Raw genomic sequence first — 141,911 nt, forward strand, 5'->3', positions numbered from 1 at the left:
ACTTATTAAGAGTCACACAGCTGGCTAGATGTAGAATCTGGATTTGAACATAGGCAGTCTCAAATCTGTGTTCGTAACTGTTATGCTGTTCTAGTTAGCTTGTAAGTGCTGTGAGTTATTTACATTATCCTGTATCTGGGTCCATGGGTTAACTTCCTACAGCACAATGCCATATGCGTGTAGTGTCCTCTCGTAGTAAAGTGATGAGTAGACACTGAGGCAGTCACACTGCATCCGTGTGCAGTGAGCATGCGTCCTCATCTTCTAGGTCAAGAGGCCCAGGATGGTCTGAACGAGCAGCCACACCTCGCCCAGGACTCAGATGTAGAAGCTGGTCTGTGGCACATAGCCAAGCCAAGTCTGGGCATCCCCAATGTAGGGGAACCTGAAGAAGCTCACTAGAACCCAGGGTGAGGCACAGCCAGGCTTCCCCAGTGCAGCCCAAGAGCGACCAGCCCTCAAGGGGGAGCATGGAGGGTGGCATAGGAAAGAGCACGCATGGGCGTGTCCATTTAACACAGCAACCTCACCCCTATGAGACAGGGCCCCATCAAAGCCTAACTCCTCCTCCAGGCTTGGGGTGTGTCGATTGGAAGTGCCAGAGTGATCTTCCCTGCATGGAAAAGTACACGCAGAGCTGACACATTCTTTTTAAACATCATGCAGTCAAAAGGATTAATCTATTCACGAACATTTAGACGCATTCCCTCTCTTTAAACATAAGCAAAGCTCAGTGAATAAATCCACTCCTTCTACTGAGCTTTCCATTTTCCCTGAGCTACATTTATGTCCTCCAGTAAAGTTGTATAGTTTTTGTCACACAGGAATTTCACATTTCTTGTTAAATTTATTCCTAGGCATTTTACAGCTGTTATTATTTTGAACTTAGGGTGTTTTAAAGCATATATATGTGTGTATATATATAGTGCTTGTATATTTTTATATTGTCAAATCTGTCTGCCTTTTCCTTCACACCTGCCAACTTTGATACTAGACTAGAAAGGTCTTCTCCACTCTAAGATTAGGAAGGCTTTTGCTTAGATTTTCTTCTAAAACTTTCATGCTTTTACTTTGTATGAGTAAAAGTTTTTTGTTTGCACTTAAATAACATAGGGGTTTATTTAGCATTTGGTAGGAGGACTCAACTTTATCTTCCAAATTGTTAGCCAGCTGAACGAACATAATGTATTGAGTTACCCATCTTTTCCCCACTGATTCAAAATCGTACCTTTATCACACATCAAATTCTTATATCTAGCGAATCTCCTCCTCAGTTTTGTGTTCTGTTCTATTGATCTGTTAGTTTATTCCCAGGCCCATACTACAAAATGACTTTATTTCTTATTAGAAAAGCAATAAAGGCTTATTACAGAAAGATCAGAAAATACACAGACACCAACAAACAAAAACCACTCATGATTATATCCCGGGATAACTACCATTTTACTTTGGCATTTATCATTCCAGATCGTTTAATTTATATAAAGATGTAGAAATATATATTCATACAGTAAAATTAAGATGATGTCATATAGTTGTGTAAACTTTTTTCTCTATCTGATGCTTCAAGAATGTTTCCTTGCTAATACTCTTTTTTAAATTTATTTTTTATTTTTAAAGATTTTATTTATTTATTTATTTATTTATTTATTTATTTATTTATTTTAGATTTTATTTATTTATTCATGAGAGACAGAAAGAGAGAGAAAGAGAGAGAGACAGGCAGAGGGAGAATGATGCAGGACTCGATCCCGGGTCTCCAAGATCAGGTCTTGGGCTGAAGCCTGCACTAAACCACTGAGCCCCACCCCCCCCACCCCCGGACTGCCCTTAAAGATTTTATATATTCATGAGAGACATGGAGAGAGAGGCAGAAACATCAGCAGAGGGAGAAGCAGGCTCCTTGCGGGGGAGCCTGCTGTGGGACTCCATTCCTGGACCATGGATCATGCCCTGAGCTGAAAGCAAACTCTCAACCACTGAGCCTCCCAGGCATCCCTAAATACTCTTTAAAATTGAGAGAAAGAGAGAGAGAGAGAGACTTTTAGGGAGAGAAGCAAGATGGAGGAAGAGTGGGGAGCCTTGTTTCATTTGGTCCCTTGAATTTAGCTAGATAACTATCAAAACACTCTGAACCCCCATGAATTCAACCTTGGATGTAAGAAAAGAATATCTGGAACTCTACAAGGAGAAAAGTGACCACTTTCTGCAAGGTAAGAGGTGCAAAAAAGGGAATCTGAGGGGAGATGTCAGAAGATCAATGGTGGGGAGAGGGAGCCTCCCAAGCCAGCTGATGGAAAGTGATAGAACTCTGGAGCTCCAAATCAGAACACTTAGAAATCTGCTCCAGTGAGAGACATCCATGCCTGAAAGGTGCTCAGGTGGTGAAAAGGGCAGAATTCTATGTGGGACAGTCTGGTCTCTGGATCCCTGAAGTCACAGAACTAATGGGGGTGCTTCTGCTGGTGGAGTTCCCAAGCAGTGGAGCAAAGAAACTGGTTATGGTCAGCCAGGAGGGGGCTGTCAACTTGGTTGGCCATAGACTGGGAGCTGGGGGCTAATCAGGTGACTGCTGTCTGCCTGGGAAACCTGCAGAAGACTGGGGTGTGGGGACCCTCTGTCATCCCCCAGGGTAGAGCAGAGTGGGTGCATGCAGGATCCAAGCCCCTACAAAGTACAGTAAGGTGAGACACTCCAACTACCCTAGGAGGATTGCTGTGGGTGCACGCTGCAAGAGTCTGCAGACTGTGGCACACACAAGAGTAAAGACTGCTTATCCCTGAGGATTTACTGAAGAGAGGGGACCACAATCTTTTCCCTCTGGGGCTGGAGATCAGGGGACAGCCATTTTTATTTGGATCCTCTAGAGAGGTGTGGAAAGCCTTCAGAACAAAAGCCACACTGAGGACCTGCTTCCACTGAGCCCTGCCTCTTGGCAAGGGGCAGGGCAACTCTGCACAGGCAAAGACACCAGAAAATAAGTGCAGCAGCCCCTCCTCAGAAGACCTAGAAAAACAGGTAAACAGGTAAACAGCAAATTTACAGACCCCACAAGACTGTAGAACTCCAGCACTAGGGGAAAATAATATATAGAATCTGAGGGTTTTTTCCTCATGATTTGTTTATCTTTCAGTTTAAAATTTTCCATTTCTTTTTTGCCTTTTCAACTAGTTTCTTATTTTATCAACTCTTTGTTTTTAAGTCCTTTTTTTAAGTTCCATTTTTTACATTTACATCTTATACATATATACTTCCTTCCGGCTTTCTTTCACTCTATTCAATTTTATTTTTGTAGAAATACACATTTTGCTTTCTTTACAATTATTGGATTTAGTGTCTTCTAACACACAGACCAAAATACAGTCAAACAAGTGGATTGGACTGTTCTGTCCAACTTGTGAGATTATACTCTCTCTTCTCCACCACTCCATTTGTTTTCTTCATTTTTTTTCTGTTTTGCTTTCTGACGTCATTGAATTAGTCCAGTGTGCATTTTGATTGGGTCATGATTAGTATTTTTTATTTTGTCCACTTGTTCCTCCATTCTTCTCTGGACAAAATGACTAGAAGGAGGAATTCACAACAAAGGAAGAACCAGAGGTAATACTCTCTCACGTTTCTAATTGATATGGATATAAGTAAAATGTCAGAGCTGGAATTCAGAATAACAATTATAAAGTTACTAGCTGGACTTGAGAAAAGCATAAAAGACACTAGAGAATCTCTTAGTGCAGAAATGAGATCTAATCAGGCTGAAATTAAAAATGCTCTAACTGAGATGCAGTCTAAATTGGATGCTCTAACAGCTAGAGTAAATGAGGCAGAAGAGAGAGTAAGTGACATAGAAGACAAGTTGATGGAAAGGAAGGAAGCTAAGGAAAAGAGAGAAAAACAAATAACGGACCCTGAGGGGAGGCTTCAGGAAATCAGTGATCCATAAAACAAAACAAAACAAAAAAAAATAGAATTATTGGGATCCCTGAGGGAGAAGAAAGAGAGAGGGAGAGGACCAGAAGATATATTTGAGCAAATCCTAGCTGAGAACTTCCATAATCTGGAGAAGGAAACAGACATTCAAGTCCAAGAGGTAGAGAGCACCCTTCCCCCAAACCAATAAAAACAGATCAGCACCCTGACATATAATAGTGAAGCTTGCAAATTTCAGAGGTAAAGAGAAAATCCTGAAAGCAGCTCAAGACAAGAGATTCCTAACATACAGAGGCAGAAACATTAGACTGACAGCAGACCTATCCACAGACACCTGGCAGGCCACAAAGGGCTGGCATGACATAGTCACGGTATTAAATGAGAGGATTATGCAACCAAGGCTGTCATTATGCAGCAAGGCTGCCGTTCAGAATGAAGGAGAGGGAAAGGGCTGCCAGGACAGACAGAAACTGAGAGAATATGTGACCACCAAGCCAGGAATGCAAGCAATATTAAGGGGGATCCTGTAAGTGAAGAGAGAGCCCAAAAGTAACATAGACCAGAAAGAATGGAGACAATGTACAGAAACAGGGACTTTATAGGCGTTAAATTCTAGTTTCAATAGTTACTCTGCATGGAAATGGGCTAAATGCTTCAATCAAAACACAGACTATCAGTGGATAAAAAAGCAAGACCCATCCACATGCTGCCTACGAGGGGCTCATTTTAAGCCTAAAGACACCTCCAGACTGAATATGAGGGGGTGGAGAACCATTTAGCATGCGAATGGACCTCAAAAGAAAGCCGGGGTAGCAATCCTCATATCAAAAAGTTTACATTTTAAACCAGAGACTGTAGTAAGAGATGAAGAGGGACACTGTGTCATACATAAAGGGCCTACCCAACAAGAAGATGTAACAAGTATAAATATTTATGCTCCTAATTTGGGAGCAGCTAAATATATCAACCAATTAATAACCAAAGAAACCTGTAGATAATAATACAGTAATAGTAGGGGACTTCAACACCCCACTCACAGCAGTGGACAGATCATCGAAGCAGAAGATCACCAAGGAAACAAGCGCTTTGAATGATACACTGGACCAGATGGACTTCACAGATATATACAGGACATTCCATCCTAAAGTGACCGAATACACATTCTTCTCGACTGCACATAGAACTTTCTCCAGAATAGATCACATGTGGGTCACAGATCAGGTCTCAACCAATACCAAAAGAAAGACTGGGATGATTCCCTGCCTAGTTTGAGACTACAATGCTTTGAAACTTGAACTCAATCACAAGAGGAAATTTGGAAGGAACTCAAACACTTGGAGGTTAGAGATCATCCTAGTAAAGAATGAATGGGTCAACCAGGAAATTAAAGAAGAACTTTGAAAAATCATGGAAACCAATGAAAATGCAAACACAACTGTGCCAAACCTCTGGGATACAGCAAAAGCAGCCCTAAGAGGGAAGTACATTGCAAAGAAGCCTCTCTCAAACCATTGGAAAAATCTCAAATGCACAAGCTAACCTTACCCCTAAAGGAGCTGGAGAAAGAACTCCAGCTTTTAGGTAAAGCCTAAACCCAGCAGGAGAAGAGAGATAATAGAGATTAGAGCAGAGACCAATGAAATAGAAACCAGAAAAACAGTAGAATAGATCAACACAACGAGGAGCTGTTTCCTTGAAAGAATTAATAAGCTCGATAACCCCCTACCCAGACTTACCAAAAGGAAAAGAGGAAAATCATGAATGAAAGAGGAGAGATCATGGCCAACACCAAGGAAATTCAAATGGTTTTAAGAACATATTATGAGCAACTATATGCCAACAAATTAGGCAGTCTGGAAGAAATGGATGCATTCCTGGAAACTTATCAACTACCAAAACTGTAACAGGAAGACATAGAAAATCTGAACAGACTCCTAACCAACAAGGAAATTGAAGCAGTCATCAAAAACCTCCCCCAAAACAAGAATCCGGGGCCAGATGGCTTCCCAGGGGAATTCTACCAAACACTTAAAGAAGAAATAATACCTATTCTTCTGAAGCTGTTTCAAAAACTAGAAATGGAAGGAAAACTTCCAAATTCGTTCCATGAGGCCAGCACTACCTTGATCCCCAAACCAGACAAAGACCCCATCAAAAAGGAGAATTACAGACCAATATCCCTGATGAACAGGGATGTCAAAATACTCATCAAGGTATCAACTGCTAGGATGCAACGGTAATTAAAAGTATCATTCACCACGATCAAGTGGGATTTATTCCTGGGATGCAAGGGTGGTTCCACATTCACGAATCAATCGGCGTGATACGTCACATTAATAAAAGAAAGGACAAGAGGGGGACACCTGGGTGGCTCAGTGGTTGAGCATCTACCTTTGGTTCAGTTCATGATCCTGGGGTCCTGGGATCAAGTCCCGCATCAAGTCCTGCTTCTCCCTCTTCCTATGTCTCTGCCTCTCTCATGAGTAAATAAATAAGATTTTTTTTTTTAAAAAGGACAAAAACCATATGGTCCTCTCAATTGATGCAGAGAAAGCCTTTGGCAGAATACAGCATCCTTTCTTGGTTAAAACTCTTCAGAGTGTAGGGATAGCGGGAACACACCTCGATATCATAAAAGCCACCTACAAAAAGCCCATAGCAAATATCATTCTCAATGGGGAAAAACTGAGAGCTTTTCCCCTAAGGGCAGGAACACGACAGGGATGCCCACTCTTATCACTGTTATTCAACATAGTACTACAAGTCCTAGGCTGAGCAATCAGACAACAAAAAGAAGTAAAAGGCATTCGAATTGGCAAAGAAGGAGTCAAACTCTCTCTTTGAAGATTACATGATACCGTATGTGGCAAACCCAAAAGACTCCACCCCCAAATTGCTAGAACTCATACAGCAATTCAGCAACGTGGCATGATACAAAATCAATGCATAGAAATCAGCTGCATTTCCACAGACTAACAATGAGACAGAAAAAAGAGAAGTTAAGGAATCAATCCCATTTACAATTGCAGTGAAAACCATAAAATACCTAGGAATAAACCTAACCAAAGAGGTAAAGAATCTGTACTCTAAAAGATACAGAACCGTTAAGAAGGAAATTGAGAAAGACACAAAGAGATGGAAAAAGATTCCATAGTCATGGATTAAAAGAATAAATATTCTTAAATGTCTATGCTATCAGAGCAATCTACACATTCAATGCAATGCCTATTAAAATACCATAGACATTTTTCACAGAGCCGGAACAAATAGTCGTAAAATTTGGATTGGTGTGGAACCAGAAAGATCTCAAACAGGCAAAGGAACATTGAAAAAGAAAACCAAAACTGGCAGCATCTCAATTCTGGACTTCAAGCTCTATTTCAAAGCTATAATCATCAAGACAGCATGGTACTGGCACCAAAACAGATACATAGATCCATGGAACAGAATAGAGAACCTGGAAATGGACCCTCCACTGCATGGTGAACTCATCTTCGACAAAGCAGGAAAGAATATCCAATTTAAAAAAGACAGTCTCTTCAATAAATGGTGCTGGGAGAATTGGACAGCCACATGTAGTTCATTCTCACCGGTTTAGCGCCGCCTTCAGCCCAGGGCCTGATCCTGGAGACCCAGGATCAAGTCCCACATCGGGCTCCCTGCATGGAGCCTGCTTCTCCCTCTGCCTCTCTCTCTCTCTCTCTGTGTCTCTCATGAATAAATAAATAAAATCTTAAAAAAAAAGAAACTAGACCATTTTCTTATATCATACACTAAAATAAACTCAAAATGGAGAGAGACCTAAATCTGAGACAGGAATCCATCAAAATCCCAGAGGAGAACACAGCCAGCAACCTTTTTGATCTCGGCCACTTCTTGCCAGACAGGTCTCCAAAGGCAATGGAAACAAAAGCAAAAATGAACTACTAGGACTTCATCAAGATATAAAACTTCTACACAGCAATGGAAACTGTCAACAAAGTAAAAGGCAACCTAGGGAATGGGAGAAGATATTTGCAAATGATCTATCACACAAAGGGCTAGTATCCAAGACCTATAAAGAACTCATCAAGTTCAATATTCAAAAAACAAATAAACCAGTCAAGAAATGGGCAGAACACATGAATAGATATTTCTCCAAAGAAGACATACAGATGGCCAACAGACACATGAAAAAATGTTCAATATCACCCAGCATCAGGGAAATACAGATCAAAACCACAATGAGATACCACCTCACACCAGCCAGAATGGCTAAAATTAATAAGACAGGAAATAACAAATGTCGGCCAGGATGTGGAGAAAGGGGAACCCTCTTACACTGTTAGTGGGAAGACAAGCTAGTATGGTCACTCTGAAAATGGTATGGAGGTTCCTCAAGACGTTAAAAATAGAGCTACCCTATGACCCAGCAATTGCACTACTGGGTATTTACCCCAAAGATACAAATGCAGTGATCCAAACAGGCACCTGCATCCCAACATTCATAGCAGCAATGTCTAGCCAAACCGTGGGAGGAGCCTAGATGTTCCAATGACAGATGAATAAAGAAGATGATATATATACTATATATATATTTCATATATATTACTATATATGGTAATATGCATATATATATATATATATATTAGCCATCAGAAAGAATGAATACTTACCATTTACATCGATGTGGATGGAATTGGAGGGTATTATGTTGAGTGAAATACATCAGAGGAAGATACTTATCATATGGTTTCACTCATGTGGAATATAAGAAACAGGGCAGAGGATAATAGGATAAGGAAGGAAAATCTGAATGGTAAGTCATCAGAGAGGGAGAAACCACATGAGACTCTTAACTATAGGAAACAAACTGAGGGTTGCTGGAGGGGAGGTGGGTGGGGGGTGGGGTAACTGGGTGATGGGCATTAAGGAGGGCACATGATGTGATGAGCACTGGGTGTTATGTGCACCCATGAATTATTAAACACGACATGGGAAACTAAGCATGTACTATATGTTTGTTAATTGAATTTAAATTTTAAAATTTAAAAAGCATATGTAGAATTTATATAACTCAACACCAATCATCATCATCATCATCTAATTAAATATGGGCAGAAGACATGAACAGACATTTCTCCAAAGAAGACATGCAGATGGCCAACAGACACATCAAAAGATGCTCAACATCACTGATCATCAGGAAAATGCAAATCAAAACCACAATGTGCTATCACCTTGCACCTGTCAGAATGACTAGAATCAACAACATGAGAAATAATAAGTGTTGATGAGGATGTGGAGACAAAGGAGAGCTGTTGGTGGGAATACAAACTGGCACAGGCCACTGTGGAAAACAGTATGGTGGTGCCTCAAAAATTTTAAAATGAAATTGCCGTATGATCCAGTAATTCCACTACTGGGTATTTACCCAAAGAATATGAAAGCACTACTTCAAAAAGATATATGCAGCCTATATTTGTTGTAGCATTATTTACAATAGCCAAATTATGGAAGCAATCCAAGTGTCCATCATAGATGAATGGGTAAAGAAGATACATATATACACAACAGAATATTATTCAGCCATAAAAATGAATGAACTCTTGCCCTTTGCAATGACACGGATGGATCTGGAGGGTATAAAGCTAAGTAAAATAAGACAGAGAAAGACAAATACCATGTGATTTTACTCATATATGGAATTTAAGAAACAAAGAAAAAAAGAGACAAACAATAAACAGGCTGTTAAATACAGAGAACAGACTGGTTGTTACCAGAGGGGAGGTGGGTGAGAGGGTTGGGTGAAATAGATGGAGGGGATTAAGAATACAGTTATGGTGGGGCACCTGGGTGGCCTAGCCAATTAGGGATCAGACTCTTGATTTTGGCTCAGGTCATGATCTCAGGGTCCTGGGATCAAACCCGGTGATGGTGTTCAGTGGCAGGCTCTCCACTCAGCAGGGAGTCTGCTTCTCCCTCTCACTCTGCCCCTCCCCCTGCTGGTGCTATTTCATATTTCTCTCTCTCTCTCTCTCTCTCCCTCATGAATAAATAAATCTTTAAAAAAAAAAGAATATAGTTATCATGAGAGCACTGAGTAATGTATAGAATTATTGAATCACTATATTGTACATCTGAAACTCACATAACATAGCATGTTAATGAACCTGAAATTTTGAAAAAAAAAATAAAGTGTAAAACATGGTTTAAAAAAAAAAGACTAGATCATGATGAAAAAGAAAATCTGGGGGCTGAGGTGGCTCAGCGGTTTAGCGCCGCCTTCAGCCCAGGGCCTGATCCTGGAGACCTGGGATCGAGTCCCACGTCGGGCTCCCTGCATGGAGCCTGCTTCTCCCTCTGCCTGTGTCTCTGACTCTCATTCTCTCTCTCTCTCTCTCTCTCTCTCTCACTCTCTCTGTGTCTTTCATGAATAAATAAATAAAATCTTTAAAAAAAGAAAGAAAAAGAAGATCTGAAGAGGGCACCTGACCACTCAGTCAATGGAACATGTGACTCTTGATCTTGGAGTTGTGAGTTTGAGCCTCACATTGGGTGTAGAGATTACTTAAAAATAAAATGTTTAGGAGGGAAGGAAGGAAGGAAGGAAGGAAGGAAGGAAGGAAGGAAGGAAGGAAGGAAGGGGAAAAAGAAAAAGTGCTAGTACCCTGTATACAGGTGGTGGGATTGCAAAACGGTGCAACAGCCAAGGAAAAATTATGGCAGTTCTTTCCAAAAATGAAACATAGATGCACTGTATGATTCAACAATCCCACTTCCAGGTAAAGACTCAAAAGAACTAAAAGCAAGGACTCAAACATATTTGCATGTTCCTGTTAATGGCGGCATTATTGACAATAGCCAAATGATGGAAGCACCCCAAATGTCCATCAGTGGATGAACGAATAAAGAAAATGTGGTTTACAAATATGTGTATGTATGTATGTGTGTGTATATACTATGGTGTATAGTAATGAATATAATAATGTTGTAGCATTGTTTACAATTAATGTTATTCATTATAATTATAACATTATTTAGCCTTTAAAAAATGAAGGAAATCCTGTCACACGCTAAACACAGATGAACCTTGAGGACATTATGCTAAGTGATATAAGCCAATCACAAAAAAACAAGTGTTATATGATTCCACTCATACTAAGCATCTCAATAGTCAAATCATAGAGACAAAAGTTAAAGGGTGGTTTCCAGGGCCTGGGGCAAGCAGAAAATGGGGAATGTTTATTTAATGTATGCAGTGCTGGTTTTGCAAGATAAAAAAGTTCTAAAGATCTGTTGCACAACAATGTGAATACACTCAACACTCCTGCTCTGGACCCTTAAAGATGATTAAGGTGGTAAATTTTATGTTATGTGCTTCTACCATCAAGAGAAAACATTTCAACCATTTAAAAGAGAAACAGACTTTCTTAGGTGAGTCCCAGTTCCCAGAATTAAAAACTACTAGCCCAAAGTGACCCCGCAAAGAAGGATAGCATTGAGCCAGGCTGTGAAAAACAGAACCATCTGGGCAAAGAGGTGGGAAGGATGTTAAAAAGGAAGGGATCAGTTCAGAAGCGGTGTCATTATCATCATGAACATTTATAATAATGCCTACTGTGTGTCAGGCGTGTGGTTCACATGGGTTCTCTCATGGAATCCATGCAACAGTGAGTGTATGAAGGGCCATGTTACAGAAGAGAAAGCAGGTGGTAGTCTGGGGGGAATGCATGAGGGCACCAGTCGGCCCGAGGGAGACGGTGCACGTAGAGATAACACAGGTGCAAAGGGAGGAGGTAGGTTGTCCTAAAGGCCTTCACCGCAGGCAGAGACATCACATTGGGTGTAGAGATGCTACATGTGTAGGATCACATGATGCTATGGACATGGGGAGTCATTGTAGGTTCTAGAGCAGAAACACGTGATTTGAGTGGGGTCTTCAGCAGGTGAATCTGGAGGCAATATGCAGAAAAGACCAAGCTGTGCCCTGCATTAGGTGGAAACCCAGTCCGTGCAACACTGACACTCCTGAGCCTCTCATCTGAATGACTCATATCCCTGGGGCAGCAGGTCTCCGGCTACCTGTCCTGCTCTGGCTGAGCAGGACCAGATGGGATCGGGCGTGGGGGCACCTCCCGTCCCTGTGTGCGCCCTCTGCTGGAGGCGCCTGGCCTGGCGAGTGTCTGCAGGCCAGTCTGGGTACTCAGCCTCTCAGGCTTTCCTTTTTTAGTAGAATGATGGGATGTCTTTTGGAGCCTCAGTGATTACAGTCTAAGGTTTCACAGAGGACAGTGATCTTTGTCCTGTTGGCCTCTGGCCTCCAGACACCCCACCTCCACCTCCCTGCTAAAAGGATTGAGATCTCAAAGATTCTGGATTTCCTTTCTTCTGCTGCTCAGCATGAGCCTCAGCACCCCAGCTCATCCTCAGGAGGGACTATCAAGCAGAACCCTGGAGCTCGTGGTGGGTAATGCTGGAACCTGCTTCTTAGAAATGGAGAGTTCTAGAAATCTATCCAAAATTGAACATAGGGTATAGGAACTACTGAATGCTGCTCCTCGCAGATCTGATCTTTTCTCCTTCTGGATCCAAGGCCTCTGCTGCCACCATTGTTTTGCTGGATCCTTGGTCAGGCCAAGGAGCATCTGGAGCTTGATCTCCATCTCGGTATTATTGGGCAGGGGAGGGTACTGGAGCAGCGCTGTAGGTCATGTGCCCGGTATTGTTCAATCTAGATGTCAGTTAGAGTAAGAAAAATAACCCAGAACCCTGGAACACACTGGATCCCAATGATCAATACAAGTTTTACTCAGTGAATGTAGATTACACTGAACCGAAGCAAGAAGGTCCAGACTTCTAAATGAAATGTCTCACTATAAAGCTGCTTATGATGGAGGTCTTCCAGAACTCATCTGCATAATTTTCCTCTTTATCCAGGAAATGTTTTTCCTCTAAACATACAAAATCATATTGGCATGTTGTGTTGTGGTTTACGCTAATTAATAAATATCTGAAACTTGGAAAAACGAAAATAAAATTGGACACGGATGACCATGACTGAACAATAGATTCCTGCTCCAGAGACATCTGGGTGGCTCCGTTGATTAAGCATCTACCTTTGGCTCAGGTCAGGATCCCGGAGTCCTGGGTTCAAGCCCCACATTGGGCTCCCTGCTCAGTGGGGAGCCTGCTTCTCCCTCTCCCTCTGCCTACTGTTCCCCCTGCTTGTTCTCTTTCTCTCTGTCAAATAAATAAGTAAAATCTTAAAAAAAAAAAAAAAAAAAGATTCCTGCTCCAGTAAAGAAAGGTAATAAAGTCTACTGTTCCAGGATTCTTCCAAGAAGGGCCTCAGCCTCACAGGAGGAGCACCATAGTAGACTTAAGCATGGGGCTGTGGGGTTTGCAAACCACCCCAACAGCAAACCCCTGGAACCGTGCCTAGTGGGCCTTCCTGGCACTGATGCAGCTCTGCAGATTCCTGAGGCCATGGCTACAAGCCCTGGCTAATATCCCTTCCAACCGTGAGAGCTCCCACTCTGTCGTTCTAAGCCAATCCAGTCATATTAAGTGAAGGAAGATAAGTACATTTGAAAATCAGACTCACCCTTGGAGGGTTGAGTATTCATTTCTGAATTAACCCAGGCTGGATTCAGGGATTCCTGAGTTTCTGATTTGTTTCTCCTCTTTTGGTAATAAAACAAAACTCACAGAGACAGGAGACGGAAAAGGTGCCAGGAACCATGCTAAGTGCCTTACATATGTTTCTCTTTCTGTCTTCACAGTAACACTCTCATCCCCATGAATAAAGGGAGACTAGCAAGTTCATAAAGGGATCTGCCCAACGTCTCCTAGCTGGAGGCCAGGATTCAGGTTCAGGTCTGTCTGACACCTAAGTAGCTAGCCTGCCTCTTTTCCATCCCCTGAGCTCCTGCTGCATTTAACAGCCCCACCCCAACCACCTCTTCTAGCAAGAAGCCCAGCCGAAGCCAGATTCTGTGGGGCTGCCCTACCTACCCCACCCCACTATAGCCATCCTCCAGAACATGAAACAGGCATAGAAAAAGTATGTTGGGGGGGCATCTGGGCAGCTCAATCGGTAAAGCATCCGGGTCTTTCAGCTCAAGTCATGATTCCAGGGTCGTGCATGTCAGCTTTACGCTGGGCATGGAGCCTGCTTAAGATTCTCACTTTCCCTCTTTCTCTGAGCCTCCATCCCTCCTCCCCCTTTCTCTCTCTCTAAAGAAGAAGAAGAAGAAGAAGAGGAAGAAGAAGAAGAAGAAGAAGAAGAAGAAGAAGAAGAAGAAGAAGAAGAAGAAGAAGAAGAAGAAGAAGAAGGGAAAAAGAGAAAGAGAAAGAGAAAGAGAAAGAAAAAGAAAAAGAAAAAGAAAAAGAAAAAGAAAAAGAATGCTCAAAATGTTTCATGTGCATTGGAAAATTGCAGGACCCAAACCATAGAAGATTGAGTCCATCTGGGATCCTAAAAGGATTTTAGGGAATTCTTAAAATGTTTCCACGTTCCACATTTCCAGCCCCCACATCCATCCTGTGAAAGAGACAAGTGTCAATACCCTCATCTCACAGAGAGCACACAAGGCTCAGAGAAGCTGTGACCCATGCAAGGTCACACAGTTAAGGAAAGCATCTTAGTCAAAACTAAAGGGACATGAGTTTCCGGAGGAGGAGGCACAGGCTGGGACTCGGCCCTCCAACACCTGGGCCAGCGCTCCTGGCTTGGGCTGGCAGAGAGCAGCAGTCTGCAGAAAGATCTCCAGTGTCATCTCGCATAGTTCTTCCTCCCTCACACGTGCTGTTTTCTCATTATTCTTCCTCCTTTTGCTTCTCTTCCTTGTCTCTCACCATAAATTACATCCCTTGTCTAAGGAATAATTAATTCCGCTTAAGTGAAGATACTAGCAGCCTCTTTCCTGTGCTCACATAATTATGGACCATTGCTTGCATAGCCAGCCTCTGGACATGCTCGAGCTGTACCCTACTACTTATTGAGCTTTGAACAATTTGAACTAGGCAGGTGCATGCATTAGCTCATCACATCCTCACACGTCTCTGAGATAGGTTTCCACTTGCCCATTTTATAGATGGGGTAATGGAGACTCAGAAAAGCCACTCATAGCTTATTCAAGGTCACACAGCTGATAAGGACTGAGCCAGACATGAACTTAAGTTATCCTTAAAGCTAAAGTCCATGTTCTTTACCCCAAGGGTCCAGCTGAGGAGTAGCCAAACCATAGCCACTGTCTGCCTTCTCCATCTTTAGAACCTTTCCAGTTAACAGGATGCTTCATTCAGCATGCTCCTAGGTTAGGCCAGGTTTGGAGATACCTAGTGATAATTAGAATCATTATTCCCCCACCCCACCCCCATATACTGGCCACTTATTTCAGGCATTGTGCTCTACCCCATTAGGTCATTCAGTTCCCACAAATGCTCTACAAGGTGGATACCACTATTCCCATTTTACACGTGGGATAGCTGAGTCTCAGTAACTTGCCACTGGCATGCAGCTTGCAAGCAGTGAGATGAGAATTTGGACTCAGATCTGGCTGATGCCTTTAATCATCTTTCGCCCTTCCTAACAGCCAGTTTGATCTTCCAAACATGGCACGAATCCTCTCTGCCTCCAGAGAAAGGGCAGGAGAGGCAAGTCTAGTCAGTTTAGCCATCAGGAGACTCAGAACATCCTGAGTTCATGTCTCCTTAGTTCTGCCTGTGGACTGGCTGCCTCTCCCTGCAGGAGAACTGCTCTGGGTTTCAGGACAGATGCCAGAGGACAGCTAGTGTCTGCTGGAACCCTGGGAACATATGTGACTTGCCTATTTGCAGGTACAGGGGAGACAAACACTCAGGATGCTTAGAAACCGTTCCTTTTCTTTCAGCAAGACATGTAGGCACTGCTCATCATACGAAGAGAAGAAGAGTAGTGTATTTCAATCAACAGTGGGGGATCAGTGAATCTGCCGTGAGGCTCACTCACTAATGCAGAAGAGATAGATAACTGGACATGAAAGAGAGGGGGAACCAGTGAGGACACTTTTGGTTACCAAGTGACAGAAAACCCAACCCAAACTGGTTTAAGCAAAGTGGATTTATTGACTATAGAGCAAAAAACCCCAATGTAGGTGGAGCTTCAAATGCAGCCTATCAGAGGATCAAAGGTTGACTCCACGTCCCAGCTTCTCAGCTCTGCTCTCCTCCATGTTGGCTTCGCTTTCCTATCAGGGAAAGATGGCAGCCACAGCTCCAAACCTCTTACCCCCTCAGGAAAAGGAGAAAGGTAGTCCAACAGGTCAAACAACTACCAGAGTTTCACTGGCTCTAGCTGGCCTGGCTCGGTTTAACACTGACACAGGGAAACGTGCTGTGTTGATGATGTGCTGGGCCTGGGCACAGGCTACCCTTGAGATGGGGGTCAACACACAGCTAGGCTTGGACGTAGAGTGATAGAGGGGTGGTGCCCTCCAAGCAATATTGGGAAAAATCATGAGAAGCAGGATGGGGGTGGTGGTGATGATGGATGTCAGAAAGAATGAGAGAGGCAAAGGCAGTGGGAGGAAGGAAGGCAGGAAAGAGGGGGAGGGAGGGAGGAGGAAAAGAAAGGAAGGCAAAAGTCTACTTGGGGTGAACAAACGCACAAACAGATCCACAATTTTGTGGTTACAGAGATATGCCAAATAGCTTCCAGACAGATTATGCTCCCAAAATTCATTTGTAAATCAGTTTCGAACTCAGCACATTTTTACCCATGTGGGGAGAGGGGAGGGGGAATGTTTTATTGTAAACTCCCCAAACTAGCCTAACATTTTAAAATATAATCCATAATGTAGTGGAAATGCTTGGATATTTGCAATGAAAAATAGAAAGCAAAGCTTACAACAGTGGGTGATAAATAAAAAAGATTTTGGATCTGAAACCTTGTCTCTATTTGCTGTGAGTGCTGATGCCTGAGAAAAAGCACGCTAATTAATGAGAATGAGCTAGCAGATGGAGACTCCAGTGTGGATCTGAAGGGGGCTTCTCAACCTTCCAAGGGCTCAGGAGCTTGACAGCAGGACTCTCTGTGATGTCGAATTTCCTTTCACATGTTATGGTTTTCCTTTTTCTTGACATAGCTGTATCAAGGGGAACATCCGTCTTACAACTTCTTTTTTACAGATGTCCCTGGAAGATGTGAGTCTTGACAACTCCACCATGATTTGGGTCATTTGGAGCCTACAAGTGAAATCCAAAGGAAAAAAAAAAAAAAAAAGAAATCCAAAGGAGGTGGTCCCATGATCTGGAAGGTGGTTCCATAGCATCTGGGCAAGAAGTGGTGTAAGGGGAGGGGCGGGAGAGGTTCTGGGATGGAGGAAACCTGCCTACAATGGAGAGGCTGGACCTGCTGAAGAATTACCTGAGCTTGTGGGAGGGAATAGACAGGAGAGGCGCTAATCTCAACCACAGGTGCATTCAAACCCAGGAGTCCTTAGCACTCAGGCTTTCCCCTCTCTGACCATCCAGAAGTATGGCAACAGCACCCCAGCTGAGTCTAGGCAGAACCCCACCCCACCCACTGCCCATTGGCCCAGGGAAGGTGATTTTCTATTGCTTCTGTTTTCCCGAGAGCAAGCCGATTACACACACCTCCCTCGCCTTTCCCCCGTGCTCTCTCCACAGTGGCAACCAGACCACAGAATTTCTTTGCCTAAAACACAAATCTGATCCCATCATTTGCAACCCCCCAGAACCTTTCAAGTTTGCCCAGGGCCTACAGCAGCATTTCTTATAATCTTCCTTATGTTCCTTAGAACCCTCATTCTTGGTCAAATAAGTTTAAGAAACCCTCTATAGCATATATGCTCTTGAAGAATCCCAACACAAAATGACAAATTAAAGGCTCTGAGCAGCCTTTCAGTAAAGGACCTGTTTTGATTTTTTACTCTATCAATCCTTTGCCTTACTAGACACAGAAGCCCTTCTTATGCATTGTCATTTAACAAACAAGTTTGGGAATCACTGGTTTAAAAGATAAAGCCCAGACCCCAACAAGGCATCCAAGACCTTTCCATTCCAGCTACAACCCCTTTTCCTGGCCTCATTGCCCAGAGTTGTTCTACAGATGTACCCTGGCTCCCCCATGTTGACCACAAGCACATGATTTGTGCTTTCTTTTCTCTGTATTTTTGTTCATATTATTTCTGCTTCCTTCCCTTTTCCCAAGTAAAACAACCTTGGCCAGAACTCCATTCAGATTATTATTCTGTTAATATGAATTAACCAACATTTATTGAGCATTTACCATGTGCCAGGCTCTCTCTATTCAGCTGTGTGCACTCAGGCCCCCAAGCTTCCGAACTCAAGGAAAATGCTGTCAATGAGTATGTTGACTTCTATGTTTTGATATTCCCTTCCATCCAGCCCCCACAGCCCCTCGTACCAATGAACCTCTTTGTCCTTATGGTTACCCTACACCTCCTTTGCCTGGCTTGGGTTTCCAATCAGGTTCCCCATCACCACCTCCTTCCCTCTGAGAAGAGCTTTGCAGCATCTAGTTGACAAGGATGACTGGAACCCCAAGTTTATTCATTGGTTCATTCATTCTACAAAGACTGACTGAGCACGAGGGGCTTTAAGAAAGACACGGTCCTCACACTCAAAGAGCCACAGGCCAGAGGGAGATAGGCAGAAAACACAGTGTTATGAATAATTCAACAATTGCTAGTACACAAAGTGTTGCCAAGAAGTTAGGTGGTGGGTGGGACCTATGGGAGTGACTTACCAGGGACTTCATCTGGTCTGGGGAGCCTGGGGAGGGTTTCCTGGAGGAGACAAAGGCCCACAGGAGATGGACAGAGATGGGCAGGTTGAGGTGCATTTAAGGGGTGCAGCAGGTATAGCAGGCCAGGGTGGCTTTGGAGGAGGCTGGTGAGCAACAGGCAGGGTTCCTGGAGTAGTCTTGAAGACAGCACAGTAACAGAGTCAGCAGGCTTGGGTGCTATTCCTGACTGAGCCATTTAGTCACCAGAGGCCCTTGGGCGAGTTTCTTAACCTTTGTGTTTCTCTTTCCCTATCTGCAAAATGGCACATTTTTTCTAACACTTAGCTAAGTTTAATAAGCACTTACTACTTGCAAGGCATATTCTGAGCACTGTACATGATAGAACAAACTTGATCCTCACAAGAACGCAACAAGGTAAGGTATTCTCCCCCACTTAACAGATGATGAAACTGAGTCACTAAATGAACTTGCTGAAGGTGACTCAGCCAGCTGGAAGTGATGGTATCTACCCAAAAGGTTTTCTTAAGCTGAGACAAAGCACAGTGCCTGGCACACAGTAGTTGCTTAGTAAATTTTGCTTTTCGTTTTGATTTATTGTAAAAGCAATAGAAATCCATCAAAAGGGTTTAAGTCATTGAGAAGACATCTGACCCATTTAAAGAATGGTTCAGAGGGGTCCAGAGTGGACGCTGAGAGAGCCATCAGAGGCTATCACGGGGAGGGGCATACTGGCAGCTGGACCAGGCCTGTGGGAGTGGAGAGGCTGATGAGTGCCTGAGAAGCATTTCCATGGTGAAATCGATCACCTCCAAGATTAATGGGCATCAAGGATGAAAGAGAGGGAGTGGCAGGTTTCTGGTCAACCCTGGATGGAATGTGGTGCCATTGACATGAGCCCAGTATGAGGACAGGTTTGGCACGAACCCTGGAAGGAGATGAGGCGCTCTATCTTGCACAAGTGACATGGAAAGAGACCATGTAAGTGGAGATAGCCCATAGCTACAAGATGTACAAGTTCATATCCATGAACCATTTCATGCCGATGAGAGGTCAGGCCTTTGGAGAATGATAAACCAGCCACCGTTTGCTAGCAAGCCCTTTACTGGGCCTGACCTCATGCTGGGCACCTTACTGGCTCTCCCCCTGAACCTCTCCACGCCCTTGGAGCTCTGTTCTTATCCTCAATGCAGGAAAGTAAAAGATGAGTTCAGAAAGGTTCACTTACTAAAAGGAGTTCAGGAAGGTTGGCTTACTTTCCTCGTGTCAAGTAGGTGGTAGGTAGAGCTGGAATTTATTTTTTTTTTATTTTTTTTTATTTATTTTTATTTATTTATGATAGACACACAGTGAGAGAGAGAGAGGCAGAGACACAGACAGAGGGTGAAGCAGGCTCCATGCACCGGGAGCCCGACGTGGGGTTCGATCCCGGGTCTCCAGGATTGCACCCTGGGCCAAAGGCAGGCGCTAAACCGCTGCGCCACCCAGGGATCCCTAGAGCTGGAATTTAAAACGGAGTTGTCCAGATCCAGAGGGGTGAGTTGTCCATGGTCACACAGTGTAAGCGACACTGGGGATCTGGACAGTAGGCATGAAGCCCCTGTGTGTCCAGGGGTTTCCACTCTGTTCCAAGAGCTTTAAGTAGGGACCCTAACACAAGGCTTGAACTCAAGACCCTGAAATCAAGACCTGAGCTGAAAATAAGAGTTGGATGCTTAACCAACTGAGCCATGCCTGCTCCATGAGCTTTAAAAAATCCTTTTGTCTTCATTATTTCTGCCCACCTTATCCTCTGGTTCCCGGCCCCCCCCACCCCCCGAGTTCTGGAAAGCCCTAATGCCACCTCTCCCCATGCTCTGGTGGTCAGCCCCCAGCAAAGAACTCGACTTTGTTCAAGCCAGGCGATCCCACCAGATCTCCTCACACTGGGAGAAGGGCAGGGAGGTGGTATTGGGGCAGGACAGGCAGGACAGGGCCACCCACTCCACGGAAGGGCAAGGGGTGGCCAGTGTTGGCAAAATCTCCAACTAGGAGGATTTGGGCAGGGGCCCCCTTCCACTATGAGCTCCCCCGAGGTGCCCACTTCCCAAGATGGGGCTAGTCGTGGGGCCCAGAAGGAAGCTGGACTCTGAACTCTTAGTGCTAGCTTCCACTTTGGATTTATTTAAATGACTGTGAGTGTGAACATTTTCTTATAGTTTTGTTTTCTGGTATTTTCTCCTGAGTGACCTGACTTATGATCAATTTATCTGTCAGGATTTTACAGTTAAAAAAAATCATTTATACGTGCTGTTTATATGATTTCTAAAAATGGCTTTTAAAATATTTTAAAATGTTTAACCACAGCCAGCCTTTTTGTTTTTGTTGCTACTTTATCTTTTAAAATTACACAGGTGGGGATCCCTGGGTGGCGCAGTGGTTTGGCGCCTGCCTTTGGCCCAGGGCGCGGTCCTGGATATCCGGGATCGAATCCCACGTCAGGCTCCCGGTGCATGGAGCCTGCTTCTCCCTCTGCCTGTGTCTCTGCCTCTCTCTCTCTCACTGTGTGCCTATCATAAATAAAAAATAAATAAATAAAATAAAACCAGATATCTGGTCTCAAAAAAAAATAAAATAAATAAAAAAAATAAAATTACACAGGTGATCATGAGCATATTCTTGATGCCAAAAACTTAAAAGCATATGCTTCAAATGAAGCCAATGTCCCCTTGGCCCATTCTCTTTTCCAGTCCCCTCCACACCCCAAATGCTATAGTGTGTGTACCTACCTCCCTTCTCACCACTTTCTAGATATTTACACACATGTATAGTCACACAAAAATAGAGAACTTTGTTTTGTGTACATTTTTCTTCCTTATGTGAACATTTACCGACTGCACCTTGACTTCTTCACTTAATAATAGATCTTGGAAATACTTTTGGTTTTCTTAGCATGGTGAGGTTTGACTTATTTACATCACAAGAAATGTTCATTTTTCTGTTGACTTCCTCCCTTGAGTCTAAGCTTAAAAAGTCATTTCTCGGGACACCTGGGTGGCTCAGTGGTTTTTGATCTGTCTTCAGCTCAGATCATGATCTCGGAGTCCTGGGATCGAGTCCCACATCAGGCTCCCCGCAGGGAGGCTGCTTCTCCCTCTGCCTATGTCTCTGCCTCTTTCTCTGTGTCTTTCATAAATAAATACATAAATAAATAAATCTTTTTTTTAAATCCCCTCTGTCCCTCCCTCTCCTCCATCTCCCCCAGTTCCTGCACACTCTCTCTCTCCCTGCCTCCCTCTCTAAAATGAATAAATAAATAAGATAAACAAATAACTGCACATTTTTGCCCTAATACCACACAATTTGAAATATTATAATTTTCTAGTATCTTTTATATATAGATCTGTTCCCTCCTTCCTTACTCCTGTTTTCTAAAATTTTCTTCAAAAATCTGTTAATATTGCTAAATGAATTTTATAATCTTTTCTGTAAAAGTTTGAAAAAGAGCCACATTTGTATTTGCACTAAGCCTGTAAATTCATTTGACCTTTCTACTCGCACATTATTTAACCTTTACCTCAGGCATAGGGGAGCTCTCTCCCTACTTAAGTCTTCTCTTAGGAAAAAAAAAAAAAGGCAGTTTTCTTTATATAGAAAATGCTATATTCTGGTTTAATTTCTAGAGCATGGGACTACTGGTGTCTCAAAACTTTAAAAGACATCCACCCGCTCCCCAGGAAAACCCTCCAGACTGACAACTTTGGGGGGGAAGTGTGCTTGATTATCTTCCTTAAATTCTTCCTCGATTCATTTACTCATTAAAGTAGTATTTCTTTCAAGAGCCCACTGTGTGTGCCAGGCCCAGTTCTGTGCAGTAGGTATAGAGCAGCAAGCCAAGCGGTTTTCTTACAATTATCTCAAAATAAAACGTTTAATTAAAAAAACACAATTATGTCAAAATAAAAAGTTTAATTAAAAAAAAACAAAACCAAATCCTCTCTTCTCAGGAAGCTCCTATTCCAGGGGGGAGAGAAGAAGGGAAACAAGTAAGCAATTAGGCATATGTCATATCAGATGGTGTGAAGCGCTGCCGGGGAAATGGAAACAGCGGTGGGGGCGCGGGGCTTGGGAAAGTTGGTTGGGGAAGCCTCTCTGTCCAGGGTGCTTTTGAGCAGAAACCGAAGGACGTACTTTAGATGTTCTACTTTTGATTCTGTCAAATAGAGAAACTTCTCTATTTTCTTCTTCCCAGAAAATTGCCTTTTTCATGGGAGTTTTCAAATTCATCAACGTCACATAATATCCTTTTGTATTTTTATGTTTAATGTCTGTTTCTGCTCTTCCCACCATTTCACCTTGTGTTTGTCTCTGCTTTTTTTCTTCTTCCATTTGTCCATTGTATTATTCAGACCTCGTTTTTACCAAAAAAACCAACGCAAAGGCACATGCATCAATTCGACTGTTTCCCATTTTCCTGATTTATTTTTTTCCGCTTTTTGCCTGATCTCCTCCTTCCTTATCTTTATGTGGGTTTTTTTTTCTGACATTTCTTTTTTTCTTTTTTAAAATTTCATTTATTTATTCATGAGAGACACAGAGGCAGAGACATGGACAGAGGGAGAAGCAGGCTTCCTGCTCTGTCTCTGTCTCTCATGAATAAATAAATAAGATCTTAAGAAAAAAAAAAAAACTGGAGTGGGGGGCGCCTGAGTGGCTCAGTTGGCTGAGCGTGTGACTCTTGATTAATTAGCTCAGGTCATGATCTCAGGGTCCTGAGATAGAGCCCCACATCAGGCTCTGTGCTCAGCAGGGAGTCTGCTTGTCCCTCTCCCTCTGCTCCTCCCCTCCCTTGCCCCCTTCAAATAAATAAATAAATAAATAAATAAATAAATAAATAAATTCAATAAACTTTTGAGTAGAACTTTGCACATACACTGTTGGTTTTCATAATTTTGGTTGGTCTATATGAGGTCTGTATTTCAAATGTATTGGGATTTTCTTTACGGTCGAAAATTCCATTTTTAAAATTATTTTATGGATCCTGGAAAATAAGCTGAGTGTAACTTATGACCCAAGCCAACAGTCACAATATCTCCAGGAACTCTGGGGGGATGTGGGGGGAAGCACAAAATGTGAACAGGAAGTAAGCTTCAAAGGGGAAGTGATTTTGATACCAAGAGGACAAAGAACTGGCTTTTTTCAGTAGCCACTGAAGGCCAGGCTCTATGCGGGGCCCTTTGCGTGTATTGTCTCATTCAGCAGAGGTAGGATGCTTCAGAGCAGAAAAATGCAGGGTAAGTAACTTTCCTCAAGTCTGTTCCCCTGCTCAAAGCCTGTCCTTCTAGTTTTGCTAAGCAGATTCCAGCTTTTCTTTCAAGATTCATTTTAAAAGTCACCACTTCTAAGAAGGCTTCCCAAAGATAAGAGCTGAGTCCTCCTCTTCTGTTCTTTGTATAAGTCATCACTGGTGTTACATGTGTCACCCTTGGTTGCCTGGGAGACCCTTGACGGTGGCCAGCACGTTGTGGGGGTTCTCTGTTTGTTTGTTTGTTGATGAAGCGAAGATTAAAGGCAAAAGGAGAATTCACCTCTGAAGATTCAACAGAACAAAGCCATCACCCTTTGGTCCCCCTCCCCTGTCCCTGCCAGGCAGGGCAGGTGATGCCTGGGGGTTTATAGGTAATGGTACTGACATGAAAAACTCATTCCATTTGCAGAGTGCTTTGCAGTCTACCGGCATTCTCTTGTAGGCATTATCGAGGCTGATCTCCATGAATCCATGAATGTGAGGTTGCCCTAAGTCCATTTTCTAGGCAGTGAAACATTCAGAGACTGATTCTAGCCAAGGTCACAGACCTGATAGGTTGCCACAGCCAAGAGCTCCTCAGACTCCAGCTGTTGCCACCTTCAAACTTGAACTCAGGACCCTCCTGACATTAAAGCAGACATGTGCACGCACGCGCACACGTGCACACACACACACACACACACACACCTTGCTGCCTTGGTGAAGACTATAAATTCTCCTCCTGTCTTGCCCATCATCATGGCTTCACAATGGGGTCTTTCTTTTCCAGACAACATGTTTAATTAATGCCTTAAAGGAAATTCATGAGAGTGATCCCTGATATTACATGCTTATTCATTCATCTATCCTTATGGACAGTAAACATTTGCTGAGCCCCTGTTCCGCACAGAGTGCCAAGTACTCGGCAGGCCCTGGACACTGTGACCCAGGTGTAGGCTGGAGAGGGCAACTTAGAAGGACCTTCAGGGTAGCCCTGCCCATTGTCCACCCGCCACTTCCAGGCCTGCCTCCTCCTCCCCCAGCCTAGCAGTTCCCACCCCGCACCCTCTTTATCTCCCTTCATAAAAAGCCCCATTCTCCTTTTGCACAATACACTTTCACAATAGATAGTCTATTCAACCCAGAGCCCAAATCATCAGCAACCAAAACGCTGGTTCCTCCTTCCTCCTAGGTCTTCAAACATTTCCAAGGGAGGAGAAATAATTGCATTCTGCAGAGTTCACTTGCTGTTTGCTTGGCTGTTTCTCCTACAGAGTGGAAGCTCCCTGAAGGCCTGGCCTGGGTCTTTTCACTGTTGCCTGTGGAGAGGATAAGGAGACTAGATCTTGGTCTCCACACTTAAGTTATTGTTTTAAAATAATATCAATATAGAAACTTACCAAATAGGGCAGCCCCAGTGGCGCAGCGGTTTAGTGCCGCCTGCAGCCCAGGGCGTGATCTGGAGACCCTGGATCGAGTCCCACGTCAGGCTCTCTGCATGGAGCCTGCTTCTCCCTCTGCCTGTGTCTCTGCCTCTCTCTCTCTCTCTCTCTGCATCTCTACGAATAAATAAATAAAATCTTAAAAAAAAAAGAAAAAAAAATAGAAACTTACCAAATACACTAAAAGTCAAAGAAGGGAATAAAAGTTGCCTATAATTCCTGCAAATAGAAATAACTTTTTAAACTTGTTTGTACTTCCTTCTCAGTATTTTATATGTGTTTTTGGGATAAATGTATGTGTATACACAAAATTGTACAAAAATAGAATTCTGATGCATATGCAATTTTGTATCTTGCTCAGGATGTCACAAACATTTCCCAGGTCATTAAATATTCTTCAAAAACATGGCTTTTAGGAGTGCCTGGGTGGCTCAGTCAGTTAAGCATCAGACTCTTGGTTTCCATTCAGGTCACCATCTCAGGGTCATGGGATCGAGCTCCACATTGGGCTCCATGCTCAGCAGAGAGTCTGAGATTCTCTCTTCTCCTCTGCCCCTCCCCTGACCCGTGCTCTTTAAATTAATTAGCTAATTAATTAAATCTTAAAAAAAAACATGGTTGCTGTTGTTTTTTAAAGATTTTATTTATTTGAGAGAGACAGAGAACACAAGCAGGGGAGTAGGGCAGAGGGTGAGGGAGAAGCAGGCTCCCTGAGGAGTGGGGAGCCCACTACAGGGCTTAATCCCATGATTCTGAAGCTGAAGGTAGATGCTTAACCAACTGAGCCACCCAGGCACCCCCCAAAACATGGTTTTTAATAATTATACACTATTACATCAAATGTGCACACCCTAACTTCTTTAAAAATTTCTTCATTGTTGAATACTTAGGTTATTTCCTTCTCCTTTTTTTGTTTTGTTTGTAGTTTCTGCCAACATAAATAATACTCTGATAAACATCCTTAACATGCATTTTTGTCCACTTTGTTGATTCTTTCAGATTTCTAGAACAAAAGTTACTGAATCTAAGCAACTTTTAAACTGCTCTTGATTTCTAATACCAAACAATTCTCCAGGCTTTGTATCAATTAGCCCATCCATAGCAATACCTGTTGTCATTGTGGCTTTCTTGCATTTATTTGTTTTTAACTGTTTGGTGACACCAGCAGTTTCCTGTTTATGGTCAATGACCTGTGTTTGTTTGGGCGTATTTTTATTCTTATATTTATGCAAAGAAGGCCAGTTAAGTTATGGATCCAAGGGAGGATGGGAATAAACTTATGCAAATAGGCACCTTTGGTCACAAGTAAGGGGTCAGAGGAGGTGGACTAGAGGTGGACTATCTGAAGCAACCTGTCATTACTCCTGGAAAAATATTCTGCAGATGTCAGAGGTTAGCCCCATTTATCCAGACTTTCGCTTTCCTTTGGGTTTGCCCTGGAAATCCTGGGTATTCCTAAATTGTAACTATAGTTCTGAGGATTTTGAGTCAAGGCCCATCTTCCGTGGAAGCCCAGTCACCAACCCAGTACTTAGTGACTCTCCGCCAGTTCTGAGTCCCCGGCTACTAAGCTGGTCTTTCAGGTGCCCTAGATCCACCTCTGCTTTTCCATAGCCCCTTTTAGCAAGACCCTGGGGTCCTACATCTTTCACTGGTTGGATTCCAGTTGGGAGGCTTTATACTAAAACTTGAATTTTATTTTTTATTTATTTTTTTTAATATTTTTTAAAAAATTTTTTATTTATTTATGATAGTCACAGAGAGAGGGAGAGAAAGAGAGACAGGCAGAGGGAGAAGCAGGCTCCATGCCAGGAGCCTGATGTGGGATTCGATCCCGGGTCTCCAGGATCGCACCCTGGGCCAAAGGCAGGTGCCAAACCGCTGCGCCACCCAGGGATCCCCTAAAATTTGAATTTTAAATATTGTAAAGCAACTGTTGATACTTTTTTAAATGTCTGTTTGGTTTTGTCAATTGAAAGAAACAGATTTTAATATTCACCTCCAAGCAGTTACTCTGGCGAACACATCAACTGAAACACTGAAGAGCTGTGTTTCATCTCTTTTCTCAGCTTACAAGATCCTCAGATTTTCAGAGATGGATGTGAACATTCTGGAAGGCCTGTGGCATGAATGCATCCTCCTTCAGGGAGACCATGAGGATGAGCACACCTTATAATGACAAACCTTCCTTCCCATTTCTGCTCTAGGCGGGCAACCATGGCATTCCCAGGAGAGGCCTCCATTTGCTTCTTCTGCATCACGAGAGCTGATTTCTCCCTCTCTAGTGTGAATCTAGAAGCTTCTTTCCTGGGTTGAGGTAGGTCAGGGGACTTGGCTCAATAGCAGTGGTATCTGTTTGTCTAGCCCCTTGATGGGAGCTCCTGACATTCACATGGTCTTTACAATTTATGAAATACAGTGTCACGTGGCCCGTGTCATACATTACTTGCTTTTATTCCTCCCAACTGCCCCCAGAAGTGGACATTCCTCAAGTTTAAAAAGGGATCAGAGAAGGAAGTGGGTCACCTGCCCTGACCAGTTGTCATGGGGAAGCAATCTGTGAAAAAAAAAAAAAAAAAAAAAAAAAAGGTAACAGGGAGGTCCATGAAGGGAACAGTTGCTCTAAAGAAAAAGAGAAAACAGACATGCCGGAAAGGAACTCCCAACCTGAAACGCTGGCTTCAAGGTCTGGTCCAGCCACTCCACAGCTGTGGCCTTGGGAAGTTTGTGGGTTTTTGTTTTGTTTTGTTTTAACATTTCTGTGCATCCGTCTCCTCCTATCTAAAACAACGAGCAGGGGACTCTGGGTGGCTCAGCGATTGAGCATCTGCCTTTGGCTGGGGTGTGATCCGGAGTCCTGGGATCAATTCCCACATCGGGCTTCCTGCGTGAAGCCTGTTTCTCCCTCTGCCTATGTCTCTGTGTCTCTCTCTCTGTGTCTCTCATGAATAAATAAATAAAATCTTTAAAATAAAAATGAAAATAAAAATAAACAAAACGATGAGCAGAATATGACATCCACATCCACCTGGCACTCCGGTGCCTATAGAAGTATGTTTACCAGAGCAGATCCATAAAAGTAGAAAAGTGGAAAACTGGAAAACAACCCACAGTGCAAAAATTTGTTTAAACAAATTGAGACATACGCACACCATGGAATAGTATCATTTGTTCAGAGTGATAATGTGGACGTTTACGCACAGGGAAGGATATTTGTGGCCTGTTACCGGGGAGAAGTGGCTGTAATTCAGTAGGTGTAGTGCTATGTCATTTTTGTTAATTTTGTAAAAATAACATATTTACATGTATCACTATTCATCTGCTTAACAAGATTCACTCTGCACAGTTTCATCATGATGTGTGCATTTATGTGAGGATATGTGGGTATCAAATGTCCAAGGATATACACCAAAATATAATGTCTCTACAGGGGGTTCTTTTTCAGCTGGGCTTAGCTGGTTTTCAAATTCTTTCACAATGAACTCGTGTCATAAAGAAATAATAGAAGCATAAAGTGTTTACAATGCATGAACTGGAATGCCGGGGTCTACCTCTATCCAGGGGGCATTTTGCTGGTGCCAAGTTTACCTGCGTTGCTTGGGGAATGAGAAACCCAAGCAAAGGCCTGAGAGGTTCTAATCGATTTAATTAGGGCTCTGGAGGAGTCAATAATCTCTTTTCCTCCCTCTCTCCCTCTCGGCGTGAACTTGTGTGTCTACTTCTCTCCACTAAGCAAATGCAGCCAGGTGTCTGCTCCTAGGGGCCCTCCTGGATTTTATGAGGCCCCCATCACTTCTGATTCCTATTTGTTCTTCAGGTAGACTACAACTCCACTAATCAGGCCAGGCCTCTGTAACTCCTGTCTGCACATTCCAGTCATGTTCGGGAGATGACACCCTGGACATCCTGATCAGATGTAGGTGTTCCCCCAATCCCAGTCACCACCCAATCCCAGTCACCTTCCAGGCCATCTTTGAAGGAATGATTCTTCCCCAGAGAGCACATCACATTTCTGACATGGTGAGTCACTTTGGTTTCAACCCAGAGGGTAATGTCATTTCCAGGTTGTAAGGGAACCTCCCTGTCAGTCACTCCCTGATTTATAATAATAATGAATAAAAGTGACCATATGTTGGTACTTACGTCCCAGATCCTGTGCTGGGCATGGGCTCAGGTAAGGCTCACCACAACCCTGTGAGTCAGGAGCTTTCATCCTCATTTTACAGATGAGAAAACTTAGGTCAACTTGCCCAGGGATATGCAGCAATAAGCCTGGGCCCTTCAACAGAAGACCCTGTCTCTGCAGCCCACAGGTCTTCTTAACCCCAATTCAGGAGTGAGGAAACTGAGTCTAAGTTATTCACTGAGGCTGCTATCACCCAATTTCATGAAGCTAGCCAAGTGGGAGAAGCTAAAATGTGCACATCTCACTGATATTGGACCCCTTCCCTGACTTGTGCCCTGACACACTCCGCACTGGCCTCTCCTCTGACTTGTGCACCTAACAGTCCTCATTCCCCACTCCCCCAATGCACTCCACACTGCAGCAAATACTTGTGGCAATTCCAAGAATCTGTAAGAATGTTCTCTCTTGCCCTGGGGCCTTTGGACAGGCTGTACCTTCCCATGCATTTGCCTGGCACGGGCCTACTCATTTAGATGTCACCTCCTCCGGAAAGCCATCCCTGAGCGCTCCAGTCCAAGTACCCTCTTCGGTGCTTCCTCAGTTCATCCTGGTATGTGTCCCACAGCACTTGTGGTTGGGCCCCTTCCCCTCCCCTGCAAGGCTACAAAGCCCAAGCGAGGACCAAGTGTGACCATGGTCAGGTCCTCAGCAGCCAGCACGGTAGCGGGCACAGAGCAGGTAGTCAGTAAGCATTTGTTAAACGAATGAATGCTTGATTAGCAGAGCTGTGTTCTGCTTTGTTTGGAGAATACAGCTTAGGTGCACTAAAGTGGGAGGATATAAAATGACAGCAATGTGGCTTCCTGTCTATCCTATGAAGAGGGCATAGTAGGCGAATGCTCTGGGGTCATCCCAGGCTCAGTGCTCTGATGTGAAAACCATGGTGTTCTCCTTGCTAAAAGCAAAGTCTCAGGCTACTGTTTGCTCACTCCCAGGCAGAAAACAAACCATGTTCTGAGGGACTGGAGTCACTGCTCACAACACCAGGAGCTGGTTTAGGGTGGGGCGAGGGGCAGTGGCCTTGGGGCTCCAGTCTCCAAAGGCCCAGGCCTATGGGCAAGGGGGAGGGGTGAAGAGTGGCAGGTCCTGTCCCCGGGAGGCAGCAGTCACTGGGGAAGAGACAATGGGGCTCAGCATCTGCTCCTCGCTGGGAGAAGGGACCCTCCAGTGAAAAGCCAGGGAGAGCAGGGAAGTGTGGGAGGAATTGATGAGGAGAAGGGGTGGAGCCAAGGAGAAGCCGCCGGGAGGAAGGAAGAGAAGGGGAAGGAAGAGAAGAGGGAGGGGTGAGGATTCAGGCTTTCCTTCCTCTCGATGACCTGGTCCTGGGCTGCAGCCGGCTCTGGCATTGTTTCCTGCGGAAACTCTCGGGGCCCCCGGAGACCTCACGTTTCTCCCCCAGCCGCTGGCAGCAGCCCCAGTCCAAGGGTCAGGCATCCAGCAGGTGCTCAATACTTACTTGGGAAAATGAGAAACGTGGCCAACTTTGGGAACTTTTGCCTTGTTTTCTCCCCACTTCTCCGGAGAAGCTGAGGGCAGAGCAGGTCTTGGGAGCACGCCCAGGCGCCCCATGAATAATTGACCCTTCCTGGCGGCTCTGCCCGGCTCAGCCGGGGGACGCACGACCGGCCCAGCCTCGGAGTCGAGAAGCCGCTCGGAGTGGCGGCCGTTCCCGAGGTCGGAGGCCGAGGGTCCGGCCCGCCCGGGAGCGGGGTCTGGGGGAGGCCAGGCGGTGCCAAAGCCCGCGGGCCCAGGAGGAGGCGCCTGGGGCCTGACCCCAGCGCCGGCAACGGCCACGCCTCGGCGCCCCCCAGCCGTGCGCCCGGGGTGGGGGCTGGGTGGGGAGGAGGAGCCGGGGCCCAGGCCCTGGGATCCCAGAGCCCACGGGGGCGGGGGGGGGGGGGGAGATCCCAGCGCCGCCTCCGAGCCCCTTCCCACCCCGGCCCCGCGCTCGCAGCCCGCGCCGCTCCCTCGAGCCTGGCCGTCCAGGGCTCTGCAAACAGCTGTTTAAAGGCTCTTTTACACTTCAGTGCTCTGCGGGGATGTTTGTTCCAAGCCCATCTGCCTACTTTAAAAATATATAAGTCAAGCACACACCCAGCTTTCCACCCCTGGCTGGGGAGGGGCGGCCTGGGCGGCCCCCGCCCGCACTTCGGAAGGAACCGGCACCCAGCGGCCGCCGCGGCCCCCGCCCCCGCCGACCCTCCTCTCGGGAGGACGCCCCGGGCTTCCCAGGGGGGAGGGGGCGCGCAGCCCTCGGGCCCCCTTTGTGCGGGGCCGGCCCGGGGGCCCCCATTTCCATGCGAGCTTCTGACGCTCCCCCTCTCCCCCGCTTCAGTTAATCTTTGTTCCCCTTTTCTGCTGAGAGGAGAAAAAAAAAAAAAAAAGAGAGAAAGAAAGAAAAGGAGGAAAAAAGGCGTGACTTGATTTTCAAACGAAACTCCCACAGCAAACAAAACCCTTTTAGAGAAATAAGAAAGGAGGAAGAAGGAAGAAAAGAGGGAAGAAAAAAAAAGGAGAAAGAAAACCCTCCAGGCTTTCAATTTGAGTGGGAGAGTTGAACCGAAAGAAAAGAGAAAGAAAGGAAGAAAAATCCTCTCTGCGGTAGAAAGAGAAAAGAAAACTTGGGCTGACAAGAGGGGGGTGCTGGGGGGGGCGGTGGAAGGAAGTGAGAAAACAAAAGAGAGATAAAAGGGCTGCTTTTCTGTCTCTCTTCCTCTGCGAGCTGGGTTAGGAGGAGCTGTTTTGCATCCCTTCACGTCAGCCCTGCCTCATTCCCTTCTTCCAGGGAGGGAGAGAGAGAGCGAGCGAGAGAGCGAGCAGGAGGGAGAGAGAGCGAGAGAGGAGAGGGAGAGGGGGGAGAGGGAGAGAGAGAGAGAGCGAGGGAGAGAAAGAGAGGAGCCGGAGGGAGGGCGGCAGGAGCAGGCGGCGGGCGCGCGTGGAGGCGGGCGGCGGGCGCGCAGCAGCAGCCCGGGCGGTGGGCAGCCAGGAGCCCCCGGCCCGCCCCGGCCCGGCCCCGGCCCCGGCCCCGGCCCCGGCCCCGGCCCCGGCCCGCCGAGGGCCCCAGCGCAGGAGCCGCGCCCGGACCAGGGTGAGTGTCCCGCGCGGCCCCCGGGCTCCGGCCCCGCAGCCCCGGGCGGCGCGCCGGCGGGGGCGCGGGGGGCGCGGGGGTGGGTCGCGGCGGCCGCGGCCGACCCGCCCCCCGCCTCTCCCCGGGGACGGCCGCGCGCAGGCCCGCGCCGCGCTGCAAACATGTCGTCTTTTCCTTTCACTTCCACATTCCCTCATGCCGGGGAGCTGGAGGGAGAGAGGGAGAGCCGGGGAAAGAGGGAGAGATGGCGTCTGGGGGGGGAGGGGGAGGGGAAGGAGGGAGCGAGGAGCGAGCGAAAGAGGGCGAGAGCGAGGAGAGCGCGCGAATGGAGAGAGAGAGGGAGCGAGAGAAGCAGAAATGAAAGGAAAGCGCCGCGGTGGCGGCGGCGGCGGCGGCGGCGGAGCGGGAGGCCCGGGAGGCGGCGGCGGCGGCGGCGGCTCCGGGCCCGCACGTGGGTGTCCCGGCGCCCCGCGCGCTCCCCCCACACCCGGCCCGGGACTCAAAGTTTCACCCCCTCGCCGCGCCGCCCCGCCCCTGCGGCTGCCCACAAACTTTATTCTCCGGGTGGGGGGGGCTGCGCGCGTCCCCGCCGTCCCGGGTGGGGGGTGGGGGGTGGGGGGCGGGGGGCGGGGGAGGGCCGAGCGCGCCGCCGCCGCGTGGGGGGCGGGGGCTGGGGGCGCCCCCGGAGGCAGCTGGCGGCCGCGCACCGTGCGCTGCGGGACCCGGGCCGCCCCGGGCGGGGGAACCTGTTGAAGGCGCTCGCCGGCCGGCGGGGTCCCCGCGGCCTGTCCCTGGGCTCCCTCGTCTCACTTCCCCTTCCCCGTCGCCCCTCGCTCGGTCTCCTCGCGGTCATTTTCCTAATTGGACGGAGCTGTGGGGTGTGATCGCCGGCGTCAGACGAGGGGCCGAGAGGTTGCCGGGTGGGCGCGGGGACCCGGGGACCGACGGGGCAGCCCCTGCGGGCGCGCGGATCCCACAGACCCGGCCCCTGGGCCACCGCCCCCCTAACTGCGGACTTGCTAACTAGTGCGTGTCGGATTTTTTTTTTTTCCAACTTGCCTTTTAAGATGACTTGTATGGTCGCTGCAACTGCTTCCCTCCAGTCTAGGCTGTAGTTTGGGAAGGTAGAAGAAGCCAGGGAGGTGCTGGCGTGGGTTTTAACTAACCCAAAACGGTCCTCAGTGTATCTCTGAGCTCTTCGTCGGTTGGGGCAAAGGCAGAGCCGCAGCCGGGGTGGGTTTTCGCAGGGACACTGCGAGGGGCTCGTCCTTCCTTGTCTGAGCGGCCCAGCGAATGACCATCCTGGTGGCCCACCTTTGAGCCGCAGGCTGAGCGCCTTTATTTCTGTGCAAAATGGAAACTCCTAGCTGGTGGTTGTCCTGGAGGGGACGTAAACGGTTCCCGTGGGCGCCTGGGAAATTCACCCAAATTCCCCCACAGGTGCGCAAAGCGGGACTTTGCACCCTCGGGGGTCACCCAGCCAACTTTGAAGCTACTCTTTGACACGTGTAAGCGCAAACCGTCAAAGTTCAATTTCTCCCAAGTAGAGGGCCCCGGGGCCTGCATCCCTGTTGTGCTCTTATCAGGGGCCTTCAAAGGACCGGGTCTTATGGGAGAAGGGAAGAAAACCACCCCTAATTGTCATTAGACATTAGAATATGTATTTTGAGCGGTTGTGATCAATCCATGGGCCTGTCCAGTTTTGATTTTTGAGACCAAGTATGATTATACCTTTCTTACTTGTTTTAAAGTGAATATATTGTTTTCTAGAGCTTTCTTGGTGGTTTTGTCACCTGGGCCAAGCACCTGCCTGACCCATAAGTAGTTACCTATAGTTCCAGATGCATTCTTGTTCCAGAAACCTTCAGGACCTAGCTTTCTCACAGGAGGGTAGTGGGAGTAGAGCTGCTTTCTTTTGAGCAGGGGGAGTTGGACATTTGGGTCACTTTTTTTTTTCCTCCAGGCTCGCCTGGTTGCCCACCTGTCTGTGGAGGGAGATGCGGTAAGTTGAGGGGAGGGCAGGTGCTTACTGTTCTCCAGGCAGAGTCCTAGGTGAGTCCTTGTCCTGTGGTGTGTGGCCGGTAGGCCATTTGTTCTGCACTTGGGTCACTTCCATCCCAACCTGGCATTGCCTACTGAGAGACTTATTTTACGCTCTCTGTCTAGAGATAAGGAGACAGACAAGGTCTGGAATGGTTCTCGAGTTGAAGGAAGGGAGACTAATGGGACCACCAGAGATTTTGCATGACTTCTATTTTAGGTTTGCCTTGTGGCCTGGAGATATTTCTATCAGAGTTTTCTTTAAAAGTTCAAGTTTGAAGTTAGAAGGGAGTAAATAAACCAAGGAGAAGTCAGGTATATCTCAGAGGATGCTCCTCACAGGCTCTTCATCTGGCTAGCTCGCCACCACGTCCAAGGGCAGGGACTCATGTTGCTGAATTAAGGAGAATTAGCTGAATCTCAGCTGAATCTGCTGAGTCTCTTGGTAATGATGGTTGATCGCAACCCTTAGACTTCAAAGACCTCAGAGATTGTCTAAAAGAAACTGAGGCGCAGAAAATCTCCATGCCTGGGGCCACACTCTGTTGGCAGAGCCAGCACTTGAACATGGGCTTTCAGAGTCCATTTCCAGTGCTCCTGAACCCAAGGCCATGGCCTCTATTCCTGCTGGGAATCCTGAATCAGGCTCTGTCCAAAGAGTGTGGCTCTGAGAATAATGAAACCATGGGTGTATGCTACCTGCATGAGACACGTAAACGGAGCACCCCATTGTCCAGGTGTTTAAACACACACTCTGTTCTGGAGGATTTGACAGGCCAGCACGACTGCTAGGGAACCAGGAGCAAAGTCCACCAGTTCAGTGGGGCAGGATTTTAATCACTGGGATGTTCCTAAGTCACACTCCGCGCTTTTTGATCTGGCGTGCTTTTTACTTGTGTGCGATTTACTTAAGATTGGCCTGTGGAGAGGAATGGGGGTGAAGGAAGAGCCAGAGACCTGAGCTGATATCAGATCTCTTACTGGAATATCAGCTCGTGATGGTAGAAAGCCTTTGTTCGTTGCTTAGCCCCCTGTGCCCAGAACAGAGCCTGGCACAGGGCTGGCCCTCAATAATACCTGGTGATTAAGTGTATTGGGCATTGGGAAAAAGACCTATCTCTCAGAAGGAACCTACGAGTGACACACAGAGGCGGGGACAGGGAGGTGATTGATGGGACCTGCAGAGTTTTGCAGTGAGTCATGGCTTCAGACAAGCTCCAGACAGGTAAGGCAGGAGCAGCAGGGAAGAGTCGATCCTGAATAGGTGGAGCCACTGGGTAGAAGAGATTGTGCCAAACAATAGAGAGACCTTGAATTGTACTGGATAGAGGGAGAATAATAATAATCATGGATCTGGGACCAGGCTTGTGCTGTGTATTTGTTCTGTCCTTGAGTCCTTGCAGCTGCTGCTCGCTACATCATTATTCCCATTTGGCAGATGGGGAAACTAGACCGCAGAGTAGTTGGAGTCACTTGCCCAAGGGCACAGAGCTGATACCTGAACCCAGGCCAACTGACCTCAGACTTTGCCTCCTCCACGAGGTCAGGCATCTTTCTGCCCACACCAAAGAGCTGAACACTCAGAGCTTTGGGGTTCCTCAGAAGGATAGCAGTAGAAAAACTGAAAAAGAAACTGTTGGTCTGCAGAGGAGTGAGGCTAGACAGGGAGCGTGGCCTCTGCTGTGGTTGCCGGGTCCCATACAGTGCTCAGAGACCATTTGCCCAACGAAGATTCCAAGAGAATGCTTCTTTGGGAGGCCTAACTGTTCCCTAGGCAGAGTGGCTAGTACCAGATTGGGGCTCTTTTGCACTTGATAGACATTCAGGAGATGTTCTTCTTTTGAAAGATGCTTTTCAACTTAAATTTCAGTTGGTATGTGTTTGAAACTTGGGGAATTCTAAAGCTAGCAGTGTCGTTGTTGGTCTTGAGGCCTCCAGAAGGTGTTTTCCATCCAGAAGGTGTATGATCCATCCCTTCCTATTCCAGAATGCTGGCCCAGGCCATTCCAGACCACAACAGTCCCCCTTTGGCTGATAGTATGACTTACCACTCTCTGTGCTGGGCCCGACCTCATGGAGCTTGTAGTCTCCCTGGGAGACAGACACTGAGCTAATAATTATACAAATACTCTTTAATTACAGTTGTTATAAACGCTTCAAAGGGAAAAGTACAGAGGCCATGGGAGCTGATAATCAGGGAGGATGGAGGGGAAGGAGGAGGCTTTCCTGAAGAAAGAACATTTAAACAGCCACAGGAAGGGTGGATGAGGAGGCTTTAACTAGGGTGGAATAGTCTGTTGACTGTGACATAAACTCCTGCTTACTCTCAGTGGCCCATCTACCCCCAGCAGCAGCAGCATTGCAGCCTAGGAGCTTGTTAGAAATGCAGAATCTGCATTTTAACACAACTCACCTGCCTGGTAAAGCCTGAAAAATGCCGAAGGAGTCCAAGCACTGAACCGGCTAAGTTCTCAGCTTTGCTGTGAATGAGTTGGGTGGCCACGGGGAAGTCACTTCTCTGGGTTAATGAGGGAATTAGATCATCTCATGAGTTCCTTCTGGCTTCTGTCATCTTTGGCTTTTCCTGCTTTGTGCCATTTCTAAGCTTATTAAGAGTGAGGGCCTGGGCGTCTGCAGTATCCACCTCTGCAGGGCCTTCGGTGGGAGCCCAGCAGGCACCAGTCCGTGCAGTGGTCTGACTTCAGCCAATGCTGGACAGTGGCCTGACCATCAGAGCTTTGCAGAAGGACCAGAATGATTCGCAAAGAGCATGTGGAGCTTTGTTGCACACAGAGTGATAGTCTTAAGGTGACCCAAGGAGGATTTGGCCTGAATCAAGAGCAAAACTGGCAAGGGTCAGAAGGGCTTTGGGGAAGAAAGGTGTAACATTTCTGCCAAAAGCGGAACCTGAAACGAGGGAGTTGCTCAATAGGCCATTGCTTGTGAACTTAAGACTTGAACCATTGCCACAGAGTTTCGCGCCTGAGATCCTCACATCAGCATAGAGAGGACCAGAGGGCCAAGACCAGTGGTCCTTGAGCCTTGCAGCATGGGGGGCACCAGCAGCTGTGCAGAGGGTTATGTGCATGTATGTGTACTTTGCTGGGGAGAGGACCCATAGCTCTTGCCAGCCTCAAAGGGATCTCTGGCCTCCCGGAACTAGGGGCAAATGCCTCTCTTAACTAATCTCACCCAGCTCTCTAATGACACAGCACTTAATATGGACCAGGCATTAGTATAAGCACTTTCCACATATCTCTTCATTTAGGTGGAATAACTTTCCCGAGGTCAGGTGTCAGAACCAGGCTGGCCCTGAGTAGTTGGGCCACAGAGCCCCTGCTCACAAAGCCTAACTTCGTAAAAGGCCTTGTACAGGGATTAGGGGAGAACTCTTTTGGTAGAACAGAAATTGGGATTACGGAGGCCCCTACGATTACCAGTGTCCCCCAATTGCCCATGCATAAAACAGAAAGGAGACCTGTTACAAGCTATACCAGGTTGCCAGGCTAGCCCATGAGAGCCTGTGTCACTGTTGGGCCCAACTCATTTTTGTTTGCTAAATAAATAAATAAATAAATAAATAAATAAATAAATAAATAAATAAATAGAAAACAAGTTGGCCACAGTGCTACAGGCTAAATTAAAATTTTTAGCATTAGGCAGAAAGATACTTGAAGCAATGCACTGTCAAATAAGGGGTGAGGTGGTGGCTAGAGATTAGGGCAGACTCCAAAAGGGGGATCAAAAGATGTGAGAAGCCAGAGCAGAGCCAAAAACCTATGTCGAATCAGCAGCTTCAAAAGGTAAAATGACTGGTTCTTATTACTTACTAATTAATGTGTGTAGCTCGAAGACCTGACCCTTCCCCCATCCCCAGTGCCTTACCCCCAACTACAGAGGCCTTTTGTTTTCTCTTTAATTCATTTCTGTGCTCTGTGCATTTTTATCAGTGTGTCTTATCTTTATCATCTATATATTTATAAACGGAGTAAAAGGACTATTAGAAGTGGGTTGACCTCTAGGGGGGGTTTAATTCTGTCTTCTGCAACCATCATCGTAAAGGTATCTCTGATATTAAATATATATGCTCTATTGTGTGTATATTTTGGGAGTACTGAGAGAGATGTTGGAAACGGGAGGATTTTCAGCACAGTTGGAAGCTGAGAATAGGGGATCCCGTTGTGGTAGCCCGACCACATTCCCTTTCTTCCTTCTGCACCCCCAGTGTGGAGTAAGTAGGGGATCAAAATCAGGTAAGAATGATCCCCACAGAAAGCAGGAATGTCCACCCTCCAGATTTACATGGGAAACTGTAACGTCTGTGATGACTCTTGGTTATGTGTGGTTTGTCCTCTGGGTCACATCTGAATGCCATCAGTGACCCCATCCGATTCCCCAGAGGGCAGCCATGGGATAGGCTTCCAGATAGGGAAGGCAATCCTGCATGTGTTCGGTAAAACACAAGAGCCAAACCTATCATAACCTCCTCACATCCAAGCCAGCCTCTTGAAGAGCATCAAGTACCCTTTGGAGGCTGGCAGTGCTGGTAGGTTAATCCCACACTGTGGTGTTTGATCCTGGGGTCTCTGAGTTTACATGCCTCACTGCCCTTCAGGGCCACATTCACTAGCCACAGACCATGAGTTCACTGTGGACTTGCCATTAATCTGAAAGCAGGTCACGTTTGAAATTCAGAATTCTTCCCATCTCTCACCACTGCACAGCCCTTTGAAGCACCCTTGGCCCAAGTTGGGGAACCAGTGCCTACCCACTGGGGGAACATGCCTACCATCAATTCCATCCCTAGATCCCCAGGTATCCTGCCCCAGCTGCCTCCATAGGCCTGAGCACATCCTCCTGTGCCCCAGTCCCATACCTACAGGTACAGACACACCTGTCTCCCTCTCCTTTGGCTCTACCTCTCAACTCCTGTATCACTCTCTCCCCACCTAGGACTTCACAGAGAAGAGTTCACCCGTTCTGTCCCTGCCTCCTCTGTCCCCCTCTTCTCTCCAGCTCTGAAACAGCAGAGTATTTCACCCCCCACTCCTACCTGCTCTCACAGGGACCCTGACCCATTCCCTAATCCCACCTGGTAGTCCATTTGGAGACCTCTACTTACCTGACTTCTCCATAGCAGATGCTGTTACAGAGAGTGTTGGCTTGTCACTCTGGGCCCGCTTCCTCCCTCTCTGACCCTGTTTTCTGCCATTCCCTTCTCTACTGGCTACACTGGGTGCCTCAGCCACGGTTCCCTGCTACTCTTTCCTTTCCATGTCTGGTTTCAGCCTGCAAGGACAGGACTCTTGTCCTATGTCCCTGTCTTCCTGTCTCCTATAAACAGTTTCAGAGCTAGGTTTACATTGGTTATAGTTTTAGATATGGATTTCTACCATCTTATTTTGTGCTTTCTGTTTCTTCTTTTTCTGATTCTTCATTTATTCCTTAATTTTTTAAAAGACTTTATTTTTAAGTCATCTCTACATCATGCATCCCAGGGCTCAAATCCACACCCCAAGATCAAGAGTCGTATGCTCCACCAGCTGACTGAGCCAGCTAGGAGCCCCTGTTCATTCTTTTAAATCGATTAAAAGGGTTTCTTTTTTTTCTTTCTTTCCTTCACTCTGTTTTTTATCTACTGCTTTGCAGTTTATACACTGTTTCTATTCTTTTGATGCATGCAGATTGCAGGTTTAAAGTTAGTCGGTGTCTTCCTTTTCTTAAATAATACAAGGACCTTGGTGAATGCTTTATATAAAGTCACATTCAGTTGTCACACAATGGTTTAGATGCATCTTATTTCTCTCTTCAGTCACACAAATCAGGCATTCATTCATTTACTTATTTTCACGAACCCAAGGTCATGACCTGAACTGACATTAAGAGGGACACTCAACCGACTGAGCCACCCAGGCGCCCCCAGGCTTTTATTTTTAATGTTCTATACAGTTAACCCAGCGCAGAGCCTGCTTGTGCCTCTCCTCTCCCTCCCTGCCCCACTCTCCCCCTGCTTTGCATGTGAGCATGCACACATGCATGCTTGCTCTCTCTCTCTCAAATAAATAAATAAAATATTTTTAAAAATAAATATATAAATAAAGATAGTATTCCATTGTCTTTTGGCCATTGTTGATGTTGAGAAGTTTGGTAGCACAATTACTGTTTTTCTTAGATAATATCTTCTGCCTGGTTGTTGGTGGTGGGGTGTGTGTGTGTGTGCACTCATTGGTATGTTTTGCAGTACACTGTTAATTACTTAGGAGTGGATTTGAATCTCTTTGGCTAAGGATTCATTGGGCTTCCTGAAACCAAAGATTGGTGACTTTTGTCAATTCTAGAGGATTTTCAGCAGTTGTCTCTTTCGAATATTGTCTCTCCATCCTTATCTCTGTCTCAGTTAGATCTTATTCTATCCTTTATATCTCTTAACTTTCATTTTCAATTTTTTGGTTTTTTTGTAATGTTTTCTAGATAATACCTTACTTATCTTCCAGCTCACTAATTCTCTCTTCAGTTATCTCTAATCTTCTGGTTAGCCCTTCCATGGAAGTATTTTTAATATCAGTATTAACTCACAAATTTTAATATATTTGATATGTTTCCATTGGAGTTATTATTTTTTTAAATATTTTTTATTATTATTTATTCATGAGACAGAGAGAGAGAGAGAGAGAAAGGCAGAGACACAGGCAGAGGGAGAAGCAGGCTCCATGCAGGGAGCCTGATGTGGGACTCGATCCTGGGTCCCCAGGATCAGGCCCTGGGCTGAAGGCAGCACTAAACCACTGAGCCACCCGGGCTGCCCCTGGAGTTATTTTTTTTTTTTTTTAAAGATCTTATTTATTTATTCATGATAGTCACAGAGAGAGAGAGAGAGGCAGAGACACAGGCAGAGGGAGAAGCGGGCTCCATGCACCGGGAGCCCGACGTGGGATTCGATCCCGGGTCTCCAGGATCGCGCCCTGGGCCAAAGGCAGGCGCCAAACCGTTGCGCCACCCAGGGATCCCTGGAGTTATTATTTTTGATGTTCATCCTTTGAGTTTTTAATCTGGATGCTTATTTTTTTTTATTTCTGTGTTCCTATTTTATCCTTTTCTGAGTATGCATGGTAGTTTGTGTTTTGTTTTTTTTTTTTTTAATAGTTTTTTTTTTTATATTTATTTATGATAGTCACACACACACACAGAGAGAGAGAGAGAGAGAGAGAGGCAGAGACATAGGCAGAGGGAGAAGCAGGCTCCATGCACCGGGAGCCCGATGTGGGATTCGATCCTGGGTCTCCAGGATCGCGCCCTGGGCCAAAGGCAGGCGCCAAACCGCTGCGCCACCCAGGGATCCCGGTAGTTTGTGTTTTGTAGTAATATCTTACTCCTTACTTGTATTTTTAATTCCTCATTTTATTAATCACATTAAACATACTTACTTTGTATTCTGTATCCACTAATTCCAGTCTCTGAAGTGTATGCAGGTATAGTTCTGTTGTATGATAATTCTGCTGATTCCCACTCTTGAGAACTTGCTTCCCACGTGTTTCATGATTTTTGTGTTTATTTTTAAGATTTATTTGAGAGAGAGAGCATGCCATGCGCGCGCACACACACACACGCACATACATGTGATGGAGAGAGGAGAATAAGGAAAAGGGGAGCGAAAGAGAGTCCTCAAGCAGACTCCTCACTGAATGCTGAACCCAACACAGTCCTCAATCCCAAGACCCTGAGATCATGACCCAAGCTAAAATCAAGAGTCACACCCTTAACAAGGTGAGCCACAAGGTACCCCTGTATGTGTATCATGATTTTTGATTGTGAGTTTATGTTTGTTAGAATTCTATCTGTGAGAATTCTTTAAGGTATGGGATGAAAGTACATTCTTCCACAGTGGATATGTTGCTTTCTGCCAGGCACCTAAAGGCCCTTCAGATGGGTCCATTTATTTATGTCTTACTGTGCAGTTTTGAGGGCCTGGCAATGACCACAGATCCTCAGAGGAACCTTTTCTTGAAAATCCACCCACAGCTAACACTAGGCCAGATTACTTCCTTCCTGACTATATACCACGAGACACCCCACTTTGTCTCATTGTTCCCCTATTGCCAAATACTTTCTTTTCATATTTGGACAAAGTCCTGGTCATGCCAGGCCCAATTAAAAATCATGTATCTTCAAAAAAAAAAAAAATCATGTACCTTCTAAAAAAATAATAAAATAAAAATAAAAACTGTGTATCTTCTGAGCTTTCCCCATGCCATCCCTTGCAAAAATGACTTGTTCTTCCACATCCAGTGGCCACTGTTGCCTTACCTCTTAGCCTATAGGTGTGTATGTTTAGACCCCACACTGGACTCAGCTTCCTGAAACCTTGAGCTGTGTCATTTATTTCTGGAGCCCCAAAGCCTGGTTCACTGTTGGGCATAGTAGTTGCTTAATAGATACCTATTGATTGAGCAGAATTTATGGGAAAATCAATTCTTCTTTTCTTCTTGGATAGTAATTAAAAAAAAAAAAATCTAAGCACTAATCTGCTCTGTAATCTTGGACAAGTCCAGTTCACCTTTTTGGAGCTCAACGTCCTTATCTATAAAATGAAGGGACACTTCTGAGATTTCTACTTGCTCTAAGATGCTGAGATTCAGCATGATCTGCATGATTGTCAGTCACGATAACGTGGATCAACCTTTGGCTCAGGAATGGAATGAAGGGATATGAGGGCCATGGAGAGAAAGAGCATGATTTGAGGCAACTAGGCGGGATTTGGAAGACAAAAAAGAGAAGGGAATCAGAGGTCAATTAAAGGTAATTTGATATGAAATAAAGATGGCAGGATCCCGGGTGACTCAGCGGTTTGGCACCTGCCTTCGGCCCAGGACATGATCCTGGAGCCCCAGGATCGAGTCCCACGTCGGGCTCCCTATAGGGAGCCTGCTTCTGCCTCTGCCTGTGTCTCTGCCTCTCTCTCTCTCTCTCTCTCTCTCTGTGTGTGTGTCTCGTGAATAAATAAATAAAATCTTAAAAAAAAAAAAAAAGAAAGAAAGATGGCATTTTAAAATTTGTGACTTGAGACAACATCTTGATGGCTTTTTAAAAAACAAACAAATTATAACACAATAGATTTCAGATGGCTTAAAGATGGTAAATACAAAAAAATGAACCTGGGAAAATACTATGGCTTAAAACCCAGAAGCCATAAAAGAAAATATTGATATATTTATTCACAAAGTAACAAATTTCTGTGTGGCTAAAGTCATCATAAAGGGAATCAAAACTGGAGAACATTTTTGCTATGCAGGTCATAGAGCTGGTTTCCTTAATACCTAAAGAACTCCTACAAATCATTAAGAAAAAGACCACCTACACAATTAAAAAAAAGATTTTATTTATTTATTTGACACAGAGAGGGAGCATGAGAAAGCACAAACGGGAAATGGGAAAGGGAGAGGGACAAGCAGACTCCCCGCTGAGCAGGGAGCCATCCCAGGACCCTGGGATCATGACCTGAGCTGAGCCACCCAAGCACCCCTCGACCCAACTTTTTTTGTTTTATTTTATTTCATCTTTTTCTTTTTCTTTTTCTTTTTTGTTTTTAAGTAGCACTAGACCCAACATAGAGTTCAAACTCATGGCCCCAAGATCAAGATTCGCATGTTCCACCAACTGAGCCAGCCAGGCATACCCTCAACTCAGTTTTTAAAATAGGCTAAGAACATGGACGGTTCACAGAAAAGGAAATACAAATGGTTCTCAACCATGTAAGAACATGTTCAGCCCACTACTAACTAGAGAGATGCAAGTTAACTCCACCATGAAGAAGTGGCAGTGGGAACAGATACTCTCACAACTGTCGATAGAGTGCATATTATATAGAGAGGATTTTGACTATATTTATTAAAATCCAAAATGCACAAGCAATTCTAGTTCTGGGAATTTTTATCACAGGTTTGTTGTATAACATGCAAAATGAGCATTTTTCAAGATAGTTCATTACATCTTGCTTGTAAAAGCAAAAAACAAACAACCAAACAAAAAAAACCCCGTAATGTTCACCAGGAGGGAACTGGCAAATAAACTGTCCTTTGATCATACAACGCAATACATGCAGCTGTAAAAAAAAAAGAATGTGAAAGCTCCCTATGTATCCATGTGGTCAGTTGATGTGGTCCTGGTCACTGAGATAGTTTCTTAAATGAGAGAGTACAAGATAGAAGGCCCAGCAATGCAATAGCTCTGCAAGGTTACTTTTTCTACATTTCGAATTTTGTGCCTTGGGCATATCTAGCCAAAAAAAAAGGGGTGTTTTTAAAGAAGGAAGTTAGAGTAGAAAAAAGGAAGGGTGGGTGGGAAGAAGAATCTCACCTTTGCTCTGCATTTTCACACAGGTTATTTTACTCCCATCAACAACTCCCAGTAACGTTACCATTTTTATAGACAAAGAAACTAAGGTTCAAGTCTGAAGTGACTTGCACAAGTTCATAGAGAGCCTCGGAACCTGGCGTTGAATCCCGTTGTCACTCCAGAACCACTGGGCTCCTGCCTGTAGATCAGTATTTTTTTTTCTTGTTTTCTTCCCTTATTTTTAACTGATACCCCATTGGTCAGAGACCAGTGGCTATGCACTGTGGCCTAAGGTCCGCCCCTCCCTAGGGAGTGAGTGTGAAGTTCTGTCCCACCCACCCCAGCTGGCTGTCCGGCTCACAAATGCCTATGGGGCAAAGCTCAGACACTAGGTGGTAGGGCCAACCCAGAGCCCAACCAGCCACATCAGACACAATGAGGAGGATTAGGGATGGGCTTTGCAGTCCTACCTTTGAAGTTCCCAGCTTTTATCAGAGTGTCTGAACCTTAACATTATTTCAAGGGAGCTTTTATTACTGTCTATGAACTGGCCTCAGGTAGGTACCAGCTGCTGCCAGGTGCCAAGGGAACACTTCCTGGTGCCTTAAGCTGGGGCTTTCACTTTGTTAGATGGTGAAGTTTGTAGGGCTAAAGGTACTTGGTACTCAGAAGATTCTGGAAGAATACTTTTCTGTTTCTATTTTTCTATCCAGAGGTGCAACTGGATGGCATCCCTTTAATTAAAGGGAAGGAAAAGTGCTTGCTTTCTTCCTTTTTTTTTTTTTTTTTTTTTTTGGTCTCACAGAAATACCTCCTATGCTGTTTTCAAAGTAGAGTATTGATGGCTTCTTTTTTTGTCAAGGAGAAATGCTGTAGGAGAACAAAGCTAAAGGTGTTGGCCATATATAATATGAGGCTGTAATTTATAGGTACAGCTTCACCCGGGGGAAGAATTTGATGTCTTTAAGAGATATAAAATCATCCAGCACCACCTGTACTCGTGTGTGGTGTCATATTTATTTTCTAAGTTGGAGTCATCATTTCTTAAGAAATAGGCAGGGTCCTTTGGGGCTGAGGAATGCTTTTGGGGGTAAGAAGTCTTCAGGGTCTGTGGGCCTGAGCCAACATGTCCAACTCCCTGTCACAGTGCTACTTGGCATCTTTACAAGGGATGCATCCTAATGACCCACCCTGTCCCTTTTTGTTTGGCCAGTGGAAGTGCCTTGAACATCACAGAACTGTCCCCATGTGAAGTTTGTACCCAGCTATTTACTGAACACATGAACGGACAGGAGGCACCCAGTATATGTCCCTCAAATGAATAAACTTTGATATTTGAGGTAGACTTTAAAACTTTTGATCATAAAGAGGACTGGAGAAATATAGATGTCTACCATTATTCCTCCTTGGATTTTCCTGATGCTTGAATAATTAAGACCATCCTCTGTAGAATTTTTCCTTCCTTGGTCTTTAGGTCATCTTTTTTAGGCTGAGGCCAACTTCTGTAAATGGTGTGCTGAGTATTCTCAATGCCCTCAAGTGTTCCAGTCCATTATCTGCCTGTGTTCCAGCTCATTCTCCGGGAAAACTTCTATGTAACATCAGCTAAGTTCTTTTGCTTTGGTTACAGAGCTTGTGAGAATTTGTCTTCCAGGCCCTTATTTTATTTTATCTTTTTTTATTTTAATTTTTTTAAAGATTTTATTTATTTGAGAGAGAGAGCATGAGTTGGGGGAGGAACAAAAGGAGAGGGAGAAGCAGACTCCCTGCTAAGCAGGGAGCCCAACACAGGGCTCAATCCTACAACACTGGGATCATGACCTGAGCAGAAGGCAGGCACTTAGCTGACTGAGCCACCCAGGTACCCCTATTTTAATTTTTTTAGAAAGAAAAAGTACGCATGTGAGCAGAGGGAAGGGGCAGAGGGAGAGGGAGAGAAGAGAATCCTAAGCAGACTCCCCAACTCCCCATGCAGGGCTCAATCTCATGACCCTGAGATCATGACCTGAGTCGAAATCAGGAGTCCCTCGGTTAACCAACTGAGCCACCCAGGTGCCCCCAAACTCACCTTTTAGAACTTTTATACCTTGGTTGTAAAAATTCATTCCCTATACCCAGGTAAATTAACCAGTCTCAGCTCAGGAACGGGCCTGTTTTTTCCAAAACCTCTCTTTCTTTTTGGATTTACTGTCTAAAGAGATGGCTGTTGTCCTGTGTCCTCCACGAAGGACAAAAGAAATGTTTGTTTTACCTTTTTTGCACCTTGGCCCCTCTGCTTGCTCTCCTCTTCCTCCCCCGGTGGCAATTATTTGAAGGATCTGGACTGAGAAGTTGGGTTCTGAGTTTTCTGGGGGGTTTGGCTCTCTGCTCATAATTCACACCCTGCCTGCAAGCAGAAAGCCCTCCCGGAGATTTTAATTCCTCCTCACTGGAAACTACTCCTTAGTTCTTGAAAATATTCTTAGGCGGTTTTAAGATATCTCTGTTCAGTTTGTTTGTTTGTTTCAAATCCAGTTCAGGTTTGAATGTCCAAGGAATGAATAGTCTCTTGGCTCTTGGATCTCTTCCTTTTGTTTTTTAGAAAATAGATTTTATTGATTTTTTTTCTTGTTACAAAGAGATTTGTGATTTTTGCAGAAAATTTAGGAACTATAAACAAGCAAAAAGAAGAACCCTCTATAATTATTAATATTTTGGTATATTATATGCCCTCCCACCCTATATTTTTTAATTAAAATGAGATCATACTGTGTGTACCTTCATGTTACTTTGTCTTTTTTTTTTTTTTTTTTTTGCTTTTCCTTAACAACTTGTGATTAAAATTTTCATGGAGTTAAACCTCTTCCTCCAAGTCACTTTATTATTATTTTTTTTTAAATTTTAATTCCAGTAGAGTTAGCATAGAGTGTTGTATTAGTTTCAGGTGTGGTGTAGTGATTCAACACTTCCAGGACTTCCCAGAGCTCATTGTGCCCAGCTCACTTTAAACGGCTGCATAATATGCTTTCGAACAGAAGAATCATAATATACTTAATCAGCCCTCCTACATTTACATTATTTCCTCTTTCTCTGTCTTATAAGGAATGCTGTGGTGAACATCCTTGGGTGTTTTTGCCCACAGCCTTGATTATTCCTTGGCATCTGTTTCTAGAACGGAACCCCTGGCCCAAGGACACAGTCTAAAGTCTCTCTCTCTCTTTTTTTTTTTTTTTTTAAGATTTTTATTTATTTATACATGAGAGACACAGAGAGAAAGACAGAGACATAGGCAGAGGGAGAAGCAGAAGCAAGCTCACTGCAGGGAGCCTGATTCGGAACTCGATCCTAGGACCCCAGAATCACGACCTAAGCCAAAGGTAGACACTCAACTGCTGAGCCACCCAGGCACCCCTAAAGGCTCTTGATTAAAATAGTTAAACTGCCCTCCAGAAAGGTTGTCTCATATTTTTTACTCCTTTTGGGCAAATCCAAAGTCATTTTCTTTTAAACCCCGGCTGTGTGGTTCTCAGACATCACTTGCCAAATGTTGAGCACCTGTTGGTGGAGAGCCAGGGGTCAGGGAAGGTCTGAGCTGAGCTGTGATGGAGAAAGTCCCATCCCTGCCCCTTGGTTAGCAGTGAGACTCCAGGGCTGTGTCTCCCCGGACTGCAGGCAGCAGCTGGGCAGGCCCGCAGCTCCCCAGGGAAACCTCAGAATGCCCTGGACAGTGCTGGCTTTGAGGGCTCAGAGTCTCTTGGGGAGCTCTGACAGTCTCCCTTCCAAGAGGATGCTCATAAAGCAAACATCTGACCTTAACCAGAGATCAAGGCTACCCCTCCCAATCTGGGTCGGGGTTTGGGGTCTTGGGTCGGCGTCCGGGTGGGGGGCGGCTTCCTGTACTGGCCCCAGGGGGAGTGCATCTGCCCAGGCCTCCAGCCCCGCCAGCCTGACTCCTCCACCATTGCCCTGGCGGGGAGGGAGGGGGCCAGGAGGGAGGTTTGATGGAATTACTGAGGAAGTAACATTTGCTTAGGCTAAATCGAGCCTTCCTGTTCCAGCTCCACGCTCGCTCTTCCTCCTTTTCGGCTCTCTTCCTCCTGCATGTCAGCGTGTTCTTTATGGTAGTTTTCGTTGGCGTGGCCTCTGAGGACCTTCCCTACTTCTTAGCTTCCCTCTTTCCTCTTCTCTGCTGCTGACACCCAGACTGGTGCCCACCCTCCAGATCTAGCACATTCAGGCAAGTCCCTGCCCTGCTCTGGTTCCCAACCCCCCTTCACCATCCTGTCAAGAGGGTGGCCCAGTCCCGGCCTGCCCATCTTTCCCAGGCCTGGTGGGAAGGCTACAGGGGTTCCTGGAGGCCCAGGCTGCTCCCCTCCAACCCAGAGACACAGTATGCTAGCTGCTGCGCATAGGGTTACAAAAACCAAAACACACAAAACCCAGCCCCCGGAGATGAGGGACAGACGTTTCAGTTTCTATGAACCTGTGCTGGAAATGAGAGGCGCGGGTTGGGAGACGGAGGCTGGAGGTTTCCCCTGGGGTGGGCTTTGTTTTAAAATTTAATATGTTCTTCCTTTCTCTCGATGCACCAGCGACGGCTCCTGGCTCTTTTGTCATTGTAGCCTCCGTTATCTGTCTGCTGGATGAGATCTCTTATCTGCCCTGTCCTGGCTCTCTTCCCTGAATGGCCCATCGCCATCCCACACTCTCGACCCCACCTCACCACTGCCACCCCCCATTTATGACACATTGTTAGAGCCCATTCTGCCACCTTATGTAAAATGGAACTTGTCACTTTGCTTCTGAGCCGATTAAGACCTGGGGAAAACCTGGGTCCGCTTTTAATGGTGTTGGACCCACCAAAGGTACAAGCAGTGGGCAAGTCTGGTGTCCCACTAGAGGGGGGGTAGAACCCCACCCTGAGCAGTGGGTCCCAGGGGGGCGGGGGGGGCTCGGCTCAGGGTGGCCTGAGACAGAGTCATAGATTTGCTCTCGTATGTGTTCCACCTTGTGCCCTGGCGCCTTCTTGGCCCAGGGGACTCTGTAGGACAGAAATGTTTTCAATGCAGAAACATGGAGCTGCTCTTTTCCCCACAAGCTCTCCATGAAAGTGGGCATCGTGGCAAAGGGGGGGATATTACTTTCAAGCCACAAGACTCAGGTGCACGGGATCCATGGCTTTCCGTCTTGGCTCATCATCCCCTAGCCCTGATGAGGCACAACCTTCCTGCCAAGCCTTAGTTTCATGGCCTGTGAAATGGGTTTATGAGCCTACTTTGTATAGCTGTGCTCTGTGCTGTGTAACACATGGTTATCACTGTGACCTGAGTACCGCAGGGCAGTGAAGTCAGGGAAGAGCCATCCTGAATTGTCTTGTCTCTTATAAATCTCCTTACTCATCTCTTTCTTCCTTCATCAGATCAGCAAACATTTACCAAGTACCTACCATGGGCTAAACTCTGTGATGTGAAGGGAAATGACAGGGCTTTTATCCACAGTGAGCCCTCAGCCAGAAGGAATATTGGTTATGCAAACAAGAGCATGGGAAGTTAGGAACATGCTGGGAACAGGAGTGTGTGCAGAGAAGACTGCCTGGTGGAGGTGGTATTTAGCCGAGGCTCAGCAGGCAAGGGGAGCAGGAGCCTTCCATTGGGTAATGGCACAGACGAGGCAGAAAGAACAGGCACATGTGAAGACTCTGGTGATTTGGTGTGGATGGAAGATAGGATATGTAGGTGGGATGGTAGGAGATGGGGCCGGAGGTGTAGGTAGGGGCTGATCTGGGAATTTGTCCAAAGGCTTAGACTTGATCCAGAGGCTAGGCAGAGGCCCGCATGGGTTCTGAGCAAAGAAGCAACATGATAGATCACTGGCATGAACCAGGGGACTTGGGACTTTTGTTGTTGTTAAATCCATGTGGGGAAATCCTCTTGGAAATGTTGATCAGAGTGGAGATCCCTGGGTGGCTCAGCAGTTTAGTGCCTGCCTGTGACCCAGTGCATGATCCTGGAGACTCTGGATCGAGTCCCACATTGGGCTCCCTGCATAGAGACTGCTTCTTTCTCTGCCTGTGTCTCTGCCTCTCTCTCTCTCTCTCTCTCTCTCAATCTGTGTGTCTCTCATGAATAAATAAAATCTTTAAAAAAAAATGTTGATCAGAGAGTTGAGAAACCCCTTAGAGGAATAAGTATAGCACTTTTGCTTGAATTCCTTCTTAGTTCACCTAAAATTTCAGCTTTGCACCAGTTGTTTACAGATAATTTACAAAAGTACATTTTCTATGCTTGATTGTATTTCTTAAAACTCACCAAGAAATAACCCCAAGTAAAATTTTTCACCAGGGTGTGTTCCTAATACATATTTATAGTTACCAAATTGACTTGAGAATGTAGGAAGATCTTTTGAAATGTTGCATGAGTGCACGAGATCTTCAGGCTGGGTTTCCCTAAATCCTGGCAAGAGAAAGAAAACCAGTGCTTCTTCAGCACCTGCTTTGGGCCAGGCACAGGGCTAGACTCTTAATTCAGTAACCCTGCAAGGAACAATGTTCCAGACTCGTTTTAGAGGCAGGGAAACAGGTTCACGAAGGTGGCCACTTTCCCAAGGCCTTGTAGCTGTAAGGTGGATTTGAACCTGATAGGGGGATTTGAACCCAGGTGTGAATAAGTCCAGAGTTCACACTCCATCCATTGAACCACTCTGCCACCCAACCCCTGGAACACAACAGAACAGTAAAGCAGAACATACGGAGGTGGGCCAGATGAGCCACTGGAGAGCCTGCTAACTTCTAGATAAAAATTAAACCGAAAACACGAGTTCACTCCCATCCTCCCTCTGTAAGTTCTTCTGCTGGCTGACGTGCTGAGAACACTGCTTTCCTGGAGAGCATTCTTCCAAAGGGTGATAGCTCCAAGTCCTTGGCTGCATTCTGATTTGGGTATTTCAACCCGCTGTGTAGACGCTGCATGGAGCAGAGGGCAGGAAGTTGGTGCCTACAGGTGCCATCAAGCTTAAACATAGATATGCTTAAAGGTCACTGCTCAGAACATCCAGAGTGGTGGGCATTACTCTGCCTGGATGTAGGAAGCCACAGGAACAGCAAAGGGGGGCAGGCAGGGTTTTTAGAGAAAGGATGTCTGTGGCTCTTTTCTCTGGCGGCATCACGAGACCCTCCTCCACACCTCTTACCTGCACCTACCCAGGTAGTGAATGCCCTCCAGAGATAAGACACCGCTGGGAGTTGGGCACACACCCAGGGCTCTCTGCCTACCCCTGCCCTGCTTTTGGCCCTTGCTGTCTTCTTCACCTGGCCCCCTTAATACATTCCGTGTGGGGAAGGTACCTCCGTCAGGATTCTCTTCCCCGGCTTTCTAAGTATCTCCTCCCTATGATGCAGATGGCCCCAGACTACCCACCAGACTGGGCAGGGGGCTCATTGGAAGCCAGTTGAGACATCTGAGGGTCCTCCTGCCCCAGCATGCTTTTCTCCCTCCTCCCTGCCACTCTTCCAGTGCAGAGGAGTCAGATCAGTGGGGATGGAGGGCAGGGAAACAGAAGAAAGACTCCAGGGTGAGGGACTCCTGGTAATGGTAATGAACGTGAGAGGGGGAGTCAGCCCAGGTGGCTGGCTGGGCCAATGCACCTGTGCGGCATGCTCACTGGCCCGTGGTTCTGAAAGAAAGGTCTCCCGGGAACACCGGACTACCTCTCCACTCCCTGTCTCATCTTTTTCCCCCACTGCCCCCTCTCCCTCAGCTTCCCTCCTTGCTTCCTTCTCAGGGTGGGCAGCCACGGAGCAGGATCTCTGGATCTTTTCGTCTCCAAAGTTGCTGGTATTGGAGGGAGCCCTAGGAGCTGGTGGAACAGCCAAGGGGACCATCAGCCACCTTTTCCATTTGCAAGAGCCCTGGTGGGGGAGGGGGGCGGTTGGCCAGAGTTGCTCCACATTCAGCTCTGGCAGTTGACCTGGGGTTGAAAATGTGTTTTTTTGGGTAGGCCTTAGAGCTCATATAGGAAGGGAGAAAATAAAAGCCTACATGGGTCAGTTGTGGCAGTTGGATTTTGCCGTTTTTTTCCTTTGAGGAAGAACTCCACCATCACAGTAATGAGGGCAAGCTCATTTGTGAGTAGGGACTATGGAGGATGAGGGTGGCTCTCCTGGGTACCCCCCTGCAAATGAGTGTCCTCCAGAGGGGACCTCCGGCACCAGAGTGACTGTGAGTCCCTCACAAGGGCCACCATCTTTGGGAGTCATTACCATTTGGGGTCCAAATCTAGGCATTCCTCAGGTTCTTACTGGTGACTTCCTTGACTCTGGCCAGGGGGAGTTTTGCAAAAACACTTTGAGCTACAGAGCATTTCTCTAACCAAAGCTTAGGCAAATAAGCATTCAAAGAAATCTTATTATTAAAATAGTAAATCTTACACTTATATAGGAAATTTAAAAATAAAGGAAAGTGTCAGGGTGCCCAAGTGGCTCAGTGGATTGCGTGTCAGACTCTTGATTTCAGCTCAAGTCTTGATTTCAGGGTCATGAGTTCAAGCCCTAAGTTGGGCTCCATGCTGGGTGTGGAGCCTACTTAAAAAAAATAAATAAGAAAAAAAGAAAAATACAGGAAAGTAAAAATTGCCCATAGTCTCCTCAAGTAGAAATTACCAACACTGTTCAGTGCCTTTATATATTGTCACAGCCTTCTTAGTGTACATATTCAAATATACTGTATTTTAAGAATGTTTAAGAGCACATTGAACTTTGTATCCTCTTTGTCTTTCATTTGACGTCATATTATGGCAAGCAAGAACTTTTGCAAAGCGCTTGGGCTTTACAACTGAGCATATGCTTTGCAGACATTTCTGTCAGCCGCCAGTAACCAACTATAAGAACTCATGTTCCACCCACAACAGAAATTGTGCCAGTCGGGGAGTCCTTTGATCATCATGCAGTAAACGTAGCCAAAATAATTGTAAATTTAAACAGACTAAAACTAAAACCCAGCCACTTGAAAAATTTAAAACCCTCTCCGAATCTGTTTGGTCAAGGAAGAAATAAAGACTATAGTGACAAATATTTAGAAAGCCTTGAAAACCAGAATGTCACATAACCAAACCTCTGGGAGGCAGCTGTCGCTATTCTTGTAGACTAAAATGCTTTTATTATTAAGAAGGGAGACAGAAAAAGAAAATAAACCAAGCATTAGCCTGAGATCTTAGGAAAAAAAGAATAAAAAACAGCCCCTAAGGAAAAAGGAGAGAAAAAAAGAGTAAAGCCCTAAATAAATGAATTAGAAAGCAGAAACAGTGAAATTAGCAGATACATCCAAGAACTGATTCTGTTTTTAAACAAACAATAAAATAGACTAACCTCTGGCAAGTCTACTTGAGAAATAAAAAAGAGAAGAGAAAAAAAAAATAGGAACAAGAAAGGGAATGTCGCAATAGAGACATTTCAAGAAATAAAAATGTAGGTGTGATTGGCTTAAGTTTGAAAAATCTCAATTAAATGAAGACTGTTCTGAAAAAAATATATATGTTGTTAATGGAGAAAAAAATTTGTGATTGTTATCAAAGCACTGCCTCCTTTACCCTAAGAAGTCACCGATCCCAAGTGTTTTTGTTAGGTAATTATTTCAAATTTGATAATACTGATAACATTAAGCTATTCCATGGCTTAGCACAAGATTGATGGAATGATCCAATTCATTCTACAAAGCAAAATAAGCCTGATATTAACCATGGCACAGAGCGTATTAAAGGATGGAAATGTTATGTCGGAAATAGAATTCAATAATGTATTAAACAAGTCATCTACCATAACCCAGTGGGGGCAATTGTCAATATCAGGAAAGCTTAATATAGTAACTACGTCATGCTAATGGGTTAAAGAAGTAAAAACGATTGATTCCAATATATGCAGGGGAAAATTGATTAAAATCGAGCAACCATTTCTACCTAATCAATACACCAAAAAAGGAATAGAAGGGCACATTTGTAGCATGATGAAGAATATCTATTTCAAACCAATAGCCAATGTTATAATTAACCATGAAATACTAGAAGCATTCCTGTTGAAACCAGTAGTAAAGTGAGGAGGCCTGCCATCAGATTCACTGTCTAACCTTGCTTTTAAGATCCTCAATAATACTGAAACAAATATATACGAAAGAAGAAGTAAACATTCCATATATACATACCATATCTTGGGCTAGAAGTTGATTTCCAAAGTTTAGAAGTATGAAAGTCATCAAAAAATCCAACAGATTTGACTACATTTAAAAAAGTGTAACTGCTCTGTGAATTCTACAAAACAATTGAGAGCCTGGGGAAAAAGATTTTCTCATAAGATACCCTAAAGAGTTAATATTTTGATTCTACTAAGATCATATCTATATTTGTTTTCAAAAATCAAGAGTTAGGGGCCCCTGGGTGGTCAGACTCATAGTTTTGGCTCAGGTCCTGATCTCTGGGGTCATGAAATCAAGCCCGGAGTCAGGGTCCACGCTCAGTGCAGTGTCTGCTTTGGACTCTTTCCCCCTTCCCTCTGACCCTCCTCCTTCAAATAAATAAGTAAATCTTTTTTTTTTTTTAATCAAGATTTAAACTTGAAGAGAAAGTGAACAGACAATAAAATTAGCAAATATATACCCCATTCAAAGAAATGCTGGGTGGTAAGCTCTATGAGGTCAGGGACCCGTTCAGTTCACTGCATCCCAGATATTGTACTAAGTATTATTTGTTGAACAAATAAATTAATGCAGTGCAAGCTTTTAAAGTATTACATCATTTTTTACCTTTTAAATTTAAAGCAGAAGTTTTCATCAAGGTTTTATAATGAAAAATTGCAAGTATATAGAAATGAAATAATACGGTAAATACTCATACACCCTTGACTAGATATAACAATGACATTTGCTGCAATTTTTGCTTCATCTGTACGTGTAGTTTTTTATCTGTATGTGTAGTTTTTTTTTTTTTTCCTGAATCATCTTGAAGTTGCAGAATACATAACACTTCTCTGAATTACTTCAGTTGTGAATCCTAAATTTCCGAGAATTTAGCTAGCTGTGCAGAGGATTTGGGAAGCTCCTGCACCATCCTCCAAGGGGTGTCTCTGCAGATTGTCCTAGCCCTTTAGGAGGCATTCAGGAGTCATAGCCATGACCTTCTGGTATTTACGAGAAAAAAAAGTATGTATTTATTGTCAGGCCCCGTGCTGGGTGTTTTACTGATGGTCTCCAGTTTAATCCTCTTCACAACTGTATGAAGGTGGTGTTATGCCCATTTGGAGGGAAACAAGTTCAGAGAGGTTAAGTGACTTGACCAAGATCACACAGTGGCATTATTCAACCGAACCTCATCTGACCCCATCACATTGTACATCTGCCTCTTCCCTTTATCTTCTGTCTGCACGAATGCATTTTGTGGGTTGTATGGACAAATGGGAAGCAATCTGAGTGTCTTTTGGTGTAAGTGTGGGCAGGCAGGCAGATGGTGGTCTGTGTGTTCGTGTGGATATGCTGTGTTTATGAACACAGACTACTGATTATGAAGGTACAACATGGAAAATTGCTCAGTGGTCCAGGTAAGGGGAAATGAGCAGGACACCGGGTGTATATGCCACGATTAACATCTTGTGAAAACCACCCGCTTGGGAGAGGCCCAGGAAGAAAAACACAAAAAGGGGCTCGGTGAAGGGGAGGAGTATTTTTTTTCTCTTCCATCCTTTTCATCAAACTCTTTGCAATGGGTCGTTTTACTAATTTTATAATAGAAATTTTTAATCAGAAAAAGAAATTTGTACCCACTTTACAGTTTTGTAAGCTCACGGCAGGGGAAGGCTCTGCTCTGTTTATTGCTATTCTTTTATTTTCCAGTGCCTAGCACCATGTCTGGCACATTATGGACATAATAAGTGTGCTGGACAAATGCCCACTGGGAAACCTCTCAGGGCCCGGAATGTGTTTGCAGAGAGTTTCTGCCAGCTGGTCTCCCCGAGAGCAGGCACAGGCCAGGTGTGTGTCCTGGGGTGGTGGATTTGCAAGGTGGTGAGCTCTCCCAGTCCAACCAGACAGGGCCCCCACCCAGGCAGAGGAGCCATTTTGTCCTTTCAGCATCACCAGGGCATTTAGTGCTAATATTCATGTGGAATAAACAAACTCTAGTCGGACAGAAGCAGATTTTATATCATTCTCAGACTTTTCAAAATTGATAGTAATGGTTATATGAACAGTTCTTTTTTATTGAGCACTCCCCGGAGGCCAGGCTAAGTGCATTTACAAAGCCATCCTCTCTTTTAGTTTTGACAACTATGTAAGGATTAGCAGCTATTTTATCTCCATTTTTTAGATCAAGAAACTGAGGCATGAGTTCTAGGGCAAGTCTCAGTTTTGCCAAGAACTTAACTTCCAGCAAACCGCAAGCCTCTCGGCTTTAATTTCCTTGTTTATGAACAACAGCAGCTGACATTAGTTGAGTGTTTACTATGTGTGAGGCTCAGCTGAGCAGAGAATGTGAGGCCGCCTTCAGCAAACAGACTGGATTTCAGCCACTGGCATCTCTATGCCAGGGATTAGCACGGCACTTGCCCCGGTGCCATAACCCAGTTGGTCTTGTTGGTTTGGGCTTGTTTGACTTTCCCAAGGCTGAAGCTTCTGAGCCCCTGGTGATGCCCTGTAACTCCTGGTTCTTACATAGCAGGGCCATCTTGAGTGGTCAGGTCATTCCTTATTCCCTGCTCGGTGCTTGTTCCCTGTGTCCAGCCCCAAATCCACTGAATCCAGGCAGGGCTCAAGAGACCATATCTTAAAATAACATCAGGTTGGTTCCTAGCTGCCGGTCTTTTTTGTGGCCAACATGGGCCAACCATCAACTGTTAGAGTGGCCTTTTCCTTCTTGAGATTAAACCTGCAGATGTGGGGTACCTGGGTGGCTCAGTGGTTTAGCATCTGCCTTTGGCTCAGATTGTGATCCCGGGGTCCTGAGATCGAGTTCCCCATCGGGCTCACCACAGGGAGCCTGCTTCTCCCTCTGCCTGTGTCTCTGCCTCTCTCTGTGTGTCTCTCATGAATAAATAAGTAAAACCTTTAAAAAAATAAAATAAACCTGCAGACACTTGGGCGAGTATAAACCAGAACCCATTTCCATCCGGAGGAACCCAGTAGAGCGATGAATGTGGCTAAGGATTGCAAATTTTGTACTCTGAACACTTGTGAATTTCCCATTGACAGAAGATTCTCTTCAAACCTCAGCTCCACGGAACTCAGCAGGCCATGTGCGGTTGAATGTAAATTTAAAGAACACTTAAGAAACTTAAATGTTTTGGGGTTCTTTTTTTTTTTCTGTTTTAAAGAGAGAGGAGAGGCAGGCAAGATGACCTTCAGAAGGGCAAATTTGAGGCTCTCCTAACAGTGGAGGGTTCACCTAAGAGGAAAGATACACATCTACATTTAATTTCTTAAATTTATAAGCACTGTCAGACCTTCTTAGGCCAGTGCCACACAAAAGGATGGGCCGTGGGCTGATGGTGCTGCTCTGCATAGCATCACCCAGCCAAGAGGAATTGAGAATGAGCTGTGGCGACTCATATTGTGTGCCACTGCCAGGACAGCATCCGAGGGTGGGCCCTACGGCTGCATCTCGAGCCAGGCATGGACCAGCGTGGCCATCGCTGATCTTCCACGACAGTCATGGGGCCGGGAGCTGCCCACTAGTTCTCTTTCTATATGGGGTCTCAACGGGCCAGTTCGTGCAGAAGGGGGTTGACTGCCACACCAGCTGGCCACTCCCTTGTGAGACCTTCTGCTTGTCCTAGAAGATGCACGTAAAGCCTGGTCAGGGAGCCCAGGAGAGAGTTGTTGGTCTGGGATGGAGTGAAGTGATTTTAAGAGATAGCCCTGGCAGGCCTTGCACTCCTGGCTTCGGAAATAGGCACTACCAGTTGTGACTTCGGCCCCACTGGCTTTCCCTCTCCAGGTCTCAGAGTTGAGTAAAGGGGCAATGATAGTTGCTCCTGGAAGGACTTACATGTGAGATGAAAATGAGATGACGCTGGGGACTCTGCGCTTGGGAAAGGGAATGTTCTTTGTGCTATTTTGTCTGTATTGTTTGAAAAAATGGATTGCATTGTGGGTCTCCAGGAAGTTGCCAGCTGCCCTCTGTTTCTGAATTCCTGTGTGTGTGTGTGCGTGTGTGTGTGTGTGTTTTGTGCCCGTGGGGGGTTGGGGGAACAGTCATCGGTTTCCTGCTGATTAATCCAGTTCCTGGAGGGGCCCTTCCCTGGCAGTGAGGGGGCCTGGCCGCCTGCCTCACTGCCTCACTCTCTTGGCCCCTTCTAAGAAGCCCACCCGCTCTCTCTCCAACCTCAGGCCTAGGATGCCCTTTACAGGCCTGTTGAGCCTGACTTTGTTCTGGCTATGGGGGGGGGGGGGGCTCCCGGGTTCCAGCTGCCTTGGGTTTTGCCTGCAGGTGTGTTTCCTTTGCCCACCTGGCACCTGTGGGGACTTGGGCTTCTTCCAAGTTGCCCCCAGGTTGGGGCCAAGAGGTTTGGTCATCCGAACTGTGAGCCCTGGAAATGATGCTGTTGGGGTCCTCTGCTCCTTCAGAGTGGGAGGCTGAGGCCAGGGATTACAGAAAGGCACCAGGGTGGGAGCCGCAAACCCCAGGATTTCCCTGCTGGTAGAAAGGGTGTCTGGAGAGTATGCCTTTGGTCTTCAGAAGGAAAGTTTTGGTAGTGGGGAGAAGCCAGTGTGTTGGGATTTGGGGTCCCCAGCCTAGGTCCTGACCCTTGAGAGAAGAAGCAGCAGAGAAGGGGAGCACAGCCTGGGAGGGGGCTGGGCTGGGCTCGAGTCAGGGACGTGGTTGCCGTGTTGAACTAGAACCACCTCGCCACTTCATTTAGAGACATGGTGACCACCATATGAATCTGAGGTCTTGCCCCCAAACACTGTAGCTCTCTGGTTGCAGCATGCTGGTGACAAGCTGAGCCTCCCTTTTCAGAGCCCTCAGCAACCACAGATGTGGTGTCTCCACTCCACAGAGGAGCGCAGCTGTTCCTAGATGTGGCCCCTCAGGCACTACTGAACTGCAGGAGGCAGGTCCCCAACTTGGGCTGGGTGTCTAGCCTGGCTTTGGGGCCTGAGGACCAGCCGTGCCTCTTACACCGAGGGATGGGGTTAGGACCATCTTGTGGCCAGTGTGGGCCGGACCCTCAGAGCTCCTAGAACGATTATATTCCACGGTGCACGCACAGCTCCTCACACCTCATCTGAGTCAGGCAGGGATGGGAAGTCCTGTACTTGCTAATACCTGCTGGCTGAGTCTACAAGGCCAGGATGCATATTTGGTTAGCAAACAGGGAGCAGCAGCCAGAGCCAGCCCACTGCCTTCCTGCTTGCCTTTCTAGCAAAAATGTCCTCTGGAAAGGTCAGCCAGGACCAGCTACATAATTTGCTGTTGCAAAATGAAAAAGAGGGCCCTGGTTTGGAAATTAGTAAGAATTTCAAGATGGCTATAGCAGAGCACAAGGGAACCAAGCACAGGCCCTCCTAAGTCTGGCACCCTGGCGCGGGGGTGGGAGGTTCTGCACCCTGAGGTCAGTATTTCCCAGCCTTTAGATTTCTGATGCTTCTGGGGTGGCCAAATTGTTGGCCAAATTCTCTTTGGAAAAAGAGGGACTTTACAACTCCACGCCAGCTGTGAGTCCTGAGACATGCTCTCCCCCCTCTGTCCCATAGGCCACTTTTCTCAAGGGTTGGAGTGACTTCCACTTCCACTTCTTCTTTTTCTCCTCTACCCTGCTTCCCCCTTTCATTGTAAACTCAGAAACGTTGGACACTCCCTCCCATTCCTCCTCCTGTGCCGCCCTCCCCCTCACTCCAGCTCTGTTTCCCTCTTCCTTTCCTGTTGCTTTCATCTGGGGGAAAACCCTTCCCATGTTTGCTGTGTGACATTTCCCAACCATTCATTAGGTGTTGTTTGATTTTAAATGTCCCTTTGAATGAACAAGAACACTCCTTGGATTTCCAGAGTCTCTCTCTGAAGTGGCTCAAGCAAGCACCTTCCCCCATTGAGGGACGTCCCTTCAGTGGCCTCTGGCTCTGTCCAGATGGTCTCTGCCCATTGGGAGCCTGGACTGAATTCTCATTGTTAGCATTTGTCACTCACCATGTCCTCCTCACATTCAGCTGTCAGCCCTACTGGCCACAGTGGAAAGAAAGTCTGCTCCATTCTTCCTTATGACACCGTTCCTGCCCTGGTGACAAACCTGGCCATGGTTCCCAAAGACGGAGGTTTCTAGGCTTCCTCGGGGTGGGTAGAGAGCTGGGGGTGGGGACTATGAAGGAGTTAAAGAGATAAGCCCCATGGGATGCTGTCCCCGCCTGCCTTCACCTTCGCCACACTGTAACCAGAAGGACTTTCAGAGCACCCACGGGATAACAATACTCTCTTGGCCTAAAACTGTCCCCTGGCCTCCTGATGCCTGAGAATGGCATCCAGACCCTGGTGCGGCCCCTTGAAGGTCATGTCCCTCCCCCGGAGAGGCAGGCAGCCCAGGGTGGCTGAAGTGACCCTTGATCCACACCTTGAAGAACGCTAGAGGTTCAGGGAGGTAGAAAGGGGAGGGGATATACAAGGAAGGAATGGCTCCTCTATAGAACAAGGGGAAGGTGGGAGTCCAAGATGGCTGGGGAGGAGGGGCAGCAAGACAGGGAGAGAACGGTCTGTCTTGGCTCTGGCCTGGTGCACATCCCAATGGGGCTTTGAAAGTTACCAGAGCCTCCGGGGATGGGCCTGTCCTGGGTGCTCTCATTTGCTCCCCCAGGGCAGCACATCCGGGAATCCCCAATGAGCACTTTAGGAAGATGGCCTCAGCAAGAATGCACCGGGACTTTTCTCTGGTAATGGGAAGCTGCTTTGCTCAATCAACCCTGTGCTTCTTGGCCAGAATGAACTAAGGAAGGAGGGGAGGCACCTGAGTGGCTCAGTGGTTGAGCATCTGCCTTTGGCTCAGGTCGTGATCCTGGGGTCCTAGGATTGAGTTCTGCATTGGGCTCCCCACAAGGAGCCTGCTTCTCCCTCTGCCTATGTCTCTGCCTCTCTCTTTGCGTCTCTCATGAATAAATAAATAAAATATTTTTAAAAATTAAGAGAGCACTAAACAGAGATGGGATCCCTAGAGAGTCAGCCAGCAGGACCCATGTTCAGAAAGGGAAACTGAGCCCTCATCACCAGGGAACATCACTACTGGGTAGCAGAGTCCGGGGTTTCCAGGCTTCACCACCACCTGCCTAGGACAGAATGAGGGCTGAGCTAGTACGTTACAGTCTGAATGATTTCCAACAGGTCCTTTATGGTTCTGACCATTAGAGCATCTTCAGCACCATGAGCCCCACACTCTGGATCCTTTTCTTTGACCTTCACACATAAGGTACAAGGATCTGGGCTTCTGTACATAAAGAACTCAGGATCCAGGGGGCCCAGTGGGCCCAGTCATAAATATTGAAATCTGGATGCCCAGGAGATGTGCTGGAGGCCAGAGATTATCTCCTCCAGGGGCCGAACCAAGAGGAAGCCAAGAGGAAGCCGTGTCCAGGTGCAGACTTGCCCTCAGACCTCAAGCAGCGGGGCTGGGCAGGGCTGGGCCAGCTGTGGCCAACCTTGGCCGTGAGCACCCTGGCCTGCACAGCACACCATCCAGGTACTTCCTGCATGTGCGGATGGGGGAGCACAGCATGGCCCTCAATCTCATCACGAGCAGGTCAATTCTGCATTGGGCAGGTTGGATAACAAACCAAAGATTGGCCCAACAAATGCAAAGAACGAGTCACAGTTCACGCAGGGTCTGTTTGCTCATAAGTTTTTATTTTGAAAATGCCAAGCCCGGGGATCCCTGGGTGGCTCAGCAGCTTAGCGCCTGCCTTCGGCCCGGGGCGGGATCCTGGAGTCCCAGGATCAAGTCCCGCGTCGGGCTCCCTGCATAGAGCCTGCTTCTCTCTCTGCCTCTCTCTCTCTCTCTCTCTCTTATGAATAAATAAATAAAATCTTTAAAAAAAAAATGCCAAGCCTAACAGAAAAGCCAAGAGCCTTCATCTAGGTTCACCAGTTGTTAACATTTTGCTCCGTTTGCTTTCTCTCACTCTCTTTCACATGGTTGTGTTGAATCATTTGAAAGTGAGTTATGGACAGCATGCTACTTCACCCCTCAACACCTCAGCAGGTGTCTGTTAGGAGCAAGAACTTGCCCCTTGTAGAGGGACAATGCCATCATCGTGCCTAAAGAAATGACCATTATTCAGTACTATAATATATATGTAATAATATGATATTCCCCAATCGTCCTCCAGAAGTGTTTCTTAGGTTCTTCTCCTGACCCAAAAAGACTCATGCATTGCATTTGGTAATGTTTCTTTAGCCCCTTTTAATCTAGAATAGTCTCCCTGCTTTGTGTGTGTGTGCCGGTGGCTTTGAAGAGTCCAGGCAGGCCAACCATCTTGTAGAATGGATCTGGCTTTGTCTTTGATGGAGTCTGCACAAGTTAAGTTTGCATGGTTTTGAAACTCGCCTGATAATTGCTTCATTGTATCGAGAAAAGTCCTAAGGCAGAGGGTACAGTCTAGAGTATCTCCTTTGTCCTCTACCCTTGTGGGAGTCATGGGATGTCCTGTCCAGCCACCAGAAAAAGAGGTGGCTTTAGTAACATAACGTTATATTTATAAAATGTTTCAGCTGACTGTGAAGATTATTTTCACTTGATCTGCACCAAGCCCTGCCCAATCCAGCAGGTGTTCTCTAGCCACTGAGTAGATGAGCTTCTGAGAGATTGGGTTCATGTTCATGCCCAGGTCCACACGGTGGGCAGAACTGGCCCAGAGCCCAGCCTTTCTGACCCACACTGGGGCTTCCTGTGCCCTCTGCACTGATGTAGCAGCTAGGAGATGGGGCAGTGTCCATGCCTCAGCTGTGCCTGCCCCAGATTGGGTAGGTTACGAGGTGAGCCCTGGACCCAACACATGTGTTCCTGAGTGCTAAGCAGAATACTGGATATACTCTAATAGGATCTAACCTGTCTTGATTGGTTATGAGCTTAGTGACCGAATTGAGGTATAAAGGTGCTGGAGCTTCCAGCCCCACCTCAACTGGTCCCACGCTGCTGTCTGGGAGCTTTGTATCCTGTACTCTCACTATCACAGCCTCCAGCACCAGCACCCCATCCACCTCCCTGCTCGTCCTTCTCATTTGCGGCTTGCATCCACCAGTTTAGGAAACCAGATGCACAAGCTTGTTAGAATTGAGTCCAGAGGCTGCCAGCAACGGGCATTGTCATGGAGAAAGAGTTTACTGTAAATCCAAAGACAACTCTTGGAGGCACCCTTGTCCAAGTAACTTCTGGGCTTTCTGAGCTGTTTGGTATGCTCCACTCGTCTCTATTCTTGGGGGAAGTGAGGTTGCCAGAGAAGGGACTTCTGGACAAGTGAGATGTTGCTGTCACACATTTCAAGTTTATTTTTTAAAAGATTTTTATTTATTTAGCTGAGAAAGAGAGAGCTCACGCAAAAGCAGGGGCAGAGGGAAAAGGAGAAGCAGACTCCCAGCTGAGCAGAGAGCCCAACTTGAGGTTTAATCCCAAGACCCGGAGATCATGACCTGAGCCAAAGGCAGATGCTTCACTGACTGAGCCACCCAGGCGCCCCGCACACATTTCAAGTTTAAAAGGTCTAGAAAGGACCATAATGGTCAGCAGAGTGACTGATGCGTGTGTGAGTGCTGGAGCACGAGGTCACTTGGACATTGTGGCCTCAACACTGAGCCGGGGGGCTCGGGTTGGGGCATGGCGAGGGGTCCCCGGCCTCAGGCCAGCATGTGCAGACCACCACCCTCCTTGCACATAGATCATGCTTCCTTCTCCCAAGTGGGCTGTATAGCACACACCCCAGTTTTCCAGCATCTCAGCTCCTGCACAAGAGCAGCATCCCAGTGTCTGGATCTCCTAGTCACCGAGGGAAGGGTCCCTAGTGCTTCAGATCTCGTTGTTGGAGCCACATGCCAATATCTTGCAGGTTTTTTTTCCCAAGGTACTTTCCTTCCATTCTCTTCTGTCTAATTGTGTTACCTTGGGCAGGAGCCCACTGAATCGTGCTCTTTCTCAAAGAAATTTCTGTTCTCATAAATGTATAAGCATGGTGCCCTTTCTGTTTCTCGGCTGAGTACTCCAGAAAGATCCCAATTTGACTTCACAGTGAGTCCTCTGCCAAGTCTTTTTTGCTTGTTTGCTTGCTTTTCGTTTTGTTTTTTTATCAAACTAATCCATATGCATCTTTTTTTCATGTCAGACAATACTAGAGGCCTGGTCAGGATGAAGCAGCAGGCCCCGCCTGCCTTCCTGCCCACTCCAGCCCTCCAGACCCATAAATGATTTCTCAATTCCTTTTATTTCTCCTCTGTTATTCACCTCCGTATTTTGAAAGAATATGTTTATCCTACCACTTCTCCACTTAGCAATTTTGGACATTATCTGCTGCCTCCATGCTCTTGCCCTTCCTGCTAATATTCTATCATGACTTGGGGTTAAACTCACAGTGTTAATAGGATTCATCGCCGAGCCTAGCGCAGAGCTACATTTCTTCTTTAAAAAGAAGTAATTGAAAAAAAACAAAAAATAAATAAATTAAAATAAAATAAAAATAAAAAGAAGTAATTGAAAAAAAAATAAAATTAATAAAATTAAAAATAAAAAGAACTAATTGTTGTTCTCAACAGCTTAGTTTTCTGGGTCCATTTCTGATTCTTCCCAATACACCAAAGGATCGAGAAAACATCTATCAGATGTTTTATCTGTAGTTCATTGATTAGTTTCTTTTTTTTTTTCCCTTAGACACTGGGATATCTCGCCAGCGAAATTCTTTAAAGCTTTCTCAAAACAAATGAAAATGTAGTTCATTTTAACGGATTACAATGACTCCATGCCCCCTCTGAAAAGGTTTCCCTGACCCCTCCCCGCAGCTGCCCGAGGCTGACCCTCCTCAGGGCTCACACTAAATTGTAATCACCTGTTTCCTTGCCTGATACTCCCCACCCCCACCCCCGCCTGCACCTCGAGTATGAGTTATCGAGGGCAGGCCTTGGTCTTCTTGTTCACTGCATTCTCTAGGAATGCCTGAGAGCTGGCTGGCACATAGCAGGCACTCAATAAATATTTGTTGGAATTTGCATTTGTTGGATTGAAAGGCAAGAGTAATTATATGCTCTTGGTGGTGCAGTGAAATTTCCAACCCTGCGCTCTTTTGCATTTTCCATGTGCCTGTTCTCTCGGCTTCCTTGTTGGGTTTGGAGGCCTTTCTGGGCCCGTTCCAACTTAACAGCCCTTCCCAGATGAAGCTAGCAAAGGCTGGGTTTCCTTTCTCGGCTCCCTGGTTCACCCCACCCCCACCCCCCACTAGCTTGGCCTCAAGCGTCTCAGGGCCTCCGATTGGTCCTTGTCACTTTCGAATCCCAGCCCACGCCACTAAGCTCGGCACAGACTGATTGCTCTATAGAGGAGTGAGGGTGAGACTCGCTCAATCAATCAATCAATAAACCAATCAGTCTTCCTGCACCGGGCCGCCTCGCTGTTCCCAGGCATTACTCATTATCCAGCGTCTGAATGATCAGAAGGAAAAAGGAACCTCTGCATAAAGGTGACCCCATTTCAGGTTTCGTCATGACTCGCTGAGTGTTGAAAGATGAGAAGAGTGAGACCAGGAAAAACAAAGAGAGGGGGATCAGGGACATTGACCGGTGATCTCAGAGGAATATCTTGGGAGCCATTTGGTCCCTAGACAGGGCTATGTGTGGGTAGGTGAGGTCCTGTGCGCTGTGTCACCCGGAGCTTAGCACCGGGCTGAGCACACGGTAGATACCAGGTCATAACCTATGTCTGGCTGCAGAGAGGAGGGAAGGACGGAAGCCCACATCCAGGCCTGTTCCTGAACAAGGGACCTGGAATCCTTGGGGCACCTGTATATCTTGATGAAATCAGGAAAGTGCTGATCTGTGACGTGTCCGCAGAGGCCCCTCCCTTGTAAGCACAGTGATCCCACAATTGGAAGCTAATGAAGAGGACTCCCCCACCTCTCACACCTACCACCCGGCCTTGGGAGGCTGGCCTCAGCAAGCCTGAGCAGTACCTCCTTGCGGCAGTCCCTGGAAAGAATCATTCCCCGCCCCCATCCACAAGTGTCACGTGTCTCCTGCTCCCAGGCACGGCCCAGGCGGGAACAGCTGCCACTCCCCCCCCCCCCCCCCCACTCAGACCCTCCTGCCTAGGCCCTTAGCTCTTTGCGGGAAGCAGGACAACCCCAAGGGCCAAGCCACCTGCCCATGGAGACCATGCCTCCCTCCACAGCATTGCAACCTGGGGCCCTCTCTGCCTTGGCTCCTCCAGGACCCTGAAATAAAGCTGATGGCCACCGCCCACCCCCTACACCCTGACTCCCCGAGAGGGAGCACTGCTCTTGCAGGTGGAGTGAGTTTCAGGGGCAAGGGGGAGCCTTTCAAGCAGCTCTTCGATGCTTCTCCAGCAGAACTGGATTTATTTTTTGTATTTTTAGGAACTAACTTGCAGTTCTCAGCCTCTCCCTCCCTCCCTCCCTCGCTCCTCAGAAACAGCTCCCCAGAAACTGGAGAAGGAAAAATGAAGCAAGGGTCTGTCTACATTGTCGCTATGATTGGCACGGGTGTGAATGAGGGGTCACCGCCTCGGCTGCTCCTTTTCAAGTGCTCCCCTCTCCCCTGCACGCTGTATTCACGCCGACCACTCTTCTTTCAAAGCTCCCGTCTTTCTCTCCCGCTTTGTCTCTCGGCTCTCCTTCCCTCCACGCTCTGCCTTTCATTCCAAGTCCTGCCCGGCTCCCTTGGGGACCACTCTGCTCTGCTCTCCTTCCCCCCTTCTTCCTCTTCTATTCAGTTCTTTTTGCCTCTTTCTTTCTTCTTTTTTCTTTTTCTTTTTGAATAGTGCTTCTGTTTTCAAGGGATGGAATGAACAGAGAAGTCGGTTTATTTGAGCAGAGAGAATGTGAATGTGTTCATTTTCCTCCATTGCTCTAAATGTGTAAAAGGAAAGGGACAAAAAAAAAAAAAAAAAAACCACCATGTGGGACATGGTTTCCTCCAGGCTCCCACTCTGAGAGGGAAGGATGTTTGGAAATGGGGCTCCACCAGGCCAGAGCGAGCCACTGGCCGGCAGAAGGTTCTCCCTAGGAAGCCCCGCACCAGCCACCAGGGCTGGTTGGCTGCAGGGCTGGTCCTGGAGCCTGCGGGATTCACATGTAGCCCCAGGCACCCACTCCCTCTCGGCCGGGCCGTAGCATGGGCCTCCATGTGAGGGTCAAGGTCAGAGGCGGACTCAGGGGCCCTCTGCCTCCCCAAACTCCCTCCTGTGGGAGAGCCTGGCTGTCCTGCAAGTTGGAGGCTGCAGTGGAGACCATGGGAATGTGGCTTGCGGGCTGAGCATGAGGAATGTGGCTGGGGTCGCATGCACTGCCACCGTTGTCTGGCGTGGTCCCAGCCCCTAGGGCTGGCAGGCCAGGCCTCGGCCAGACCTGGAGTCCCAAAGAGGAGACTGAAAAAACTAGAACCGCAGAAAGAAGGACGCTGAGGGGGCTGGTGGCTCCCAGGAAGCTGGCAATCCTTGGAGTTGAAACGGATGGTTGACAGAAGGTTCGACACCTAGGAAATGCCCTGGGGTGTGGAGTAGAGGCATGGCTCTGCTGGTGACATCAGCACAGAGGGGACAGTCCAAGGAAGCCCTGGCAAGATGGGAAAGCAGAGGCCATCGGGATGACAGAGCAGAGACAGAGGGAAGCTGTGAGTGGCTTGGGGCCCAGGGGGGATGGCAGGGCTGCAGCCAGGTCAGGAGGGAGGCCTGATTCAAAGCCTGAGTGTGCGGAAGCTTTCACCAAGGATGTCCAGTGGAGGGGACAGAGAGGTGGGGTCAAAGAGGTGGTGGAGGAAATGGGATCTGACCCCCTGTTCAGGGGTAGAGAGAGAAGGCAAGACATTGGGCGCCGCCGGATGCTGCAGCCAGGGTGTGGTGGAGGCCCCAAGCTGGAGGCCTGAGAGGGAAGGCGTGTCAGTGGATCAGGGTTACCTGAGGAGAGTAGGAGAGGCAGACCTGCAGGGGAGAGGAGGCCAGGTCTGGGGAGAGCTGGCTTCAGGCTACAGGTCTGGGGGACCTTTTGCACCTCCTCAGAGCCAGGAGAAAGGGTCAAGTCTTCAGGTCTCTGCAGCCACGAGGGCCTCTGTCTAGCCCAGAAGTGCCCGGGGGGCCCAGGAAGAGCCAGATAACCTCAGGGGATACAGGGAGCCGTGGGGTGCATGTGGCCCGGGTGATGTGGAGCAAGGATGCTGGCATAAGCCATGAGGCTGAAGTGGAAGCCTGGGCTAGTGGGAGGCTCCCAAGGGCAAGCTCTGTGTCTCCTTCCTCTGCCACACCCAACACAGCTGGTCCCAGGGTAGGTGCTTCATAAATGTTTGTTGAAGTGTGAACTGAATTTATCCTTAGCAGATGTGGAATGGTTACAGCACATACCCAAGTGCTAGTAGGGAGGATAGCCTCATATCAAGTGGGGCCCCATCCCCTGCCCCCTGAGGGCACAGGGGATCAAGGGAAGCGGGTGGTCTCCTCCCCAAGGAAGACTGGGCAAGGTTCCAGCCACGTCTGTGAAGGAAGGGAGAGGGACAAGTCAGCACCAGACTTGGAGGGTGGCACAAGCAGGCACGGGTGGGGACAGAGCAGACTCAACTGTGACGACTGGGGTCCAGGTGGAGGAAGAGCTTTGGGGAGGTGGATCTGAACCCACCCTGTGCCCCACTCACCAGCGAAGGGTAGTTTGCTCAGGAAACATGCCACAAGCAGACTGTGTTCTCACTCTGGGTCTGAGTGACTGGACAAAGTGGACTATGGGTAAAGGTAGTGAGGAATGTGCTTATCTGGGGAAGTTTAGAATTTGTGCTCCAGAGGAGCATGGAGAAGCCTGGGGAGCAAGGTTGTCCCAGCTGGAGAGATCTGAGACTGGGGCCAGGTGAGAAGGCCACCACCACCACCCCTCTTCCTGGCCCCACTTGCTTCTCAAGACACCTGCTGGCAAAACTGGAGGTTGCAAGAGTTAGGGGTGCTGGCTGCCCGGCAGGTTTTTCTGGTTTGGGCAAGAACATCTCCTTATACCCCATGAAGGTGCCCACACCCACCTGGCTTGGAGGTGATAGGGGAGCAGCTAGCTCCTGGCAGGGGGGTTGAGGGTCTGCAGCGGTGGGAAGGCTTCCGGAGGCAGGCGTGTTTCCTGGGCCCCGGGTACCAGGATAGCAGAAGAGCAGGTGGTCAAGCCCCCTTCGAGAACTGCCAACAAGGAGCACAGCTTCTCCAGGAACTAGCAGTATGGTCCCCAGCACATTGCCAAGCACTAATAATAGTAGCAAACAGGTGCCAGGTTCTTTGGGAGCACTTTGCATCTTTTGGTTTGTATGGCAGGTGCTCTAAGCACAACCACACTTTATTTTTTATTTTTTTTTTAAGATTTTATTTATTCATGAGAGACAGAGAGAGAGGCAGACACACAGGCAGAGGGAGAAGCAGGCTCCATGAAGGGAGCCCAACATAGGACTTGATCCCGGGACTCCAGGATCATGCCCTGAGCCAAAGACAGGCGCTCAACCGCTGAGCCACCAAGGGATCCCTCGACCACACTTTAGTAAAGAGAAATAGTCACACCTCTGGGAATTAACAGGGACTAAACTTGGACCTTCAGAAACCAGTCTGGGCTCTAAACCAGTGCTTTTCTTCTTAAAATTACTCTTATTTGTGATCCTTACAGACCAGCACCTTATCAGGCCTGCCTGGATGTCCTAGCAATTTCGAGTTTCTGTAAAAGTTTCTAAATGCTACCTGTTTGGGGCGCCTGGGTGGCTCAGCATGTTAAGCGTCTGACTCTTAATTTCGGGTCTGGTCACGATCTCGGGGTTGTGAGATGGAGCCCAGCGTCGGGCTTCATGGTCAGCTGGGAGCCTGCTTGAGATGCTTTCCCTCTCCCTCTGTCCCTCCCCTGCTTTCTCTAAAATTAAAAAAAAAAACAAACAAAACAAAAAAAAAAACACCCTAAATGCTACCTGCTTCCATCAATATGGAAGGACTGCTCTAAAGCTGTTCTTAATTGTTCCGTGCCTCAGTTTCCTTATTTGTAGGATAGGGGCAACGGTACGAGTACCAACCACACATACGGTGGTCAGCACTGAGTTAGACAATGCCCTTAGAGCTGGCACGGGCTGGCACCGTAGCTCCCAGGCCAGCCAGGCAGTCTGCTAATGTCAGGATCCTCATCCGCGATCTGCGGAGTGGGAATAAGCGCTGCCCACACAGGAGCTGCCCGTACAGATGCCAGGTCGGCTCCCAGCAGCCAGGATCCCGTGGCGTTGTGCCTGGGAGGGCTTTGTAAACGGCGGAGGGCTGTGCCTGCGTGAGCCGGCGTGTTCACTCCCCAGCCCGGCCTATCTTTCTGAGTCCCGGAAGAGCTTGTGTTCTGTCCTGCACTTGGCACCCAGACCTGGGGGCGTTGGGGGGAGGGGCTTGCTCTGAGCCAGGATGCTGCCCAGGCAGGCCTTGCTGCAATTCAGGGAGGAGGGTGACCCTTGCTCCCGGACCCATGCATGTGTCTGTGAGTGCTTCTTCATACCAGAAGCTTTGTGGACACTTTTGTTTCAGGGAATCGGGGCCAGCCCAGGGAGCATCTCCCCTTCACCTTGTGACCCATCAGGGCTGTGTTTGCTGATGGTTGGGTCATCCCAGCAATGAGAGACTGAGCAGGTGCCCAGGGATCCCAGAAATCAACTACATGCATGGGAAGAGTTGGGTTTTGTGATTTGTGTGGGAATTTGATCTTTGGAGCTGCCTTGACGGATTGTAAAGTTTCAGAAAAAAGGCGATGTCTGGCACCTACAAGGAGGGCTTCCGTGTCCTACCAGGCCAAGCCTTACCTGCCTCTCCAAGGGCTCTACTCTGGGTCCTGGGGCCCTAGGGACCCTCATGGCCTACAAGCACAGTGGTCGGGAACACCCATCCCCAGACAAGCCAGGGGCTCCTCTGTGGGCTGAGAACTAAGCTAGAACCTTCCATAAAGCCAAGTTTGTTTCAGCCTCTCTCCTCCGACAATTTGGCTACTTTTTCTCCTTCACAATAGCAGATGCTTTTTCCAAGTGGTCATGCTAATTCATGGGAGTGGTAAGAGCGTATTTTTAGTACTAATGAGTACATGCCAGATACTTTAGGGTCCTAGGTGATTCACATTGTGTGTGCACTTATATTGTAGCGGTGAGACCCAAAAAGCACCATTTACCAAATGCCAGCCTGCATGCCAGGTACTTTCTTATTTAAGATCTTTAAGAACTTATTTAATCTTCTCTACCATTCTGTGGGGTAGGCAGCTGGCATCCCCATTTTACAGTTGAGCAAATACTGAGGCTCCGAGCAATGAAGCAAGTCACCCAAGGCCATTCAGCCAGGCAGCAGTGAGACTGACTCCACATCCCACAGGATAGTGGGGAGGAAGCCCTCAAGTTGGACCACAGACGCCTCTGGTGAAGGCCAGATATTTGCTTGTTTTATAACTGTCACCTCTACTAAAGTCATTTTGGCCCTTGGGTCACAGCACCACATGCATTTGAATTTTTGCACCTGGGGATCCATGCTCTGGAGCTCACCGCTCTGCAGATGAGGCTTCAGGAGCCCGATTATCATCCTTTGTGATCTAGATTTTTTTTTTTCCAAGATTTATTTATTCATGAGAGACAGAGAGACAGAGAGGCAGAGACACAGGCAGAGGGAGAAGCAGGCTCCATGCAGGGAGCCTGACGTGGGACTTGATCCAGGGTCTCCAGGATCATGCCCTGGGCTGAAGGCAGCGGTAAACCGCTGAGCCACCCAGGCTGCCCTGTGATCTAGATTTAAGAGGAAACCAGATAGTGCACTGGGCAGAGCTAGCCTCTTGGGGCAACTTCTTCTGAGTCGGTGGATCCATCCCTGCCGCTAGGGACCTGCAGCCAAGGGCCTCTCCTGGCTCTGCCTTTCAGGATTCCCCCTACCTCTCCTCCAGCTTGTGGATAAGGCCCACCTTGGCCCACTACATTGGCTCCCGGGGCCAGACAGACCCAGCACTTCCCCCAGCTGGGATGCCCATCCCACCTTTCCTGCCAACCTCTTGCCTAAACTCTTATCTCACAGCTGCACTGTAGGTTCCCTCCACCCCCATGTACATTCCTCCCCGGCCACTGTGCAGAGTCCACAAGCGTGTATATGCACACTGGGCTCCCACCCCTCGAGTGGGTCCCGTCCATCTTGCTGCATGAAGGTGACTAAGAATGGATTTGCACATCACTCCTGCTTGCCTCTGATTATAGCCTGTGTGGACGGTGTGCATGTGTGATGTCTGCATGTGTAGACTGTCAGCCTAAATGTTGGGCCAGCTGTCCCTCCCCGCCCAGGAGATGCATGAAGGCTTTACGTGAATGAGAGGCATTTTTTACTCCTCTCCTGGCATAAATCCGTTCTCGAGTTGGGCGTGTGGGTGACTGCAAAATAAATGTTGATTATGGCATGGGCATCAGGAGGCAGCCATTTCGGAGGTTCTGCAGGGATGGAGGCCGTGGGGTGACTCACACTGGTGGCTGTGGGAGAGAAGGGGAGGGCTCTGTGCCCAGGACACCCTCCTCCCCCATGCTCGTCCCTCAGCACCTTCTCTGCCCACTGCTCTTCTGTTCTCTTTACATTCCCTCCTTCATCGTCTGCCTCCACCTCTTCTGCACCTCTGGGGTTGGAGGCTTCCTAGCCAGCCTCCCCTGTTTCTAGGCTTCCCCACCATTCCACCCGACCTCTGTGTACTCAGCACGAGGTCATGCTCACCCGGCTGGTGGGCTCGGTCAGATATCCTGATGGCCCTGGAAAGTGGGAACCATTGTCACCTGTCGCAGAAGAGACAGGCTCACACAAACCAACATGTAAGGGATGCAGCCGGCCCTATAGCCCACGCTCTGAGCCTCTATGGCCTCCTGAAGCTCCAATTGATAACGAAGAATGTTCCTGACCCCGTAAGCTGAAACAGAGGAGGGGAAAAAGCAACCAACGTTACTTTGTCCTTTTGTGGTAGCCCACACATTTAGGGCTTATTTCCTGTCTGCTATTTTGCCTTTCTGTTTCATGGTTCTTGGTCTTGTCTATCTAATCAAATTGTGAGGTCCCTGAGCATGGGGGAAGGGGAGGGTCTTTGGGTCCCACCAGGAGCCAGCAGGGGCCTGACCCAACAGAGTGGATGGCGATGGGGAGAAAATGAACAAATAGCTCCTAGACATCGAGTCCTTACTATGCTCCAGCCATGTTAGCAAATCTTATCTCCCCAATCTCCTTTTAAGCACAAGCATTTAAGTTAGACCCGAGAAGGAAACCCAAACTCCATGTTTCTCTGGTGACTTCAGGTGGGTCACCCTATGCCTCTGAGCCTTTGCTTCCTCCTCTGTGATATGGGATCTGTATCAGGATTCCATACTTTACATACATGATCTCATCAGGTACAAACCTAACCTGAAGGAAGAGTTTCAGGTCATGTCAAGGCCTTTCCATATCCCTACTCTATCCTACAGTTGGGGAAAGGGAGTCCCAGGGAGGTGGAGGAAATTGTTTCAGGTCACACAGCTCATAAGTGGCAGAGAGGGGGGTGCAGGCCAGGCCCTCCCCACTCTGTTCATCTGCAGAGCCAGGGGCTGTTCTTCCCTATCCTCCCATCTCTGTCTGCTGCTTCCTATGCCAGGCCTTGCATGCCAGGGATCCTGAGGTGCTCCAATAGCCTCTTGGGGGAGAAGCACAGCTGTTGTGTCATCGGCACCTCTGCAGGCTTAGCAGGCTGGGCTCTGTGCCCCGCTGCATTCTGTGGCCAGGCCCTGGCAGGTGCACCCGGTAAGGTGGGCCAGAAGCAACTCCAGCAGAGCTTTGAGTCCCGGAACTCGGGATCGATACCAGGACCGAGACCCTAGCCCAGCAGCTCCCACAGATGCTCACAAGCCTCTGGGGCTCCCAAAGATCCAGGGCCTCTTTCTTCTCCAGGTGACTTTTGTCTCAGATGAGAGTAACACCACTTTTCACCAGGCCATCTATTCCCTCTGTCACTTTGAGATGCCAGGGCCACAGTGATAATCGGCTTGCTTGTAGTTTCTGTGGTAAATCTCTTTGTTTCTTCTGTCATTTCTGATCACTGCAGATTAAACACAGAAATGTAGAAGGCAGGGTTGGAGGAGGAGCCAAGCCAGGGATTGACCTGACTCTCCCCTCCTGGGAACATAGGAAGAAGGGACATAAAAGAGGAAGAACATGATTATAATCCATTCAAAGCCCACCCTTACCTCTGACTGTGTGATTTGGACAAGTAACAGCTTTTCCAAGCCTCAGTTTGTCCATCTGGAAAATGAATCCCATCTTCATGGGATGGCCTGTATTATATGCCCTGTTTATCCCATAAGCTTGGTAAATGATGGCTGAAAAGGAAATTGGCTGACCACCTTATTTCTACCTTAAACTGTGGAGACACAGATCTGGTTAGGAGAGCATACACTTCCTTTTCTCAGAGACAATTTAGGATTATGGTAAAGAGTGAATCTTGAAGAATGGATGCATCCACCATCCTGTTTGGGGTGGGAGTGTACCTTGCCTGGTACATGGGGTATCCCCCTGTGTGCTGCAGTGTGGGGCAGTGTGCAGGTGGGCTTTCCCTGGGCTGCACCGAAGAGGAATCCTGGACCTGGCTTATCCCACACTCTAGGTCTTGCCCTTGCTTCATCCTGAGAGGGGTCTCTAGCATCTCCCCCAGCCCAGCCTCAGGAAAGCAGGGTGCAGCCCCCTGGCGTGCCTGCCCCTGGCGTGCCCTCACCGGGACACCTCCTTGCTATGCATTTTACCTCCTCCCTTTTGCAGGTGAGGTCAGTAGGGAGCCTGCCTGGTGGCGGGCAGGGGGCCCATCCTGGGTTTGTCTGCATCTGTGTCTCTAGGTTCCCTAGGAGCAAGGTGGCTGGGACCGAACCAGAGAAGCCAGGACTAGCGAAATGGGGGTTTCTTTTCCCTCCTTCCTTCCTTTTTCTTTTTTCTTAAGCAGGAGATAAATAAATGTCACCCTGAGATGACAAGAGAACATTGAAGGAGATAAAAGCACAGTAAAAGGGAGTGAGAGACCAGAAGCAAAGGACAGAGGGGTATTTGGACCATACCCTGCACGGAGGAGAGAGATGAAAGAGGAAAGAGGAGATGGGAGCACGGGACCCAGTGGCAGAGCAGAGGATGGGGTTGCCACGGAAACGGAAGGAGGGGAGGGATGGAGGGAGAGGAAGACAGGATGGAGAAGCTGAGGTCTCAGCAAGGGCGGGGCCTGGCGAGGAGGAAGGGAAGCCATGAGGGGCTCCTGCGGCTAGAACAGGCCCTGGCGGGTAAACTGAGGTCGGCAGGGGAGAAAGAGGCCATCAGGACCCTCGTCCCCACCCAGAGGGGTCCAGGATCTTGGGGAGACAGCAGGAGTCTGCTGCCCCCACCCTGCAGGGCCTCTCTCCAAGCCTCCGTTTCCAGAACTGGAACATGGAGATGGTCCCCCCAACCCCAGGAGCCTCGAAGTCGTGTGCGCTCCTCACGAGGCCTGACAAAGTTCAAGCCTGATAAATGGCCCTGTCATTGCTCCTTCCTCTGTGATTATCTTTGTCCCATGAACTTGGAAGCCCGAGACCTGTTTGTTTTTCCCTGTTACGTTAAGCTGGTGATCTTTGGGTCCAGCACAGGGTGATTGTTTGGAGCAGATGCGCTTCTTGCTTCTGGAATTGGAAGGAGGACATGGAGTTTTCTGGAAACATGAGGCCTCCTGCCCCTTCTCCTGGGAACAGGTAGTGGTCCTGATGCTCAAGCAGAGGAAGTCCAGGCCCAGGGGAGGAGGCTGGTTCCACTGGAGTGTTGTGTAGGTGCATTCCACCGGGAATGCCCTGGGGAGCGCGCTGACAAGCTCTCGGCCCTCTTCCTCTGTGCTGGAACTGGAGTGCCAGGCAACAAGCCAATAGTTAAATAAATCTATCGTTACAATTTTAATAAGGTCCAGGAAGGGACAGTATCAAATGTATTAACTTCCTAGAACTTGCGGGGTCTGACCTGATGGGGGCCACGGGGAGAGTCAGGGGAGGTTTCCTGAGGAAGGGCATTCTAGGCAGGGGGAACAGCACATGAAAGGGCTGTGTGCAGGCAGGTCTGTTAAAGATGAGAAAAGCCCATGTGTCTGGGGGGTGGTAAGTAAGAGAAGAAGCAGCATGCCGTGAAGCTGCCACACGAGCAGAGACCAACCACACAAGGTCTTCTAAGCCCTTGATGGGGTGATTGTACTTGGCTGCAGGGGAAGCGGCTGGGGCCCTGAAGGTCCCTGAAGGAGGGGGGGGCGGGGAGCCGGGACTGTTTTAGCATTTGAGGTCAGAGGGCCGTGAGGACGAACTCTTGAGAACTCAAGATGCTTTGTGCAGGTTGGTTGAATCCCTTGCTACCCCATCCCCTGGTGCCCACCCTGGAGGCCTCCAGACTCTGGAAGGCAGACACCCTTGTAGGGAGGCCCAAGTGTGGAGCGGCCACCACGTGTGACATGGTTGGACAGAAACGTGCTGGGAATCAAGAGCTCTCAGGTCCATCCCTGTTGTGGGGTGGGGGCTTGGGGCCTCGCTTCCCACATCTCTAAATGACAACATTAGACAGGAGAGTCCATAGAGTTCATCCTAGCCCTGCTGATGAAGACTCCAAAGCCAGCCAAAGTGGCCGGGGTGAAGGGTCTCCAGCAGGGCCACTGTCCCCCTGGTGGGAAAACCGAGCTTTCTTCCTTTGTGGTAAAGAAACAGATGCGTCTGCTCAGGGAGCCGGTGGGGCATCAGGTGGGAGCCATGGCCATGGCTCCTGTGTGTACCACCTGTGTGGGGCTGAGCTGTGTGGGGCAGCTGCCCATCAGGAGGAGAAGAAGGAGCCCACGTGGGGTGAGTTGTCACAGCTTCAGGAAGGCAGGGTACTCCTTTATAAATCCAGGACAAACATTATATGGTCTCATTCATTTGGGGAATATAAATAATAGTGAAAGGGAATAGAGGGGAAGGGAGAAGAAATGTGTGGGAAATATCAGAAAGGGAGACAGAACATGAGAGACTCCTAACTCTGGGAAACGAACTAGGGGTGAGGGAAGGGGAGGTGGGCGGGGGGTGGGGGTGACTGGGTGACGGGCACTGAGGGGGGGGCACTTGATGGGATGAGCACTGGGTGTTCTTCTGTATGTTGGCAAATTGAACACCAATAAAAAATAAATTTATTATTAAAAAAGAAAATCCAGTTACTTAACATACCATGCAATACTGGTTTCAGCTGTGTGGTATAGGGATTCACACTCCCGTGCATCGCCCGGTGCTCATCACAGGTGCCCTTCTTCATCCCCATCACCTGCTTACCCATCCCCCACCCATCTTCCCTCTGGTGCCAGTAGGGCATTCTCTACACTGAAGAGTCTGTTTCTTGGTGTGTGTGTGTGTGTGTGTCTCCCTTTGCTTCTTAAATTCCACATATTTAGTAAGGTAGAGTACTCTTAATTCACCTGCCAAGTCACCACAAGGGTGCTCATCAGATCTCACTAATCAATTTGGAGAATCAGGATCAGTGGGGGAGCTTTTGGAAAATAGGATGTCCAGGGGAGCCCAGCCGCCTCAGTCAGAAGAGCGTGCAACACTTGCTCTTGGGGTCATGAGTTTGACCCCACGATGGGTGTACAGATTACTCAAAATAAATAAATAAACTTAAGAAGAAAGAAAACAAGATGTTGAGGCCCCCATCCCCAGAGATTCCAGGCCCCGGGCCCTGGTACTCTTAATCAGATGATGCCTTTGGACTCTATGAAGCCAAAATGTCTGCCCTCTGAGTCTGAGAGGTCAGCCTCTCCCTATGGGGACTCCATCTTTTGTTTCCAGGGGTGTAGGGGACACCATGACCTCCCTGGAGGAAGGGACCTCACACAGTGGCTGCTCTATGGCAGCCAGGCCCACCTCAGCCCTCAGCTTGTAAAGCAGAGGTGTGGTTCCCAGGAGGGGTCTGGGTGCCTGAGTCCTGAGAGATCTAAAAGGGAAGGGCTTTCAGGACAGGCTTTGCTGTCACTGGCCTGCCTGGGAGAGTGTCACGGGTGGGAATAGCTCAGAGATCCTGGATCTGAGCCCCTGGGGACTCTGCCAGAGCAAGACAACCCCCCTCCCCGTGCAGCCTGGAGTCCACCCCTGTGGAGGAGGCAGGACTGTCCAGGGGTGAGGCAGAGAAGAGCAAAAGTGCCCGTGGAACTCTCGGGCAAGCATTTCCCCTGGGCCTCATTCATTCATTCATTCTACGTGCCTCAGTGACTCTTTCATCCCCCTTCCCTCGCCTGGTGTCTTTCTCCCGGACACTCCCCTGGGGGCCCTCTCTGTTCCCCTACAGTCACCATCCTCCGGGTGGGCCGTGTGGTGGTGAGAGGATCGTAAACATACAGTTATGAATCAGCGTGATTGTACAGAGTTCTCCAGAGAAACAGAACCAGTAGGATATATATATATACAGAGAGAGAGAGATTTATTTTAAGGAATTGGCTCACCCAATTGTGGGGGCTGGCAAGTCCGAAATCTGCAGGGCAAGCTGGCAAGCTGGCAACTTGGGCAGGATTTCTGCGATTCGGTCTTCAAGCAGAATCTCTTCTCTGAGAAACCTCAGTTGTTCTCTTAAGGCTTCAGCTGATTAGATGAGACCTGCTGGCATTAAGAAGGGCAATCTGCTTTACTTCAAGTCAGCTGGTGGTAGATGTGAATCACGTCCACAGGATAGTTAACGGCAACATCTAGATTAGCCTTTGAGCAAACAATGGGACCCTGGTCTAGCCAAGTCTACAGGAAAGCTAACCTGAGAGACTCAGGCTGCCAAAGAGGCCTTTGCAGTCTAAGGAATGCTTCCCTGGAGGCCGTGCCTGCACCGAATCAGTGCAGCGGAGGGCAGCCCTGGCACAGGAGTCAGCCTGTGCAGAGGCCCTGAGGTAGAGAACAGGTGTGTGTGTGTATGTGTGCATGCCCACACTGCAGAGAGGCAGGAAGGTTTGATGGGGGTCCGGTGGAGCCTGGCCGGGGACGGTGCTGAACAGCCCGCTAAGGCATGAGGACTTCATCCTCTAGCCATGTGGCTGAGGCTGGGCTTCGGAGCCACCGCCCATACTCTAGTCCTTGCTTCACCCTCACACTGTGTGACCTTGGACCAGTCCCCACCCCGGGCCTCCTTATGTGTAAAAAGAAGTGACTGGACACGGTGTACACGTACATCAGGCCCTCATGTGGTTTGTGGGTTGGTGGCCCAGCCATTCTGACTCCTGGGGGCGGGCTCAGCAAATCTGTCCATAGAGAAAAGGGGAAGCTGAGGGAGAGAGAGACTCACACACTTCCCCCTTGGCCACCGCGCCCCACCCCCACCTGCCCCCCCATCCAGTGAGGCCCAGGGCTGACACAAGTGAGACTATGGCAAGGAGCCCCGGCCTTTGCACAAGACTCCAGCTCTGGCTTTTGCTTCCTCTTCCTTTCTGGAGGGTTTACAGCCCCGGACCTAGCTGTGACGGCCTTTTCTCCTCCCCCGGCCCAGCTACCTGTCCCGCCCCACTCCAGACCCAGTTTCTCCGGACCCAAGGGCAGAGGGCCCAGACGCGTGCACACACTCGTGTGCACCACCCCCGCAGCAGTGCAGCTGGGACAGAAGCAGAAAAGGAAGCGGGAGCCACATTCCAGAGGGCGCGAATGCCAGACCCAGGCATGAGACCAGCCTCTGTTCTCTGTAGGGCCCTGAACCAGGCCTCAGCCCTGCCCCCAGTCGACCCCAGTGCTGCACCCCACCCCCCACCCCATCCTGGTGCTTCCACTGTTAACTGAGCTCACTCAGGGCAGCTCCTTGAGGACAGCAACTTTATTTTGCTGTCTATCCCAACGACCAAGACCAATACCCAGCACCTGCTGGGCCCCCCGGTACTGTGGCCGAGTCAGTGATTCGGTTGCAGGACTGGAGACTTAGCCTCTGAGCCACCTGGTGGTTCAAAGCCAAGGTGAAGGGACCAAGAGCTAAAACTGCCTTCCCAGCAGAAGCCTGGAGCACGGGGAAGCCTGTGTCCTGGCCCTGACACCTACTAGACCCTTGAGGGTAGTCATCACAATAAATGGATCACGGGGTGCCTGGTGACATTCCAAGGCTGGGCTGGCAGGAGCCCCAGGGCATTCCTATGTTGCCAGTTGATTTTTTAAGAAGGTGTCCTGGTCAAAAAATAACATGATGGCCACTCCCTTCCCAGTGGCCCCAAGCCACACCAGGCCTCCAGGGCCTTCCATCTGAGCTCTGCCCATTCATCTGCTTTCCAAGGACACCGGCCACCCCGAGCTCCTCAGCCCTCTCCTGCTCTCAGATCCGTGGAGGGGCTCCCACTGATGGGAAAGGGACCTATAGAGCAGTGTGGGGTGAGCAGAGATGCTGCTGCATCTTGCAGAGGGGACCCCAGGTGACAGGCAGGTAGGCCAAGGATTAACCTGCCCTCAAGGTTCCAAGAAGCCACTTGTACCCTTTTTACAGATAGGAAATGAAGACCGTGTGTGGTCAGGTGACTAGTCCAGGGTCACACAGCAAGTCACCTATTAATGCATGTGGTAAGAGTGTCTGTTTACAGGAACCCTTAGAGTGTAGCAGGAGATAGAGTGACAGCGCTCTGGAGGGCAGGGTCCCTGTCTGGGTGGGGAAGGCCTCCGCTGGGCCTCAGACACTGAGGCTTGGGGCTCTCCCCAGGGGGCTGGCCTGGGTGATGCTGGGCCCTGGGGAATAGGACTGCTCCTCCTTCCCTCTCCTTCCTCTGCTTTTATTTCTCGGCCTCCACAGCTTCTCTCTCCCTCCCTTCCTCCCTCCTCCCAGGCCCCACCCGCCCCTCCCATGGCTTCTTTTCCCCCAACTCCCAGTCCCAGACTTTAAGCTACAATCAGACAGCTGTTCTATCTTCTGTTTTCCTGCCTTTGCCATGTCCTTTCTCTCCACCCTGGGAACCAAGGAGAAGAGAGCCATCCTGCCCAGATGGATGCCCCTCACCTCCTAGCGAGGCTGCAGAGAGCCCAGGAAGGTCTGAGCTTCCTTTCTATGGGACCCTGAGGCCCAGCACAAGTGGTGGGGGGGAAGGCCTTGCCTAAGAGGGGAGGCACCTCAGGGGAGCCCCAGGCCAATGGCAGCAGGAGCCTTGAGGAGGGAGTGCCGGGTACACAGCTGGTGCACACCTGGCCGGCTCTCCTGCCCTGGGCAGCCTCAAGCTAGGGTGTAAAACAAGGGCTGTAGCCTGTGTGTGTGTGTGTGTGTGTGTGTGTGTGTGTGTGTGTGTTGCAGGGGTGAGGGGCTCCAAAAAGATGACCTAGGAGGAGGAAAAATAGTGACACTGGGTTGCAGAGTCCCTGCCTTCCCTCCACTTGTTTCTGTGTATGGTAGACGGAAGACGCATGCAAAATACAAGTAAATTAGATTCCCTCTGTCTTCTTTCTCTAGGCCTCTGTCTCAACAAACAGAGACCCTCTGAAACACACGCACACATGCACGCACAGCCAGCCTGGCCACCACACTGAATGAACATGCACTTATAGAGGCAGATATGTGTTCTGCTCAGGCAAGTAAGTGTTCTCCAGTTCTCAGGAAGAGCAGCGGTCTGACTGGCCAGGCTTCCAGCTGCTGCTGGGTAGAGACCCATGGAGGGGACCCCGGACCAGCCGGACAGGGATGGCTCAGGCTTCCCCGTTGCAGGTTGCCTGGAACTCATGAGCACCTACTGGGCTCCTCGGGACCTGGGGACCACAGGGCAGCACCTGGGAGCTGATACCAGGCTCAGAGTCTTGACATGACTACCGGAGCTGTGCAATGGAGCAGAGCCAGAGGCATGGGCCCAGATGGGGCCTGGCTGTGGGCCCACAGGCCTGGGTATAGACCCAGCTCTGCCCTGACAGGGTCCTCCTCAAGCATGTGACTCAGACCCTGGATTCCTGGGCTGTGAAGTGGGGTGCATCCTACCCGCACCCTCCCATGGGTTGTTTTTACAATTACATGGCTCACCTGGGACCTTGTGAGCACCGGTAATAGGAAGCTAGCCCTTCTGTCCAGATTTGTGGTTAGTTGTTGGCACCTCTGTGTCCTACCGCACTTGGGCACAAACCTCTCATGAACAAGAACCCCGGGCAGGTCCCCTTTTACATTCCTATTACAGAAACATTGATGCCAAAGTCAAAACTGCCTGCCTGCTCCCACAGGAAGGGGATGCCTGCCTGGCCAAGGGCTGGCGCCATCATTAGCAGGGATGGTAAAGTGTATGATGACCCGCCACACAGGGGACTACACCAGACCTGCCCCTGGGTTCCCACGGCTCCTCTGCTGCCAGAGTGATAATTTCTTTGCTCCCATTCCCTTGACAGAGCCAGGAGGAGAGGGTGCCAACTTTGGGGCGGAGGAGACAAGGGACAGAGAGGAAATATTTACACTGACGTCCTCATCTTTTCTCACCACCCCACGAGTAGGCCCTGCTCCCCTTCCACACAGATGAAGAAACAGGCCTGGGACACTATGGGATGTACCTGAGCAAGAAATGGCCAAAATCTGGTTTTGAACATACCCAGGGCCACGTCCCAGCATAGGCTCTGCCGCCGCTGGGGATAAGTTGCTCCCTCTCTGGCCCTGACTTCAGCGAAGTCCAGAAAAAGCGCTGAGCTTGTTGTTTGCTCAAACCCACAGCCGGAGTGAGGGCTGCGTCCGGGTGCTGTGTCAGACTGGCGGCCGAGAGCGGGGGAATGATGCTGCCCCATGGCGTGGCCGTGGCAGGCACAGCAGTCTCCTCTGAAGACTCTGTGAGGACAGGGACCCTGCCTCCTGTACTCACAGCTCCAGGCGCAGGGCCTGACCTGGAGCAGGGACGTAGTAGCAAGCATTTGTTGTGCAGAGAAATGAATGAGTTCTCATCCCAGAAGCACCCCAACCTTTGCTGAATTGGGGGCCCCGGGATGGAGACCTCTCTAGGCTCTGTGGCCCTCGTCAGAAAAATCTGACCAGGAAAATCTGATCTTTATTTGCCCAGAGATCTGCGCAAAGAAGTTGATTGTTTCCATTTGGTGAGGGCTTTATAATTAACGAATCGCCGTCACCTAGTATGACCTCGTAGCTCTGGCCATCCTTCCCTGTGTAGGTAGGTGCCTCCATCCCGTGGGTAGGTAGATGGAGAAACTGAGGTGCAGACGGGACCTTTCTTAGTGCGTTGTCAGTGACAGAGCTTGGACTTGGGCCCAGGCTGCCTGACCCCCCACTGGGGGGCTCTTACCAACAGGGACATGAGGGGTGCTGAAGGAGGTTGACCCCCTCCACCCTGTTCCAGATGGACCCTGGACCCAGGTCGCTTCCATTCCACCTGACCCTCCCACAAGAGCCTTACCTCCAGATTAATAGTTTAGTCTTTAGTGTCCGTCTCAAGGAAGCTAAATTCCTTCTGGGGTGTTTTATTTTTAGCCGGCTTCAGGAAGGGGAAGCTCCCCTGGCCTGTGGGAGGAGGAAGACACGAGGCCTGAGGGCCGGGAGCCGGTTTCCTGAGGAAGGGCCGCAGCTCACCATGCACGCTTGACCCTGACCCTGATCCTGGGACAGAGCAGAGCAGGCAAGGTGGCCCCAGACACCCCAGTAATGTCTTTCCCCCACCCCTGGAGCTCTTCTGCTGTGCCTGCACTGAGCAGGGGTGGGCCTTAAAACCCTGACAAGTATCCCAGGCCAGGCAGAAGGGCCACTCACATCTGGGGCACATACCAGTCCTGGGGAGGCCCGGAGGCCCAGAGAGGGTGCCAGGGCCTGGGGGAGGGGGAGGCCCAAGGAGTCCCAGGAACAGGTGGAATTTGAGGGAAGCCTGGCAGGGTGGTGAGAGGAGCTGGGACTCAGCGGGGCGGGGGAGGGGGGGGACCCACCGGCAAAGGCTGGCTGCTCAGGCTGCGCCCCTGGGAAGGCAGGGAGGGGGCCAGTGTGCTGGGGCTCAGACCTGAGGTTTGGACCCAGACAGTGGGTGCTTCGGCTTTTTCAGAACCCTTTAGGCCAGAGGAGCGTGCCTGTGAACCTGGCATTCATTTCAGACAGTTCTCTCAAACGTGTTGGCCAGCACAGGCCCTTCTATCACACCACATCTTCTTACCTGGAATTCCAGTGTACAAATCAGATGAAAGCTGTATTTTTAATTGGCATAAATTTAGATATCTAAATGTATGATACTTAGCGAATCCAGAACAATCACCTGTTGTGATAGACACAGTCGTGTAGCATAAGCCTTAATAGATAGGTGGTAGCCACTGAGATCGACCTTGGCACCTAATTTATCTTTGTGTGTTGTTTTGGTTTTGCCAATTTATTGCCATTTATATAATATAAAATATATTTTTTATTTTATCCCCACCTCAGCTCCCCCTCCTGGCAATATGTGTGTGTGTATGTATATATATATATATATTTTTTTTTTTTAAGATTTTATTTGAGAGTGCATATGCATGTGTGTGCACAAGCAGTGGGAAGGGCAGAAGCAAGAGTAGACTCCCCTCTGAGCAGGGAGCCAGACAAATGGGAGTTGGGGGGCTTGATCCCAGGACTCTGGGATCATGACCTCAGCCAAAGGTTTAACTGAGTCACCCAAACACCCCAATATATATATATATATATATATATATATATATTTTTTTTTTTTTTTTAAACCAAACCCCTCCCTCATATGGTCAAGCCATCACAAATGGTGGCGGTTGTTTAACACCTCACTGTATGGCCTCCAGGCCTATGCAAAGTTAATTACCTTGGGAACAAAGCCAGTAGAGCTACAGAATGTGCTGGAGCGAGGTGTATATTGCATTTGAGTAGATGGGTTCCCTAAAATCAATTTTTAAAAGAGAAGAATCTTTTATTTTTTTGTAATTTTTTTAAAGATTTTTTTTATTTATTCATGAGAGACAGAGACAGAGACATAAGCAGAGGGAGAAGCAGGCTCCCTGCCCAATGTAGGACTCGATTCCAGGACCCTGGGATCACAACCTGAGCCAAAGGCAGCCGTTCAACCGCTGAGTCACGCAGGTGCCCCTAGTTTTTGCAATTTTAAATCAGCTTTTTTTTCTTAAAGATTTATTTATTTATTCATGAGAGGCACACAGAGAGAGAGAGAGAGGCAAAGACATAGGCAGAGGGAGAAGCAGGTTCCCCACAGGGAGCCCGATGGGAACTTGATCCCGGAACCCAGGATCACGCCCTGAGCCAAAGGCAATGCTCACCGACTGAGCCCCTCAGGCGTCCCTTAAATCAGCTTTTTGAAGACCCCTTGCAGGACATGATGAGGGGCATAGTGTGAGAACCGCTGTGGAAATTCAACCTTCCTGTTGCAGGTGGGAAGACTCAGGCCAGCAAGGGGGCAGGGCTCATCTGATATCCCCCAGGGCGATGGAGAAGATGGGCAGCTACGCAGAGGGCGTCGTCGATCCCCGTAATGACAAGTGCGTCCTGTTGCCCAGGCAGGAGGAGAAAGACACCCAGGGACACATGCCCCCAGAACCAGCCGAGCCCCTGCTGAATGTGTGTGTCTGTCTGTCATGTGTGCAGCGCGGAGCCGGCAGTACTGATGTTCCCTTTCCCTCCCGCAGCGATGCCCTCCTAGCCGGCCGCCACGGGATGGAGGGCTTCATGGACTCAGGGACACAGACGGATGCCGTGGTGGTGCTGTCCTTGGCTCAGGCCGCCGTGCTGGGCCTGGTCTCGGAAAATGAGCTCTTTGGAGCCACCATAAGCGCCGAAGCCTTCTACCCGGACCTGGGGCCCGAGCTGTCGGCGACGGCCATCGGGGAGCCCGGGCCTCCGGGACCTGACGTCTACCAGCTGGCCTGCAACGGGAGGGCCCTGGAGGAGCCAGCAGAAGAGGAGGTGCTTGAGGTAGAGGCAGCCTTCGAGAAGCACACCCGGCGGAAGACACGGCCACCTGTGCGGCTGGTGCCCAAGGTCAAGTTTGAGAAGGTGGAAGAGGAGGAAGAACAGGAGGTCTACGAGGTGTCCGTGCCCGGGGACGACAAGGATGCGGGCCCCGCAGAGGCCCCCGCCGAGGTGGCCAGTGGCGGCTGCGAGGCCCTGGTGCAGAGCAGCGCCGTCAAGATGATCGACCTCAGCGCCTTCAGCCGCAAGCCCCGGACGCTGCGGCACCTGCCCCGAGCCCCGAGGCCGGAGCTGGACACGGCACCCTATGACCCCCACTTCCCTGACCCGGCCCGGGATGGCTTCCCCGAGCCCGGTGTGGCGCTGCCCGGGCCGGAGGCCTTGCCCCCCGAGTGTGGCTTTGAGCCGCCCCACCTGGCCCCCCTGAGTGATCCCGAGGCCCCCACCATGGAGTCCCCAGAGCCGGTGAAGCCAGAGCAGGGCTTCGTGTGGCAGGAGGCAGGAGAGTTCGAGGCCGACTCGGCGGGCTCAACGGTGGAGCGCCACAAGAAGGCCCAGCTGGACCGGCTGGACATCAACGTGCAGATCGACGACTCGTACCTGGTGGAGGCGGGCGACCGCCAGAAGCGCTGGCAGTGCCGCATGTGTGAGAAGTCTTACACGTCCAAGTACAACCTGGTGACGCACATCCTCGGTCACAACGGCATCAAGCCGCACTCGTGCCCGCACTGCAGCAAGCTCTTCAAGCAGCCCAGCCACCTGCAGACACACCTGCTGACGCACCAGGGCACCCGGCCCCACAAATGCCAGGTGTGCCAGAAGGCCTTCACGCAGACCAGCCACCTCAAGCGCCACATGCTGCTGCACTCTGAGGTCAAGCCCTACAGCTGCCACTTCTGCGGCCGCGGCTTCGCCTACCCCAGCGAGCTCAAGGCCCACGAAGTGAAGCACGAGAGCGGCCGCTGCCATGTCTGTGTCGAGTGCGGCCTGGACTTCTCCACCCTGACCCAGCTCAAGCGCCACCTGGCCTCTCACCAGGGCCCCACCCTCTACCAGTGCCTCGAGTGCGACAAGTCCTTCCACTACCGCAGCCAGCTGCAGAACCACATGCTCAAGCACCAGAACGTGCGCCCGTTCGTGTGCACGGAGTGTGGCATGGAGTTCAGTCAGATCCACCACCTCAAGCAGCACTCCCTCACCCACAAGGTAGGGCTGCCTGCCGCTCTCCCTGCCTCCTTCCCTGGGGGGCACCACCCCCAGGGGCCTCTCTTCCTGCAGGTCCTTCATCCAGTGCTTCCCCAAGTACCGCTGGAGATCATTAGGAGGGCAGTGTAGATGAACATGGGACACAGATGAACATTTCTTATGTTTATAGTTCCATATTCATTCGGAGGAGTAATAGAAAAAAATACAATCAAATTTAGGGGACTTTATGATTTTTTTTAAAGATTTTATTTATTTATTCATGAGAGATACGGGGGGGTAGGGCAGAGACACAGGCAGAGGGAGAAGCAGGCTCCATGCAGGGAGCCTGACATGGGACTCAATCTTGAGCCTCCAGGATCATACCCTGGGCTGAAGGCGGTGCTAAACCGCTGAGCCACCCAGGCTGCCCTTTTTATGATTTTTTTAAAAGGTTTTATTTATTCTTTTGAGAATGAGAGAGACAGAGCATGCGCATGTGCACACAAGCAGAGGGGGAGGGAGAAGCAGACTCCCCGCTGAGCAGGGAGCCCAACGTGGGGCTCTATCCTAGAACCTTGGGATCATGACTTGATCTGAAGGCAGATACTTGGCTGACTAAGCCACCCAGGTGCCCTGAAATTAGGGGTTTTGGTTTTTTTTTTTTTTTTTTTAAGTAAAACTTATTTTTTTAAAAGTTTGTGACTGAAATGTTGGAGGAACCCCTGCAGGACCCAGGGAACCCAGTTGGGTAATCACTGAAGCACTCTGCCTTCCAGGGAGAGTGGAGGCCAAGAGGCCACAGGGCAGTGGACAAGATAGTCAGAAGTAGAGCGGATTTCCTCTGCTCCTTGTTATTACAGAACTGTATCAGAACCTGTGACTTCCCTTTAGGAAAAAGCTAAATATATTTCATTTTAAAGGGGAACAGATATAAGGAAAAATATCTGTTATGGAAAAGTGCAATATGACTAACCTAGGCAGAGCGGTTTGTAGGGATGGAAGATGGAACGTGATGTCCTTGTCCACAATGTCCCTTGGCTACCACTCTGGCCCACTGTCACCGACCGTCCTCTCCCTCCCTTCAGGCCACTGACCACCCTGCCTTCCAGCCACTGTCACCCCCTCCCAGAGGCCCTGCTGTCCAGGCAGATAAGATGAGGCCTCTGGGGTCCCACAGCCTAAGTCTGGTACTGAGCCTGCCCCATCATTTCCACTCCAAATCCAACCAACTTCACGCTCTGAAGCTCAATGTGCACAGAGTTCCCTCTTTCCCTAATGGCAGCCATAGGGACACATTGCATCCAACCTTTGTCCTCACCTCTCACAGTGGAAACAGCAGTACATGGGGAGAGCAGTAGCCAGGCCAAGAATCCAGCCTTCCCCACCCTGGGAACGTTTTCTGCTAGAGCAGAGATGATTAGTAGGCTTTATTGCAGTCAGTTGGTATAGCTGCCCAGAACGTGATGTTAAGAAGGATTCTGAAGCGGATGAGCTCAGCCATAAAAGCAGACTGTGCATCAAGTGAAACCAGATGACTGCTTGACCGTGCATCTGCAGGGGAGAGAGTGGGAGTGATAAGCACATGTGCCCATTATGTGCCATTTTTCTCCCCTACTAAAAATCCCCACGATCTGCAAAGTGTTAAGAGAGAAATAATATCTCGAAGAAAAACTGAAAACAAAAAGGCTGATAAAATTGAAAATATCCCTGTCATCAGCCTCCATTTGCACAATGCGTACATCATACACTTAGAGACCAAGTGCCCCAAGGCAAGGCCCCCTGGTGGTCAGACACCTCCTCAGTGTGACAGGCCAGCATTTGAGCCCCTTTTTGCTCAAAGAAACAGACCCAGGCACCGGTTGCTTATACTAAGAAACTTTGTGCCGAATAAGCAGTTGGGACAGCTGCTGCGACCACACATAGAGTCTGACCCATCTGTCCCTCTGGGGGTCTCCTAGATTACTGCCTCAGCAACGAGGTCAGCTCCCAACTATTGTCTTAACTTTCCTCCCCAGACAATACACCAGCCCCCCTGTGCTTACCACACCCTTTCCTGCTCTGGGGTCACCTCTAGACAGTGGAAGAACATATTGACAGTCAAACCGGAGGGTTTTCCACTGGAATCATTGTCTCCTAGGGCCAAGTGTCCCAGACTTTTTCAGTGAGAAGAATCACTGGAGGGTCCTGTTGAGAATAAACATTCCTGGGCTCACTGGCCCAGAATCGCCAGGGAGGACTCTCCCGAGATGCTGGGTGTGCAACACGGTGGTTCTTATTACCAGGGAAGCTTGGAATAGCCTCAAGGGGTCAAGTGGATAGGCTCCAGAGGTTTGAGAACTCTTGTGTTCAAGATCCAAATGTCACTTTTCCTGGAGTGTCTATACTTTTTGTCATACTCTCAAAAGGGTCAGTGAACCAGAAGGACCACAACACTGAGGGGAAAATGCATACACATGCCCTTGACCTGAGCACAGCAGCCAGGCTACAACTGTCTTCTTGGCCACAGATCCCTGGTGCCTGTGTGATGCTAGTTGTCACAGATGCCCAGTAAATGGTTGCTGGACAAATGAATGAATGAACATGAATTGGCCTTGGTGTGCTGGTACAAACCTAGAAGTACAGGTGGGCAAGAGACAGGTGTGTAGGAACAATAAGGCTCAGCCAGTCTCTGCCTGTTACTGGAAGGCTTCCTGGAGTAAGTGGCCCTGGCCTGACATTCTCCCGGTGGCTTTCAACAAGTTGTTCCCATCCAGAACACCCCCAAGAAGTCGCTTTCCAGAAGCTGTGCATATACCCAGACACCGTGCCCTATACACACACACACACTCACACTCACACTTCCAGAGGTTGTGCCCATCCCGTAGCCTGACTATCACACCTTCTCCCCACCACCACCCCCTGCCAGGGCGTGAAGGAGTTCAAGTGCGAGGTGTGCGGTCGGGAGTTCACCCTGCAGGCAAACATGAAGCGGCACATGCTGATCCATACCAGCGTCCGGCCCTACCAGTGCCACATCTGCTTCAAGACCTTCGTCCAGAAGCAAACCCTCAAGACCCACATGATTGTACACTCACCTGTGAAGCCATTCAAATGCAAGGTACCAGGCTGTTGGGGCCCCAAAGCAGGACGTCCCCATGGGTGGCCCAGAGTCAGCACTACCTCAGATCCTGCCTGGCCAGTGCCAGCAAGGGACCCAGGTTTGGGTGAAAATGCCTGGGCTTGAGGGGGTCGCTGTGGGCAGTGGTGTTCAGAGGTGGTATTGCTTTGGGAGTTGGGGAAGGGGTGAGGGTCTCCGGAGGGAGAAAGCCCAGGGGTAGGACTCTGTGGTGGAAGAGCCCAGCCCTGGGGTTCTAGAAACTCCTGATCAGGGAGACCAAAATGAGCAGCTTGGTTCTCCAGCTCTCAGGCCTTTAGGGTCCCATAGGAGGGGACAGAGTGAGTGCTGTCCAGAATGAATGGGATTCCAGCCCCACCAGGGGCTCTGGGAGGGCGGGCAGGCTCCAGGGTCTCCTGACGCCAAGTTGGTGTGTTTCAGGTGTGTGGGAAGTCCTTCAACCGCATGTACAACCTGCTGGGTCACATGCATCTGCACGCGGGCAGCAAGCCCTTCAAGTGCCCCTACTGCTCCAGCAAGTTCAACCTCAAAGGCAACCTGAGCCGACACATGAAGGTCAAACATGGTGTCATGGACATCGGCCTGGACAGCCAAGGTGGGTGAGCCCCACACAGTGGGCAGCACACCTGGGAGCCCCCTGTCCCATCAGGGACATTGGGGAGGCCGGCCAGGCCTGGGATCTCACTGGGAGGGGCCCCAGCTGAGAGAGCAGGTCCCTGTGAGGGTTGTCCTGGTGATAAGAATGGGGTATTGACATATTCTATAAAGGACTTCAGCATGCTCATGATCATAAAGAAATACACTAAGTGATATTGATCCCATGCTGTGTGTCAGGCCTTTAGTAACTTACCTGATCCTCACAGTGAAGTTGGCTCTACTAATTATCCTCATCTTACAGATGTGGAAACTGAAGGACAGAGAAGTTAGGTAATGCTTGGAAGGTCACAACACGGCGGGGGCGGCACGGGGGCAGGGGACACAGACATTTTTATGACTATGACAATGACATTGAAGATTTATGGTTGGCTGGGACTGAAAGGATCAAAAGGGAAAAGGAGCAGCTGGAGAGATGAAGGAAACCGGGTGAGATCCTAATTCCAGCTATACCATGGGAAGGTCTGTGGGCATCTGGGAGGAGCTCTGAGCTTCCCAGCAGCCAAGGCAAAAAGCTTAATGTGATCCGTCACACTCTTCACGGTCCATAGCAGTTCCATAGGCTGGTGTTGTAACGTCCTGAAGTGTGAGTGACAGCCTGTCCCCTCCACGCTCATCAGACATGGAAGACTATTAGTCTCTGTGGCATATTGAGGGGAGGAGGGACTTTAGAGATTCTACTGGAAGAAAAAGCTGATGGCACGTCAGGAAGTCTCCCTGTATGGTCTGGAGCTATTTGACTAGTGTCAAAGAACTTGCTGGAAATGCAAATAGACAAAAACCCTATAGACAAAGCAGCAAGGAACATGCCTTGACAATATGGGTAAGTTGACTTGCCTGGATGACATTACTCACTAGCCATCAATCAGATGTTGGGGGATGACTGCAGGAACCCTGATTTGGTTTTGCAGCAGCTAACCAGTGAATGGCCTGGGTTTTCTGGCAGAAAGGACTGTCAATCAGTTTTCTAGTCTTGTGAGCAAGGATGCAACCCCATTGGCTGCATATAGGCGCTCTCTGTAGCCCTTCCAAACTCAAAATGTGCTATGGAACCAACAGTATCAGCATCACCTGGGATCTTGTTAGAACAGCATACTCAGTCCTACCCTAGACCTCCTGAGTCAGAGTCTGCATTTCAAGAAAGATCCCAGGGCGATCAGTTTGCACAGTAGAGTTTTAGAGGCAATGGCACTAGAGTGGTGGTTTCAAACTTTGGTATGCATTAGAATCACCTGGAAGTTTGTTAAAAGCAATGGTGAGGCTCCACCCCTGGAGCAGCTGAATCTGTAGGTCTGGGGTAGAGTTGCAGAATTTGCATTTACAGCAAGTTCTCAGGGGATGACAAAGCTGCTGATGAGGGACCTCACTTTGAGAACCTTTGATCTGGACTCTAAAGGTCTGGTTCTCCAACTTGGCTGCACATCGGAAGCACCTGGGGAATTTTTAAAATGCTGATGCCCGAGTCTCAACCCCAGAGATTCAAATGTAATTGATCTGGCATGTGGTCTAGGATCAGCACTTTAAAGCACTTTAGATAATTCTATGTGCAGTAGAGTTTGAGAGCCACTGCTCCAGCAGACCTGCCTGTACCTAGCCCACCAGGAGGGACCAGAACAGAACTTGTCCTTTTGGAAACAGCTGTCCTGCACACCTTGCTTCCAAGGGGTGGTTAAGGCACCAGCTCTTTCTGTCTGAGGTCAGGAACCAGGCATACACATGACTGCTTTCTTCCTGACTGTGCCAGATGACGGACAGTAAAGTAGTGATGGGCACTGGATGGCTGGGACCCAAGCCAACCTGCCTCACGTATAACCTTGGTCTGAAAGCCTAGGCTTCACACTTGTGTAGGAGGAAGGCAGTGTACGTTCTAGATGGAACCATCTAGTAAACTGGAACTATGATTTGGGAGGTGGATCAATGTCCTTGTCAAAAATGGTACACTATTAGCTTGTCTTTCATCCTTTAGTTAACTGTGTCATGTGAAGGTATGGCACAAGGATTTCAGGAAGAAACAGCCTAGTGTCTTTAAGATTTGGAACAGCTGGCCTTGTTTTATAAAGTCAGGAAGACTCATAGTGTGTCAGATGCTCTGGGCACAAGTAGTAGACCACCTCCCCACCCCCTCACCCCACCCCCAACACTTGGGCTGGCTGAAACAATAATGAAATAGATTAAGAAAGGGCTTGAAATCCAGGCCATCTTCAGAGTTGCCTGATTCAGCCCCCCAACAATGTCAGCGGGGTGAGGCTCCCTCCATTTGTTCACAGCATTAGCTCTGATTTTCCTCATGGTCACAAGATGGCTGCCAGCACTCTTCAGGGCAGTGTGCTTGCTTGTGCACAACCAGTGGGAGAGTAAGCCTATTCCCTTTGCTCTGTAAAACCAATGAGAATTGTGTAAATTCAAAGAATTCAGAAGCAGGCCCCTCCTCAGGATTCAGAGGCCTGAATTCATTCCTGAACCTCTGGTTGGCAAGGGCCGGAATTACCCCTAGACCGTTGGCTCTCAACTGGGGGTGAGTTTGCCCCCTGGGGATGTCTAGCCAAGTCTAGAGACATTTTTGATTGTTGCACCTGGGGTGATGCTACTGGCATCTTGCTGGTAAAGCCCCGGGATACTGCTAGCCATCCCATCATGCGCATCCTACAGTACCCCCCACAACAAAGAATTATGGCCCAAATGTTAATAGTCCCAAAACCCTGCCTTAAGTTTATTAGGGCTACCCCCCCCCCCACTGGGGTCTGCTTCTCCTCAAAACACATCACTCACTTGTCCTAGGTGGGGCTCAATCCTTGCCAGCCAGCTTCCCAGGGTCCCCAGATCATACCCTGGGCTTCCCTCCATGTAACAGAAGGTGGCCTCAGGCCTCCTCTGTGGAGCTTTCCAACTGGCTTTTGTTCAGATACTTAAGCACTTTATAGTAATATTTCAAATTAATAAAATTACAAGAGGCTTCCTAGAGGTTTTGCCTTGTGCATCTATGTTAACCTACCTTGAGGACACCTGGGTGGTTCAGCGTTTGAGCATCTGCCTTTGGCTCAGGGCGTGATCCCTGTCCCTGGATGGAGTCCCACATCGGGCTCCTGCAGGGAGCCTGCCTCTCCCTCTGTCTCATGAATAAATGAATAAAATCTTAAAAAAGAAAAGAAGGAAGAGAAAGAAAGAGAAAGAAAGAAAGAAAAAGAAAGAAAGAAAGAAAGAAAGAAAGAAAGAAAGAAAGAAGAAAGAAAGAAAGAAAGAAAACTTACCTACTTAAAAAAAAAAAAGCTACCTTGGATGTTTGTCCTTGAAGAGCAAAGCCCAAGGAGACCACTGGGCAGAATGGGTTTAAAGCACCAATGCTGGGCAGCCCCGGTGGCGCAGTGGTTTAGCGCTGCCTGCAGCCTGGGGTGTGATCCTGGAGACCCAGGATCAAGTCCCATGTCAGGCTTCCTTTATGGGGCCTACTTCTCTCTCTGCCTCTCTCTCTCTCTTTGTGTATGTCTCTATGAATAAATAAAGTCTTTAAAAAAAATAAAATAAAATAAAAAAATAAAGCACCAATGCTGGGACGCCAGGTGGCTCAGCGGTTGAGCACCTGCCTTCGGCTCAGGGCGTGATCCCTGTCCCAGGATCGAATCCCACATCGGGCTCCCTGCATGGAGCCTGCTTCTCCCTCTGCCTGTGTCTCTGCCTCTCTCTGTCTCTGTGTCTCTCATAAGTAAATAAAATCTTGAAAGCAAGCAAGCAAGCACCAATGCTGGTAGCAAGTCAGAGGTTAGAAAGGGCTCCCTCCCACCATTTGAAATGCCAGAGCAGTGCAGTGGATCAAAACAACAGCACCAGCTGGGTGCCCTTGGGCAAGTTGATTGACCTCTCTGAACTTCCTTTTGACTTACTCCATGGGATTGCTGCGAGCATTCATGAGACAGTGTATGGGAAGTACTGGGCATACAGTAGGTGCTTAAATAAGTGGTGCTGCAGAAACATGGCGTAGAGCAGCAGGGTTTCATGTGGCCAATGGGACCAATGAGAAACACTGCAGAGGATGCATAGTAGGGCTGACTCAGGAGGGCAGCAGAGGCTTGACCCAAAGAAGAGCTCAAGGCCAGGCCTGCACCATCCCCCCCGCCTTCCCCACCAGCTTTACCGCTCAGGTCTGGTGACCCTTCTGAGAAGCCACAGGAGCCTGGGGTTTCCGAGTGCAGGAAGGAAGAGAGGCAGCTGAGAATCCTCTGGAAGCAATGACTAAGAGTCCTTCCTTGAGAAAGGTCATCTGCTTCCATGTAGAAGCGACTGGCTCTTGCCAGGAGGCAGCATCCGGGCCTAACCGTGCCCCTGTCTTGCAGACCCCATGATGGAGCTGACGGGCACGGACCCCTCTGAGCTTGACAGCCAGCAGGAGATAGAGGACTTCGAGAACGCCTACGCCTACGCCGGTGTGGACAGCAGCGCTGAGGCCAGCGTCCTCACCGAACAGGCCATGAAAGAGATGGCCTACTACAACGTGCTATAGCACAAGCAGGGCCGCCCAGAAGGGGCGGGGGGTGGGGGGCAGGGGGCGTGGGGGGGGACCCACGTGCTGCGGGCTGCACCTCCTGCAGCTGAGAAGCTACTGCCTACAGTCCTGAGGCCTCCCCCCCACACACACACACTGAGTCATTTGCACCACTAGGGACCTTTTGACCAAATGGAGACTGTACTACTGGCCTCAGCTGCGAGCCAGGCACAGGCCCCAGGCATGGGGGGAGGAAGGAGGATGCAGGAGGCCCAGCTCTGGGTCTCCTCGGCCTTCTGCTGTGGGAGGATGGGAGAAATGCTGATGGGGCCAGCTGGGGACAGCTCACAAAGGGCACAGGTCCTCAGGTCTCTCCAGGCCCAGCCGAGCTGGAGCAGCCGGTGTGGGTAGGGCCTCCCGATAGCTCCTCAGGGGTCCTGACACTGGAGGAAGAACTTGAGCCTTGCGTTGTTTCCCCTGTAGACCAACTCCTGCCTCTAGGGATGTTTGAGCTCCTTTGCTGGTCAGCACTGCCCCCCACCTCCACCCCCCACCAGCCCCTGGGTTAGGGAAACCCAGAGGCCCCTTCCCCACCCTGTCCATGAACAGCCAGGCAGGGCCCTCTGCCTTCTACCTCCTGGTGTCCCCACGCTCTCCTCAAGCCAGGCATGCATGCAGCCCCGGCCCTGGCCTCAGGAAAGCGGGATGCGGCCCAGCCCCCAGCTAATGCCCTCTCCAGCCCACCCCCCAAGGCTCCCATCTAACAGCAGCTTGAAAGTGGGTGTCCCTAAAGTGGGTTTCAACAGATGTCACCCAGTTCTTGGTTATACTGGTCACTGTATGAGGGTCCCCCAGTGTGAACAGAGCTGGGACATGCCTTTCACTGGGCACACGCTAAGACAGGCGGAGGCCCTTGGACGAGGGGCAGGGCACAGAGATGGGATCACGGGACCTGGAAGGGCTGTCCTCAGAGGAGGCCAAGGACCACCGGGGTGGCGGCGGCTGGAGTATCGTATCATTAACAAGTATCCATCTTGAGGAAGTGGACAGCCAAGAGTCAACAGGTTCCCAAGAAGAGCAACATAGTTAAAAAGAAAATGAAGACCATAGAGAAAAAAAATTTTTTTGAGCAAAAGGGGTATTTTGAAGGTAATTTATTTTTTTTTCCTTTCCAATTGTGTCGCCTTTTCTTTTCTGATGGAGATCATTTTCTTTTTCCAAATGGAAGCTCCCTCGCATGCTGTGCGTGCTCCGTGCCTCCCCAACCTCGAGCAAGCAGCCAGCCAGGCAGGACTCGGGCAGAGCGGGGGCTGCTCTGGCCTCGCAGGTGCCCGCAGGGAGCCTCGGGCCGGGCAAGAGGCAGGAGACAGAGCTGGGCAGGCCCTCGGCCTCTGCCCAGCCCCTCTGGCCAGTGACTCACCTGGCACCACCCACCGCAGCGGCCGATTCCGCTGGGGCCGGCAGCTCGCTCCCTTGCTTGCCCGATTGCATCACCTCTGTCCCCATGACAGCTCCTGCCCCGGGGAACCGAAAGACAGGCCCAGGGTGTGAAATCATAGCACATTCAGGAACACTAGGGCACCCAGACTCCTACCCACTTACCTCCTGAGGCCTCAGTGGGGAGGGGCAGGCAGGGCTGTCCCCAAAGGCACGAAGGAGGTGAAGCCGCCAACTTCAGCCTGGATACCAGGAAAGGAGGGGTCGCAGCCCGGGCGGGGTGCAGGGACCAGTCTGAAATGCAGCTACCCCCAAAGCTGTATCCTTAGTGAAGGACCAAGCCAGGCTTCAGGGTGGCTGTGATCAGGACAGAGGGGAGGACAAGGTGGCCTCGGGATCGGGCAGCCAGGTGCCCCCTTCCGTCTCTGCTAAAGCTCATGCTAAGAGGCAGCAGACAAGATGGCTGGGGTCTCACAGGAGCCTTTCCCCTCCAGAACCCCGAGACCCCCTGACCACAGCCCCCCAGGTGCCCGCCATGATGACCCTCAGGTGGCAGTGACCCCCGTCACTGTAGAAGACATTTTCTCCTGCTGAGCAGAAGCATCACCCCCTGCAAACTACCTCTTCCCACAATGTCTTTCTCCCCTGGTACCAAAAAGAACCCTGTACCTCCTCCCCATCCTCCTCCTCTTTCCTGCCAGTGCAGTGGCCTTGGTCTTGGAAACCTAAGGGAGAAGGTCTGGCCCCCAGGGTGGGGCTCCCCCTTCCTCCCCCAGCCCTGCCATCAGCACCGGCCTTCTGCGAGATTCGATACTTGAACGCCCCCCTGCCCTGTGCCTTGGACCCGGGCAAAGCTAAGAGAAGGAAGCAGCACAACTCACAGTTTGAGCTGGGGGGTGGTCTCGGCAAGGCTCCTGTCCTCACCCCTCCCCGACCTTTCAAGAGAGGCGTGCAGCCTCTTGGGTGACTTAGAAACTCCTGGACGAATTCCATTCTAACTTATTTTGACGTGTATACAAACCAACTGTTTAGAAATTCCACTTGTGCAAAGCCCTACTGTGTTTTTATGTTCCCGTTTAAAAGAGAAGTTTACTTAGCAATAATTATAAATAAATGAATATTCTTTAGTGAGGTGACTGTGAGTGCTTCTTCCCATCATTCCTGAGGCCTTGGTCTTTGCCCTCCTCCCACGAGGAACCCCTAACAGGGCTTCCCAACCCCATGCCGCGGGCCATAGCTCCCCAAGGCGGGGAAGAGACCCAGATCATCCTTGGCATCAGAATGGCCACCTGCAGGGCCAGGCGCCTACACGAAGCAGCTCCAAGCCCAAGAGGGAAGGGCTCTGGCCAAGGCCCCAGAATTCCCACCACTTGCAGAGAAAAGCCGTGTCCCCTCCTGACCCACCAACAGAGCACCAGGAAAGAAGCCAGCTCACGATGCCAGACTGCACTTCAGAGGCTGCCAGCCCTTTCTACCAGTGGGCAAGAGGGGGCCGGAAACCTCGAGCTTAGGCCCAGAAACTGGGCCTAAGCTGGGCCAGCTCACCAGCTTTTTTCCCACAGCCCTGGGGGCTCGGTGTGATTACTGAAGACAAGCAAGCGAGTAGTCCCTGGAACAGGTGGAGGCCACCAGTGTGAGTGGCGACTGGAGCCCATCACAAAGCTATCAAGGTCCAGTGTCAGAAGCCACGAGAGTCCCCCGAAACTGGGGAATTGGCTTTGGGTTGCCAAGTATTTATTTTATCAAGTGAAGCTGGTACAAGTCTTCCCCTGGACATATAAACACCAAAAGTAGGATATGATCCCTGCATAAAAAATAGCCCTTTAATCTGGATTTATTTCGCTTTACAGCAACTTTATAATCTTACTCTTTTGGTTTTGCCCAAGAATGGTGAAAATGAACCCAAGTCTGGGATGCAGTGATCTAGACCCCATGGGGCCCCCAGTCCCAGCGCCAAGCCCCAGGCAGCCATGGAGAGGACGGAGAGGCAGCTGCTGGGTGGGACTCATTTTGAAAACCGAGAAAAGGGCAAATAAAGATCTGGCGAGGTTTAGAAGGTTAGAACCGAGGGACACCTGGGTGGCTCAGTGGTTGAGTCTGCCTTTGGCTCCGGTCATGATCTCGGGGTCCAGGATTGAGTCCCACATCAGGCTCCCTGCAGGGAGCCTGCTTCTCCCTCTGCCGGTGTCTGCCTCTCTGTGTCTCTCATGAATGAATAAATAAAATCTTTTTTTAAAAAGAACATTAGAACCAACAAAGCAAAAAAACAATCTATGAGGAAGCGGTAACAATCAGAAAATGGAGAGGAGGATGTAGGAACCGGATCATGCTAGAAAATTTCAGGGAGCCCACAGGCCTGCACCCTGAGACTCCCCGGGGCTCAGTCAGACAGCACCACAGCATTCAGGATGCTCACACCCATCGTGGCCCCTGACTGAATGGAGAACCGTGCGCGACACAGCCCTGCGGCATCACGGGCTGTCCCAGGTGGAACCCGAACCCGCCAGCCCTCCGAGGACCTCTTTCTCAGGGCCTTGGCTGGGTGCCTCCCTCCCTCAGCAACAAACACAACAGACAGTTTTGTGAAGAGCTTTTTAGTAGCTAAATATGGCACCATGTGTTCCAAGGGCAATATAAATTACAGTATGCAAAACACACTGAGTGGCTGAGGTAAAACACACTGTTCCCGCCTCACATCACCATGAGGGGAAACACACAGATACTTTTAAAAACATCTTGCTTATAAAAAAAAGTTCCCTACAAAGGCCTGAGAGGGGGCTCACTCGAGGCCCACTGCTAGCTCAGCCCCACCCGCCACCCGCGGCCCGCCCCCACTACTGGCCCAGAGCCTTGTCCAGGTTGTTCTTGATGGTGTCCAGGAAGTCGGAGGTGTTCAGGAAGTGCTCATTCAGCTTCACGCTGCCGAGAGAACACCGTTCGCATGAGGAGCGGCTCCAGCCGGGCCCTCCCAGGGCAGAGCCTGAGCCTGGGCACCTGAGTGGCCGCCCTCCCAGGTCAGAGGCTGCTGAGAGCCCACCACCAAAGGGCCACAGTGAGTTCAGCAGGGGATGGCCAGGCTCGGGGTGCTAGCCTCGGGGATAGGGACCTGTCCAAGCTCGGGCCCTTGGTGGCTAAGCTCACCCTAGAGGGGGCCTCTAAGAGGATCCTCTGGCTTCTTCCCATCCAACCCTGAGGTCCCTAAAGGTCAGTCCCACCCTCTGCCACAGGCCACGCACTTGCTGAGGCCATGGATACAGCCTGCCAGGTCCTTGGTCATGGCTCCACTCTCCACAGTCTGGACACACACTTTTTCCAGGGTCTGCGCAAACCTGCGGCGGGGGGGGGGGGGGTGGGGGACACAGAGTGAGGCCCCAGCTTACAGCACCAGGACCCAGGATCTGCCCTGGATCAGCTCAGGCCCCCTCCCTCTCCACTCACCTGATGAGGTCCTGGTTCCCATCCAGCTTCCCCCGGTGCTCCAGGCCGCGTGTCCAGGCAAAGATGCTGGCAATGGGGTTCGTGCTGGTAGGCCGGCCCTGGGGGTGGGGGCCACAGGGGCATCAGGAACCAAACCAGCCGACAAGGGGGCACCTGGATGCAGCTGGCCACCCCTAGGCTGACAAACCAGACTCCATCCTCCCAGCCTTCAGCATCACTGGGTTCTGGGCCCCTGGGGTAGATGGGCGTGCGACCACAGTCCCTACACTCACCTTCTGGTGCTCCCGATAATGGCGGGTTACCGTTCCATGAGCAGCCTCAGCCTCGATGGTCTTCCCATCGGGGCAGACCAGCACAGATGTCATCAGGCCAAGGGAGCCAAAGCCTGAAGAGGGGGAAGACCTTCCTTTCAGTGGAGTGTGAGTACCACTCCTCCAACCATGGGTTGAGCCCACCTGCCCTCCTGCTTGTGAGGAGGAGCCTCTCAGCTCTGAGCTGCCTCTCTGCTCATGACCCCCGACTGTGCCTGGGAGGACAGTCACTGTTTTGGGCTTGACTACCCTTGTCGTGGGTCTGCAGAGCCTGGTACAGGGCACGGGGCTATTCACAGATGGCTACACATCAGCCTGTGAACATACATCTGTGTCCCCACCGCCAGGGCCCCAGACCCCAAGCATTCCACCCACCCAGTCTGGCTCATAACCAAACAGCTCATTCAAGCAGAAAGCCCACCACCAGCTACTGCACAACGATCACTTTATCTGCTGCTCTTTTAGGCGACTTTTTGGCGATTTATGATTTATTCCCAAATTTTCCCAAATCCAGATGTCAACTTTTTCTATTGTCAAGGTCTCTTGGGCTTCAAAAGCACCCCACAGCACCAAAAATAAGAACTGTTAAGTCCCCAGAATTAGAAAAAGTGAAAAACTTGTAAAAAAAAATTAGTTGTCCAAGGGGCATCTGGGTGGCTCAGTGAAGCATCTGCCTCTGGCATAGGTCATGATCTCAGGGTCCTGGGATTGTGTCCTGAGTCAGGTTCCCAGACCAGCAGGGAGTCTGCATCTCCCTCTCCATCTACTCATCCCCCCTCTCCCTACCCCACTTATATTCTCTCTCTCAAATAAATAAATAAAATCTTAAGAAGAAAAGAAAATTAGTTTTCTAAAATGCCTGCAGCTGGGGCATGGGAAAGGGGTCCCTTCTCTATGTTTACTAGACTCTCATACCCACCAATTCCTTATATACTTTAAGGTAATTATCATGTCTTTCTCTTGTCTGCTATGGCTTTTCATCCTTCCATCCTAGACAGGAATTGTTCTAGTAAGAGGATCTACTTACTGAAATAAAGCCAAAGATTTTTGTTTTTATTTTTGCTTTTTTAAAGATTTTACTTATTTATTTATTTATTTATTTATTTATTTATTTATTTATGAGAGAGAGACAGAGAGAGAGAGAGAGAAGCAGAGACACAGGCAGAGGGAGAAGCAGGCTCCCTGCACGGAGCCTGACATGGGACTCGATCCCAGGACTCCAGGATCAGGCCCTGAGCCGAAGGCAGACATTCAACCGCTGAGCCACCCAGGAGTCCCGAACCAAAGGTTTTTATAAAACATTAGGACACTGTATCTTTTCCTCACAACTTTCACTTGGAAAAAGTAGAGTTCACTTTCCTTCTCAGGAGCTAGTTCTTATAGCTACTTCTCTAATGGCCTCATCCATGCTTTCTGCTGTAATCCAATTTGTCTCATAGGATGCTCTAGGGCTTGGGGCTTTGCCACCTTCCCCACTATTATCCTACAACCAACAGATCTACTGGGCAAAATGAATTCTCTGTAATTCAAAAAGCACTTGGTTGTGCTCAATCCCATTTTTCTGCTAGAGCCAAATCTAGCCCAAACCTGGAGCCAGGGTGACTTGGCTCCTTCGTGGACAGCAGCAACCTCAAAGCTGACACACCTCACCCTTTAGGACCTGAATTCCTATGTTCTCCTTTCTCTGGAAAAGTAGCCTTAGTAATACACCAGTCCAAACCAAATTTGCGATCCTTCCTCCCTTCTATTCCAGGGAGCTCCTGCCCCCTGCTGTCCACGGGGAACCGGAACCTCTCAATGAGCTAGTGAGCCCCAGTCCTACTGCCTCACTAAAGAGGTTTTCTCTGAAAAGGGTCTGAAAATCGCCCAGCCAGAGAAAATCAACAATCGACCCCCTGGGGAACAGCACTCCCAGCATACCCTGGGCCAGGATGTCCGACTGCACATCCCCATCGTAGTTCTTGCAGGCCCACACAAAGCCACCTGAAGACTTGAGGACCTGAGCCACCATGTCGTCAATGAGCCGGTGCTCATACCAGATCTTATTCTTGTCAAAGTCGGTCTTGTAGTGCCTGGAAGCAAAAGGGCCTGATGTGGGGAGAGGGCAGGAAGCTAACAAGTTGGGGATCTCTCCCTGAGCTCAGAGCTGAGCTGAATTCACTGGGACAGCAGCCACCCTGTAGGATGGGGATTGAGGGGGTTGCTTAGTGTATTCCATAGAAAGGGTGTGGGATCCTTAGAGAGCAATAAAGGGAGAGGCTGTTACTTCTCAAAGATCTCTTGGAAGATGTCCTTGAAGCGCCCGTCATAGGCTTTCAGAATGGTGTTCTTCGTGCTCATGTACAGGGGCCACTTCTTTTGGATGGCATACTGGAAACAGCTGTGCGCAAAACCCGAGATGGACTGTAGGGAGAGAGAGAGGCCCCTGGCATGGTACCCAGTCTGGGCACTGCCCACCCTTCCTGGTCCCCAGGGTCAGGACCGGGGCCCCAGGAATGGCATCCTCTCCCTCCAGATGTACGACCTGCTCTGACAGCCTGGGTGAACCCACCACCCTGGAGGGAGCATCCGCTGTGTCTGCTGGCCTAGTATCCCCCTCTCAACTTCTGGGAGGAAGCAGCCCCTGAATTTTGCCCCTCCTCTCCCCTGATTCCCCCAGCCCACCAACCCATCTCTATAGAGTTGACCGTGTGTCCCGGTGGAGCCTATCTGGGACCTCCATGATTGGCTCAGAGATGGTCTCATGACCCAGGCCTGGCACTTTTTGCTGGAACCATGAACAAAAAGGGCACTTTCCTGATAGGGAAACCAAGCTGGCCGGGGATAAGCCCAGAGCTACTGATGGCCACTTCCTCAGAACCCAAGAATGAAGCCAACCACAGAAGAAATGAAAACCAAGAGCTGGAGAAAGGGAAAAAAGAATGCTTATCCGGTTTGTTTAAGCCAAGCATCCTGACAACTAACTCAGTCCCAAAGGCATGTTGGGAGAATGAGCACAGGAAGTTGGAGAGCAGGGGCGTCTGGCTGAGCAGGGGTCTTAGAGCCCCACTCCATACCGGGCACACCATGGGTCCCCCTGAACGCATCTCGGAGGCATTGGCTCACAGGCCTCAGACCTTTCCAGGCCCTGGGCGCGGGAGGAGTCAGAGTCAGCAGTTCCAGGTGGCCTGAAGGGAGGCAGGGCCCAGCGAGGAGGGACTCGGGAGCCACAGCCTTACCTCGTCGGTGTTGTACATGCCCATCCCCACGCCGCCGCCGGGGAAGTTGTACACCTCCCACTCCTTAGCACCGCTGCCATCCTTTGGGGAGAAAATGATCTTGAACGTGCCAGCTCGGTCCACCACGAAGTCTGTGGCCTTGTACTACAGAGATGAGAGTGCAGCTCAGGCCAGGGGTCCAGTGAGGGTCCCAGGCCAGTGAGAGCCAACTCCCGCCGTGGCCCACCTGGTCACCATGGGCGTGTCTGCCAATGGTGATGGGCTTGGTCCAGCCGGGGACGAGGCGTGGGATGTTTTTGCAGATGATGGGTTCCCGGAAGACGGTCCCCCCAAGGATGTTCCGGATGGTTCCATTGGGACTCTTCCACATCTTTTTCAACTTGAACTCTACGAGGACAGAGATGGAGCGGCCCCGCTGCAGCCCCCACCTTCCAACCAAAATGTGAACCCTAAGCAAGAATGCAGCCTGATGGGAGCCTGCAAATCATCCTGGGGAATGCCTAGAATATGAAGGAGTGGGCCATGGGATTAGATTCCTTGGCTGCAAGGTCCACCACCTCCAACTGTGAGTTTTATGCAAATGGCTTAACCTGAGCTATAAAATGAAATTATTGATAAGATACCTAGCCTTTGGGTTGCTGTGAGGATTAAATGAACTCGTATGTAAAGTGGCTAGCACAGCACCTGGCAAAGAAGTGCTCTATCAGCTGCCATTATTCCCACATCACGCTCGGTCTGACGGGACTCTGGCAGCATGCTGCCACTCTGCAGACCTTCTTCTGTTCTTGCCACGGTACTGCCACGAACCTCGGGGTCCAGCCCACATTGCTAAGACTGTGACTCTCTATTTCCTTGTCCACAAAATAAGAATATATAAATCCCAGGGCTCAGGAGAAATAAGAACTGCAAAAAGAGCCTCACACTAAAATGATTCCAATACCACCCGAAAGACGGGAGGAGCTCTGGAGCATTTGGAAATGTGCCTTGAATGCCTCCTTCTAGCTTCCTCACACTGTAGCAAGTAGCAAGAGAGAAAGAGCTCTGCAAACCCCTAAACCACCCTTTCTCAAATTTTCCAAACCTGGCCCCTTTATCCACACGCTGGTGCCATTATTTCCTGGAACCGTGAAAAGTGGTCCCCAGAACCAGGGACCAGCAGCCAGTCCAAGCCTGGTGAGGGCGGCTGAGACCTTTCCACAGCCACAGGGGCAAGGGGCAGAGCTGCAATGCCAAGATGATGGCGAGACATGAGCAATGCTCCCCAGAGCCCCCTGAGGCTCTCGAGCCTGATAAACAGCACTCTGCTGGACAGAGGTGGCACCAAGGCTCTCGTAAACCTGCCTGCTGAACAATCCAGGAGGCCAGAGGGGCAGGCTGCCAAAGCAGCTCTCCTTACTGTGCCGGCATCAGCATGAGCATCCTCCTCACTGTCACCAAAGACACCTACACTGGCCAGAGCCACATAGCACAGCAGAAAGCCCACGGGCCTGGGAACACCACCCCACCCAGCCTCATCTGCAAGAACCTCAAGGGCTCCCCTGCCTCCCAGGCAATCACAGGGAGACTGGGTTCGTGGCTCAGCCCCCACGGCCCTGGCCCACCCACCTCCGCCCCCTCACACCTTCCACTCGGGCTTCATCGGGGGTGATGGTGGCACATTTGACAGCCACACTGTACTTCTGGGTGGCCAACGCGGAGTCTATGGTGACCTGGTCGTTGGTCTGGTCACGGTTTGGAAGTCCCAGGTCGAAATACTTGAGCTGGACGTCCACGTGGGGTAGGATGAGCTAGAGACAGATGACCAGGACAAGGTATCAGCCCAGATGTCTGTGACCGAGGGGCATGCATGGGCGAAAGCAGAGGACACCCACTTGGGGCAAGGATGACAGAAGGCCAGTGGAGCAAGGGGACAGCATGGCAGAGGGATGAGATCAGCCATTCCTCAGTGGGGCCAGGTGAGAGCTGTCAGGATGCCAGGGTTCTCGGGAGAGACCAGGCCGCAGCCTCTGGAAGGGCTCTGCTCCCAGCATGGACAGCAGTGGCCCAACTCAGCTGAACCCCAACTCCAAGTATCTCTGTATTTCTCTGTACAGTGGGTTCCCTGTTCCTCCCCAATGGGAAGTAGCAATTCTCAACCTTCTTGTGAATACACACACAATATGGGCTCTCCCAGGCAGATCCACACCACAGCAACTTTGGAGAAGCCAAGTAGCCATGCTGGAAGCCAACACCATGATAGCTCAGACACATACATCCCTGTCCGATGAGCACTGCAGCCATAATCTGGGTAGCAGCCCCGAACCCCAAGGATAGGTTAACTCTATGCATGCTGCCCGGCACACCAGCCCCTGTCTCCTTCCAGAAAGCACATCAGAACATGGGGTATCAAAAGGCCACGATGCAGGGTAGGCCTTGAATGCACACACACTCTGTAAAACATGTGGGCTCTGGCACCAGCACAGGACACACTGCTGAGGACGGACCCCTGCCCGATATTGTGAAAACCATGCATGGTCTGGACATGACAGCAAGGTGGATGGAAGGACAGCAACAGGGCTGCTGCCGCCCACCAGGGCAGCTGGTGACCCTGGGACCTGACTTGGGGCACAGGGAGCTGTGCAGAGAGCTGCCCACTCTGGGAGGAACTACCTTCTCCTTGATGAACTGCCAGATGATCCTGGTCATCTCATCGCCGTCCATCTCCACCACCGGCTTTGCCACCTTAATCCTCTTGTCGGCATCTAGGACCGGGCACACGCAGTGCGTCACACCTCTGGGGAGGGCCGCGGTGGCGGGGGGCGGGGGATTGGCTCGCCCCACCAGCCAGACCTGCCCTTCACCCAGGAGGGAGCATTGTCAAGGGGCCCAGTTACCCACGTGCCCTCCCTCTCCCCCTCAGCAGGAGCAGCTCCTGGGCCACCTGGGGGACCTGGACCACCCCACTGAGGACGGGCAGCTAGGACCAGCCAGAGAGATGCCAGCCTGGACAATCAGATCCTCTCCCTTGGAATCTGAAGGCAGAGGAGACCAACTCAGAGACAAAGAGCCAGCTGGGGCCACCCTGTCCAACAGCAAGTCAGGAAGCGGACGCCTACAAGCTGCTGCCACTCCGTCCCCAGGGCAGCCAGCAGCCCCTGTGGCCCAATCCCTGCAGCTCTATGAGCTATCCCACATCCTTTCTGTAACCTCCTCTCAAAGTCACCCAGTTACTAACCTTGTAACAGGAGCCGGACTAAAGCTAAGTGAGGACAGAAACTGTATTGGCACCTCCTGTGTGCCTGATGGCATACACACGCCCTTTACGTGATTCCTTTTAGGTCTCAAACTGCTCCCAAAACGGTATATGGTTATCTCCCCCTTTAAATGTGATACAACTGAGACTCTCAGAGTTTCCCAGCTTACTGCCAAAGGTTACACCGCCTGAAGACAACACATCTTCCACCTTTCTCAATGGGAAGCATAGGCTTAGGACATCGGAATGGAACTCAGAACCCTGGATCCGAGCTGGCTCAAGGTGGCCTGTCGCACAGAGAAGCACTAAAGGTCCGGGGAGATGGTGGAGGACAAGAGGAACCAGGGGAGGCTCTCCAAGGAAAGTCTGACTCATGAGAAAAACCAACAGTCTGGGAAGTGAGGTCCAAAGAAAACACAAGAAAATGGCTCATCCAGTTAAATCAGTGCAGGCTACTTGGAGTAGACAGAGGTACCTGAGCACCAGCAGCCAGGAAGAAGCAGTGACTAAGTAGGGCGACCAGATCTGTGTCAAACCTACCACTGGGCTTCCATCACCAGAAGGCTCACTCACTGCTGAAACCCAGGCAAGAGGACAGCTGAGAGTGGGGCTCTGTCCCCAGTGGAGTCTCCTCAGCCCTCACTTAGGGCCCATTAACTTTTATGTCACACACAATCCTTACGAATATAGTTCCGGGTCTTCCACCTCACCAGAGATTAGAGCAAGTCCAAAGAGGGGACCAGGATGTACACTTAAATGGTCAGAAGAAGTGACCACTGCCGGGTAGACAGCAAGGGACAGAAGTCTATGAAAAGCAGGCCCTCAAACTAAAAAAAGCATTGCCACCTACGCACATTTAAAACAGAAGTGACCAAAACCCAACAACTCCAAACATATAACTGTCCCACAATACACACCACAACCATGACTCATGCTGGCATCCCCAACCCACAGAGAAAAAGGTGAATTATGTGCAGCAAAATGACTCACTTTCCAAAGATGTGCACAGATTTTTTAATCTAAAAATAATCTCCCAAAGATATGCAAACAGATTTTTTTTTTAATCGAAAAAGATTTTTAGAGATTATTTAGGAAGAAAAATGAGACCCAGGGAGTGTGGCTTATGTCAGAAGTCAGGATAGATCCCAGGTTTCTAGCTCAAGCATAGCCTCTGGATACCCTCATGGGTCACATGTAGAGAAGCAGAAAGCAAACACACACTCCAAACATTCCATTCCCTAGAGAACAAGGTGGATGCAGCTGGCACTGCTCTACCACCCTTTCCAGGACGCGAAGGGGCCTTTGGACCCAAGCTACAAAATTTCTTCACCTTTCCTGGCTGAAAGCTTGAGAGGGCCTCGGGACCTCAGAAAGTCTACTGGGCTGTTGCAGAGCTAGCTCAGCTTTTAAGAGCGCTTCTCCTGAATTAAAGTCATGAGAGCTAATCAAGGTGTTATTTTAATTGTACTGAATCTGCCATAATCATAATCCCTAAGGAGAAGTCATCTGGGGCTAATCCTAAAGGTTTCAGCCTCACTTGGGTCTGCTCAATTTTTGGACTTCCGACACCAGACACCTGTATGGGGAACTCAATGTCAAGATCACAGCAGGCAGCCCTCGCTGCTGTGCCTGCAGGTGTCAAACCCTCAGAGAACACAGGCCCACTTATTTACAACCAGGTGCTAAGCACCTCTTCCTGAAACACTGAGAAAAACATAACAGTGCCTGGCCTCAAGGAGTGTGAGTAAGGGTAAATCTATGATGGAGAGAGACCAAGCAGCTGCTCTGTCATCAGAGTCAGGAGTACAGCCACCCTGAAGGAGCACTTCCCAGAGCTGGGGCAACCACGGGAGCTAAAGCAGCATAGACTTGGGGCACTGGCTCACTCAGTCAGTATAGCATGCAACTCCAGATCTCAAGGTCATGAGTTCAAGCCCCACACTGGGCACGGAGCAGACTTAATAAAATAAAAATTATAAACAACTACAAAAATAAAGAAACTAAATATTATTAATTGGTGACTAAGATTTTAAAAGGTAATTTCAACAACAATAACAACAAATAGCCAGTTAATAAATGGGCCAAGGACTTAAATGGATATTTCTTCAAAAATGACATGTAAATGGCCAATAAGCATATGAAAATCACCCCACAGCACTAATCACTAGGGAAATGCAAATCAAAACCACAATGAAATACCACCTCACACCTATTAGGATGGCTACTATCAAAAACAAAACAAAAAACCCAAAACAGAAAACAACAGGTGTTGGTGAGGATGTGGTGAAACTGGAACCCTTGTATACAGCTGGTAAGAACGTACAATGTTGCAGCCACTATGGAAAACAGTATGATGGTTCCTCAAAAAATTAAAGATAGAGGGCAGTCCAGGTGGCTCAGCGGTTTAGCGCCTGCCTTCAGCCCAGGGCATGATCCTGGAAGACCCCACGTCAGGCTCCCTGCATGGAGCCTGCTTTTCCCTCTGCCTGTGTCTCTGCCTCTCTCTGTGTGTCTCTCGAGTAAATAAATAAAATCTTTAAAAAAAAAAAAATTAAAGATAGAATTGCCATATTGTCCAGGGCACCTGGATGGCTCAGTCAGTTAAGCATTCAACTCTTGATTTTGGCTCAGGTCATGATCTCAGTGTTGAGATGGGGTTGGGGCTCGGGCTCTGCTCTGGGGGGACAGCCTACTTGGGATTCTCTCTCTCTCTTTCCCTCTGCCCTTCCCCTATAAAAAAAAGGTGGGGGGGAGGGAGAATTGCCACCTTGCCAGCAATCCCACTTCTAGATATGTATCCAAAATAATTAAAAGCAGGGTCTCAAAGACATATGTGTACACTCATGTCCATAGCAGAATTATTCACACACTGGGACACCTGGGTGGCTCAGCGATTGAGCGTCTGCCTTCGGCTCAGGTCACGATCCTGGAGTTTCAGGATCAAGTCCCACATCAGGTCCCTGTGGGGAGCCTGTTTCTTCCTCTGCCTATGTCTCTGCCTCTCTCTGTGTCTCTCGTGAATAAATAAATGAAATTTTTAAAAAAAAGGAATTATTCACATAGCCAAGAGGTGGGAGCAACTCAAATATCACCAAGGAACGAATGGATGAATGAAATGTGGTATGAGCCTTCGAGAGGACACTGGAAACTAATGCAGGAAGGTTAAGAAAAACGTCCCTACAAAAGATTAAATGATGTTCATAATTCCAAGTTTCTCTAAGACTGGGCTCCCCAGCACTCAAATGTGAATGTACTTGCTTGGAAACTAAAAAAGGAAGTGCTGCCGCCGTCAGTGACAGCAATGGATCCAGACCTACCTCCATATCTCTTGCTGCTCAAGTTCTTTTGTTTCAAATCCCATAAAGCCAGTTTCCCCTTGGATGGCCAGTGGAGTTATGATGTGGTATACTTACATAGACAGCATTTCCACATTTCCCAAACACTCTCAAACCATTTCTGGGAGGTAACTCTTTTTTTCCCCCCCTTTTTAAGACTTTATTCATTTATTCACGAGAGACACACAGAAAGCGGCAGAATTATAGGCAGAGGGAGAAGCAGGTTCCCTGCGGGGAGCCCAATGCAAGACTCATCCCATCCCAGGACCCCGGGATCACGACCTGAGCCAAAGGCAGATGCTCAACCAGATACCCAGGTACCTCTAGAAGGTTACTCTTATAATAAATTAGAAGCAGTAATAACTATGCAAGGAATTAATAACCATATACTGCCTAAGCTTCTCACAATCCCTGTACCTTACCCAGAAGGTCAATTAAATTTTAAACTCTTTTTTTTTTAAATGGGTATCTCAAGAATGGAATATTCAGTCCTAAAAATTAAGAGAATGCTGACATAAGCTGCAACAGGGATAAACCTGCAGGACAGGGGATCCCTGGGTGGCTCAGCGGTTTAGCGCCTGCCTTTGGCCCAGGGCGCGATCCTGGAGTCCCGGGATCGAGTCCCACGTCGGGCTCCCAGGCATGGAACCTGCTTCTCCCTCCTCCTGTGTCTCTGCCTCTCTCTCTCTCTTTCTCTATCATAAATAAATAAATAAATCTTTAAAAAAAAAAAACAAACCTGCAGGACATTAGGAGTACTGAAATAAGCTAGTCACAAAAAGAAAAATACTGCCTGCTTCTACTTACAAGAGGTACCTAGAGGAGTCAAATTCATAGAAACAGAAAGTAGAACGGTTGGTTGGTCGTTGCCAGGAGCTGTGGGGGAGGAGGGTGTGGGGAACTGTTGTTTAATGGGCACAGAGTTTCAGTTTTGCAAGACGATAAATCTCTGGGGATTGGTCTCTCTGGGGATTGGTCGTTCGACAACGTGAAAGTATTAATGCTACTGAACTTCATACTTAAAAATGGCTAACATGGAAATTTTTGTTACGCAGTTTTGCCACGATGCAAAATAAGAAAAATTTTTAGTTTTTATTAGTTTTTTTTTTAAGATTTATTTATTTATTTATTTATTTATTTATTTATTTATTTATTTATAGAGACACAGAGAGAGAGAGAGAGGCAGAGACACAGGCAGAGGGAGAAGCAGGCTCCATGCAACAAGCTTGATGTGGGACTTGATCCCGGGTCTCCAGGATCACACCCCGGGCTGCAGGCGGCGCTAAACCGCTGAGCCACTGGGGCTGCCCAATTTTTAGTCTTTAAAAATCTAAACCAGTGGGGAAAAACACACACAAAAAAAAAAAAAAAGAAAAAAGAAAAAAAGAAACACACACACACAACAACAACAACCCAGAGGAGATTTTACGTAAAAATACAGTCTCTTCTTTGAAGGGTGAGTTGCTTCTACCACACTGAGATGGTGTTCACTCATGGCAAGGATGGGCGGCACTAGAGACAGCTTCTTGATTCCAGGCCTATCCTGTACCCTCCAGAGGACATAAGCTCCAAGGCATCAGAGTAGGAGATGTTGTGTGTTCAGCCAATATGGTAGGGACGCCCCCATCGTCTGCCCCTCTCTGGGTGACAAGTGATGACAAGCAATCTGAAATCCAATGAAAAGGGCACGGACCTCCCTGAAAGCTTTGAAGGAACAGCCACCATATTAAATCTTCGGAAGACACGTTGCACACTGTCCTGGCCAGAGTGTGGGATGGAATCACACCAGTCACAGTAGGCCAACTCTCCTCACCATCTGGTCTGCTAGCACCCAACACCAAGGAAGGATTTTTTTTTTAATTTATTTTTTATTGGTGTTCAATTTACTAACATACAGAATAACCCCCAGTGCCCGTCACCCATTCACTCCCACCCCCCGCCCTTCTCCCCTTCTACCACCCCTAGTTCGTTTCCCAGAGTTAGGAGTCTTTACGTTCTGTCTCCCTTTCTGATATTTCCCACACATTTCTTCTCCCTTCCCTTATATTCCCTTTCACTATTATTTATATTACCCAAGGAAGGATTTTAAAACCTGTCCCCAGTTTCAGGATCCACCTGCTGCTCCAAACCCAAGGCTAAAGATCCCTCCCAAGAAAGCTACCACCCCCAAGACTAAGTACTTTACCACGTTCTCACTCAGGCTGCTCTCAGCTACCATAGCTGAGCAGCATGTGGGGGGAAGCCCCCAATTCCTGGGAGCTCAAGAAGGCAGGGCAGCAATTCTGGAAGAGGCTCTAGCATTTTCCTTGGTGTCAACCTCCACTCCTCCATTTCCTTACAGCCACATCTACACCATCAAAAAATCTTAATGGCTCTTCCTTCAAAACACATCCAGAGTCCAACCACTTCTCACCACCCCCAGCGCAACCAGCCAGGTGCAGGCCACCCTCTTTTGCCAGATTATGACTCTAAGCCTCCTACCAAAACTCTGAAGCCAAAGTGTACCTGTTAAATCTAAATCAGGCCAAGACACTCTTCTCAAACCCTCCAAAGGTCAAAGTCCTCAAAAAAGCATGCCCCCCACCTCCCAACCAGCCCGACCAGATCTGTTACTGCCCTCCTCCCTACCCCACCCCCACTCCCCACCCTACTCTGTGCCAGCCTCAGGCACTCCCTCCCCCTCTGCTTCCCTACAAGCAAAAGTGCACTTCTCCACCAGGCCTTGGCACCTGATAACCAAATGACCTGTTTCCTTATTCCATTAGCCCTTCATTCAAGGTCTTTTCTGGCGGCCCCATAAAAACTTCCACACACACCTTCCTGACCAATTTGTTCCCCTTAGTTCGTGTTCTCACACACCACACTAGTCAATTTCTACCTTGTTTTACTGACTGTCCCCACATTAGAATTTAGGCTGCACAGGAGCAGAAATCTTTGCCTCTTATTTCTGGCTCTGTCCCTAGCACCTTGCACAGAGGCTGGCACACAGTAGAGCACCATAGTTGTTGAAGTCACAAATGAATGCCAAGTCAGTCAGTTTGGTCTAGAGTAAGCAGCTACCCTGTCCTCACCTCCTATTGGGATGCAATGTGCCCCCTCCCCTCCTACCTTCTGGGAATGCCACACAGAGACCAGTGAGCTCTCCCCATCAGATTTCACCAGACCAACACAAATGTACATGGGTGGCATGTCTGCCAGGCAATGGGCAAACTGCCCTGGAAAAACTCACAACTTATACTGTGTTAATATGTGCAATCCACTGACATTTTAAACATGCATTTACCTTAATGTAAACTCCAGGGTAGGTCACAGAGCATGGCTTCCAGTAACCAGAGGGCAGTGTCCAGCACCTCACACCCGGAATGCAACCAGCACAAGAGGCTCCAACCTCACATGGAGGATTTGAGGGCCCCAGGCTTTCTCCAAACCTGCTGGACCTAAACATGACCACCCAAAACACCTCTGATGGGGCAGCAGTGGTCTTATCTGATGTGGCCAAAACAAGCGGAGAACACATAATCACCACCCCACGGGTAGGTCTGCAGAACGCTGATCAATCATTAAATAATCTGCCCTAGAATCTAAGAGTGCAGGCAAGTCACCAAGGTCTGAAAAGTGAAGAGGGAGGGTAAGAAAAATCAAGAAGTTCCTAGGTGAGGAACAGAGCTAAGGAGGGCCAGCCAAGATAATTCTCCCAGGGAGTGCCTGAGCAGAGCCCACCCTCACTTTCCCAAAGTCCAGTTTATCAGAACTACCACCAGCAGTCGCTGGAGGCCAGGGAATTGCAAAACTAGAGACGTGGGAATTACCAAGCAGCAAAGACACAGGAGTGTTTTAGCCAAAAAAAATATATTCTTTCTGGTCATCAAGGGGAATGCCAAATATTCTCTCCAGCAGTGTTGCCAGGTAACAAGCTAGCAGAGGCCACAGTTGTAATCTCTTGTCTAACTCAATCAAATACTATGTATTCACCCCATTAATAACCAACCCACCACTTGGGGATTTCTAGAAGGACCTACAACTAAAAACTTTCTTTTTCTTTATCATCGATGCAGGAGAGAAAAAGGGTGAACTGGACAGTGTAACTCTAACTATTTTGCTAAAGGTGGTGCCATATGGGAAACTGTTCTGGGGCCTGTGGGCACTTGGAATCTTGGAGTTGCAGGGTTGGCCACTTAAGAGACACATCCCAGAAGTACAAAAGCAGAAATGTCCCTTTCTCCTTGGCAGGGGAGTGGGGGTGGGGGCCCAAGCTCTGTGCTCCCCACCCCCCACTCTTCCCCAATTCTGGTCAGCTGCTCCCACACTCGTTAAAGATTACCTACCCTACCAGTAATGCCAGGCTGCCTGGGCCCCCCTCCCTCTTCCTCACTGCCCTGGCTCACTCCAAGGGGCCCCAGGCCAGGTCAGGAAAGAGGTTCCCGTGGCAACAGGCAAGAGGCAGGGCCAAGGGGGGTACACTGTCCTGGCCTTTTGTAGCTGGCAATGGAGAGCCACGGGGAAGGCGATGCCCACATGCCACAGGGGGCAGCAGGCATTGGTAATGGAGATTCAGGCTAAATCCTGCTTATTCTCACCTGACTACTGGCTTGTTTCCTAAGCAGGGTGCTGAGGGTACCACAGAAGCACTCAGGCACTATTCAGGAGAGAGGCACCGTGGTGTGGCTGCCCAGGGCCCAGTCTCCCAGGCGGGAGAGTGGGGCGGGCCGAAGAGCAGCGCAGGAGCCGGCTGGCGAGAAAAGGCAGCTCAAGCCAAGGAGAGGACCCGGGATGGAGACTTAAGTGACGGGCTGGGGGGGGGGGGGGGGGGTGTCCAAACAAAAGGGAAAATAAGAAGGACGCTCCTCCAGCTGTCGCGTAAAAGGCTCCTAAAATAGCCGACGAGGGCCTGACAGCGAGGAGGGATTACAGAGCGCCGGGCTGCAAAGGAAGGGGAAGTGGATGCCTCCTCCCCGCCTTTGTCTGAGCCGAGACCGCGCCGCGACCCTCCCTCTCACGGGAACACCGGCCCGGGGCTCCCGCCCCCTCTTCGCTGGCCGGCCCCCCTCCCAGGGCAGGCGGGAGGCCCTCCGGGCCCGGACACCCCCAGCACCCCCTACAGGAGTATCTGGGGGCGCGGAGCAGCCCAGAACCCCGCCCGCGCAGGGCCGCAGCGCCCGCCGCGCCAGGGCCACCAGTTGCCACTGTCCTTCAAGTCCCCACCCGTGCGCCTGGCGCGGCCGGAAGCCCCGGGGTCGGGGAGCGCGTCCCCGTCCCCCCGCTCTTTGCGCGCCAACCCCGCCGTCCCCGGCCCGGCGACGGTCCCGAGCCGCGCTCCCCGGTCCCCGCCCGGGAGGCCGCCACGTCGCGGCGCGCGCGCCCGGATCCTCCTCGTGGCACTCACAGTGGCGCCGCGGCTGCTCCTGCAAGCTGGGACCTGTGGGCGCCGCGGCGGCCCAGGCCGGGCCGGAGCCGGAGCCGGAGCCCGAGGCTCTGCACAGAGAACGTACGACCCGCAGGTAGCCAGCCATCCCGCCGCCGCAGGCCAGCTCCCGCGCGCCACAGGCAAGACGGCGCCGCCGCTGCTCCCGGCGGCCAGGCTGCGTGCGGCAGAGGCCAGCCGGGCGCCCGGGCGGGGGCGGGGCGGGGCGGGGCGGGGCTGCCGGGGGCCGCCCCCCGATTGGGCCTCGCCCGGAAGGAGGCGGGCCGGGACCCGGACTCCTCGAGCGGCGCCGCAGCAGCGGACCCGCCCCCGCGCCCGGGGCGCGCGCCTCCATTGGCGCGCACGGCCTGCGGCGGGAGGCCTCGCGACGCCCCCACTGCCCCGGACCGGCTGGCGCGGGCGGGAGCTGGGCGCTGGCGGCCGCGGTCGGCGGCCTGAACCCCTCTCTCCGGGATGCCCTATTGAAACCGAGGTGTCAAACCCCAAAGGGAGCAGACCCCCGCGCCCTCCGCGTTGGCTGGATTGAAACTCCTTCGCGTTGACCGAGCGCGGGTTCCGTGTTCTTGGACCGAGAGCACGTCGGCTCTCCTCAGGTTCGCGCTCAGATGCTCCTGTCCCCTCCACGAGTTGTGTAGACTGACCCGGGTCAGGAGCTGACATCTCTTCTCCTCTGCTTCTCGCCCGAAATTCAAGCCGCTACTCCTCGAAGTCATTCAGCCTGGCCAGAGTCTGTGTTCTCCCGTCCGCAATGGGGATTGTAATGGTAACAGGGCTGCCAGGAGAGGTGGGTGACATAACGTAAGTAAGAGGCTTGCGGCACACCCCGCGCTGGACGGTTGTAGTTGATGCTTATCACGATCCAGATGCGTCCTCAAGCGGCCTGCACCGAGTGAGCTCGGGATCCACCCTGGCAAACAGTTCACCATTGCCTGTTTCCATGTGCAACACAATACTGATTGGTTCTGTCATAAGCAGCCAAAGCCTCTTGAAATGAGACACCAGCTGGGGCTGGGTTTTATTTAGAAAAATCTGACCCTAACCCCCACTTTCCTGGTCACACCAACTCACTCCAAATACTAGCAACCTCTTTTTGCCCTGTGTTCCCAGCTCTCCCCTTGGTTGCCTCACAGTCAACATTGCCAGATGGGGCTGGGCCAGGAAACTGACCTTGAATTATTGACTTCAGTGCTTCCTTCTCCCTTCTTCCCTGTCCCAACCAGGCAGAGCTACTGCTTTGGTTTGGAGATCCAGTAGACTGGATCCAAGGGGAGGTTGCTTTTGGACCACCCCCCAACCCCCCACACACCCCCACAAAGTCTAAGGTCTCAGTCAAGGCCAGCATGATCCCACATGATACCTTTCACTCTGTTCCCAGTCTTGTTCAAAACACAGTTAAAGACCTTGGAAGCCCCTGATATTTGGCTTTATGCCATCCTGGTATTATCAAGCACCTGGGCCCAGTGACCCTACCTCTCAACTAGGAGAATGGGCCCCCTGAGGATCCTTATAGCCCACACAATGAGATTCAGTTATGTATGTCAGCTACCCATACTACCACTTCTGAAATGACCATGAAGAAATTGCTGTCCACTCCAGGGGCTCATCTCTTCCTCTGCATGGTAGACTAGTGTGTCAGACCCCCTAGTGAGAGGCAGCCCTGAAGCCTCAGTGTGTTCCAGAGTCCAGCCTTCACCCGCAGAGAGGGATCAGGGTGGGGGCATATGTATCCTTTGCAAACACAGCAGTAGCCCAGGGCAGTTGAGGCAAAGTCTTCAGATTTCTTTTTTTTAAGATTTATTTATTTATTTATTATAGACAAAGAGAGAGAGGCAGAGACACAGGAGGAGGAAGAAGCAGGCTCCATGCCCGGAGCCCGACACGGGACTCGATCCCAGGACTCCAGGATCGCGCCCTGGGCCAAAGGCAGGCGCTAAACCGCTGAGCCACCCAGGGATCCCCAAAGTCTTTAGATTAAACTATCTCTCACTCCCTGCCTCCCAGGGCTCCAGTTCCATGCCAGCCTTCCCCATACAGGCCTATCTGGGAAGACAGCTGTTATCATTTGCTCAGAGAGGTTAGGACACTTACTCAGTCACACAGCTGGGAAAGTAGAACTCTAGTTCATACCCATATACCTGGCTCACAGTCTATTGCTCTTTTAAGAAGAAAGAAGATCACAGAGTCTCTATTTATTGCACTTGTTTGGAATTCCTGGTGGTAGTAACTACTGGCCCTGAAAGTCACTTCATAGAAAGATGGTGCTTAGGTTAGGGCACCTGGGTGGCTGGCTGTCAGTTAGGCACCTACCTTCAGCTCAGATCATGATTCCAGGGTCCTGGGATTGAGCCCCGCATCGGCCTCCTTGCTCTTCAGCTCAAGTCATGATCAAGGAAGGGTCCTGGGATCCTGGGTCAAGCCTTGCATCAGGCTCCCTGCTAGATGGGGAGCCTGCTTCTCCCTCTGCTTGGCTTATACTCTCTTTCTCTCTCTCTCAAATAAAAAAATAAATAAAATCTAAAAAAAGAAAGAAAGAAGAGGTGTTTAAAGGAAAAATGCTCAGATCTTCCAGTTGGAGTCAGCAGAATTGGAAACTCCCACCCTTCCATATTTTTAATTAAACCACAATTAGTTACTGAGACTAGGTCATATACAAGTTCCCTGTGGAGGCACCAAACTCGGTCTCTACCTTTTGGGAGCCAGACACACATCTGTGCAATCACCACAAACCAGGCACAAGAAGAAAGTATCCCAAGAGGAGCTTGGGTGACAACAAGGTACCTGTCAAAGACAAAATTACTTCTGATGGGGGAGACCCTGGTTCATTTAGGGCAGGAAGCCCAACAGGCTGGCTCTTAAGGATATTTATGATCTGGAAAGAGGTTGGACAGGCATTCTGGGACAGGTAAGGGATTGTACTTCACCCAGGTGGACACTCCAGGGCATCAGCTGAGTGGTGTGTTTGTTGGCAGGGGAGGGGGTAACATCTGGCAACTGGCAACAGCAGTGAGACGATGTTGGGGAGTACAAGATCAGACCTGGCAGGGAAAGGTAAGAGTCCTCGAGCCACGGCCAGGCCTCACACAAGGTCCTGGCAGGACCTTCAAGACTCTGGAGACGGTGTAGAGATGGACTCAGCAGGAATTGCCGCTGGCTGGACTTGGGCAGGAGGAGGAGTCAGAGTGACTCAGACTTCCATCCCTGGGGCTAGAAGAATAGCAATGCCATTATTAGAAATCAGAAAAGAAGAAGGCAGAGAATGTGTGTGTTGCAGGAGGGGGGCTGTTGATAGCAGAGCTATTTATGGTCATTTCTAAACTGATTTCTCTGCCAGCAGTCTGTTCCCTCCCCTTCCCAATCACCTGACCACTGCTGCCATCACAGCCATCCTGAAGCACCGCCCTGAGCAGTCACTCCCAGCGACTGTTAGCTCTCCACACCTGATACAGTGAGTCTTGTAAGCTTGTAACACTTCCTGGCCTTCACCTCCCTCACCATCCATCCGCCTTTTCTACTATTTCCTCTCCCCAAGAACTCTGAATTTAGCAATTCCCCTAAGTAATCCCTGACTCTGAGCCTTTGCATGGCCCCTTCCTTCCAGCAAGTGGACTCTTCCCACTGCCCATGCCCAAGGCCACCTTCTCAAGCCCACACCAGGGCTGAGGGGCACATTTCATTTATACCTAAATCATCATGCAAGGCAAACAGCTCCCCAGGCCCCCGTCCCAATAAATAAATATCATATAAACTACACTGATTTTAACTTTATATATTTAAAAAAAGTATGGATAATAACAGGCAAGGTCCAGAAATGAATTTGGAAGATTTTAGAATACTATATAACTTTATGAAATTTTCTCTCAGGTTGCTTAAGGGTTCTCTGCATTTTTTTTAAGATCTTATTTATTTATTTATTCATGAGAGACACAGAGAGGCAGAGACATAGGCAGAGGGAGAAGACTCCTCCCAAGGAGCCCGATGCAGGACTCGAAACCAGGACCCTGGGATCACACCCTGAGCTGAAAGCAGATGCTCAATCGCTGAGCCACCCAGACGTCCCGTCTTGTACTTGTTTCTTCTGAAATATGCCGATGGGCAGTTGTGATTTAACCTCTTCTAAATGATACTAAGAGCTTCATTAATATATGCTTTTACTAGTAGTATTGTTACTACAAAAAAAAAAAAAGAATGAGGTAGATCTGGGGTGCTTGGGTGGCTCAGTTGGTTAAGTGGAGCCTTGAGGCAGGGAGCCTGCTTCTCCCTCCTGCTTCTCCCTCTCCGTTTGTCTGCTGCTCCCCCTGCTTGTGCTCTCTCTTTCTGTCAAATAAATAAATACAATCTTAAAAAAAAAAAAGAATAAGGCAGATCTATATTTGCTGATGCAGAAAAATGTAATGTGATACATTAAGTGAAAATAGAAAGTTGCAGAGAAATATCCTATCATCATATACATACATATATATGAAAAATACATATATGTGAAAAATTGAAGGCACATAAGCCAGAGAGAGCATGGGGAGGTGGGGGATGAGGGAAGTCTCTCAATCTCTACTGTATACAATTCATCTATTACTTTTATAACCAGAGAAAGCACAACAAGATGTAGATTTTTTTTTAATTTTTTAAAACAAATCACCGCCATAACCTAGGTGCTGTGCAGTGTCTCATGTCCCAGAACAACTCACTCCAGAGGCTTCCTTCACATTGAGGCTTTTCACCCTGCAAGTGAAGGGTTAAGGGGACGGGACTGGGGATAGGGAAAAGGAAATGAGGTCTGGAAAGCAGAGTGAGGGGCCCCGAGGGCAATCCTATTTGCCTGGTGGCTGGCCACGCCTAGGGGCTGGAAGCAGCCAACCCCGCCCGCTGCCTTGGGGCCGGGGGGCACTGTTCCTACGGGTTTAGGAGGACCAATGATAAGAACTTTTTTTTTTTTAATTTATTCATGAGAGTCATGAGAGACACAGAGAGAGGCAGAGACATAGGCAAAGGGAGAAGCAGGCTCGCTGCAGGGACCCTGATGTGGGACTCGATCCCAGGACCCTGTGATTGTGACCTGAGCCAAAGGCAGACGCTCATCCACTGAGCCACCCAGATGCCCCAATGATGAGAACTTAAGGGCAGCCCAGGTGGCTCAATGGTTTAGCGCTGACTTCGGCCCAGGGCGTGATCCTGGAGACTCAGGATCGAGTCCCATGTCAGGCCCCCTTCATGGAGCCTGCTTCTCCCTCTGCCTCTTTCTGTCTAATAAATAAAATCTAAAAAAAAAAAAAAAAACTTAATGTAAAGTCAGGTGAAGATGAGAACAAGATAGTGCCACCTAGAGCAGTGGTTCTCTGTGGACCTGGAGAGGGAGGGGCAGGGGTATCCAGGAGGTCAAAACTGTTTTCGCAACAATACTAAGAAGCCACTTGCCTTTCTGACTGTTTTTGTTTGCACAGGTGGGGAAAGCTGCTGGCATTTCACCATGAATCATGACACAGAGGCACCCAGCTATAGTAGGAGTGATTTTATTGCCCACTGCGTGCACTCTTTGGCTTTTAAAAAAAAGTGTGAAGGTGTCCTTAATAAGGCAGTAAAAATGAATAATTTTATTAAATCTTAACCCTTGGGTTTACCCCTTTTGACTAGCCTATATAGTAAAAGTGGGAAGTACACATAAAGTCCTCCTGGCACAGACCCAGGTAAGATGGTTGTCTTTTGGAAATGCATTTAGGCTTATTTGAGTTTCGAGATGAAGCAGCTGGGTTTTTTCATAGAACATCATTTAAAAAAAAAAAAAAAAGAAGAAGAACATCATTTTAACTGGGCAGAACAACTGACAGGGAAACTTTAGTTTTTCAGACTTGAATATCTGGCAGATATTTTCTCAAGAATGAATGAAATGAGCCAGTCACTTTAAGGAAATAACTGACAGTATTTGTTGCCAATGATAATATTTGAGCTTTTAAAGGAAAACTAAAATTTTAGAAAACTTGTATATACCACCTGAGCTTGAGAGCTTCGCAGTTGTTAAAGATGTTTCTTTTTTTTATTTTTATTTATTTATTCATGAGACACGAGAGAGAGGGTGGGGGGGCGGAGAAGCAGGCTCCATGCAGGGAGCCCGATGTGGGACTCGATTCCCGGTCTCCAAAATCAGGCCCTGGGCTGAAGGTGGCGTTAAACCACTGAACCACCGAGGCTGCCCCGTGAAAGATGTTTCTAGTGAAACTGGTGGCATTACCAAATGTGGCTTTTTTTTTTTCATACTGTGTGATGAAATGTATCAATTTTTAGAAGATCTGCGTAACTCAGTGACCCAGAACTTTCCAGGTGACCAGTGCATGATATTAAAACTTTTGGGGATCCCTGGGTGTTTCGATGGTTTAGCATCGCCTTCGGCCCAGGGCGTGATCCTGGAGACCTAGGATGGAGTCCCACGTCGGGCTCCCTGCATGGAGCCTGCTTCTCCCTCTGCCTGTGTTTCTGCCTCTTTCCCTCTGTGTCTCTCATGAATAAATAATTAAAAATCTTTTTAAAAATAAAATAAAATAATAAAACATTATGCGTGGATAAAAAAATCTAGTCAAGAATGAACTTGAATGTAATAAATGTGAATGTAACAGAGTGGGAAAGGCACATTGATGTCTTGCCAGATTCCACATTACAATTAACCTCTAAGATACAACCACTTGTGGGATGCCTGGGTGGCTCAGTGTTGGAGCATCTGCTGCCTTTGGCTCCGATGTGATCCCAGAGTCCGGCATCAGGCTCCCCACAGGGAGCCTGTTTCTCCCTCTACCTGTCTCTGCCTCTCTCTGTCTCTCAGGAATAAATAAATAAAATCTTTTAAAAAGAAAGAAAGAACCACTTGCACATTTTTCTAAAATATTTTGTTTTTAGGGGCACCTAGGTAACTCAGATGGTTAAGCATCTGCCTGTGGCTCAGGTCATGATCCTAGGGTCCTGGGGTCCTGGGATCAAGCCCCACATCAGGCTCCCTTTTCACAAGGGCATCTGCTTCTCCCTCTCCCTCTATCCCTCCTCCCTGCTTGTGTTCTCTTTCTCTCTCAAATAAATTTTTTTAAATAGATTTTGGGGATCCCTGGGTGGCTCAGCAGTTTAGCACCTGCCTTTGGCCCAGGACGTGATCCTGGAGTCCCAGGATTGAGTCCCGCGTCAGGCTCCCAGGATGGAGCCTACTTCTCCCTCTGCCTGTGTCTCTGCCCCTCTCTCTCTGTGTCTCTCTCTGTATGTCTATCATGAATAAATAAATAAAATCTTTTTTAAAAATAGGTTTTGTTTTTAAGTAAGCTCCATGCCCAACATGGGACTCCAACTCATGACCCAGAGATCAAGAGTCACTCCCTCTACCAACTGAGCCAGTGGGTGTTCCCATACACCTTGTTATAGTAAAAGAATACCCTCTCGCCCCCCACCCCCACCCCACCATGGGCTCTCACCCAATCTCAGTGACCAGGAAACCCCAGGAAAAACAGGAAACCAACGTTGAGCAGTGGAGCACCCAGACACTTAGAGCAGAAAAGCCACCCGGGCCTCAGTCCAGATCAGCCCATGTAAGTTGGGGTGGCCCTGGTGCTTGCAGTGGCCACCATGCTCAGATCCACCCCATCCCACAGAAGGACCATGGCACAGGGCTGACACAGGGATGAGTCCCAGGACCACCCAAGGTGGCCCTACTACCCAAGAGCATGACTGCCTGGGAAACTGAAACAGCTGTGCCAGCTCAGAGTCCTTTACCAGTAAGCTGACAAATGTGAGCATGATTCAGAATTAGATTTCTCTAAAAAGGGAAACTACTCTTAGGTGGACATAATAACCACATGCAAAGATAAACTGGAAGAATTGAAGAAAATGTAAAGGCATTTGGTGAGGACCAATTACACTTAGATATAAGATTTGCTGCAGGTTGGCTGGTGCTAGATATTTTGATGTTAGAGATAAAGAGAACCAGTGGATCCAGATTTTCATGGAAAAGGGCAACATTATAACTCCTCCTGCTTCACACTGGATGAAAACAACCCCGTGACAGTCACCAGGCTGTTTGTGGGAGGACCAGTGTGGACCACATACAATTGGCCAGCTGACGGTTTTTCACATTCAAGGACAGTACGTGAAATTTTTGGCACAGATGGCACAGAGGTACTCCTGGGAGCTAACACACTTCTTGTAAAGATCCTAAACCTGATAAGTGAGCGGAAAATCAATCATTTTCTCTCTGCTTTTACATTGCACTTTTACATTGTTTTGAAGCTAGGTTATCTTTCTTTTGTAAGATTATTTGATCAGAATATGTTTTAATGAAAGGAGCTATAAAGCCGATTTTTTACATGGAAAAAACAGTGCAAATTTGGATAAATCACACATCGGTTTCTGTAACTCAGTCAAGATCAATGGTTTAGACATATCTTCAACTTTAACTCAAATGCAAGTCTTATCTCCTGAAATATAACTCCACAGATGTTCTATCTGGACTTTAATGCCATGTCTGCCTTATAAGAAGGTTGTGGTAGAGAAATATATTGGGTCTTTGTCCTCAGACCGTGGCACAGAGCTTCTAAACCCCTTAGAATTTCCTGGGTGACAGGAGTATCCTTTGTTATTCATAAGAGGGACAGGAGCTCCTTTGCTCAGGACCCAATGGACCTCAGTCTATGTACCTCTTCATTTGACTATCCATCTAAACCCTTTATAAGATCCCTTATAATAAGTTGGTAAATGTAAATCAATGTGTCCCTCAATTTTGTGGGCTATTCCAGCAAATTATGGGACCAGAGTAGAGAGTCGTGGGAATCCCCAATTTAGAGCCTATTGATCAGAGGTGTAAGTGTCCCAGATCTGCAACTAGCATCATTCTGGTGGGAGTAAGCCCTTACCCTATGGGAACTGATGGTATCTCCAGGTAGATGGTGCCAGAATTAAATTAAATTGTAGGACGTTCAGTCCTGCTCAGGATTGGAGAATTGCTCTGTGTGGAAAAACAAACTAGAAAGGTGGACTAACAGATAACACAACTAATTAGATACAGCACACTCTTCTCCACAAATCGTACCTTAACCTTTGAGTATGGAGTGATAAGGAGGAAGAGAGGTCTCATAATAGAGGCACACTCTCAGTTGCTTATGCCACTTGCCACTTTCTTGTTCAAAATCAAGTAACTGCCTTAATTAAAAAAAAAAAAAAAAAAAAAAAAGGCCACCTGTTTCTGGTCCTCTTCCTGGTACAGTGAAACCTGAGGTGCCACAGACCACATGCTGGCTTCTCTGACCCTATATGCACATGTGGTCGCTTATCTCATCTTTTAATCTTGTCAAATTCATGCTGAACGACTGGTGGGACAGAATAGCTGTGAACAGCTTCAATTAAATCATACTTGTAAAAAACTATTTTCTTCTACACCGTTGTATGTTTTTGGTATCATGGATCTTTAAAAATTAAATGATAGATGGGGGTGCCTGGGTGGCAGAGTCAGCTAAGTGTCCCTCTCAGGGTTATGATCTCAGGGTATTGATCTTAGTGTGTTGATGATCCCAGGGTCATGAGATGGAGCTGTGGCCCAGAGCTCAGTGGGGAGTCCACTTGAGGATTTTCCCTCTCTCTCTGCCCTTCCCTCTGCCTCTCAAATAGATAAATAAATCTGAAAAAAAAAAATACTCCTTCCTTTTTTTTTTTTTCCAAATAGAAATCTGTGTGAGGCTAGATCTCCTTCTTATGCCTCAACCAAAACAGCACACAGCAAACAGACTGAATGCGGAAACAGATAAGAGAATTCAGCTATTTCCACAAAGTCCGATAGGAGGAGATCTGCAAAAATGTAAATAAACAACTCTCCCCACTAAATTGTTGTTTGTTTGTTTTTTAATTTTGGGAAACATATCTTTTTAAAAAAATTTTTTTGAAACCTCTTTTTTTAAAGTAATCTCCACACTCAATTTGGAGCTTGAACTTATAAACTGAGATCAAGAGTAGCATGCTCTTCCTTCCAACTGAGCCAGCCAGGTGCCCTAGAAATGTAGTTTTTGTTTTTTGAATTTTTTAAAGATTTATTTTATTTATTTGAGAGATAGAGAACAGGGGAGATGGGCAGAGGGAAACAGAAATACTCCTTGAGTACACTCCTCGATGAGTGTGGAGCCCTACGGAGGGCTCCATCCCAGGACCCTGATATCATGACCTGAGCCAAAATCAAGAGTCAGATGCTTAACCGACTGAGCCAACCAGGTGCCCCAGAAATGTAGTTATTTTTATTTTTATTTTTATTTAAGATTTTGTTTATTTATTCGTGAGAGACACACACAGAGAGAGACATAGGCAGAGGGAGAAGCAGGTTCCCTGCAGGAAGCCCAATGTGGGACTTGATCCCAGGACCCTGGGATCATGACCTGAGCCAAAGGCAGATGCTCAACTGCTGAGCCACTCAGGTGTCCTGTAGTTATTTTTAAATGAACAAATAAACTTTTTTTTTTTTAAGATTTCATTTATTTATTCATGAGAGACACAAAGAGAGAAAGGCAGAGACACAGTCAGAGGGAGAAGCAGGCTCCATGCAGGGAGCCTGACACGGGACTTGATCCCAGGTCTCCAGGATCAGGCCCTGGGCTGAAGATGGTGCTAAACCGCTGAGCCACCCGGGCTGCCCAATAAATACACTTTTTAAATTTTTTCTGCTTTAACTTTTAATTCAGCAAATGTGGTTTCATATAAACAAAAGCTTTTTGGAGTCCTAAACAACTTCTAGAATGTACAGGGGTCCTAAACCAAAATGATTGAGAATTATGCTGGAGGAAAGCCCTAGCAACTCAACAAAAACAGAGCCACATTATCATACACAAGAAATTTAACATTGATGCAATATCAATATATAACAGATAGTTCATAAGAACTGTCCCGAGTTGTCCCCATAATTTCTTAAATTTGGGGAGGGGCTCTGGAATCTAGAATCTAATAAGGATTGCATGTGGTTGTCATGCAAGTCTCATTCGCTTTCTTTAATCTAAAGCAATATCCTGGGACCCCTGGGTGGCTCAGTGGTTGAGCGTATGCCTTTCACTCAGGGCCTGATCCCAAGATCGAGTCCCACATCAGGCCCCCTGAATGGAGCCTGCTTCTCCCTCTGGCTCTCTCACTGTGTTTCTCATGAATAACCAAATAAAATCTTTAAAAGAAAATAAAAATAAAGCAATACCTTGTTCTTCTGTGGGTAGATGGGTGGGAGGTGTTTGTATTACTATTTTTGAAAAAGCCAGGTCAAGTGTTTCACAGAATATCCTAACAATTGCCTTGTTTCTTTTGTCTGATGGTTTCTTTATCATTGGATTCAAGCTAACATATCTAACAGGATTTTACATTGTGTCATTCCCATTGTATCACTTAGAAAGCCCCTGATGTCTGTGTGTCCTTTTGTATTTTATTTTTTAAATTAATTAATTAATTAATTAATATATTTATTTTAAGTGGTCTCTACACCCAACATGGGCTTGAACCCAAGACCCCAAGATCAAAAGTCATATGCTCTACTAACTGAGCCAGCCAGCCCCCTCGTGTATCCTATTTAATTATCATTAACTATATTTGAAAAATAAAAATAAATAAATAAATAAACTATATTTGGGGACTTTCTTCTTAATTGTGATTTTATTTTATTATTATTTTTTTAAAGATTTTATTTTTAAGTAGTCTCTACACCCAGAGTGGGGCTGGAGCTCCAGCGTGTAACCCCAATACCTAGAGTCACAAGCTTGGGGCTCCTAGCTGGCTCAGTGGGTGGAGCGTACAACTCTTCATTCCGTGGTTGTGGGTTCAAGCACCAGGTTGGATGTAGAGATTGCTTAAAAATTAAAATCTTAAAAAAAAAGAGTCTCATGCTCTACTTACTGAGCCAGCCAGGCCCCCCTTGATTGTGATTTTATATTTTATTGCACTAGGTTTAATGCTTTGTCTTTTTTGGCACTTACTGACTGTTCTTTATGGTCCAACATGTGGCTACATTTCTATGTTACACATGTTCTTGAAACAAAAATATGTCCCCTAATTGTAAGGTAGAGAGTCTAACCTTGAGAAGGTGCTTCTCCATTGCGTTCCTCAAACTTATATTCTTTTTTTTTAAGATTTTATTTATTTATTTATGAGAGACACAGAGAGAGAGGCAGAGACATAGGCAGAGGGAGAAGCAGGTACCATGCAGGGAGCCTGATGTGAGACTTGATCCCAGGATCAAGTAACTTGATCCTTGAACTCCAGGATCATGCCTTGAGCTGAAGGAAGATGCTTAACCACTGAGCCACCTGAGCATCCCTCAAACTTACACTCTTGCAAATTTTTATAAGTTCAATCTATTAGTTTCTGAGAGAAGTGTTAAGGTCTCCCATTGTGGTTGTGATGTTCTTTTCTCTATGCAATTACATCCATGGTGATATATGTATGTTGAAGCTATGTTAAGTGTAGCTTTTTCTTTTCTTTTTCTAGTGAATTATTATTTTAAAGATTTTATTTATTCTCTTTTTCTAGTGAATTTTTTTTAATTTTATTTATTTGTTTGAGAGAAAGCATGAAAGAGAGAGAGCATAAGCAGCGAGAGAGGCAGAGGGAGAGAAAGAAGGAGAAGCAGACTCCCCACTGAGTAGGGAGCCCTAGTGGGGCTCAATCCCAGGACCCTGAGATCATGACCTGAGGTGAAGACGAATACTTAATCGACTGAGCCACCCAGGTACCCCTGAATTATTATTTTTATCATTAAATAATAAGCATCCTTATACCTAATACTGCTTTTTGCTCTAAGATTTATATTATGTTATGTTATATAATACTACCACACCTGGCTTTACTTTGGTTGGTATTTGTCTGATACATACTTTTTCATGCTTTTTACGCCTGTCTTTTCTGTCACCGGGTTCTACATGTATCCACATGTAGCTGAATTTTATTTTTGTAGCATACTTGAAAGTCCGGATCTTATAAAAGACACATTTAAACTAGTAACATTTATAGAGATTACTGAAGATTTTTTACTGATTTCTATCACTTTGTTTTGCATTTTCTGCTTGTCATGCTTCTTTTGCTTTTTTCCCACATCCTTTTTAGTTTTCTTTTTATTTTCTTTTAGTTTTTAGTTTTCTATTGAGTCAATCAAGATTTCTTTATTCTCTCCTACCCCCTTTGTTTTTATTTTTTTTAAGATTTTATTTATTTATGAGAAAGTGCATGTGTGAGGCAGGATGGAGCAGGGGCAGAGAGAAAGGGAAAACGCTACTCCTTGATGATCAGGGAACCTGACTTGAGCTTCCAGACTCCTAGTTTCAGCTCAGGTCATGATCTCAGGATCCTGAGATTGAGCCCCACATCAGGCTCTGAGCTCAGTGAAGATTCGGCTTGTTCTTTTCCCTCTGTTTCTTCCCGCACTCATGCGCTCTCAAATAAAAAAATAAATTCTAAAAAAGGAAAGAAAAGAAAGAAATGTGAAAAACTGAGATGATTCCTGTCCAATTTCTCCTCTCCTATATTCCATGTTATTATTCCATAGTATTTTAGTTCCAGTGGGTTTTTTTAGCACTCTCATGTTTTTCAAATAGATTTATTGTCACATTTTGCTGATCTTGTAGCTCAGCGTGGCATCTTGCATTCCACTCCCACTTCCATACTGAAGGGCATAATTGAACATGTCTTTCAACAAAGGTCTGTGGGTAATTAACATCCTGTCTCAAATTATCCAACCTCCTTTTCTTTTTAAATGTTTTACTGGGGCATAATATATGTATACACATATACAGAAAATTACACAAATTATTGATGTACAGGTTATGAATGTTCATAACTGCCCAGCTCAGGAAATGTAACCTCACCAGCGCACCAGAAGCCCTCTTCAGACCATCTCTTAGGCACTGCTTTTCCCCAACTTCCCCCAAATTAACTGCTTTCCTAAATTCTACTAAAATGGGCTGGTTTTGTCTATTTTTATTTTGGGTGTAAATGGAATCAGACAGCATATACTCTGTTGTGTCTTACTTCTCAACATTACATTTGTGAAATTCATCCAAGCTTTTGTATAAAGTGCTGTAATTTATTCTGTTGCTATATAAAATTCCACTTTATGAATCTGCCACAATTTATGTATCTATTCTACTATCGATGGACATTTGTTTTTTGTTTTTTGTTTTTTTTCTGGTTTGGGGCTATTATTAATGACACTTATATGAATGTCCTAGCACTTGTCTTTTATTTTATGTATATAGGAAATTCCGTTAGACAACACTTAGAAGTGAGTTCGTGGCTCATTGGTTATTGCATGAGAATTCAACTTTCACAGACACTACCAAATGGTTTTCCCAAATGATTGTCTAATTTGTTTCCTACCAGCAATGTATGGGAGTTTCAGTTTCTCCACATCTTTGCTGACACAATTGTCATTCTTCTCAGTTTGGGTCATTCTCCTGAATGTATAGAGCTATCTTGTGGCAATTTTATTTTTTTTTATTTTTTAGAGATTTATTTATTTATTTGAAAGAGAGAATGCATGAGCTGGGTGAGGGGCAGTGGGGGAGAGAGAATCCCAAGCAGACTCCTTGCTGAGTGCAGAGCCCAGACAGACAGTGCTCAATCCCACCACCCTAAGATCATGACCTGAGCTGAAATTAAGAGTCAGACACTTAACCAACTGAGCCATCCAGGAGTCCCTATTAAGAATTTTTCTATAAGAAGTTTTTTTTTTTTTTTAAATAGGGCACCTGGGTGACTCAGTGGTTGAGTGTCTGCCTTTGGCTCAGGTCGTGATCCTGGGGTCCTGAGATCAAGTCCCACATCGGGCTCCCTGCAGGGAGCCTGCTTCTCCCTCTAACTATGTCTCTGCCTCTCTCTCTCTGTCTCTCATGAATAAATAAATAAAATCTTTATTTTTTTTTTTTTTTTTTTTTTTTTTTTTTTAAATCTTTAAAAGAAATAAAAAAGAAAAAGTTTTTTTAAATAGCTTCCAAGTATTCAACAATGCCTTACCCTGGCACAGAAGCTCTGGAATCAGACAAGGCTGATGAATATCCTAAACTCTTCCAAACTGTGTAACTTTTTTTTTCTTCAGATTTTATTTATTTATTTGAGAGAGAGAATGAGAGGAGGAAGGAGAGATGGAGAGGGAGGGGCAAAGGGGGAAGAGAGAAGCAGACTCCCCACTGAGCATAGAGCCTGATGTGGGGCTTGATCCCAGGACCTCAAGATCATGACCTGAGCTTAAGGCAAATGCTTAACCAACTGAGCCACACAGCCACCCCTGAAACTGTAACTTTCAACAAGTTTTTAAATACTCTGGGTTTTAGCTTTCACGGGAGGTGTTCAGATCTTGAACTGAATTGGTTATGTAGTTCCTCAATTCCTAATTAATAATTGATTGACTTAGAAGCACTGTATCAACTGAAACAGTGGATCGTTAACTTTTTTTTTCTTTTTTTAAATTTTTATTTGTTTATGATAGTCACACAGAGAGAGAGAGAGAGAGAGAGGCAGAGACACAGGCAGAGGGAGAAGCAGGCTCCATGCACCGGGAGCCCGAATCCCGGGTCTCCAGGATCACGCCCTGGGCCAAAGGCAGGCGCCAAACCGCTGCACCACCCAGGGATCCCCTGGATCGTTAACTTTAGAACCATATTATTTACTCATGAAAGTCTCCTAAAGACCTGGGCTGGGCCTCATTTTGTGAGTCCGCAGTTTTATTGGATGTGACCAAGGACAGTAAAACTATATCAAAACAAGTGCCCTGTGATGGTTGGAAACCAAAGCCAGTGCTGAGGGCCTGAAGGAATGGCAATTGAGCCACTTAATCACAATCCCTTATCAGATCATGAGATTACTCTTTATCTGTAGAGCTAGTGGTTCTGAGAGGATCCTAACCTCATTTTAGCTGACGGCCACAGGGGACAGTTGCTTGACTTCCCTGTGGCTCACTCTAGCATCTGTGAAATGGGCAGAATCAAAGTTCAATATCCGCCTCACCCTGATGTCAAAATCAAATGAGCGCTTGGCTGAGGGAGGACGCGGTGAGTATTCTCCCCTCTGGTGGTATGGACGGGTGACAGTTGGCCATATGAGGCAGCAGACTCTGAATCCGAGGGGATGGATGGAGTGTGTGTTTATCTGGAGCGGATGGGGAATACTGAACTGATGAGATGTGGCTAAAGACAAAATTCTTGACATGAGTTTGTCCAGTGAGGTGCTGGTAAATGTTATTAACAACCAGCTCTATGGAAGGTGTGTGCATGTGTATGCATGTGCATGTGTGGTGACTTCCTAATGTAAATACTTCAGCCACCACCAATTTCAAACTACCAGTATGACATCATTGAACAGATTGTGTAGTATTTCTACTATATGGCTTTTCTATCATATAGATCCAATAGAAGGGAAGAGATATTAATAAATAAAGTAAGAAGTAGTGAGTTTTGAGTTTTTAAATATAATTTAAATATAGGTTTATATAACTTAATTTTTAAAATTTTATTATTTATTCATGAGAGGCAGAGACATAGGCAGAGGGAGAAGCAGGCTCCCTGCAGGGAGCCCAATGCGGGACTTGATCCCAGGACTCCGGTAGATGCTCAACCACTGAGCCACCCAGGTGCCCCATAACTTAATTTTATAAGTGTATTTATTTAAGTCATCTCCGCACCCAAAATGGGGCTCGAACTCACAACCCCAACATCAAGAGTCACACACTGCTTTGAACCAGCCAGGCGCCCCTATATACATAACTTAATTTTTAATAGTGGCTGTGTTTAACAAATGGCTCGCAAAATTCCTGAAAATTTAATAATTGGCTTTCATGAACCTGTATGAACTGTCTCTAGCCACCCCTGAATTAGTCTGCAGGTCCTCATTTGAAGCCTGTGATCATGGGCAAATAACATTTATGTTATTTGCCCAGGACCTGGCTCATGGCCTGGCTCATGGCCAAGTGCTAAGGATGGGCTCAATGTACTTCTTAAGAACCAGTGCTAGTTTCCCTGGGAACTGTGTTCCCTCCCCCATGATGAAGCCCAGAAGGTGACCTTTTCCTTTCCTGGCTCCAAGTTGTTTATCCTCCTAAGTCACCAGCAAACACACACACACATGCACACACTTCAGGACAGACTATCTCGGGAATTCCTGGGACGTGCACATAGGACATCATGGCCAGCCACTTGCTGAACCCATGTCAGGTGCTTACAAGGTCATCCAGATGGCCAGAAGGAGGGCAGCAGCCTGCTCCTCGGCTTTCAGCCTCAGAACGTCTATGTTCATAGGTTAGGCATGCCCTTGACAAATAGAACTGACCAGTCTGCTGCTCTCATATGTTTCCAATCCTGGGTCCAAACTACTATTTCTCATTTGACTTCTCTTCTCTCCCTTGCATCTCTACCCCTGCGTTGCAGTGTTGACAACAACGTGCTCTGGGAGTTTGCTCTAGAATCATCCCACTTAAGCCTCATAGCAACCCTATGAAGTAGGTACTATTCTTGTCCCAAGTCCTGTGGATGAGAAATCCAGAGCTTGGGATTGTGTGCTAACTTGCCCACAATGGTATGGGAAGGACCTAGTATTTTCCCTTTCTCCCTCAAATGTCTTCTTCATGTGGTATCCTCCTCAGTTTGTGCACAATTATTTTGCATTCTTTAACATGTTGCTTACTACTAAGCGTTCTCAGGCATAGAGACAGTAGTAGAAGCCATGCATCTGGAAAGATTGCTCAGGAGAGGGTGTGCTGTGGAATAGGGTGAGAGGTGGGGAGAGACCACTGACAACATCCGGAGGGACACCTACCACTGAAGATGGTACAAGATGTCCTGGGGATGGTCCCCATTGGGGAAGCTGCAAAGTGGATGAGTAAATGGGCACCAAAGGTGTCCCCTAGACTGAGCAATCCAGCAACCATCAGTGATCTTCGCAGGGGCCTTTTATTTATTTCTTTACCAGATGATAAGGAAGCCAGAGCAGGACAAGGAAATATCCAATCACAGTGGGTTGAAGAAAGGCCAAGAGCTATCAGAGTGGGGTCAGCCAGTGTAGACCTCTCTTCCAGCAAGAATACAAGAGGAAGATGGGAGATGGGAGGAGGGCTTTTGGGGTGTAGCCTTTTCTTTATTGTTTTTTTTTTTTTTTGAGATTTTATTTTAGGGACACCTGGGTGGCTCAGTGGCTGCCTTCAGCTCAGGGTGTGGTCCCGGGGTTCTGGGATCAAGTCCCACATTGGGCTCCCCACAGGGAGCCTGCTTCTCCCTCTGCCTGTGTCTCTGCCTCTCTCTGTGTCATTCATGAATAAACAAATAAAATCTTCCTTTAAAAAATATTCTATTTTATTTATTTGAGAGAGAGAGAGAGAAAGCACAAGCAGGGGGAACAGCAGAGGGAGAGGGAGAAGCAGGCTCCCCGCTGAGCAGGGAGCCCGATACCGGGCTCCATCCCAGGACCTGGGGATCATGACCTAAGCTGAAGGCAGTGTTTCACCAACTGAGCCAGCCAGGTGTCCTCTTGTTGTTTTAAACTGGGAATATCCTTAGCAAATCTAGATGCTGAAGAAAAGGAGCTGGAGAGGTGAGGCCAGGCTGTCTGACAGAAGAGAGAACGATTGGAGGGAGGTGGCTGAGGCCACGCTGAGGGGGTCTGAGATGCAGCCTGGGAAGAGTGACCTGCGCTGGGCGCTGCCCTCTAACCCTTTTGATAAGTAGGAGGCAGAGAGTGAGCGGGATGAATAGTGGGGGCGCCACAGGGAGTCGGGGGCTTGTAACAGGCAGTTTGGGAGGCTGGAGACGCCGCTGCAGTAGGAAGCAATGTTCGTGGGGGCCAGTCCCCCAGCTGTCATTACCAGCAGCCCTATACCTGCACCTCTTGGTGGACACTGAGTCTGTCTCTGGTCAGGAAGCTCATCAAGCTCATTCATTTTTCATCACCTTTCTTCCTGCTTTACTCTCCAGGAGAGGACAGGTTCTAAGTACAGCTTACCACAGTCCCCCAGGAAAAAGGGAGGGATTTTCTTGCCACCATGTGAGGTTACACCACGTTGGCGGTCTGCAGCCAGCCCCCTGGTCTTGGCCCTCCCTAGCCCTCAGAGCAGTGAGGATTCAATCTTTGTTTTTTCACTCACTGGGTCTATGGTAATTTGCTCCAGCAGCCCAAGCTCTAGCCCCATGTGCAGAATGAGGAAGTGAGTCGTTTTGCCCAGAACAGGGCAGGACTTCCAGCTCCAGGCCAGTGACTTTCCACTGTATCACGGGATGTGCCACAAGGTGCTTGGTCTCCTGAGGTCTCCCCTTACTTGATCAAATAGAAAATACGTCCTTGATATTGGCTTGCCTGGACTCAGCTGGATGTAGGGATTCATGGCAAGCGCTGGCCTTTTTCTGCTGAAACGGATTTACCTCCTCGATAATTTTTTTTAAAGATTTTATTTATTTATTTATTTATTTATTTATTTATTTATTTGAGAGAGAGAGAGAGCACACACACGTGCACAAGGGAGCACAAGTAGGAGGAGGGGCAGGAGAAGGAGAAGCAGGCTCCCCCCTGAGCAAGGAACCCCATGCAGAGCTTGATCCCAGGACCCCAAGATCATGACCAGAACTGAAGGCAAACACTTCACCGACTGAGCCACCAAGGCTTGAGTAATTTATTTTTATTTTTAAAATTCAATTTAATTTATTATTTTTTAAGATTTTTGTTTATTCATGAAAGACACAGAGAGAGAGGCAGAGACACAGGCAGAGGGAGAAGCAGGCTCCATGCAGGGAGCTCGATGCGGGACTGGATTCCAGGACCCCAGGATCAAGCCCTGAGCCGAAGGCAGACACTCAACCACTGAGCCACCCAGGCTTCCGTCTCTTGGATAATTTAGACTTGACTTTCATGAAAAGGCAAATAGGTGTCCTCCCTGAACTATGAGTAGTGACTACCCAGGAACCCATCTGGAAAGATTTATGTGATCAATTAGCCATGTCTGCCAAGGGCAAGGCAGTGGGAGAGTTAATCCTACCTGCTAAATATTTGCCCAAGCTGCTAAGAGGTGGGGTAGGTGACAGGCTGAAGGTTTAGCTTTGCAGAAAACTTTGGGAAAACAAGACATGAAAGATTCCATAAAAGTGTTTTCTGTCCTCCTGCTGAGCTGCCTGGAGCTGTATGGCTGGTGTTTATCCCTCTTAGGGGCATCAAGGCAGAGGTTCTCCAGGGGGAGAAGGACAAACAGGAGCTCTTGGAGCCTTATGCTCTCTACCCCCTGTTGAATCCAGGGCACAGTGAGCAGGGCAGTTACCAAGATTTCTGGGCAAGGCTTACTCTTGGCAGCCAGGCCTGAGGAGATGGGGAGGCCAAGGGCCTGTCAAAATAGCCTGGCAGGGGGAAGGCTAAGTTTGTCTCCCTGCCAGAGACAGGCACAGGATGTCCCCAGTGCAGCCTGGTCCTTTGCTCTGTCTACAAGTGGATTTAGATTCTGTGAGCCTTAAGCTTGCACAGTTGGGTTAGCCAGGCAGGGGGCTCCTTTTTAAGAAAAGAATACAAAATTAAGTACTGACCCTTGGAGGAGGCCCTGAAGCTTAAGCTTCAGAAAGGCATATGTGTGGAGCAGAAAATAAAATAGGATGAGGGGACAAAGCACAGCACAAGGGACAGGAGTGTATGCTCTAGATTGGAGTAGTCAGGGAAGGTGGACTTTTGAGCTGCAAGCCAGATGGCAAGGAGCCAGCCATGGAGAGATTAGAGTGAAGAGCATAATGAGCTGAAGGAACAGCAAGTGCAAAGGCCCTGAGATAGAGACAGGCTTGGGATGCCACTAGCCCATGAGGATAGGTGGGCCTGGAGTGTAGTGAGCCAGAACACAGGGAGAGGTGGTGAGTCCGGAGGAATGGGCAGTGTTCACAGTGTGCCTGGAAGACATGGTAAGGGCACCAGTATTCCAGGATCTGTGGGAAGTCATTGGGGGCTTCTAAGTGAGGCTAAACATGGAAAGGGCATTACGGTGGTAACTGGAGAATGGCTTGTACAAATTTCCAAGTGGAGGTCGGGGTGTGTCAGCAGAATCTGGTTCTTTTAGGTCTGATGGTCAGAAGGGTGAGGGGGTGATCTCCCATTTCCTACAGAGCCTCCCTCTGATAAGCCTCCCAGCATTACTCACGTTCACCCCACAGAGCAGTTTGGGAACAAGAGTGAATCCATATCTACACTGCTGGATTTCATGGCTCTGGAAAGCTTCAGAAATCCCAGGTCAAACCCATGGGATGGGGCATTTGGGTGGCTCAGTGGCTGAGCATCTGCCTTTGGCTCAAGTTATGATCCCAGGATCCTGGGATTGAGTCCCACATCAGGCTCCCTGCGGGGAGCCTGCTTCTCCCTCTCCCCATATCTGCCTGCCTCTCTCTCTGTGTCTCTCATGAATAAATAAATAAAACTTTTTTTAAAAATGGGATAGAGACAACCCTAAGGTTACCCTTAGCAACCCGTGGGGACTCCAGGAATGAGCACTCTCGTTTCCAGAATATCTAACAGGCATGCATGGGATGGAAAGGAAGGTGAGCACCTTTCTGTGGTCTGCTCCCTCCTCAGGCTAATCTCCACACTGATCTCTGTGGGAACCTCTGAGGTGCCCCAACCTATAGCAGGAAGCATGTGGCCCAGGGCAGAGGTTGGGGAGAGGAAGGAGGAACTGTATTGCCGAAGTACCCAGGAATAGGTCTGCCCAGTGGAGAAGGAGACAGGTGGAAGGAGACATAGAAGGGTTAAGAGGTGTCTTCAAGCCCAGGGAAAGAGGAGTAGGTGGCGGCCTGTGGGGATGAGCTGCAAGAATGGACAGGAATGTGGCCCCTCCACCACCTCTCCACTCCCCATCCCCCCATCTCCTGCTGAATCTCAGGCAACTAAGAGCCTCCCCAGGATGAGGCCAGGATGGCAACTTTGTAGCCCCCTAGAGTCCAGTCTAAGGCCAGAAACCAATCAACAGAGATGCCTGGGTGGCTCAGGGGTTAATCATCTGCCTCTGGCTCAGGTGGTGACTCCAGGGTCCTGGGATTGAGTCCTACATTGGGCTCCCTGAAGGGAGTCTGCTTCTCCCTCTGCCTGTGTCTCTGCCCCTCTGTCTAGAAAGAAGGAAAGAAAGAAAGAAAGAAAGAAAGAAAGAAAGAAAGAAAGAAAGAAAGAAAGAAAGAAAGAAAGAAAGAAAAAGAAAAAGAAAGAAGAAAGAAAGAAAGAAGAAAGAAAGAAAGAAAGAAAGAAAGAAAAAAAGAAAAGAAAAGAAAAGAAAGAAAAGAAAGAAAAGAAAAGAAAAAAAAGAAAAGAAAAGAAAAGAAAAGAAAAGAAAAGAAAAGAAAAGAAAAGAAAAGAAAAGAAACCAATCAACATGGTACCCAAGGTTCACTTCCCTGTCTGGGACTTGAGGATGGGAAGATGGAAAGTCAAGAGCTGGGTCTCCCAGTAGTGCCTGCTAGTGGAGAGCTGGAGTTTCAGCTCTGAGTTTGAGACATCACAACAAAGGGCTTTGGGCCAGGTTGAGGGGTGGGGTGGGCAGGAGCAAAGTGGTCCCAGTTCAGGTGAGAGAGAGAGAGAGAGACAGAGAAGTAACAAACTGTAGAAGGGGAGGGAGAGAAGCACCTTGACAAACTAGAGAAACTGGTTAACTGGTTAGAGGGTTCCCCTCTCCCCCCAAAAAAGATCAGGGGATCCCTGGGTGGCTCAGCAGTTTAGAGCCTGCCGTGGCCCAGGGTGTGATCCTGGAGACCCAGGTTCGAGTCCCATGTCAGGCTGTCTGCGTGGAGCCTACTTCTCCTTCTGCCTGTGTCTCTGCCTCTCTCTCTCTGTGTGTGTCTCTCGTGAATAAATAAATAAAATCTTAAAAAAAAAAAATAGAGGGTTCCCAGCTGGCCTGCCAAGGAAGGAACAATGCTTGGGAGGTGCTGGGGATTTCCAGCAAAAACAACCATAACCAGCAAACAGAGAGACGATGGAGAAGGGTGGGTGTCAGCAGTGCTATGGCTCTATCCCAGGAGATCTGTGGATCTCCAGGGGTCCCATGGGCGCAGCACTCCACAGTGAGGCCCTGCCCCCCGAATCAACTGAAGAGGAAGGCAAACAAAGCTGTCTGTGGAGAGGTAGAACAGTGAGGCTTGTGTTAAGCCGTCTGTGGGAGGAGGCCAAAAGATGAAAGGTTGAGACCAGCTAGATTCTAATGGAGGTGACCTGGGTGGGCACCCAGGAAAACAGGATTGTTTGCAGGTAAAGGAAACCTCCTTTCAGCTCTTATTTCTTGGTCAAGAGAAAACTCTTTTTGGGATGGGGTGGGGCAGCTGGTCAACAAAGAGCCAGAAGGTGGCAGTGTCTGCCCAGGGAGGGGCTTGAGCAGGGCCCCTGGCTGAGGATGTGTCCCGCGCCGACTCCAGCCAGAGTGACCCAGGTTTGCAGCCTCCTGAGGCCCCTTGCCATGATCCAAGCCTGCCAGGCCTTCCTCCCTTGGCCTGGGCCCAATCTCCTCCGACTCCTGTCCCACAGGCAGTAGGAGCCCAAGCATTCTCCTTGCTGTTCCGGGGATCAGGAGGGCTTCTTTTCCAGTACCTCTGGCCAGAGTCCTGTGTTACTGATATCTTGACACCCTGTCTCTCACTTCTGGGTCTCTTCTCCTCCCTCTGCCGTCAACCTGCCCTGGACTTGGAGTGAGTCTCTCATCTGAGGTCCCTCCTTATTCAAGATATAGCTTGCAGCCAAAGAGGAATACATCTAGCAGGAACACAAGCCTTTCAAAATTAGGTATTACGGATTCTGGTCTTAGAAGTCCTATAGTAAAAAAAAAAAAAAAAAAAAAAAAATAGAAGTCCTATAGTATCAGAGCACCTGGATAGCTCAGTCGGTTCAACGTCTGACTCTTGATTTCAGCTCAGGTAATGATCTCAGAGTCCCGGGATCCAGCTCAATGCCTGGCTCTATGCTGGGTGTGAAGCCTACTTAGGATTCTCTATTTTGAGGAGCCTGAGTGGCTCAGTCTGTTAAGCTCAGGTCACAGTCCCGGGGTCCTGGGATCAAGCCCCACTTTGGGCTCCCTGCTCAGCTAGGGCAAGAGCGTCTGCTTCTCCCTCTCCCTCTGCGCCTCCCCCTGGTTGAGAGTGCTCTGGAGCACTTGAGCTCTTTCTCTCTTGCGCACCTCTATGCGCTCAAATAGATGCATAAAATCTTTTTTTTAAAGGATTATCTCTCTCTTTCTCTACTTCTGCCCCTCCCTGCTCCCCTTCTCCCCACTCCCATGCACTTGCATGTGCTCTCTCTCTCTAGAAAAAAAAAAAAAAGTCCTATAGTATCAAAATCCCAATAACGTCTTTGGCAGAAATAGAAGAATCCATCCTGGAGGCACCTAGCTGGCTCAGTCAGTGGAGCATGAGAGTCTTGATCTCAGGGTTGTAACTTCAAGCCCCATGTTGAGTGTAGAGATTACTTAAAATATTTAAGGGGTGTCTCGGGTAGGTTAAGTGTCCAACCGTTGATTTCAGTTCACGTCATGATCTCAGGGTCTTGGGATCAAGTCCCATGTCAGGCTCCATGCTCAGGAGAGAATCTGTCTGAGATTCTCTCTCTCTCTCTCTCTACCCTTCCCCTCCCCTGCTCATTCCCACACACTCTTTGTCTCTCTGTCTCTCTCTCTCAAATAAATAAATAAATAAATAAATCTCTTTTTTTAAAGATTTTATTTATTTATTCATGAGAGACACAGAGAGAGAGAGAGGCAGAGACACAGGCAGAGGGAGAAGCAGGCTCCGTGCAGGGAACCTGATGTGGGACTCGATCCCAGGTCTCCAGGATCACTCCCTGAGCTGAAGGCGGCGCTAAACCATTGAGCCACCCGGGCTGCCCAATAAATAAATCTTTTAAAGAAAATAAAAATCCATCCAAAAATTCATATGAAATCTCTAGGGACCCTGAATAGCCAAAACAATCTTAAAGAACAAAGAGGGGCACCTGGGTGGCTCAGTGATTGAGCATCTGCCTTTGGCTCAGGTCATGATCCTGGGGTCCTAGGATTGAGTCTTGCATCGGGCTCCTGCAGGGAGCCTACTTCTC

At 48.6% G+C, this 141,911-nt stretch overlaps 2 protein-coding genes and 2 long non-coding RNA genes across 10 annotated transcripts; 1 reads left to right on the top strand and 3 right to left on the bottom strand.

The window, feature by feature from the left end:
* Nucleotides 1-24,723: 24,723 nt before the first annotated feature.
* LOC140618144 (uncharacterized) lies at nucleotides 24,724-34,118 on the bottom strand. Of its 2 annotated transcripts, none has more exons than XR_012018350.1 (3): nucleotides 33,721-34,118; nucleotides 25,346-25,504; nucleotides 24,724-25,264 (listed from the first exon to the last, which is right to left on the bottom strand). It is a non-coding gene; the product is annotated as an uncharacterized lncRNA (long non-coding RNA). The 2 variants fall into 2 exon arrangements; XR_012018352.1 differs by lacking the exon at nucleotides 33,721-34,118 and adding an exon at nucleotides 31,030-31,310.
* Nucleotides 32,545-99,051, top strand: ZNF710 (zinc finger protein 710). Of its 3 annotated transcripts, none has more exons than XM_072800073.1 (5): nucleotides 32,545-32,661; nucleotides 86,770-88,258; nucleotides 91,143-91,334; nucleotides 91,773-91,947; nucleotides 96,335-99,051. In XM_072800073.1, exons 2-5 carry the CDS (start codon nucleotides 86,798-86,800, stop codon nucleotides 96,499-96,501), a joined length of 1,995 nt encoding a protein of 664 aa, XP_072656174.1. In that variant the 5' UTR covers nucleotides 32,545-32,661; nucleotides 86,770-86,797; the 3' UTR covers nucleotides 96,502-99,051. The 3 variants fall into 3 exon arrangements, with proteins under 3 accessions (XP_072656174.1, XP_072656180.1, XP_072656167.1); XM_072800079.1 differs by lacking the exon at nucleotides 32,545-32,661 and adding an exon at nucleotides 68,434-68,847; XM_072800066.1 differs by lacking the exon at nucleotides 32,545-32,661 and adding an exon at nucleotides 86,500-86,622.
* LOC140618148 (uncharacterized) lies at nucleotides 70,538-84,683 on the bottom strand. 2 transcript variants are annotated; one of them, XR_012018355.1, is made up of 3 exons: nucleotides 84,549-84,683; nucleotides 79,683-79,836; nucleotides 70,538-75,272 (listed from the first exon to the last, which is right to left on the bottom strand). It is a non-coding gene; the product is annotated as an uncharacterized lncRNA (long non-coding RNA). The 2 variants fall into 2 exon arrangements; XR_012018354.1 differs by lacking the exon at nucleotides 84,549-84,683 and having other exon boundaries at nucleotides 79,683-80,341.
* A 1,447-nt stretch (nucleotides 99,052-100,498) lies between the features above and the next one.
* On the bottom strand, nucleotides 100,499-117,858 carry IDH2 (isocitrate dehydrogenase (NADP(+)) 2). 3 transcript variants are annotated; one of them, XM_072800103.1, is made up of 11 exons: nucleotides 117,518-117,858; nucleotides 107,537-107,628; nucleotides 106,509-106,674; nucleotides 105,114-105,274; nucleotides 104,888-105,031; nucleotides 103,936-104,072; nucleotides 103,590-103,741; nucleotides 101,631-101,743; nucleotides 101,359-101,456; nucleotides 101,157-101,249; nucleotides 100,499-100,839 (listed from the first exon to the last, which is right to left on the bottom strand). In XM_072800103.1, the coding sequence occupies exons 1-11, from the start codon at nucleotides 117,534-117,536 to the stop codon at nucleotides 100,755-100,757; spliced, it is 1,260 nt and encodes a 419-aa protein (XP_072656204.1). In that variant the 5' UTR covers nucleotides 117,537-117,858; the 3' UTR covers nucleotides 100,499-100,754. The 3 variants fall into 3 exon arrangements, with proteins under 3 accessions (XP_072656204.1, XP_072656200.1, XP_072656206.1); XM_072800099.1 differs by lacking the exon at nucleotides 117,518-117,858 and adding an exon at nucleotides 116,838-117,067; XM_072800105.1 differs by lacking the exon at nucleotides 117,518-117,858 and adding an exon at nucleotides 116,032-116,203.
* Nucleotides 117,859-141,911: the final 24,053 nt, after the last annotated feature.

The sequence above is a fragment of the Canis lupus genome, chromosome 2 (assembly GCF_048164855.1).
Source record: "Canis lupus baileyi chromosome 2, mCanLup2.hap1, whole genome shotgun sequence".
Lineage (NCBI taxonomy): Eukaryota > Metazoa > Chordata > Mammalia > Carnivora > Canidae > Canis > Canis lupus.

What these genes read in the sequence shown, in the direction of transcription:
- ZNF710 (XM_072800066.1), top strand. Translation starts at nt 86,570, where the DNA reads ATGGAGAAGATGGGCAGCTACGCAGAGGGCGTCGTCGATCCCCGTAAT. An exon ending in GTCGATCCCCGTAATGACAA is followed by an intron (nt 86,623 to 86,769) that starts GTGCGTCCTGTT and finishes TCCCTCCCGCAG; the next exon opens with CGATGCCCTCCTAGCCGGCC. An exon ending in TGAAGCCATTCAAATGCAAG is followed by an intron (nt 91,335 to 91,772) that starts GTACCAGGCTGT and finishes GGTGTGTTTCAG; the next exon opens with GTGTGTGGGAAGTCCTTCAA.
- IDH2 (XM_072800099.1), bottom strand. Translation starts at nt 116,964, where the DNA reads ATGGCTGGCTACCTGCGGGTCGTACGTTCTCTGTGCAGAGCCTCGGGC. An exon ending in GGAGCAGCCGCGGCGCCACT is followed by an intron (nt 107,629 to 116,837) that starts GTGAGTGCCACG and finishes GCCCGGTCCTAG; the next exon opens with ATGCCGACAAGAGGATTAAG. An exon ending in GACACGCCCATGGTGACCAG is followed by an intron (nt 105,032 to 105,113) that starts GTGGGCCACGGC and finishes TCATCTCTGTAG; the next exon opens with TACAAGGCCACAGACTTCGT.